The 144,179-nt window shown below is 40.9% G+C and overlaps 2 protein-coding genes across 5 annotated transcripts; one reads left to right on the plus strand and one right to left on the minus strand.

Moving 5' to 3' along the window:
* Window positions 1-24,542: 24,542 nt before the first annotated feature.
* Window positions 24,543-101,628, plus strand: zc3h12b.S (zinc finger CCCH-type containing 12B S homeolog). 2 transcript variants are annotated; one of them, XM_018232954.2, is made up of 6 exons: window positions 24,543-24,767; window positions 86,123-86,939; window positions 87,758-87,897; window positions 96,623-96,857; window positions 97,254-97,360; window positions 98,997-101,628. In XM_018232954.2, the coding sequence occupies exons 2-6, from the start codon at window positions 86,290-86,292 to the stop codon at window positions 100,427-100,429; spliced, it is 2,565 nt and encodes an 854-aa protein (XP_018088443.1). In that variant the 5' UTR covers window positions 24,543-24,767; window positions 86,123-86,289; the 3' UTR covers window positions 100,430-101,628. The 2 variants fall into 2 exon arrangements, with proteins under 2 accessions (XP_018088443.1, XP_041430707.1); XM_041574773.1 differs by lacking the exon at window positions 24,543-24,767 and adding an exon at window positions 66,322-66,490.
* A 13,148-nt stretch (window positions 101,629-114,776) lies between these two features.
* las1l.S (LAS1-like, ribosome biogenesis factor S homeolog) lies at window positions 114,777-143,919 on the minus strand. 3 transcript variants are annotated; one of them, XM_041574451.1, is made up of 13 exons: window positions 143,669-143,919; window positions 142,374-142,499; window positions 138,611-138,683; window positions 138,047-138,128; window positions 136,611-136,772; window positions 130,782-130,828; window positions 124,882-124,988; window positions 123,007-123,095; window positions 121,878-122,078; window positions 120,718-120,868; window positions 118,943-119,304; window positions 116,076-116,223; window positions 114,777-115,738 (listed from the first exon to the last, which is right to left on the minus strand). In XM_041574451.1, the coding sequence occupies exons 1-13, from the start codon at window positions 143,797-143,799 to the stop codon at window positions 115,648-115,650; spliced, it is 1,770 nt and encodes a 589-aa protein (XP_041430385.1). In that variant the 5' UTR covers window positions 143,800-143,919; the 3' UTR covers window positions 114,777-115,647. The 3 variants fall into 3 exon arrangements, with proteins under 3 accessions (XP_041430385.1, XP_018088444.1, XP_041430386.1); XM_018232955.2 differs by having other exon boundaries at window positions 138,614-138,683; window positions 143,669-143,914; XM_041574452.1 differs by having other exon boundaries at window positions 143,632-143,851.
* Window positions 143,920-144,179: the final 260 nt, after the last annotated feature.

The raw sequence follows: 144,179 nt of genomic DNA on the forward strand, positions 1-144,179 counted from the left end.
GCCTGCTGGAAGAATTCTCCCATTCATGTTTACTGTAAGACAAAATCTGAGCACTTTTCACTTTAGGAGCATTTTCTAAGGAGGCAAGGGGTGAATTTTAGTTTTTTACATAGAATATTTTGTATATTTTTCTTTTGCTAGGACAAACAAAGCTTTGAAAATCTGCTGGGATTTTTGTATAATTCTGTAACGACATATAGGCTTCTAAATGCCTATAAAACATTCTTTATAATATAGAGACGTAGCAGAAACAGGTTTTATTTTTACACATAGCACTCCAATACCAAGTGATTTCTAGAGTTTTTAGCCAAAACTTCCATTAACAGTAGGTTTACCCCCAGAACCCCAAACTACCAAGCTACAATCCTTGCTTGAAATTAGAGTTTTTCTTTTTAAAAATAATTCTGCAATTAAAAAAAAAACCTCAAAGCTTGCAATTTACAGGTTCTTATCTCCAACAGGTTTTTTTACCAAAATGGATAAATATCGGATTTCCTAAATGTAGCGTTTTTATGATATTTTTGAAAATTGCCCCAAAGTTTCTCATCATTAGATACCAAGATAAAACATCCTACATTTGAAAGCAGAACAGTTTGGTGCTCACTGTGCACAGGTTTACCAAAGTATGTGGCATGTAGAAGCCCCTCCATAGCCTGGAAAAGAACACCTCCTTTGCTCCAGGTGCTAATCAATGTGCCAAGGATATAATGATATTTGTGGCTGTCAAGAGAGGCCCTGCTGCACAATGTCTGCTGATTTATGGCAGGCAGAATATCATCATATATTGCTCATCCTAATGAGCGTGTGTGGAGCGCGGGGGGGGGATTCGCATGACTGGAAATGACATTAATTTTAGGCTATTAGCTGTGGGATGTCATTTATGAGCTTGGTTTACTAGGAAATGGATGTTATTGCTTAACAGAGACATTTGTAATTTAAAACCTACTTATAGAAATGGAGGTGGTGATACACGTTAAAAGGGGGAAAGACTGTCTGGTTGGCAGAAATGGTACCATAAAGAGCAAAGTGTAGCAGATGTTATAAACAGAAGGATTGTTCTATTGTTAATGTAGGATTCAGAATATCTGTACTAACATGCCGACCTGAACGTCATTTTCAAACCTGTCCAAAGAACAAACCAAACAATATCCATGACTGGACCAGCCACCCAACATACAAATACTGAAAATGATATGAAACTTGTTTTGGTAGAAATTCAATGTCTTGCAAATACTTGAAAAATGGAGAGTGGGTATATACATTTTGCTTACTGATACAGATATTATTGATAATTGTTTCCAGTAAAAAATATCCAATGTTTTCTCTAAAACCTTTTATCCATTTTCCATGTCAGTACATACATATTAAGACTTATCAGTGTAGTAACCCAGGGTGTCATTATACTTTGTGTCAATTACTTTAGAATGTGTATATTTTAGTCTCTAAATATGCACTGAAAGATAAGGAAGCTGGGATACTGTTTGCTCTAACATATTCTATTGTGGCGGAATTGTTTTATTATTAATGCAATAAAACAACATTTTATTGAAATAAGAACTGAATATGACAGCAGATAATAATTTTCTAAAATGGCACCTGTTGGCTAAAAATATTATAGTATGGCTATATTATATTATAGTATCTGGAACCAGGATTTCCCTACCAGTGAGTGAGACCTAGCTCTGGCAAGGGGCATTTAAAAAAAATCTACTGTTACCCAAACCAAGTGCGGACTCTATTATCCCACACCTTTGGTTGGGGATAATATATTTAGCCAACAGGTGTCATTTAAGGGTTTATTTTCTCTAAAATGGCAAACTGAAATGACAACTGTAATTCTGATTTATAAAACAAGCACTTTCTGGGCAAGAAGTGCTCTGTACCATCCCAGCATACATAAAAATGCCAGTTGCAAGCCAATTACAGCTGAAAATTGTGGCTAGCACAAGGGAGAGTTCACCTTTAACTTACATTATAGTATTTTGTAGAATGTTCTAGTTTCAGCAACTTTTGAATGAATAGTCTTGTTTTATTTGTTATAGTGTTAGAAATAGAATTACAGGTACATGCGTTCTTGCCCTTCTTTCCTGGTTTCAGATAAGGTTCACTGACACCAGCAACCAAAACACTATTGCTCTGTAAAGCTGGCCATAGATGTTGAGATTTTTAAAAGATCAGATTCTGATCGTGAGACCACGATCTTCTCGGAACGATCGTACGAATTTACCATCAACTAAAAAGACCAATTTGCCAGGAAAACAAAGGGGAGCTGCCTGCTTGGCCCTGCAAACATAGATAGATTGCACTGGAACCGACACTGCCCGATCAATTTCCTGACAGATGTCGGCCGAAAAATCGTAAGATGTACGATTGTTCGAATCCCACTAACCGCACGATAATTTCGAAGGATTGGTCGGGCATCCCTAAAATCGGTCGTTCGGCAAGAGAAATCTTTGCGTCTTTGGGACCTTTAGACTACAATGTTTGTGTTATTGTTACTTTTTATCACTTATCTTTTTAATCAAGCCTTCTCTTATTTATGTTCCAGTCTCTCTGGGGAGCCACTGAACAAAAAGCCTAATTGTTTAAAGACCATAAAAAATTAAGACCAATTGCAAATTGTACCAGAATATCACTGTCTACATCACACTAAAAAAAGATAAAATACCCCTTACAATTCAGTCCTTGTGTGTGTGTTTTTATTTTATTTTTTTCAGAAATCTTTTTTTAAATATGTAAGCCAATCAGAAAACCTTAATGGGATCCTCTTCATACATCAGGGGGTTGTTTGTAGCAGTAGAACAGCAGCACTTGACTGGATATCTGCTGTTTTTTTCTGAAACCAGCTGCCCTTTTAGGGCAGAGACACACACAAAGATTCAGGGAGATTAAGTCCTTGTGAGGCGACTTCGGAAAATGAAGAGCTCCGAGTGCCATCCTGCCAGCGATTTAGATTCTAGCCGGCGGGAAGGCAGTTGGGGGGAGATTAGTCGCCCGAAGAAGAGGCAATTTGTCGCAGGGGGACTAAATCTCCCTGAATCTTCGCATGTGTCTCTGTCCCTAAAGGCTTTTCTGTACTTGTGATGGAAACTGTTTTGGCACTGATGTGTCCCTGGCAGCTCCACAGCATAGACTATAAGGGCAGTGGCACACAGGAAGATTTGTCTCCTGTGATTTTTTAGACGCAACTGTGGGTGACAAATCTCCAAAAAATGCCTCTCCAATGTCATTAATTAAAATTGCTGGTGGTATGCTCAACTGATCACTAAATCGCCTGAAGATGCCTCCAGAGGGAACTTCTGGCGATTTAGCGATCAGTTGGACATACTGCTACCGATTCCTATTCCCGGCAATGGAGAGATATTTTCTGGAGATTGTGCCTCTGCCCTAATGGCTGGTGTGGGATAGCTTTCTCCTCTGATTGCTTTATTTAGAAAAAGGAACGCTACTTGACCAGCAACTGTGCACAGCAGGGGGGGGGTTTGTGATAATCAGCTCCACTTTCCCTTATAATTAGAAACACAATAGGAAGTGCGGAAGTCACTGATACATGAATAGGAAAATTCATGAAGGTAAAAAAAAAAGACAAATTGCAGGTAAAAAAAACCCCCAAAAGGCAAAGTCTTTTCGTTTCTATAGTTGCCCAGTTAACATTAGTGCCTGGTGCTCAGTGCAATGCATGGTACACATACAGTGGAGCTGACACTACATTCAGTTGCAGTTAGAGGCATTATCACTTAATGAATTAGGTACAAATGGTGTTGGGTGCATTTGTTTGCGGAGTCAATTACCTTCCTGTCATGGTGTGCTGCCTTTCAACTCCAGGAAACCAATTTCTCCTTCTCTTGATATCTCCATTACCACAGTGCTTTAAACAACTTCATTAAAAACTTTGTTACAGTATTCTTGTTTTATTCATTATTGCAGGCAGGCATTAGCAAACCCATTCTGCTGAAAAATATCCCGATGAGCTTAAATGGTCTTTTACAACAGTAAAGTGCAAAGACCTAATGTTATAGAATAAAAATAACACTTCTTAGTTTCCATGTGACTATTGGTACGAGTATTGCCAGCAGTATATTGAGGCTGGTCTATATAACACAGAAGTTTATTAGTCCATCCAACTACAAGAAATATATATTAGTGAACCTGATACCCGTGGGTCTGGTATCTCCTCTCCCCACTGCCCTGCGACTTTACTGTGTCGGCTTCTGCTTCTGGGAGCCACTATTATATATATAGGGTGCATCAGCCCATCACCTGATTTTAATTGAAAATTAATCAGTTGCAGATACTATTTTTTTTTCCTGCCATTTAGAAAACGAATAAAGGGGAACAAAACCAGTGGGGATATTACCCAAAGAAACCTTATATCTTATCATCCGTTTATCGTGGGTGGGTGCGTATTTGCTCTATGATGCGGTATGGTTGCTAAGCGACCAAACCAAGAGACTGGGAGATGTAGTAGAAGAGCTACGGGAAAATCAGATAGTCTCTAAAGGGAAAATATGTAAGCAATCAATTTGCTGGCTGTAATCGCCGTCTATGTACAACAGTAAAACACAGGTACTTGTATATATTTCCCTATTCCTGTGTTATTCATCCAGATTAGGCAGTCCTAGTGTACTTTGCTGTAAAACATTAAAAACTATTGTTCTTTCATCTTGTACAGAGGCAATGCCTTGCTGTCACGAATCGGCACCCAGAATCCAGAACCAATGCTAGGCTCCGTGGTCTCAGCTCTTGTTTCTGACTTCAACAGCCGCCTTTCACCTTGGGAGGAGCCCTCGGCTAATTGGATGCCGCCAGGTTTTTTATAAAGAAAGGAGCCAAGTGAGGGTTCTGGACGAGCAGAGGGGCATGATCGTTTAGCAAAGTCTTTGGGCAGAAGGTCACAGTTCAAGGGGTAGGCAAAAGCATGGTCAGACAGGCAGAGGTCGGTACAGGCTCAATCAATGTCGGACAGGTAAGGGTCAAAACCGGAGGATCAATCAGAATGGTCAGGCAGGCACGGGTCAGATCACGGAGTTTAGAATAGTCAGATAACAAGCCAAGGTCGGGATCACAGAAGTCAGGAAAGTCAGGCAGGCAGGGGTCAAAACAGGAATCAGAATACAGAATATACAGGAATCGCACCCAGGAACTCACTAAGTGGAACCAAACAATGGGCAATGATCTGTACACTGAATTCCCTTTAAATAAGGTTTGAATTTCGGTGTCCCCGCCGACCCCATAGACCACCAGGGTAAGTCCTCACACTTGCCTTCAGGATTTTGCACCTTTAAGGTGGCCATAGACGTGCAGATTTACCTTCACATCGGACGAACGATCATTTGGTGCATCTCCCGACCTGCCACTATCCATTCAGATCAAATAAAGTAGTAAAAGAACACATCAGACGATGTTCTGCTCCTGACAGCAGTCGTACAAAAGTTTATGTACGACAAAAGCTGGTGACAGTCTCCCACTGATAAATTGTAACTGTAACCTTATTGAAAATGAATTGAACAATGCATTTGTTTGTGGTCACATTTTTTCTTTCAGTAAACATTAATCCATTAGAGTTTATTCTTGGGTGGTAAACACATTGCTCATGTCAAACCCGGAAACACACCATTACAGATCAGCACGAGGGGAGAAGACGTGGTTGGGTGTCCCCGTCGTAAGTGCAATGGGTGTCCCCACCGCACTACCACTGGACCACCAGGTATTTTCACAAAAACAAGCTACACATTTATTGTTCTGGCTACTTTTTATTACTCATCTTCAATTCAGGTTGTCTCCTAATCATATTCCAGTCTCTCATTCAAATCAATGACGAGGAAACTTTGGGCGACTTCGGAATACAAAGCACCGCGTGTGCCATGCCGCAGGCGATTTTTCATTATAGCTGGCGGAAGACAGGGGGAAGCCGTTCAGGGAGATTAGTCGCCCCAAAGAAGAGGTGATTAGTTACCCTAAAGCCAAAGCTTGAACAGCATAATCATTGTGGCACAAGTGTTTTTAAATTTAATGTGCACTTGAATATAATTACTGCATCAAACCAGCATGAGCATGCAGGTGCAAGTCAGTTGGACATGTAGGTGCAATTTTTTATTGTACCTCTGGCCACCAATGCACAAATACAAAATTACCTATATATATTTAGAATACCTATATATGTTGGTGATATGGAGACATTATGAAAATGGAAATCTAACATGAAAAGGGAACTGAGATATTTTTATTGCACACAGCCTTCCAGCTTTAAAAAATTGCCACAGGTTTTTGTGCCCAATTTACAAGGACATAGAACAGCGGCCCCCTTGTTCAATTTAGCGCTGCCTGCATTCAGCAGTGCTATATTTATGAAAGGCAGGGGGAGGCAGAATGGCAGGTAGAAGTCCCATCCCCTAACTTGCACATAATTAAAGCACACAAGTTAGGGAGCAGCAGCCACTTCATAGTGAAACTAATAATTTTAAAATAATATTCTGTAGCCATCTATTGGTTTTCACATGGCTCATTTTCCTCCAATGAATGGAACTAGAATGCATGGAAATCACTGAAGTTCATCCATCTGACTGCAAAGGGATCACTGTTAGTAAGAAATAACAAAGCCATTTATAGAATAGTTGCCTTCCAGAGCTAATAGAAAGGCAGTGACATAACTAGGGGGGTACGAATCGACCAATGAAGATGAGCGGGGTGGCATTGCTGTGCTCTGGCCCCTCCAAAGATTTTTTTGGCCCATTAACTTGCCTTTCCTGCATCCCCTCTCCCCAGAGTAGGTGAGCGGCTGGGGAGGGAGGGATTGTTTAGAACTATTGAAAAAGCAGACCCTGTGGTCCAGGCTCTCCTATTCCTGGCTGCGGGGTCTACTCTACTTGTGTACTATTGCTACACCACTTTAGAGAGCATTACAAAAAAGGTTCGTTCCTTTGTAGTGGAAGTGCTATGAGAATTTCTACTACTAAGGTGCTACAACATAACATCATCATAGTGACAAGTAATTATTGGCACTTTGGATCTTATTTACTAATGAGGGATGATTTTCTTGAAATTGGACTTTAATACAAGTAATTTAAAAGGAGAAGAAATGTAACATCACTGTTGGAGGTGACAATTTGTTAGGCGCCATGCAGAGACACTAATTGCTAATTTCATTCTCTGGGACAGCACAGCTGGGTTAATTTTGGGGTAATTCTGAGCAATGCTGATATCTTGTTCCAGGGGTCTATGTGCAGTAAATGAATCACAGATAGGTTCTTTACTTCACATGTGCTCTGCTAGGACAATAGTCGAAGTCCAGGCAAAAGTTCAATCCAGGCAGCGAAGGGTCAATCCGAAATAACAGGCAAGGTTGGTACACAGGAATCAATCAATAATAAACACACCCAGGAATACACGAAGATAAACCTATACTTGGGCAATGTCTGTAGTGTCCAGAAGGCTTTATATAGGCCAGGTTTGGCGCCAAAGTTTGGGCGCAATGGCGTCATGACGCTGACGCTGGCATCCTGATGCTGGTGTTCTGACGCTGACGCACGTTCTGACGCCGGCGACCATTCCATCGCCGGCGACCAATCGGCAGGCGGGAAGACGCTGGCGTCATAGTGCTGCGACCAGCAGGATCCACATGGTGAGGCCAGGAGTCGCCATCTTGGACGCCGTCGCCATCTTGGACATGAGTAGAGACCTCCATTTCCATTACAGTACCCCCTTCCTAAGGGGGGGCCTCAGGACCGCCATGACTAGGACTGGATGGAAACTGTTTATGAAATTTTCGGATAAGAAGGGGAGCATGGACGTCAGAATCTCTCACCCAGGAGCACTCCTCGGGACCGAACCCCTACCTATCAGGTACTGCAACACACCCCTGGAAATCCAGGAATCCAGAATTCTCTTGACTTCAAACTCCGGGTGACCATCGACAAGAACAGGAGTGGGAGAGGATGAAGAGGAAGAAGAAGAAGGTATTGCAGGCTTGAGAAGAGACACATGGAAGACATTAGGAACCCGCATCTCTGGGGAAAACTGAAGACGAACCGCCACAGGATTAATAATCTCGACAATTGGAAAAGGACCGATGAACTTGGGACCGAGTTTGGGAGTAGGTACTTTGAGACGAATGTTTCGAGTAGATAACCAGACTTTGTCACCAAGATTGTATTGAGGGGAAGAAATTCTTCTCTTATCAGCAAATTTCTTTTGGGAAAGAGAACTCTTTTCCAGATTGGCTTTTGTGGCGAGCCAGATAGCAAGCATGTGAGCGGCTTGATCATTGGCAGCAGGAACGTTTGTGAGAAGGAGATCTTGAGGGAATGCTAAAGGATTCTGACCGTACACACAAAAGAATGGGGACCTCTCGGAGGAAGCATGCATAGCGTTGTTATGAGCAAATTCAGCCCAAGGGAGTAGATCTGCCCAGTCATCCTGACACAAAGACACATGGAAACGAAGAAATTGTTCTAATGCTTGGTTGACTCTCTCTGCAGCTCCATTGGATTGAGGGTGGTAGGCAGAGGAAAACTGGAGAGAAATGTGAAGTGCTTTACATAAGGATCTCCAAAATTTGGAAACGAATTGGGAACCTCTGTCAGATACAACTTCAGCCGGAAATCCATGAAGGTGAAAAATATGCTGAATAAACAATTTAGAAAGTTCTTGAGCAGTAGGCAACTTGCGCAGAGGAATGAAGTGGGCCATCTTACTGAACCTGTCGATCACGACCCAGATGACCGTATGCCCAAGGGAGACAGGTAAATCCACAATAAAATCCATCGCCAAATGAGTCCAAGGTCGGGAAGGAATGGGTAAAGGCAGAAGTAGTCCCTTAGGAGGGGAGTGACCAGACTTAGAGGCAGCACAAGTGGAGCAGGAAGAAGCAAAGTTCTTAACATCTTTCCGGAGCGAAGGCCACCACACCAGGCGAGACAGAAGTTCAGTAGTCTTCTTAATTCCAGGATGGCCGGCCTGTTTGGAGTTATGGGACTGAGACAGGATGGAGTGGCGAAGTTCTGGAGGGACGAATGCGACTCCCAACGGAGTATCGTCAGGAGCAGAGGATTGTGCAGATAACAACTGGGAAGCCATGGTGGGAAATAAAGGAGCAATGATTTTGGTAGGAGGCACAATGGGTTCAAGATCCTCAGAACAAGTGTCTTCAGGAATGAAGCTTCTAGAGAGAGCGTCAGCCTTCTTGTTTCTGGAACCAGGACGGAATGTGATAACAAAGTTGAACCTAGAGAAGAAGAGTGCCCACCTAGCTTGCCTGGGATTAAGGCGTTTGAGAGACTGGATGTATTCGAGGTTTTTGTGGTCAGTGAAGATAGACACAGGTACAGAGGAACCTTCCAACAGATGTCTCCACTCTTCAAGCGCTAATTTGACAGCCAACAGCTCACGGTTTCCCACGTCATAGTTCTGTTTAGGGGAAGAAAACTTTTTAGAAAAGAAAGCACAAGGATGCAATTTCCCATCATACGAGGACCTTTGGGATAATACAGCTCCAGCCCCGACATCGGAAGCATCAACTTCAATGAAGGATGGTAGAAGAGGGTCTGGATGTCTGAGGATAGGAGCGGAAGAAAGGGAATCTTTGAGGGTTTTGAATGCTTCTAAGGATTCAGAGGACCAACATTGAGGTTTCCCACCTTTCCGGATGAGGGACAGAATTGGAGAGATCTTGGATGAGAAGCCTTTGATGAATTGTCTGTAATAATTGGCGAAACCAATAAACCTCTGGATAGCTTTGGTGCTGGTGGGGAGGGGCCAATCCTGGATCGCCAAAACTTTTGCTGGGTCCATCTTGAAGCCTTGTTGGGAAATAATATACCCCAGAAAGGGGACAGAAGAAACTTCAAAGGAGCATTTTTCAAGTTTGGCGAAAAGATTATTCTTTCTCAGTCGAGATAAGACCTCCCGCACCTGGATCCGATGTTCAATGAGATTTGAGGAAAAAATTTGAATATCGTCCAAGTAAACGACTACACTTTGACCCAACAAGTCCCGAAAGATGTCATTAACTAGCTCTTGAAAAACCGCAGGGGCGTTACAGAGTCCAAAAGGCATCACGAGGTACTCATAGTGCCCATCACGAGTATTAAACGCGGTCTTCACCCTCTCTGATCTGGATGAGATTATAGGCCCCACGAAGATCTAGCTTAGTGAAAATGCTGGCACCCTTGAGCTGATCAAATAACTCGGATATTAGAGGAAGAGGGTAGCGGTTCTTTACAGTGATTTTGTTCAAGCCACGGTAGTCGATGCAAGGTCGTAGACTGCCGTCCTTCTTTTCAACAAAGAAGAACCCCGCACCAGCAGGAGAAGAAGATGGACGAATAAAGCCTCGTAGGAGATTTTCCTGGATGTACTCTTTCATCGCTGCAGTTTCAGATGGAGAGAGCGGATAAGTACGTCCTCGAGGAGGCATAGTACCAGGAAGAAGTTCGACAGGGCAGTCGTACGACCGATGAGGAGGAAGAGTTTCTGCAGATTTTTTGTTGAAGACATCAGAGAAGTCTTGGTAAGCAGGAGGGATGGAGGGATTAGGAACCACGGAAGAAATCTTGACAAGGGGCTGAGCCGGAAGACAGTTCTATTGACAAAAGAAGCTCCAGCGACAAATTTGAGTTGCGGATCAGTAAATGACAGGATTATGGGTGCGCAACCAGGGAAATCCTAGGACTACTGGAGTTGACGGGCAATCAATCAGCAGAAACGAAAGTCTTTCAGTATGCAAGGTGCCCACTTTGAAAGATAATTCTTGCGATATCTTGAAGATGAAGGCAGAAGAAAGTGGCCGATCATCAATGGCTAGGACTCGGAGTGGTACAGCCAAGGTTAGTAGAGGAATGGAATGACATTCCGCAAAAGCTTTGTCCAAGAAGTTTCCAGCTGCGCCGGAGTCAAGGAAGGAGTGAGTAGAAATGATCTTGGATGCAAGCTGGATCTGTACCGGAAGAAGAAAACGATGAGCAGAGGATTGAGGAAGATGATCAATTCCGCCCAGGTAAATTTCCCCAAATTTACCTAGGCGTTGGCGTTTCCCGACTTCACTGGGCACTCATGGGCAAAGTGGGATTTGCCCCCACAGTATAAGCAAAGTCCTGCCGCCCTTCTCCGCAACTTTTCCTGTTCAGAAAGTCGAGCACGTCCAATGTACATAGGCTCTTCAGTGGGAGCGGGAGAAGAAACAGGAGCAGAGGAAGAAGATGCAGCAGTGCTGGGGAGAAAAGGTCTCTGGAAGCGAGGAGCCAGGGGGGGGTTGAAACTTCCTTACTCGTTCTTTAACAGCTTGGTGCTCTCTTTGTCGAGTATCCACCTTGACTGCCAGGGCAATAAGATCCTCCCAGCGTGTAGGCAACTCACCGGAGACCAGATCATCCTTGAGGCGCATAGACAGCCCATTGTAGAAAGCGGCATGGTAGCTGTCATTGTTCCAGCCAGTCTCGGCAACCAATGTGCGGAATTCAATAGCATATTCAGGCACTGAACGTGTTCCCTGACGAATCTGGAACAGGCGTGAAGAGGCGGACGCTGCCCAGCCGGGAGCATCAAACACAGTGCGCAGATCACGGATAAAGGCCTTGGAGTCATCGATTAAGGGATCTTCTTTCTCCCACAGCGGTGATGCCCATTCCAAGGCTTTACCAGTCAGGCGAGTAATGATGTATCCCACCTTGGCACGTTCCGAGACATATTGATGGGGTAACAGTGTGAACTGGATCTCACATTGTTTAATGAACCCTCTACAAGCCACAGAATCACCACTGAAGAGTGGAGGTGCCGGAATACGAGGTTCGGAGACATGAACCGGCGCCACAGGAATAGTGGCCGAAGCAGAGGCAGGTACCTGGACCGTAGGCGTGAGGGCAGACAATTTCTCCAAAATAGCTTCAAGAGCTTGGCCCGAAGTGAGTCTGCCGGGCTTCATAGGCCTCCATGCCTGAGGCTATTCCACGGAAAGCCCTTCCGAAGTCAGGCTGGGCTGAGGCCTCCTCTGAAGGGTCCATGGCCCAAGTATAATGTAAGGGCCCGAAGGCGCAGTTGAAGTACGGACCAAGGAGGAGGCAGGTAGCAAACCAAAGTTCGTGGTAACAGAAGGATGAGGCAAGAGAATAGTCGAAGTCCAGGCAAAAGTTCAATCCAGGCAGCGAAGGGTCAATCCGAAATAACAGGCAAGGTTGGTACACAGGAATCAATCAATAATAAACACACCCAGGAATACACGAAGATAAACCTATACTTGGGCAATGTCTGTAGTGTCCAGAAGGCTTTAAATAGGCCAGGTTTTGCGCCAAAGTTTGGGCGCAATGGCGTCATGACGCTGACGCTGGCGTCCTGACGCTGGCGTTCTGACGCTGACGCACGTTCTGATGCCGGCGACCATTCCGTCGCCAGCGACCAATCGGCAGGTGGGAAGACGCTGGCGTCATAGTGCTGCGACCAGCAGGATCCACATGGTGAGGCCAGGAGTCGCCATCTTGGACGCCGTCGCCATCTTGGACGTGAGTAGAGACCTCCATTTCCATTACACATACTCAAACTTCTCCAGATTGGCCGACACCATCTCTGCGCTGCGCAACTTTTTTCCGGAAATGGTTGATTTCTTTATTCAGCTCAGTTATGCATGTAGAATTGCATCCATCTTTATGTTTATAAGCAACTTCATCTTTCTCTACTACAACAAATAAACATACTGATGTAAACCTAAATATCTAAATACAATAAGGCACGTAATGTAAAGGTGAATGCAGTAATATTGATTTAAATACTGTATTCTACAGCTGTTCATACTGAATTTCACTTTACATAGTAAAACAAAGTATTTGTATCTGGATAGAGAACTGACTGAAGGATAGATTACAGTGTTGGTATATGGAATGCCCTGTGTGCCAGGGCACATAGAATAGGCAATAAGCACAGGGCACCATGCACCCACTGGAAAGTAGGGTTGCCACCTCACCCCTTTAATACCAGACACATATTGAATAAGGCCGGATTGGCAATCTGTGGGTTCTGGCAAATGCCAGAGGGGCTGCTATAAGGTCCCATAGAAAGTCAGTATTTAGTGGGCTGGTGGGGGCTGTCTGGGCCTCTGTGTGGGCTGATTTGGGCCTCTGTATACCTGAAATGCCAGGGCCTATTTTAATTCTCAGTTCAGCCCTGTATTGAATCCACATCCTGCATGGATAATTAGCAATTCATTTATATGCATGCTGCAGACTGAACCGATTTATGTACAAGTAACCTGTTTGTACACTGCCCCATTCCCACTACTGTGGGGCCATGCTGAGCTACTCCAGGGTTACTAAGCCCTGTCATATTTGACATATTTATTACCTCAATGAATGTATGATGTAGAACAACTTTCTCATTCTCATTCTTGCTTGTTCACTACTGGGTTGCATACAATTTGAGCTCTAATTGTAATATAACAATCAAGTGTGTTGTCATTTCTGTTAAGAATGCATTTTGAAGAGAAAGGGAGGCAGCTCAATATATATATTGTGGCACAGTCACTGGGGAAGTGTTAGGTATGTTTCAACCAGAATGCCCTATGAGATGCACGGTAGTGTTTAATCAGACTGGGTGAGCCACTGCAGGTGCTGTAATTGATTGGTCTTCATCTGGGAAAAGGGGAGTGGTGGTTGAACTCTCTGCCTAGGAAGTGGGCTAGGTGTTAAGAATGTTTATGTTGTTCTGAACTAAATAGCATTTATTGTGCCACATTCCAAAGCAAATTCGAGGTATACAATCAACCTGGGACAATCTGTTCTTGCATAGGAAGAATGCACTTTATAATTTATTAGCTTGTGTTTTCTGAACTGAAAACTTGGGGAGGCCCATTTATCAAAGGTCAAATTTCAAATTTATGTGACATTTTTTTAATTCTAATAAATTTGAATATACTCGAAAATTCAATTGGGAGGTTAATTGAAAAAAAAAAATTGAATATCTAAAACTTGAACGAACATTACCGACCTAAACCCGAATCGAGTTTTTTCTCAGAAAAAAACTCAAATGTCACTAAATCTGCTCCTTATAGTTCTGTGAAGAAAACTTTTGGGAATAAAATGCAAGCGCCATATACAGTACAATGGGTATTGTGCTTTTGAAAAAAAGGTACAGGTATGGGATGCGTTATCCAGAAAGCCGTTATCTAGAAAGCTTTAAATTATGAAAAGGCTATCTCCCATAGACTCCATTATAATTAAAAAATCTAATTTTTCCTTTTTCTCTGTAATAATAAAACAGTACCTTGTACCTTGTATATCCAACCTAAGATATAATTATTGCTTATTGGAAGCAAAACCAGCCTATTGGGTTTATTTAATGTTCACATTATTTTCTAGTAAACTTAGGGGATGAAGATCCAAATTATGGAAAGATCAGTTATATGGAAAACCCCAGGTCCCGAGCATTCTGGATAACAGGTCCCATACCTGTATTGGCTACAGTATATTTATGATTACTTGGTTCATTGGTTAAATAAACTGTCATAATGTTTTGTAAGAGATGAAGTCAACACACTGTAAAGTTATGAAAATAAACATTATTCTGCAGTATAGTGTGGCAAGGAGATCACCAAACAATAAATGTAAAAAATTATAAAAATATCTACAAAAGCATAAATCATAAGGAAAATAAAATATTTCATACAAGAAAACTACAATTTTCACATAAACTTGTACAAAACAAATACACCAAAAAGATACTAAGAACACATTCTATCTAAATAGACACACTAAAATAACAACCACCAAAATATTACCTATCAACACACAGGCCCGGATTTGTGGAAAGGCCACCAAGGTCCGGGCCTAGGGTGGCAGGATTTTAGGGAGGAGGCATGCTGCCCAACCACATCCACATTGGTTTGTAAACTCTTGTGCAGCTCATGAGATACAATTGTTTTTTCAATTTCCTGTGCGCCAATCCCCAGTGCTCTTAACCTGATGATGAAAATGTGTGCATGTGCACAAATGAAGGGGAGGGGACCAGGATGACGAATGGCAGCAGGCCTAGGGGTGCCTGCTATGTAAATCCAGCCCTGTCAACACAACTACAGACACTCATTAAAATACCATATAAAATGCATATAAAAACCATATAATATCTATACAAACAAGTCTAAACAACAATCATTCAGCACAAGCAAATGTGCCAGACACAAGGATGAATTGCTTGAGCGTGCTCTTGCTTTCCTTGCACTTCTGCACTGGGATTTTGTAAAGGATCCCCAGTGTCTGCCTAGATGGAAAATAGAAAGTAGCAAATCAGTCTAAATGAATGTTTATTGAATTCAAAGGGGCGCTTGCATTGTTCCTTTGCCTGTGGCATGATTCATTCTTCCAGCAATAGATGGAAGTAATAGGCATGGATATTACTGATGTTTGTCTTAGGGTTAGTTCACACGAGGAGATTCAGGGAGATTTTGTCGCGAGGTGACTAAACACCTCTTCTTCTGGGCGACAATCTCCCCGAGAGTCGCCCGAAGTTTCCTCACGAGGAAACTTCGGCGACTTCGGAAAAGTTTTAGCACAGGCGACTTTTCATTTTAGCGGATGGGAAGACACTCTGATGCAGTTCGGGGAGATTGTCGCCCAGAAGAAGAGGCGATTAGTCGCCAGGCGACAAAATCTCCCTGAATCTCCTCGTGTGAACTAACCCTGTGTAAAAGAGGACTGTAAAAGGATCACTGTTAGCAAGATACAATAAAGCCAATATAAAACAAATATAAAAGAGGATTACAACATTTCGGTTGGGTGCATCCTTTGTAAATTCTGTCTCTTGTTTTTAGGACAAATTTACTAGTGAGGGCTGTTTTTTGTTGAAATAGGGGTTTAATTCAGCAAATCATTTTACCATTGTTTTAGAATGAAAGGGAATTATAAAAACAATGCAGGTTGACAATTTGTTAGGCACTTAAATCTACTACCTATCCTACAACCACAGGTCAGTGATTCAGCTTTGGGTACTTTTGGGATAATTTGGAGAGTGTGCCTAATTTGTGAGCATGAAACAGAATGGCAAAGATCCACAGGCTAGTGTGTTTTTATCAAAGAAGAAGATAAATTGGAAGGATCACTCTAGGTTAGAGCAATGGCATAGTAACATAAACATTTTTAGATGTTTTTGTAGATTTTTCAACATCCTTTTCAAGGTAGCTGTGACTAGGGTTGCCACCTTTTCTGGAAAAAAATACCGGCCTTCATATATTTTTATCTTTTTTCCCTGTTGGGATCAACCATCATTTTTATCAGCCAGGCCGGTAAAATACCGGGCAGGTGGCAATCCTAACTGTGACCTGTGCATGGGGAAGGTCAAATCAGCAGCAGGCTGTCCTAACGTCTTGTTTTTTGGCACTGATGTGACTTATTCATTTACTTAAAGCCACAAGTTATAAGAACAAACAAACTTCCACCTTAATGTTAATAGTGCTGAAACTATTTTTTTTTCCTTCAGTTACCTCGAGAAGGAAAAACAGCAGCCTGCCAGAAAGCATTTCTCTCCTAAAGTCCAGGCACAAGTCACATGACTTGGGGCATGGAGAAGGAAAAACAGCAGCCTGCCAGAAAGCATTTCTCTCCTAAAGTCCAGGCACAAGTCACATGACTTGGGGCAGCTGGGGAAATGACAAAATGTCTAGCCCCATGTCAGATTTCAAAATTGAATATAAAATCTGTTTGCTCTTTTGAGAAATGGATTTCAGTGCAGAATTCTGCTGGAGCAGCACTATTAACTGATTCATTTTGAAAAAATGTTTTTTCCCCATGGCAGTATCCCTTTAAGTAATTAATAAAGGCACCAGATACTTAAGAATTAATTTGTCTAGCAAACTGCACTAATTAATTCATTGAACAACTTCAAAGAAAACAATTTGTCAGCGCGACCAGGGGACGTAAGAGAGAGTGAGGGAGCGGGTCTGGGCCGGTGGCAGTGGCGTAACTACCAGGGAGCCGCAATAATGGTTATCGTGTGCAGCTGGGCAGGAGGAGAGTTTTCAGAGCGCACGGCAGCAGCACCCCAGTGCACAATTCATAGGGGGGAGGGCCCAACAGGGTGGCCCGGGTGCCAATTCTGTACCAGTGCCAAGGGGTGCTTCGCCAATGAGGCGAGTTGAGGCTGTCGTCTCAGGCAGCAGCGCCCCACTACTTACCAGGGGCATCAAAAATGCTGCTCCTGGTACTTTAAGACTGAATTTCTGGGGAAGGGGGGGCAGCAGCAACTGCTGCTGCCTCAGGTGGCGGAGGGGCCAGGATCTCCCCTGCCAGTGCCCACTTCACATTGGGGCAACATTATGGTAGAGATTAATTCTAAGAAGTGGGGGGTATCCCACAAATAATAAGGCAAAGCTTGCACTGAGTCCTGTAAAAGGAAATCAAGGTACCATCCAGAGGGATAAAATAAGCTGTTAGTAGAAGAAACAATGGGATGTCCAGGTGGATTAGTTGCATCCTTGTGTACCTTAAGGTCCCCATAGACGCAAAGATTTCTCTTGCCGAACGACCGATTTTAACCAAGTCTGACCAATCCTTCGAAATTATCGTGCGGTTAGTGGAATTTTAGCGATCGAACATCTTACGATTTTTCAGCCGACATCTGTCAGGAAATTGATCGGCCAGGTTAAAAAATCTTTGTCGGCCCCAGTGCAATCTATCTATGTTTGCCGGGCCAAGCAGGCAACTACCCTTTGTTTTCCTGGCAAATTGATCTTTTTAGTTTATGGACAATTCGTACGATCGTTCCGAGATAATCGTGGTCTCACGATGATGATTGGATCTTTTAAAAATCTCAACATCTATGGCCAGCTTTAGGTAAGCAATATAATACAGGGCAGATGGGGAATTCAGGCAACAAATATTTATATAAATCATTGTTTATCCACTTAGCTTCTAAAGCTTGCTGTAATACAGTTCTTAATTGCAGTTTAAAGTCATCGGTAGGATCCCCTTTCAATTTTAAATATGTTTTTTCATCCATTAATTGTCTCAAAATCTCAGATCTGTAGTCTGTATAGTTCATTATCACAATCCCCCTTTTTCAAGTTTCCTATGGCATGTCTTTACTCAACTGTTAGATCTAGGGATGCACTGAATCCACTATTTTGGTGAAAGATTTGGCCGAATACCGAACCGAATCAGAAACCTAATTTGCATATGCAAATTAGGGATGGGAAGGGGAAAAATGTTTTACTTCCTTGTTTTCTGACAAAAAGTCACTTGATTTCCCTCCACACCCCTAATTTGCATATGCAAATTAGGGCTCGGATTCGGTTCGGCCTGGCAGAAGGATTCGGCCGAATCCGAATTCTGCTGAAAAAGCCCGAATCCTGGCCAAATTCCGAACTGAATCCTGGATTCGGTGCATCCCTAGTTAGATCTAAATACAATTTTACATTATAATAATTTCACCCAGTAAGTTAAAAAAAAAGTACCATATTCACAGTTTTTATGCACTTTGCGTAATAACTCAGACATGAACGTGGGTACAAATATGGGTTATTAGATCAGGCCCTAATGCGCCCCGAAAATAATGTAAATAAACTTACAGAAAAGGATAAAAATATGGAAAGATTTGTAATTACATCTCAATATACAGCAGCATCAAAATCCATACGTGATATAGTGGATCATAATTGGCAAATCCTGGGCAGCTTTACCTAAAACACTTAGCCAAAAACCCCTGATGCCATCTGAGCCCCTACGATGTTATGAAAAGAAGCCCTCTCTGTTTGCCCCTCTAAAAAATGGTTGCTATAAATGTTCCGGTTGTACCACATGTCGAAATATGATAACCGGTCCGGTTTTCAAACATCCACATTCAGGCAAAACAATCTCTATTAAACATCGTATCACATGCACAAGTACCCATGTTGTCTATATGATTAAATCTCCATGTGGTCTTATGTATATGGGGAAAACACAGAATAGTCTAAGGGAACGGATGGGAACCCCCCGCTCATCATTATGAGACGCATTCGATACAGATAGAAGTGATATTGCCCTGTATATACATTATCTCGAAAAGGGACATGGTCCACCCACATTTCGCTTCATGGGTATTGATATGATAACTAAACCCAATAGAGGAGATTGGTCCAAATTTTTGCTACAGAGGGAAACTTTCTGGATTCAGACTTTGAATACTGTTTCCCCAAGGGGTCTTAAGGAATACTGTTCCATTGTATCATTCTTAAATAGCAGCTGATTGAGTATTTTTAATGTTTGATACATATTTATTGTTTTTATCTTGTTTGCCTCCATGTAACTCATGGCTTTTTATGTAAAAAAAAATGTGCTTCACTTTTAGATTTAGACTTGGGACAATGGAGCATCCTGGGAAGGCTATGCCTGATCTTTTGGACTTTTTTTTGCTAATCAGCAATTAGATTTTAATGGGCATGTACAAGTTAGAAAACAAAAGAAACATCTGATCATAGGTGATCTTTGTCTCCAATTAACCTATACTCACTCACTGCCATTCTGGGCTGTCAAAAGCTGTTGAGCTTAAAGGAGAAATCAACCTGTAGGGAAAAAACCCTGTACCCTCCACCCCAGGTAGACCTCCCTTCCTCCTTCCCCCAAGGCTAACTACCCCCTGGAGAAATGCCCCATACTTCATACTTACCGCTTGGTGGAGATTTTTCCAGCGATGTTCCACGCGTCCTTCTTCCGGCTCCTCTGTAAACTGACTGAGAGATCGATTTGCGCAATAGGCACGTGCCTACTCTGCCAACCCCTTGCCCGGCCCTGTTGGGCATCACTGCCCTAGTGTATAAAGTGCACCATTTGGAACAGATCTGGCCTCAGCTCCTGCATGTATCACAGCTGATAATTGTTTGCTATGGGTTACTAGACTAGGGGGGGGGGGAGTGTCCTTAATACCTAATAATCCCCCATGTTGTTTTTAAACTCTTTTATTGGTTTTATGTTGGTAAACAGCAAACACAATGTATTAATATTATGGCATCGGGCATAACCGAGGGAGTGAGAAACCCTGAGCAACATAGAAGAATAAAAGAAAAGTATTTTATTTATTATTTAATGATGAGACAAATTAAATAAGTAACTGTTGTAAACAGAGAGTTATTACACCCAGTTGTCATGTACTAGTTTTTACATCACTAATAATCAGCTCTTCCACTAGCTTCTACTTCCCTCAGTCTTAGGAGTCGGTTGCTTAGCAACCACCCTGTCTCATACAGCAGACCTCTACACCCACCCAATCAAACCATTTATTGAATTTAGGATATGTCTCTGCAGTACCCCTACAAACATACAATAAATTCTCCCAGCAAGAGTTTTATATGCGACTTAAAAAGAAAGTGTTTACTTTACAACAAATACTAGTACCTATAAATATTTTAGAAGGATCCTACCAATTGCTATCCTTTAGCCCAGACTATAATGTTAATAGGAACAGGAAAATAAAAGTACGGTACGGGATCTGTTATTCAGAATGTGTGGGACATACTAATTGTTTCTCAGACCTGGCATTACCTTAACACTTACTTATTTGTACAGGCATGCACTTTTGGCTAATTAGAGGTATACGACCTGTTATGTTTGAAACTCATTATTCAGAAGGCTCAGAATTATGGAAAGACCATCTTCCATAGACTGCATTTTATTCAAATAATTCAGAATGTTAAAATTTCCCTTTTCTCTGTAGTTATAAAACAGTACCTTATAAATTATTTTTTAGGAGACTCAAAGATCAAAATTACAGAAAGATCCCTTATCTGGAAATCCCCAGTTCTTGGCAAAACCAGCAAGCCATCAACAGTTTCCATAAATCTTAACAGGAAATGTTGATAATTTAAGGATAACTAAAACATTAAAAAAATATTTATGTATTATGAAAATAAAAGTTAACCCATGGCAAATATGCCTTTATAAACTTATTGAAGATGAATAGAAAATTAAGGTAAGTTGATCCAACTACAGAGAAAAAAAAACGAAGGTCCCAAACATTTCTCATAATAGATGCCATACCTTTATAATCTACAGTTTTCTAGATAATGGTTTTCCAGATAAGGGACCTGTGCATACAAAAATCACAGATCTACAGCCACTATTATATATGGTTGCCAACTTTTTGTTTGACCTTTTATTTCCCTACCCTCCCTGTATACTTTCCTAAAATCAATCCAGTAAATAAACTTTATGAATGTGTATTGATACCTTTGTGTATTTGCACCGAAATCTGCTCTGTATTTGTGGACAAAGGCCGGCGCAGTGCCTGTCAGTGCGGATCTGCTTCCACTGGCTGTTTCTAAGCAGGCAGAGAAACAGCCTAGTGTGACAGTAGCCTTAGTTTTCCTGAATTCAGTCAACATTCTACATAATGTGCTTGGGATACCCCCACAAATAAAATATCTTCGAAGAGGTCCAGAGCACACCTACTCAGAACTCCTTTCACTCCCTGCTCGCTCATGTTCCCACTTCCCCCCTGCTCGTTCATGGTAGGAATGATTGCAATTGGGAGGAGGGATTTCTTACAGCTATATAGGAAGAAGAGTTTGCCCTCTGTGCCCAATCTTTCTGGTAAAGTTTATTGTGTGCATCCTACCCTTGTTCAATTATTAGAGAATTTTGTTTTAGGGCAATAAAATCAGATCTAGCTGTGAAAGAACTCTCGGGCTGATCCTATAATTCATTGAGCCGAGTAATAATTTTTTTTTATTTATATTGACCTATGTCACAATATCTTGTAAAAAGTTGGTAGCTTATGCAGAGCAGTCCAAAGGGTCACAGCAACCAGTACAAAATCAGAACATTTGCACGAGTGACCTGAATGACACTAGTACTTTTTTTTCCAGGGGTCCATCATCCTTAGATTACTGCATTATAATAAATTATAAGATTACCAAATACTTTAACAATCGGGTAGTTGACAGACAGAGACCTGGAAAGTTTTAATGAACATTGTTATACCAAATATTTCCTATAATTACAGATTTAATAAATAAAGTATTGTGGATTATTTGGCAACTGTGAGGTTAATGGTTTTTCTTGTCATCTTCTGTTTGGTATGGTTAAGGGCTTTGATAAATAACTTAAAGCATTGAAGGGTCAATGATGGCCGATGTATTGCAGTGAATGTAAGACAAAGGTATTAGTACATTGTGAATTAAGATTCCTTTTTATCTCTTTAAAAAAGTTTACTATAGATTGCTGTTTGTGCCTTTGCAATTTTTCGTTTGATCCTAACTGCAACCCACAGCCATTGCCGTTTTAGAAGTGTAAGCTGTGTATAGAAGGGGGACAGGGAACATGTTAATGCCTCATTGGTAAGACATACTTCTTATCATGGCTGAGAAGGGACTACTTGTCTTGTCTTTTAATTGATCTTAACTTTATAATAATCAAAGTCTTTCCTCATTCACATCTAAGTACCACCATAAATATTTGGAAGTGTCTTTAAAGGGGAAGTAAAGTCTAAAATACAATAAGGCTAGAAATGCTGTATTTTGTATACTAAACATAAACATGAACTCACTGCACCACAAGCCTAATCAAACAAATGATTTGTGCTTTCAAAGTTGGCCAGAGGGAGTCACTATCTTGTAAAACACTGTCTTTGTTAAACAAAGACCAAGACTGTGCACATGCTCAGTGTGGTCTGGGCTGCTTAGGGATCGTCATAAATGATCAAAACAGCACAAGTCAAATAATATCTGCCAGAAGCCGATATAGCAAGACTGATTTATAATCAGAATAGGTAGACTGTACTGGGTACTGTGTTGTCATGTAATCTAATGTGGATTTTATAGTTTTTGTATTGTTTAATACAAACTTTCTCCAAATCTGCAGAACCAGTGGCTGCAGAAAAAATAATCCTCTAAATAGAAGTTTATCTGTTTAATTTGGCTCCATGATCTTTGTCCCTGCAGCTGGAGTTGGAAACAGTAAAGGGGATGCAAGGCAAAAATAAAATCCAATACAAATCTCTACACAGTCGCTGACTGCTCTACAGGGAAACAAAGCTGCTTGAGTTGGGAAGTAAGGTGGGAATTCCCCCTACAGTTCATAAGTATGATTGTTTCCATGCAGAGCAGTTAGGGATCGTCTGACAATTCCTATCCACAGCAGTAAATGAAGGGAGAATTTCACTGCATACAGTCAGGTTTCTTATAAAAACGGTACACATTTTTTAATTAAAGAATATTGGAGATAGGTTTCTTTTTCATTAAAGGAAGTAAAAATGGGATTTTATTTGTTGCCTTTACATGCCCTTTAATTAAATTAATGGAAGATGCACTATGTGCTATATGGTCATATACTGATGTATGCAAACTTACTGAAGCACTGTATGCAATTTATTGATTTAGGTGCCTAGACCTAACCCCCCAGTCCTATGCTACATTCTTGTGTCAATCCCTGAACTTTCAAGAACAGTGAAGTTGTAACTGCCCATGTTGTGGTTTGGGGACAGGTCAAAGTACCAATAGGCTGGAATACATGCAAACAGTGCTGGGCAGAATCATACATCCATATTAAAAACATGTCTCAAGGCAATGATAAAAGCATTGTTCATATCTGCCAGAAAACTCTATTAGGGGCAAGAGTTACGCTTGGTACCTATCAGACCTTAACACAAGTAAAGCAAGCATGCCCAGTGGCACTTATGGCAAAAAACAACATATCCTTCATTTCTGAAGTGTTGGTCAGAGTATAACGAGTACAAAGTTCAAGACTCAAAGGACTATGCTTTTTTACACTTTGTACCTTTCCCCACACTAGCTGCCATAGACCTGAGTCTCATCCATAAATGCAGTTTGTTCTTCAGTTCTGTATCATTGAGGGGCTTTAAGTTACTTACTTACATAAATTTGATATAACCTTTTATTTTTAAAGCCATCTGTGAAACTAAATATAAGAAATCATCTCTCTTTTAAACTCTTTAACTGCATAATCCAGATGATACTGAGCAAGGTGATGTATTTATTTAATAGGGTTACACTGTATTACCACAAATTTTTGCTAATTAATGCTAATAGGAAATGAAATGTTTAATTTTTTTCCCATTCCCACTGATTGCTTCTTCATCACATCTTCTAAATCAATAAATAGCAAAGGCCACACTTTATTCCTTTTTCTGCAAGGTGTGTCTCTCCGGCTGTGATTATTTTCCTTTCACCTTCAAAAATGAAAACATTATCATCTTATGTTTCACCTTACTACAGCATAAGGTCCCTGTGTCCCCTCCCAATGTTCCACTCTATCTGAGCTCTTTTGTACTGTCCTCTCCGCATCCTCCCCCCCAACCTACTTTGCTGTATTTGTTGGTTTGCTAAACAAAAGGCCCTTACGTGGCCTCTTCAACAATTGCTATTCGTCCTATTTTAACCCTTGCAAGGTCCCATGGGCTCAAAAAGGAAACCACTACAATTATTTAATTTGCCATCATTTATCACATAAAGAAGGGACGGAGGTCTCCAGCAGCAGGTTAACACACCACTATGCTAGGCATTCTCTAGGCTTGGCAGAAGCTATGGAGGGCACAGGAAGTGAAGATAAGGCTAGAATCTGATGCTTTCTGGGGATTGTAGTCTTATAATCATTACAGTGGAGGAGATGTGTTACAGAAGACTACACTTCCCAGAAGCCCTATGTGGTGCTGCTGCCCCCAGATCAGAGCAGTTGTAACACTGTGCCCGTTGCATTGTTTTGCTGGAATTTTATTTCATTCCCCAGGACGGATAATTGCTGGGTGAGGAGAATGGGAGATGAGCAGGAGATCATGTGCAAACTGGAGAGCATTAAAGAGAACAGGTATGGCCTCTCAACTTTACTGTAAGCCTCTGATTTTCTTACCAGGGATAATATATCTTTTTTTTTCTACTGCAAAAAATATAAATGTTTAGCCTTTTGTAGACATAATGACAGGAAGGCTTCAGCGTGATTGCTTTATCCTAATCATGAACATTGCTGGCTGTATTAAAGGCCAGGCAATATACCATTTAATAAAAGGCTGCAGGATTTTCCTAGAAACAAGTGTATGCACTGGCACATCTGCTGCCTTCAAAATGTACTGTATGCTACACACCCTCACTTACTGCCTGCCATCATCTGAAGTGCTATTTCACTTTATTCTCCTAGTTTCTCATAATGTAGATAATTATCTATACAGAGGTTTAGCTCATGAATATCCAGCCTGCTGTTCTCTAGATTGTCAAACTACAGCCGCCTACATTCACCAACAACTCAAGTTGGCCTAAGGGCTCTGTTGAGCTCTGTTGAAGTTTTAGTAAAAACTGGGGGTCTGCAGTTGGCGCTTAAAGTTTTATATATATATATACACATATATATATATATATATATATATATATATATATATATGTATCTGCAGGAATAGCGACACTCACGGGACTCTTCTGATGCTTAATAAATGTGATACTTTAGATCAGAATTTGTTCTGTAATCTCGTGACGAAGATCCATGTGGGGGATCGAAACATTGAGTAAAGTATCACATTTGTTAAGCTTCAGGAGAGTCCCGTGAGTCTCGCTATTCCTGCAGATATATCATTATACGTTTGCTGGCACCCGGGCATTTACACAGGAAACGGAGTGCACCTTTGGGACTTGTTTGTTTACATATATATATATATATATATATATATATAACGAAAAGGAACCGCACTCACAGGGCTTTATGAAGGTGCAAAATCAAAAATTGATGTTTATTTCGACGTTTCGGCTATTCACTTAAGCCGTCATCAGGAAGTCTTCCTTGACTTCCTGATGACGGCTTAAGTGAATAGCCGAAACGTCGAAATAAACATCAATTTTTGATTTTGCACCTTCATAAAGCCCTGTGAGTGCGGTTCCTTTTCGTTATACATGTTTTGCTATAACCAGCACCTAGGCATTAACGTTTGTTTTGAGTGCACCAGTATTTGGACTATATATATATATATATATATATATATGAAGCTCTTGATACTGAATTTATTAAAACATATATAGAAATCAGAAGCAGGTGATTAGCAGAGGTTTTCCTGATAATGAATCTTTCTGTAATTTGGATCTTCATACCCTAAGAAATCATATAATAATTAAGTAAACCCTATAAACTGGCTTTTGCACCTCAACAGTTTAATTCTTTTTGCACCAGCCTAAAAAGTGCAGTTTCATTATCTGCTATACCTCTGCACTATGTCCTATGTCCCAGTAGGGTTGCCACCTTTTCTATAAAAAAAATACCGGCCTTCCTATATATTATTTCTTTTCCCTATTAATATCATTCGGGGCAACCATAATTTTTACCAGCCAGGTCTGTAAAATACCGACCAGGTGGCAACCATATGTCCCAGTTCTGTATTACTTTTGCTTCTGATGGGTGGGGCAGAGAATTCCTAAACTGACATAACAGCATCTCTATGCATCATTAGGCACGCAAATGAGTGGGAAACAGGGTGAAAGAGGGCCTTGGGAAGCCGTTACACTCCAGTTGCCTGTCACTTTATTATCATAGCTCAAAAGCTGTAAAGGCTATGCAGACTTTCAAGGGTAATATAAAACCTTTGCTATATCTCTTTACAAACATATAAAACAGAGAATAGTCAAACATAATATTTTTTTCTGTGGATTACTGCACCTAGGCAAACTAAATGCATTTTATTAGATATTTGGGAGTTGTACTTTGTACTTTTCTGGGTGCTGGCTACGGAATAATGCTTAAAATAGTAATTTTAAGCATTATTTCGTAATAATGGCAGCCCAACCAAATAGATGTCAAGATAATAGATCTGTAGCTTGTTGGCCAACAACACTAGTCTCTTGGAACATTGCCAAACATCAGAGTCCCCCTATATTAAAAGATTAATCTGGTTTCCCCAGAACGACACAACCCATGTATTCTGGGTTGTTTATAGTCTGTTTCCTTATTTACCCTGTACCTTCCACAGATCTAATTTATTTTGACCTTCTTAAATCAGCTGTCAGGACAAAAGATGCTTATTAAACCTCAGCTTTCTCCATATTACCATTAACCAACTTACTAGCCCTTGTCATCAATGGACACACACTTAATGGCTTTACCATATTTTATAGCCCATGCTCCCCTATATTGTTCATATGCTACCTTTATTGTATATTGCGTTTAGTATAGTTAACAATTTTTTTTAAATTCTTGTTTATTATCGCTGGTTCTCAGATTTAGCTGGACCACTACTCTTAGACTCCAACATATGATAAAGTATATGGGAAGTAGCCCACCAACATTTTGGTACCCATGGTTGAAGGAACAGTAACGCCAAAAAATTAAAGTGTCCTAAATGAATGAAAATATAAGGTACTGTACTGATTGTGCTGCCCTGGTAAAACTGATGTGTTTGCCTCAGAAACACAACTATATTTAAATAAGCTGATGTGTAGCCATGGGGAAAGCTGAAAAATGAGAAAAGGCACAGGATGCCCAGCAGATAACAGATAAGCTCTGTAGCATACAATGAGATTCTTCAGTACTTATCTGCTATGTGTCCTGTGCTTGAATGGCTGCCCCCATGGCTACACAGCAACTTGTTTATATAAACTTTTGAAGCAAAAACACAAGTTTTACCAGTGCAGTATAACAGTACATTATATTTTCATTACTTTAGGACATTACATTTTTGTTGTTACTGTTCCTTTAAAGGAGAACTAAAGCTCAAAAATCAATATGGCTAGAAAACTGTATTTTATATACAGGTATAGGATCTATTATCCAGAATGTTTGGGTCATAGGGTGTTATGTTTTGGGTAACCAAGGATGAGTAGAGTATAACAGTGCTTTATTAGCAGAGACTCATGCAGCCATTATACTACAGTAACTTTCCCTTTTAAGCTGTCAGGAAGTATGCACAGTATAAGTCTGGGCACAGTGGCATCTACAGGCCATTGAACACCACATATTCCCCCTATAGTAGGAAAGCATTTGGGCAAATGTAATAAACAACAACAATAAAAGTAATGATATACATTATTCACATCACATAGTCGTGGGTCCATGCAGGTAGTTTTCTGATTCTCTCAGTACACCTTATATGTTCACTTTCTTCAGGCCTATTGCAGTTGACATCAGGAGTAGGAAAATGTCCTTCTTCAAATGGAGCTTCTCCAAAGTCATATCTAACAGGAGGAAGACGACTTGCATTCCATATGCGTCCATCAGACAGTTCATATGTGTATGTTCCTCGCTGGCATCTCACTTCAAGCGGTGTAGTAAATTTAGATTGTCCTTGTTTCAGTATTCCTGGTTTCTTAATTCTGACCAGGCTGAAAGTGCACTTCTCCTGCACCACGTTTGTGGATTCGCCATTACGTTGTCCATGTTGGTGGAATTTATATGCCATTTGTATAAACACCACATAGGGTTTTCTAGATAAGGGATCCTTCTATAATTTGGGTCACCATGCCATACATCTTCTAAAAAAAATACTTACACATTAAATAAATAATAGTTTTTTGCCACCAATATGCATTCAGTTACCATCAAGTACAAGCTAAGTACTTGTACATCATCAAGTACAAGTAATGTAAGCATTGCTTTATAATGGGCTCTATGAGAAATGCTCTTCCCATAATTCAAGGCATTTTGGATGACTGGTTTTCTGGATAAGGGATCCCATACTTATACTGAACTGTGCCAGTAAAGAGGTTTTGTAACATTATAACAGTAATGATACAGGCCATCAATTTTGTCCATAGGAGATTGCTGTCATAGATCTTGTCAGGCCATCTTTTGAGTGTCAGTGGCACTGCTCATGCTCAGTATGCTCTGGGCAGCAGTTGATAAGCTAAACTTAGGGGTTATTGGAAATCATCAAACAAAACATGACGTTCATCTGTCATAGAAGCTGGTGCTTCAGTTCTGATTGCATTGATGTACTGGTTACTAAACCATACCTCCCAACCGTCACGTTTTCTGCGGGACAGTGCCAATTTTGACAGCTCAACCCGCAGTCCCGGGTTTCTTACTGAAATGTCCCAAGTTTCTCTTTGATCTCCTGCACTGAAGCTTAATTAAAATAAGAGGCTTTTGGAAGAGAGCCCAGAACACTGAGCAGCAGCAATTTTAGATTCATTAGCAAAAGTGTTATGACACATAAAATATCGCCCCAAAACTCCCAGAAATTTGCTTAAACTTTCATAACCTGCCAAATTTTGTAAAACGGATATGGTAATTAGGGATTTTGACCATAAAATGGGTGTGGTCAAATACTATTTCTTCTTATGTTTTTGTTCCTCTTATCATTTTTCAAATGTTGGGAGCTATGCTAAACTGCCTTGTAATGTAAATCTAAATGAATTAATAATTAGCCTTGTATTGTGGCAATAATTGGAATTAAAATGATTTATATTATAAATCTGTGCCTTAGCCCAGGCTACTAACAGCATCCCAAAGCATGCGCTGTGAATCAGCATAAAATAAGAATGGTAGCCGATGGGAAATTTCAGAGGCACAGATCTTTACCACTAATGGTCATGATTGCCTTGGTCTAGAACAGTGATCTCCAACCAGTATCTCACGAGCAACATGTTGCTCTCCAACGCATTGCATGTTGCTCCCAGTGGCCTTAAAGCAGGTGCCTAGTTTGAAATTCCTGGCTTTGAGGCAAGTTTTGGTTGCATAAAAACCAGGTGTACTACTTTATACAGCCTCCTGTAGTCTGCCAATCCACGGAGGGGCCACCAAAATTCAATCACAGCCCTTATTTGGCACCCGAGGAACTTTTTGCATGCCTGTGTTGCTCTCCAACTCTTTTTATTTTTGAATATGGCTCAAAGGAAAAAAAGGTTTGGGACCCCTGGTTTAGGAAGTAGGTCCAAAACATAACGTAGCTTTTCTAGCCTACATATTTTTTTAAGCTTTAGTTTGCCATTAGGAAATCAGTGTCTATGGGTATATAATTTTTAAGGCATATATGATTTTTAATGCATCCCGATGATAAACTGTGTTTAGTCTAGATTTGTACCAAATACATATGATCTATTATGTAATTCCTTAGTAAACATGTTTCCAACTTTTCCCTTTTTGCTCTCGAGTGCTGTGTAAATACTTACATTAATTTTTCCCTCCTGTCAGGTGCATCTTAGCGAACTAGCGCATTCATATTCAAACAGGATTTAATTAGATCCCCTTTTAGGTTAACATGGGGCAATTTTCAGAATCCAAAGTTGTCCCATGTTATTACCTACAATTCTAATAAACAAGTGGTGTGTTCCTCTTCCAACTGTTGGAAACAATCTAAAACATAATTATCCCAATTAGGCTGACTCCTGATTAAATAATGTTTTGCACTGCCGTTTGCTGTCTGGGCCCAGAAGCAACTTGCAGTCCACAGTTTCTAATTGTTCCTATTGAGAACTGCAAATCTGTGGATTGCATCTTTAATCTGATTAGAGATGTTGTTATCGGTGACAGTACTGTAAGGTCACATAAGGCGGCTGGAGGCTTATGCTTTGTCTCTGTTCTATGCAGTTGTAATTAGGTTGTTATGACATGATCGTCGCTATTCTTCTTTATCACTAACCTTGTGCGCAGCTTAATGTACCATTTGGTAAATTTACTGTGCTGCATGCTCTCACTTTGCCTTATGACAGTACCTGAAAACATAACCATCACATTCTGTACTTGTGTGTATACATTTCTATATTTTTTTGGTTTGAAATAATATACCCCCCCTCTGCCCGAATGAGATAAATATAGGGAATAATCTAACCCTATATAAAATATAAGTGTTTTAGAATTCATTAACGAGTATATCAAGGTAACAGTTCACAGTGAGTTATATAATTAGTGCTCAATGATGTCACTTTTGTTATAAATGATGACATCACTAAACACCACTTATAAGCATATATTTTAAAGGTTATTTATATCTATTATTATTATTATAATAATAATAAAAAGTTGTAGATGTAATTTCAATGTTGCCATGTCTTACCCTCTCTTGATTTGTATCATTTACTATTGCTACAAGTGTCTCACAAATAGTGTGACTGTCAGGTATTCATACCTACCCAAACCAGACAAGCAGAAAAATTGCACTTCCCAGCATCCAAACTGGGCAAGTAATTGATCATCTGGTAATCTGGCTATTTGTGTGGCAGTAGCAGGGGCATGGGACTGATTCCATTCCACAGTTGTTGGGTCCAACGTGTAAACCCCCCTGCAAAGCAGCAAAAAATAGGACCCTCTATACTGGGCCTGGTTGATTATATTTGTTAATATCAATACTGGGTAGAGGCAAGGATCAGGTTCCCAATACAAGTGTCACACAAAGTTTTGGTGGGGGCACACATTTTGTAGTGACTCCCCTAGATAACTCCTAGTGGGCTTGAAGTCAGAATATTACAGATGTGGAGCACCATGCTTAAACAAATAACAATAGGATTCTTTTGCCACCATTCATACAGCTCTGTTACCATCAAGTGCAAGATGCTGTGTAATTATTACATAGAAAGTGCAAATCAGTCAAAATAAAGAAATGCTTGTTTAGATAGAACACTATGGAAGCTGGCACTGCTATTTGTTATCTTTCTGAATAAATGGGGGTTTTGAATAATAGATCCCATACCCCCTCCCCCCATCGCTCTGCTCTTAAAACTTTAGCTTTGGAGAGGGCAATGAAAGCTATAGCACTCAAGGTAGAAGCTGCCTTGCATGTAGCACTCTGGAAGGAGCTAAGAGATTGTATGTATATATATATATATATCATACCTCCCAACTGTCCCTTTTTCAGAGGGACAGTCCCTCTTTTGACAGCTCAACCCGCAGTCCCTCATTTGTACTGGAAAGTCCCTCTTTTCTCTGCACTGAACAGCCAGAAAAAGAAACAAAGTTTCTCATTTAATTGGCCCAGAACAGCTAACAGGTGCAAATAAGATACTTTGTAACAATTTTGAGACACAAAAACACAGTTTAGATAAGGAGAAATATTTTCAAACTTTCATAACCTGCCAAATTTTGTAAAACAAACATGGTAATTAGGGTGTGTGGCCACAGAAAGGGGTGTGGTCAACAAATTGCTGCGCTAGGTGTGAAAAGATTTTTTTGTCCCTCTTTTTACTTCCAAAATGTTGGGAGGTATGAATATATATATATTCATATATTGTACAGGACTCCAGGGGTGGGTCCTGGACAGCAGGTATATTTCCCCTTTATTCGGGTACCTGGAGGGTGCACAGCAGGGCTAATTACTGCAGCAGTGCATGAGTTAAGAGAGCCCTGAGAGTTCAGGAGGGGGGTTGGTAGACACACGTGAGGTCTGCAAGAGAAGTGTGTTTGAAAACTTCTCTCCTGACTGGGAAAAAAGCTTTGCAAGGCTAGGTGAGCCTGATCCCTGAATGGGAATATGAACTGTTTCTTTCAATTCTGCTGTGCATGAAAGTGATTGTTACTTTATGCTGAAGACTATGTTTAAGTTGACTTACTTTACCTGCTAAGGATACAGCTTGTTTAAGTTGCCTGCTGAAGATACAGCTTGTTTGTTTGCATATGGAATAAAAGGACATTTATTCTACTACTGAGTTGTGGCCGTAGTGCATGGGCGATCCCACTCCCCCTGAACTTTACAACTGGTGCTCGGATGCGGGCATTTGCACTACAGAAAAGGCCAAAAAGGAAAATTGCCGTTTAAAAACTGACATTTAGGGGGGCGTGACCGGATGCCGTGCTGAACAGTCGCACGAGTCAACAGCTCCGGTCTCCGTACAGCACATAATTAGCTTATTTGCAACAGATAGACCTGGATATCGTCTACTATGGGCAAGGATGGTAAGAAGAAAACCTACTTGACTCCTAAGGCGACCCCTGTTAAGGCAAGAACTCCGTCGGTCTCATCTTTTTTTGATAAAAACGAGGCGCCTGGGCCTGTTGTGCATCGATCCAAGATGGCGGACGCTCCATGCCGCAGCCCTAGTCCGACGGACTCGACGAGCAGTTCCACAGTACGCCCACATCGCAGAGATCTGCACGACTTGCTGGCTGCGCTCCCGACTAAGACAGACTTAGCGGATATGGCTAAAGCGATTAAAGCCTCACAAAGAGCCGAGCTGGCAGGGATTAAAGACGCACTAAAAGATCTTGGGGCCAAAATGGAGGAGGTCGATTTACAGATCCACGCCAATACTCAAGCGATTGTGAGTACTACTGATCGAGTAAACGCTCATCATAAAAGTATTTATTTCCTGAGACGCCATCTAGAAGATTTAGATAACAGGGGTCGCAGGAACAATTTACGCATCCGGGGTATTCCGGAGTCCACAAAACCGCCCGATCTAGAACGGGCCTTATGTGACATTTTTAACCCCATACTGGATAAGCCACCGGAGACGGTGATTGAGTTTGATCGCGCACACAGGGCACTTAACACTCTGCAGCGCGGGGAACAACCTAGAGATGTCATTTGTTGCCTGCACAGTCATAAACTTAAGGAAGAAATCCTGAAGAAGACCAGAGCCTCGGTCCAAATTTCCTTTGAAGGGCATAAAATTGACATATACCAAGACCTGGCGTGGCTCACTTTGCAACAAAGACGCACGCTACGCCCCCTGACGACGCTACTTACGGCGACTAACCTCAAATACAGATGGGGGTACCCGTTTGCACTCACGGTCAACTTCAACGGCAGATTCGTTAGCCTAAAGGAACCAGATGATCTTCCCCAGTTTTGCAACCACTTGGGGATCGCCTCGCCGGATTTGGCAGAATGGAGATCGTTGGTATACGGTGGAGACGATTTACCAGAACTGGATGCCAGAGAATGGTCTACACCTGCAAAGCGTCGGAGAGGCCCGAACAAACCATCCCCTGATTGACGGTGACCCAACTCCGATGACTGCATGGAATTGCGGCAATACCTCCATGAGGATAAGCTGGACATTATCTACCTAATGGACTGAGGCCTCTTTGGGTCTTTACACGGGACTTCTAGAGATCGCAGGGTATCGTATTTACAATATGTCCCCTTTAGTTTTGCCCCTATGAATATTAATAGGGTTAATATTCCCTTAGGAAACCATCCTCCCTATTTTCCTTTCTTTACTTTCTATTTTTCTTTCTTTCCTGCTCCTGCCTTACTTTAGACCTTTTCTTCCATGCTTCACCCTTTCCTTTCCCTTCCACTTGCCCGCCCTTCCCCCCCCCCTTTTTTTTTTTTCTTCCTCTCCTTCTTCTCCCCACTTTTTCCCTACTACTTCAGGTTTATCCAGGTCGTCCGTTGTAGTCTTGTCCCATACTACAGAACGGAGACTGGTAGCTGTGGATACAACAGCTCCTTGACACCTGTAGCTTTCTCCCCCCCCCAACTTATATCTCTGTAGTCATATAACTCCCACCTTTTTTTGGTCTAGGGAGTTCACAGAGTTTAGGTAATTTACTTCCCCTATTGTTGCTGATATCCAGCTTTGGACTTTTGAGTCTTCTATGGGGAGTGCCAATGTTTCTCGACAGTTATGTTTACCTTATTTGTGTGATTTTGTTTTTTCAAACTGGGCAGCTTATTTGCAGATACGACTGGTTTTCATGAGAAGTGAGGGTCTTTTTGGTAATTGTATTAGCTTAATTTGCATTGTTTTCAATAATGAATGATAAACTATGCCTTATGTCACTGAATGTCAGGGGTCTCAACACTATTCAAAAACGTAATAGTCTAAAGTTAGAGCTTAAAAGGAATAAGGTTCACATAGCACTATTGCAGGAAACGCATCTCAAACGTCTGGCGACATCTAAAATTTACATAAAGGGATATCGGAGTGTTTACATTAGCACACCTCAACAATCTAAGGCTAGAGGCACTGCCATCCTTTTGTCAGATCACGTCCAGTGGCTTCACCTAGACCAGATCACAGATAAATTGGGACACATGAATGCGATTAAAGGTCTCATGGGGAATACGATGTACACTTTCGCTTCAATATACCTCCCCAATACAGGACAGCAGCGATGCCTTAAATCCCTACTCCAACAATTAGATCACTTTGCAGAAGGCACCCTGATCATCGGCGGGGATCTTAATTTTGCAATTGAACCTTTATTGGACTGCTCTTCAAAACAATCTAGTGTGACTTCTCATGCTCTAGCTCGCCTGAGACAGCTCTTACACGGCTATAACTTGGTAGACACATGGAGATTACTTAATCCTGATATACGTGACTATTCATTTTTTTCCAACCCACACCAACAATATTCTCGCATTGATTACTTCCTTACACCGCATCATAATTTGCCTAAATGCTCCTCGGCTTTTCTTGACCACGCTCCAGTTTTTCTATATTTTTTCCACCATGGTTCATCTGGCCACGCATGGCAATGGAAGTTGAATGAATACCTACTTGAGGACGTATCCGTTACCCGACGCATTTCGGAGGTACTGGAACACTACTTTAAAGAGAATGCTATCCCAACCTCTAACCCCCAAATGGTATGGGAGGCGCACAAGTGTGTCATCAGGGGGGAGCTGATCAAGTTGGGCACATTTAAAAAACGTGAAAAACAACAGAAGTATAACCAGTTAATACAGACACTGATTACTATGGAAGGTCAGCACAAAAGTCAACCTTCAGAAGGTTTACTGGATCAAATTACGGGACTTCGGAAAGAGATCAAAACTTTATTAAGTAATTATACCAACAAAGCTATCTTTTACCAGAAGCAGCTCTATTTTGAACACGGTAATAAGTGCGGACGTCTACTAGCATCGGCCTTGAAAAGCAAACAAAGGCGGAACCACATTATGTCCATCAGGGACTCCTCTGGGAACACCATGCACGACACAAATAAGATTATGCGGGTCTTTCGTGAGTTCTATAACTCCCTTTATAATCTCGACCAAGGCACGGATCGTATCACGGACCCAAAGATCGCGAATGGACTGGATGCATATTTACGAGAGATCTCCAAGCCTCAACTCACCCCAGATGACTTTACAACATTAGATTCCCCAATTTCTTTAGAGGAATTACAATCTGCCCTCAAGCACACTCCGATTCATAAAGCACCGGGACCGGATGGTTTTACTAGCCTATACTATAAGCATTTTTCCAAGATTCTCTTGCCACATTTTCAAAAATTTGCTGCAGACACTGGCGAATTGCCTTTAGATGCTACACAAGCCAATATCACTTTGATACATAAATCTGGGAAAGATCCTCTAGATGTTAGAAGTTACAGACCAATATCTCTTCTCAATGTAGACACCAAACTGTATGCGAAAGTATTGGCAGAGAGGTTAAAAAAATTTCTACCACAACTTATCAACTCGGAACAAGTGGGTTTCGTTCCTCGGAGGGAGGCACGAGATAATACACTCAGGGTCTATAGTATTATGCATTTCTGTAAGAAGCACAACATCCCCCTGGCTTTACTGTCCACTGACGCGGAGAAAGCGTTTGATAGGGTGAAATGGGAAACCATCTTCAAATGCTTGCAATGGATGGGAATTGGCCCTACTTTTCTACGATCTGAACAGAGTCTATATACGCATCCTCAGGCACGTATCCGCGTCAATGGCTCACTGTCGGATTCTTTTGGGATTAACAATGGTACGCGACAGGGGTGTCCACTGTCCCCCTTGTTATTTGTCCTTACGTTGGAGCCATTCTTACAGCAGATTAGACAAAATCAAAGCATAATGGGAGTAGGAATCCACGGTCGTTTCCATAAAACGGCAGCATACGCCGATGACATGCTATTCTTTGTTACGAACCCAAGAACTACTCTTCCAGCAATAATACAGGAATTTGATAAATACGGGACTTTAAGCAATTTAAAAATCAACTATCAGAAATCTAGCTTCTTTAACGTATCGCTACCACAGTCGGAAGTGCAACATGTTCGACAATCGTGTACATTTGCAATTGAACCTAGCTCCTTTATCTATCTTGGACTTAAGATATCGGCGAATATGGCAGAGGGGGTATCCCTGAATATCCTTCCACTTCTTCAAAAAGTGAAATCCGATTTGCAAGACTGGGATAAACCGGGGTTTTCGTGGTTTGGACGTATTGGCATTGTAAAAATGAATGTTCTCCCCCGCTTCCTTTATTTATTTCAAACAATTCCGTTCCGGATTCCTAAATCGTTTTTTATCGAACTACACTCTATTATTTCTCAATATATCTGGAAACACCAAAGAGCTAGACAGAAATTTGCTTACATCACTCAGCCAAAAGAAACAGGAGGCCTAGGAGTACCTGATTTCTGGGCCTACCATAAGGCCACAGTCCTACAAAGAATGCTGGACTTACAGAAATCTCAGAATGTTAAATTGTGGACTGAAATTGTTCAAGATGGTTTTGTGATGCCGTTAGATACTTATATATGGTTGCCCAAACGCTGTCGTCCTTTGTCACGTGAGTCGGAACCGATTGTGCGTGAGATCATTACCACGTGGGATGCACTTAAATACAAAAAGCAACTCTTAAATGTTCACTCTAGACTCACCCCACTATTACATAATAAGGACTTCGCCCCAGGTTTGACACCCATCCACTTTAGGAACTGGACTCGCTCGAACACGCTTTGGTTAATGGAAGATCAATTAAACCTATGGCGGATATAGTATCACCTGACGTTATAACAGCGCTTGACAATTTGCGTTTCTGCCAAATACAACATTTTTTGCATGAAAAAAGAATCATTGACGACACCGGACCAGACGATACCTTATTTGAACAATTGTTCACTACCCCAGACCGTGCCCCTCACGAAATTGCCAAAATCTACAAAATATTATTAAGCAACGCTCCTTTGCCAATGCACAATTACAAACAGAAATGGGAGAAAGAATTACAGTGTACTTTTACTGATGAGGAACGGGAGCTGATAAAGTCGTCATAAAGTCGTACAAATCCTCTAGGTGTGCCAGAATGCTAGAAAATAATTTCAAAATACTATCTCATTGGTATAGGGTACCTAGTATGCTTTCCAAAATATTTCCAACTGTCCCGGACGTCTGCTGGCGATGTGGCCAGCCTTGTGGAACTCTTACACATATTTTATGGCGTTGCCCTAAAATACAACCGTTTTGGGGCCAGATTAAACGGATAATGCCTCGATTTACTGATTTGGATATACCGGATTCGGCGCAATTTTTCCTGCTACATCACAACGAGATGTCTGACAAACGATATAAAAATGCACTTCTCTCAACTCTAGTAACTGTGGCTAAAATGCTAATACCTTTCCATTGGAAGTCAACGTCAATTCCTACTCTCAAAGACTGGGCACTCAAGGTGAATGAGATTTACCAGTTTGAACGTCACAAGTCGGATAGCAGTCAACCGAAGCAGCGGCAGAATCTAACTCTTAAATGGTTTTATTGGGTGCAATATGTCGAATCTCCAGAATATGCTGCTCTAATATCCTGATTTGGCTATAGTTACCACGGATGTGGCAATGAGACCCCTGGCATTCACTCTGGCATTCACGCATTCATACATCTACTCATTTCTGCTCTCATTCATTCTCGTCTCTACTGCTGTTTATATCATTCAGCGGAACTCGCTCACTCCTCTCCTTCTCACAATATTGGTAAAATCAAGACTTGTCTGCCCTTCTTAGTTAATTAGCTAACTAATTTGCTTAATTGGTTTTTTTCTCTATTTTCTATTTTTTTTTGTATTTTCTATTTTTTTTGTTTTTGTTTTCATATTAATGCTGTCTACTTGCATTTGACACCAGCTGACAAGGCTCCAAGAATAATGTATTGGGCCTGTACATTGCTGTATGTGGATTGCCGATTTGTGACATCTGCTGTATTTCTTTGCCATGGTGATCTTTTTTTCATATATGTCTGGTGTTGCATATAAAACCAAAATAAAGAATTTATAAAAAAAAAACCTGACATTTAAAGGGCCAGGCTCCTGTTTATCATGGAGGAGTTGCTACGGCAAGTGGCCATGGCAACAGTGCAGTTGCAGCAAAGCATAGCAGCTCAGCAGAAAGCCACAGGAGTGCAACTGGCTGCACTCAGGGAAGCTACTACAGCTCAAGCCACTGCCCTGCGGGATTCTACAGAGGCACAGTCCAAAATACTGGCTGAGGCAGTACAACAGCTAGCTCATGGGCGAGAATCAGCAGTGGTTAACCCTAACAGCCAGACAATAATAAGGGCAAGCCATTTCATGCAAAAGATGATGCCTACAGATGATGTGGAAGCCTTTCTGATGACCTTTGAAAGGACTGCAGAGTGGGAAGGATGGCCCCGAGACAAATGGGCTGGTCTCCTTGCCCCATTCCTGACTGGGGATCCGCAGAAAGCTTACTATGACCTCACCCCTGCAGACACCCTCCACTATGACCGGCTCAAGGCAGAGATCCTTGCCCGTCTGGGAGTGACCACAGCAGTCAGGGCACAGAGGGTGTACAGCTGGAAGTATCGGAAAAATATTCCACCGAGGTCACAAATGTATGATTTAATACAGCTGGCAACAAAGTGGCTGCAGCCTGAGATACTCACCGGTCCACAGATGGTGGAACGCTTCGTGCTAGACCGGTTTCTGAGGTCGCTGGCAGTTGAACTACAGCGCTGGGTCAGTCATGGAGACCCTAAAACAGCGGACCGCTGGTGGAGATGGTGGAGAGATACACCACAGTGGAGGAGCTACTACCCCCGACAAGTCATCTAGACCCCGCTCCATCCCGGGCTGCAAAGTTCACCTCCGCGGGAAAGAGTTCTTCGCGGAACCCTGGAACCAGCATAAAGGACAGCGACAAGATATTATTCACTGTCCCTCCTGCAGTACAGCCAGCCCCCCCAACACCCCAGAAGTCTGGGGGTGTGCAGTGTTGGCGGTGCCAGGCATGGGGCCACATGCGGGCTCAGTGTCCCCTACAGGTGGAACCCATGCAGTGTGATGTCCTACGGAGAGTATCCTTTTATGCTCAGCCAGTTTGCATTGCAGGTCCTGATTTGCCAGAAGGATGTTTTGAATGTAAAGTGTATGTGAACGGTGTTTCTGGTAAAGCCCTGCTTGATTCAGGGAGTATGGTTACACTTGTACAAGGGAACGTGTCCAAGAAGATGCGTCAGGAAGCAAAAACTCTCAGTGTTGTTTGCATACAGGGGGACACTCAGACATATCCACTACTGCCAGTGACAATTGCCACTGCTTGTGGCACCATTACTCATGAGGTTGGTGTGGTAAAAAAATTGTTGCACCAGGTAATTCTTGGGCGAGACTTTCCATTGTTCTGGGAACTGTGGGGTAATGTACAAACTAAAGTATCTGAACCAATACAGGTTATGAGCGAAAACGACACTTCCACAGAACCCTTAAAAGAAGGGGATTGTGTGGAACTGCCAGAACAAAATGTTGTAAATCATGAAATTGAAAAAAGTGTTCCTGAGGGAAAGGTTGGGTCTGAGGACTCAAGTCTGGAGACTAAGGTAACCTCTGAGGGGGGGGGAATTTTTCCCATTACAGGTCATGCTTGGGGAGGACGATGAGGAAACATCCTCCCATCCTGTACTTCCAGACCTAGATGTTTCTAGGGGAGCATTTAGTACTGCCCAGATGCGAGATCCTACTTTGGTACATGCCAGAGAACAAGTAGTGGTGGTAAATGGGGTCCCGTGAGAGCCTGATCTTGATAAGCAATTTCCACATTTTGCAGTTAATGGTGACCTCCTGTACCGTGTCACTCAGTTACTAGTTCCCCAGCCATTCAGAAGGATGGTACTGGACTTAGCCCATAATGATGTACTAGGGGGGCATTTGGGGGCTGAGAAAACAATAGCTGATCGGTTCTTCTGGCCTGGGTTGAAGGCAGAGGTAAAAAGATATTGCGCCTCCTGCCCCACATGCCAGTTGACGAAGTCCTTTAGTACCACTCCCCATTATTGAAGTACCATTTGAGCGAATTGCTATGGACCTGGTAGGTCCTTTGGTGAAGTCCGCTCGAGGACACCAATACATTTTGGTTATACTTGATTATGCTACCCGGTACCCTGAGGCTATTCCTTTACGGAATTCCTCATCCAAAACCATTGCTCGCAAACTATTTCATATGTTTACAAGGACAGGTTTTCCCAAAGAGGTCCTTACTGACCAGGGCACACCCTTTATGTCGAAGGTCATGGCCGACTTATTTAAGCTATTTCAAATTAAACAGCTAAGGACCTCTGTCTATCACCCACAAACAGATGGCCTGGTTGAGAGGTTTAATAAAACCCTGAAAACAATGCTAAAGAGGGTAGTACATAGGATGGGAAGGACTGGGATTGCCTGCTTCCAGCTTTGCTTTTTGCCATTCGAGAAGTACCCCAGTCTTCTACGGGATTCTCGTCCTTTGAATTGGTGTATGGGCGTCGAACTCGGGGGTTACTTGATTTGGTAAAAGAAACATGGGAGAGTGAGACCACCCCATATAGAAGTGTTGTAGAGCACATTGCCCAAATGCGGGAGAGAATTGCTAATGTAATGCCAATGGTGAAAGAGCATCTCCAGAAGGCCCAAGAAACCCAAAGTAGGGTGTATAATCGGTCAGACAAAATAAGACATTTCCAGGTAGGGGTAGAGTGGCTGTACTCATCCCTACAGTAGAGAGTAAGTTCCTAGCTAAGTGGCAAGGACCTTTTGAAGTTGTTGCAAAGGTAGGGGAGGTAGATTACAGGGTGCACCAACCAGGGAAAAGAAAACCCTACTAGATCTACCATGTTAATTTGCTAAAGCCCTGGAGAGATAGGGAAGCAGTGTCTGCTGGGGCTACTGCGAGCTTTGAAAGACAAAATAAGGTAAATACTATAAAAGTAGCTTCTTCCCTGTCAAGGTTTCAGACTCAACAAGTTAAGGAGTTTTTGCAGAGGAACAAAGATGTTTTTTTCTGAGTTACCCGGGCTTACCAATTTCATAGAGCATGATATAATCACTGAACCCAATGTGAAGGTGTGTGTAAAACCTTATCGCATTCCTGAAGCTCGCAGACAGGCAGTTTCAGAGGAAGTAAAGAAAATGTTACAACTTGGTGTCATAGAGGAGTCACAGAGTGAGTGGTCAAGTCCAATTGTCCTAGTCCACAAGCCCAATGGGACTATACGGTTTTGTAATGATTACAGGAAGTTGAATGAGGTATCCAAATTCGATGCCTACCCTATGCCTCGGTTGACGAACTCATTGAGAGGTTAGGACCAGCCAGTTATATCACCACCCTTGATCTTACTAAAGGGTATACCTCTAACCCGAGAGGCAAGGGAGAAAACTGCCTTTTCTACCCCAGAGGGGCATTTTCAGTACAAGAGGATGCCATTTGGGCTACATCTGTGTTGTGGCCATAGTGCATGGGCAATCCCACTCCCCCTGAACTTTACAATATGTATATATGTATATATATATATATATATATATATATATATATATATATATATATATATATATATATATATATATATATATATATATACTGTTTACTGTAAGTGTACATGTGCACTGTGGGTAATTTAGAGGGATTTGAACTTGATAGACTTTGGTCTTTTTTCAACCCAACTTTACTGTATAACTATGCAAGATAAGCTTGTAGCTGGCCACAAACAGAAGTTGATCACATTTTGTAAATAAGTAAAGAGACACAATTGGATTCTTAATCATTTACTATTCTTCATGAGTGCAGCACCAAATTCAAAGGAACAGTAACACAAAAAAAAATCAAAGTGTCTTAAACTAATGAAAATATAATGTACTAATGTGCTGCACTAGTAAAACTGGTATGTTTGCTTCAGAAACACAAATATTGTTTAGATAAACAAGCTGCATTGTAGCCATGGGGGCAACCATTCAAAGCTGAAAAGGGAGAAAAGGCGCAGGATACACAGCAGATAATAGATAAGCTATGTAGAATGAAATGGGATTCTTCAGATCTTATCTGTTATCTACTGTATATCCTGTGCTTGAATGGCTGCCCCATGGCTACACAGCAGCTTGTTTATATAAACTATAGTTGTGTTTCTGAAGCAAACACTCCAATTTTACCAGTGCAGCACAACAATATATTATATTGGCATTCCTTTAAATTAGAAATATACCCCTTTCAAAAAAAAAAAACACCTCCCCCTACTGCCCTAGGTAGTCCCCCTCCTTGCTTTCCCCACACATAGTTCGTTACCCCTGAAAGTGCAGAGTAAGCGGAGCTCATGAGGCCATCATGGGCAGACAACCTAGGGATGTAGGTAGGTGCATTTCTTATTGGGGGGTTTATTTCTCCTTCAAAACACTTTCATTTTTTGGTGTTACTTATCCTTTAATGTACAGGAGAAAAAGAAAAAATTTAAGTCTCAAGTTTTTTTTAGCCTTGGTATTACATATTCGAATATATCACTTTGATTTTATTACTCATACAAAAGAATTTGGAGCTACAAATAGTTTTGTTTATCTCGTTATGAGTAATTCAGTAATCACCATGTGACAATGCAAAGATTCTAGTCCTTTCATATAAATGTGGCTGTTGTAAATCAAATGGGAAGAAGTTGTGCTGGCTTATACATTAGATGGATTCACTAAAGTGTGAATTTTACAGAACGTTACCTCTTTCGCCAGAGTTTCCTTCGACACCTTAGACCTGAAGTGATAAGATGAAGCTGCATCCTCCTCAAAAAACATTGATTACACTGTAATAAATGATTTAGCAAAATCTAATTACAGATATAGGATCCATTATCCGGAAACCTGTTATCCAGAAAGGTCCGAATTATGGAAAGACCGTCTCCATTATAATCAAATAATCCAACGATTTCCTTTTTCTCTGTAATAATAAAACAGCACCTTGTACTTATCCTAAGATATAATTAATCCTTATTGGAAGCAGAACCAGCCTATTAGGTTTATTTAATGTTTACATGATTTTCTATTAGACTTAAGGTATGAAGATCCAGTTTACAGAAAGATCAATTATCTGGAAAACCCCAACTCCCAAGAATTCTGGATAATAGGTCCCATACCTGTATATCACATCCATTGTCACTCCAGTGTCTGTCTAGGCTTCTGCTCACCACCTCATAGAAGGCTATTAAATTTATCTGACAAGATCTATTTGCGATTAAAACCACAAACTTATAGTATTGTGATGTAAAAATGTATTACCCCCTCCAAAATGTTTACTACCACTGACTAACAGGCCTATAGTTTTCAGGCTTAATTTTTTTTTTATAGAACAGGGTCCCTTTTTGAAAAAAGGCACCAAATAAGCAATTTGCCAACGTTCACTGTTTTTTTTTATTGGTGCACCTGCGGCAAAACAGCTGGTTTAATAAATGAATTGAATGTTTTTTAATCTTGCAAGGCCCCTCCTGCTTAATTCCTGAGATGATACTTATTCACAGTCACGCTCTGTCTGTATAAACCAGTTGTGCTAAGTCACAGATTCCGGTCCTTTTACAAGTTCCGTGGGCAGGAAAGAGGGGGAAGCAGGCACTGGCAGCACCAGGGTATTGTCATTCAGTGTCTGAGAACTCAACTGAACACAGTGAGCAGCTAAATAAGCAGTGAGGACACAATCCTCAAGCATCCTTACCTAATTAAATGGTATAAAGAAACGGGCTGCCATCAGAGATGTCTAAGATTTTTCTACTGAATCTTATATCTGTTGTTTAAAAGCCATGCTGCCAAATAGAAGAGGAACGTATCATGTGACTTTAAAGGGGACATAAAACTTTATAAATAAAACCGTTAAAATTTTGCTACACTACTACTCCTAGCTTACACTAGTATACTGTATTAGCTAGGGGTTAAACATGCTGGGAGCTGTAGCCTAGCAACATCAGTGCTGGATGCTTACAGCTAAGTAAGTTCTTCAAGGCCAGCAGCAGACTTAAAGGGATAATGCCACTTGCCAAGTTTTAAGTGTAACAGGTCACTATAAAAACCTGCCCTACCTCCCCTAGTCCCCAGTTACAGACCTGTGTAACTCGCTAGGTAAAGGGGGAGCATCAAATACGTATACCTATATAGTTACTATCTGCTAGAAACCAATAATAGGTATGGGATCAGGGGCGCGCCGCCAGTGAGGCGAGTTGAGAAACTCACCTCAGGCGGCAACGCCGGAGAGGTTTCCAGGGGTGGCAAAAAGTCGCTCCCAGTACCTTTAAGAGCCGAATTTCCATTTTTTAAACCGGAAATTCGGCTTTACAAATGCAAGAGATCGTAAATGCGCTCTCCGCAATAGTGTTCCAGCCTCCCCTCCCGACAGGTAAGCCGGCGAGGGGGTGGCATTGCAGCAGCCGCCTCAGGCGGCTATTAGCTTAGAATCGGCGATGTATGGGATCCATTATCCGGAAACCCATTATCTAGAAAGCTCAGAATTACAGAAATGCTGCCTCCCATCGAATCCATTATAATCAAAAAATCCAAATTTCTAAAAATGATTTCCTTTTTCTCTGTAATAATAAAAGTTTACCTTTTATTTGATCCAAACTAAGATATGATTAATCCTTATTGGAAGCAGAACCAGTTTATTGGGTTTATTTAATGTTTGCATGATTTTCTAGAAGACTAAAGGTATGAAGACCCAAATTACGGAAAGAATTGTTAAAAAAAAAAAACAGGTCTGGGAGCATTCTGGATAGCGGGTCCCATACCTGTACTATATATTTCCACTCAACTACAATGAGCTATGGTCTTACGGCACATGTAGCATTTTGAATGCTGCTACAAGTAGTGTAGCAAAGGCTGTTTGCTTTTGTTCTCTAACACATGTATAAGACAGAATGTAGGGCCATAGGGCCACTCATTATTTTCTCTGAGTGATTACTACAGTATATGTCACTATATGTTTGTATTGTTGCTGCCAAAAGTATGATTTCATCATACGGATGTGTTTGTAAGGCTTTTGTAATGGGTTCTAGCCCTGTCATGTATCATTTTATTATATTTGTCAGGAAGAATTTATACAGCATGCCACTCTTGTCCCATACTGCTTTACAACAATCAAAGAAGCAATAGTTCCAATAACAGCATCAATATTTATATTTGTGGGTCCTGCACCACTTATTAAGGATGAATCTGGCTTTGTCAGGGAGTGCTACATATAGGCATAATTCTATGAATATCAACAGCACAGCTGTCCAACTTCACCATTACTATTGTGGGGGATTAGAAGCAATAAATACCACTTGCTACATCTGAGATCACTAGACGCCACTATAGCAGAGGCGTTAGGACAAACTTAATTTTAATACCCTTGGCCTCAAAATTATATTTTGAACTCACAGGTGTACATCTTATATTTGGTTTATAAGGGATGTCCATCCAGTAGGCAGTCCTTCAGCTGCCATTGCCCTACAGCTCTCCGCACCAAAATAATCACAGCCGTGAAACACAGATATGTTGTCATGGGGTGATGGGGCTTGAGCATTCTTATCCTGTTCATCAAATGAATTACATCAGATATAAATGCATATGTAAATTAGGGACAGGGAGGGAAATCGCTTGAATTTTTCCCCTTCCCACCCTTAATTTGCATATGCAAATTAGGGGTTGGATTCGGTTCGTTATTCAGCCAAATCTTTTGCAGAGGATTTTGCAGAGGATTCGGGGGTTCGGCCGAATCCAAAATAGTGGATTCGGTGCATCCCTAATTTCAGTGTTTATAAAGTTATTTGTAAGCAGTATTTGTTTGCATGGGCGTTAGGGATGCCACCTGGCCGATATTTTACCGGCCTGGCCGGTAAAAATAATGGTTGATCCCAACCAAAGATAAATATATAGGAATTCCGGTATTTTTTTCCAGAAAAGGTGGCAACCCAAATGGGCTTCCACAGATAGGGGCAAGAGGGGGCACTTGCCCCCCCCCCTGGACTTGTACTTTATAATAAAGAATATTGCCATATGTATATATATTTTGTTTTTGTTCTTTTTTATATGAACACATTTCTTAAAATTACCATTAAGAACCTGCAATAAGCTTATAAAAGGCTTACATCTTGTGGTCAGCGCCCTTTTAAAATCAGCAGAGAATCTCCTCCTGATAAAAGAGCTTCTTTCCCAGGAACGATGAGTGTGAATCTGTTGTGTTGAGCTTAGAGTGTGAGTGCCAGTTTATATGTGTGTGTGTAAAATTACCTGTTTGTGTTAATTTGTGTAAGGGCAACTGTGTTTAAGAAGGTCTGACAAACTCTGTGTTTGAGTTATGGAGACTATAATGAGCCTGTGTATAGCTGTGTAACTACATTCATTATTGAATCTTATAGGCACAGGTTGGCTATGGGCTTTGCCTACAACCATTCTCCCAGTACATTTGCCACAAAACACAGTAACCCCTACAGTTCCTTGCCCTGCTGTTCCATTGAATTCCCCACCTATCCATGGCCTCACTCAATTCACTGTCCTCTTTTACCCTTTCCCTTCTCATTCTGCTGAGTTACCCCACACTCACCACTCCGTCTCTAGTAACACTCTGCCTCACTCTTTGGGGCAAATTCACTAAGCAGCGAAAATACGCTAGCGACGCCTTCGCCGCACTTCATCAGGCGAAGTTTCGCCAGGGCGCCGCTAATTCACTAAAATCCAAAGTTGCGCTCAGGGAGGCGAACGGTAGCGAATTTGCGCTAGCGTTATTTCGGCAAGCAAATCGAAGTTACGCTAGCGATGCCTAATTTGCATACGGCTCCAAGTTAAAGTTGAATGGACGTATATGTAGCAGCAAATACATTACACTACACAAGCCTGGGAAACCTTCATAAAATAAAATAGAGTTGTTATTTTGCCCTACACATGTGCCCATTTTAGGTGCAATATGTTAGGAAATGTAGGGGGGAAAGAGGGTACCGCCAAAAAAATTAACAATCTTTTTCAGCTTATCACCCTTATAAAAGGAAAAGACGCCAGCTTTTTTGGGACTTAGAAAAAATTTCAACTTTTTTTTGACGCAAGCCCAATCTACTCTATTGCACTTCGCCTGGTCTGAGGTGACGAAGGCATGTCTGGCGCAAAAGGTAACGTTCAGTTAGTGAATTAGCGTACTTACGTCCCATTCGCCATAGCGCATCTTCGCCTGGCGTAAGGGTGTGAAGTAGCGCTAGAGTAGGTCCACTTTACTAGCGAATTTACGCCAGCACCCGTTAGTGAATTCGCGAAGTTATGAAATGACGTCACGCTGGCGAATTTGCGCCAGCGTTAGTCACTTCGCCCTTAAGTGAATCTGCCCCTTTATATCTGTATAGATAGAAATATAATAACATTATAATATATATTTTTGCACATCACTCCCATCTCCTACCCTGTATCCCCCTCATTTGTTTTTGGGTGACTCTTATCTTTTAACCCTTCTACCACTCTGGGAACAAAGCAGCTTTCCCCTAGAATGAAATAGAATGTATAAACTAGTGATGTGCTGGACGGGTTTTACTCTGGTCTGGTGTGTATCGGGCCTGGCCTGCACATCACTAGTATATACATAGATTATATGCTAGTGACCCCCATTTTACATTTTTCAGGGGACCAGTAAAATGGTGTAAAGTCAGGGTAATGTATTATGCATTATATATTGGTGGGACCACAAAAAATGATATAACATATGGAAAAACTTAAAATTAGGGTATGTAAAATGGAGGCTTCGATGTCCCAGCGCCGGCTGGAAATGTGCATGCCTAAATTGCCGCTCGCGCAAATCGATATGCACAGAAGCACAAATAGACTGCTTATAAATACAACCACTACAAAGGCCCAAACGGTGCGTGCATGGGAACATGTGTATGTTGCATCAGAGTTGAAAGCTCATAGGCTTACAGTAATTTGGGAATGCTGTGGTCATGCTGGAAACCCCTGGTATTTATAAGATCTTTTCTACCTGCAGCTGTTAGGAAAATGAACTGTCTATAGCAGGTGGGTATCATGCAGAAACAGGGAAGACAATGTTCCTAAGCGATATTTGGTTCCTGACAGTAGTGAAATGGCACAAACAGCCACAACAGCATCATTTGCCTGAGGGCAATACAGCAAAGAAAGACTTTTGGGAATGATATATTGGTATTTATATTCCCTTGACTACTGTAGCCTGATATATACGTACGCAAGTACAACTTCCCCTAGCTCCTGTACCATAAACAGAATTCCCATTAAACATAAAGCTAGTCTTCAGCCTTAGCTGGCCACATCTCCTTTCTCCCTGTGCTAGAGAGACAGAGCTCACCTCATACAGACAAAGCAATGAGTCACAGCTTGCCTCTCGCTCACTCTGCAGCTTTCTAAACATTGCGCAGAGGGGTGAGTCACAGCTGTGCCCCTTTCCTTCTGGATCCTGCAACAGGACACTGGTGGCTGGATGCAACTGTCACGTGATCAAGGGCCGGCATTTGCTCAAAGCACTGTATTTAAAGCCCTACGGTATAAATAGGGCCTTTCTCATATATACAGTACATGGTTTACTGTGCTATATACAGTATGTGCTATACAACGATGCAGGAATTTTCTTATACCCTGTTATATTGCATGTACTAATCTCAGTTGCAGGGGTTTTAGGGTAGCAGATAAAACACTGTTCTGGAGCGTTCTCTGCATAAGTTGAGGGACTTCTCAGTGGTAAAGCATAGTTGCTGAGCTGCAGTTTTTGTAAGAAAACAGGTATTGGAGGGCCACGGACTTAATATGTCTGATTCACCTAGTTCCCAGTTGGGGTCCTGCCTAACTGCACTGCCTCTAAATCAAGCTATAGCCATAACTTGGCAAAAAAAAAAAGTGTGAGTTATTGATCCCTTCTGTTTAGTAAAAAAAGAAAGACATTAATCCACCCAATGTATGTATGTATATATGTATTTATATAGTGCTACTAAGTAACTGGAGCAGGAAAACTAGGCATGGTGCAAATAACTTGGGAATGGCAATAAATCATAGGTGTAGGCCATGCTAAACAAAATTCATACCTGCATAAATTTAATTTAATACTTTCAGACTTCCTTCTTCATTAAACAGATTATAAGATTAATTTATGTTATCAGCCTTAGGTTAATAGGGCCTGCACTCTAGTTAAGGGAAACAGCTATATTGAGCACATGGTTGCATAATGAATGAGTGGCCCAGTGTTACTTAGGTCTGATTAATTGGGTGGGGGGTATAAGTTATGCTGCAGCTCTGTAAATTTGGCCATTTGCTTGCCAATCATCACAGATCATCAGACAGGTCTGAAAGTTCATCTACCTATGCACCATGTTGGCAAATTCATGATGAAGAAGTGAAAAGGAGCTAGAGCACCACTTAATTTCCTGCAGTTCAGACTGTTTCAGCTGTCAGCCCAAATGTACAAAATAATATAAAGAGCCCAATTATGATGGCTAATGGGCCAATCAGTTGTATTGTATTAGGTACAGCAGGAGTGCCCATACTTTATAAATGCAAAGTCTACTTTGTCCCATTATGATCTTCATCCATAAAAGAATTGTTAGCATTCTGTTCCATAAAAAATATTACTTAAATACTGATTTATGAGAAAATTAATATTTAACAAACACCCATTTCTTATCTAACCTTATCTAATGAAATATCTGAATAAAAAGTATGAAACAGGAGGTTGATATAGACAAGCTGTTTATTGACAGTGTCTTGAAATATACTGATCACCAGCTAAATATCTACTGGTAGATTCTGATCTACCTTTTGGGCACCCCTGGGGTAGAGTATTCGTCACTGTATATCCACTTTTACTCTCGTTTTTTGCGGGTCAGTCCAGATTTTGACAAGTTAACCCACAGTCCTGGATTGTTACTGAAATGTCCCGACTTTCTCTTTGCTCTCCTGCACTAGCCAGAAAAAGATACAAAGTTTCTAAAACTTAATTGGCTTTTGACAGAGAGCACAGAATAGGTGGCATGTGCACTTCGATACTTTTGCAACAATTTAAGATAAGCAAAGAAGCAATTGTAACATTTTAAGATAAGCCGGTCTCTTGGGAAACTGCAGGAACTTGCAGCTTAAAGAGCAATTCACCTTCATTAGCAAAACTGTAATAACACAGAAATGTGTTGGAACTTTCATAACCTGCCAAATTTTGTAAAATGAACATGGCAATTAGGGGGTATGGCCACAAAAATTGGCGTGGTCAAACAAAATTGCCGCGCTATGCACAGCAAATCTTATTGTCCCTATTTCTATTTCCAACATGTTGGGAGATATGAATGCCCAGTGTGTTTGGAGGGGCTATAGATACGTGGATTTTCACCATAAGAGAGCTCCAGTATCTCTACTTGCTCTATGTACATTATCTTCTCCGATTTAATTACCCCTTGAGGCCTGCACATGAGCCATCTACTGTATCTGTTTTCAGTCATTCAGTATACCCTAGCTTTTTTTTTTTTTTTTGAAGAATGTTTATATTACTTGAAATCTGCACCAAGATTAACTAAATTTATGGTTAGAGATTGTGTGAAGTCGTGTGTGTGTGTGTGTGTGTGTATGCTATTTGCGTTATGACTCATTGGGTTCAAATAGCTGCATATCCCATATATCAGTGCACTCACAGAATTCACAGAAGGTACAAAGGGCTGCAAGGTACAAATCAAGTCATCATTAGGAACAAATTTAGAACACACAGACAAGGATTAAACTAGAGAATCATTTAACCTAGCTCTATGGGTTTAGTGGCATCTCACATTACTGCCAGGTAAATGACCAACATATGTATACTAGAACTAATATTATCTCCATTAAAGGGGTGGTTCACCTTTAAGTTAACTTTTAGTATGTTCTAGAATGGCCAATTATAAGCAACTTTTAAATTGGTCTTCATTATTTATTTGTGATTATTGTTGTTTTTTATTATTTGCCTTTTTTTTCTGACTGTTTTCATCTTTCAATGGAGGTCACTGACCCATCTAAAAGCAAATGCTCTGTAAAACTACAAATGTAATATTATTTCTACTTTTTATTACTTCTATTCAGGCCCTCTCCAATTTGCAATTACGCTAGCAACCATGCATTACCGTACAACATCTGGGGTATATAGTGTGGTAAAGTGCAAGCTTTGTGACAATTTTTATAAATTTCATATAAACCTCTACGTTTAGCATGGCCTTGCAGTGTGGTTGTTTGCCATAGAACCCAACTTGGATTCGTCACAATGTAACTTGTCACAGGACATTTGCAACTTCCGAATGGTATTGGGTTTTCAAGGAATTATTGCAATTGCCGGTGTATAATTGGATTTATTTGTTAAAACACCACATTTTGTTTCTGTGCCCTTTCTTGGTTGAAGATGGTCAGACCTCAATGGTCACATTGGTAGCAGTGGTGGGATATTTCTGAACAAACATCCCGAGGGCCGAGAGCAATTTGGACCCCTTGAACACAAATGGAAAAACAGCTACAGACCCTAGACTACCCTGAGACCCCACCTCATTCAGGGCCTCAGGGGATGAGTGGACCTGCCCGGAAAATGCAACACCCTAAAGAGTCACAGATCCTTTGATCAGTTGCTATAATCAGTGGATCACAGTGTTGTGCCTCGGCCTTTCTGTTGCAGATCACTTGCAGAAACTTGAATTGGTTTCTCAGGAGGTCTCAAGGACAAGGCTGCACCACCAATCGCCTGCAATGGATTCCCCTGAATCAGTACAGCAATCAGAGCTCTAAATTGATGCATGCTACCCTCCCCAAATATGATGACAGACAGGAGGGCATTGAATCCTACCTGAAAACTTTTGAAATCATTTGTGAGGATTACAATGTTCCACATGCAGAGTAGTCAAAAATACTGGCAGGCAAGTCAATACAGAGAATTGCCTTACCCTCAATGGACTGACTATGAGGAGGTTAAAAAAGTTCTGCTTGAGAATTATGTCATTTCGACAGAGACTTTTCACCAGACCTTTAGAGCCTTAACCAAGGAACCCAGAGATACCCAATGGGTCTTTGCCAGCTGGTTACATTTCACCTTTGACCAGTGGGTGAGAACTAGTGGGGTGCAAACTCTTGAGGGACTTTGTCAGCTTTGCTTAATGGAACACTTTCTAGAGCAACATGCCCATGAAGTGCGAGTGTGGGATCAATCACCACTCAACCTAGAGGAAGCTGTCACGTCACTCTCTGTGCATCTGTGCCGCATTGGAGTACAAGTTTAACTGTATAAAAATTGGATGCATCAATTGCAATGGTTTCAGATGCAGCTTCCTTCATGCCCACAATGATGCTGAAATCATCTGCATTGTAGGTAAATATTTTTGTGTTTGGGGAGGCTACTTAACCCCTTTTTTTTTTACAAGGGCACTTTGGTCATACCAATCTTCTTATGTCCCATATACACAGAGCGTGTCAAAGAAATAAGAGAAATGACTGTGCTGTCAGTTAGATCCGTGAAAGCTAACACTCTAGAATTTGTATCTGTGGCATGTAGGTGAGAATAGGAAGCTGTTCTAGTTCTTAAGATGAGCCAGTAATAAGCCTTGCGACTCAGTAGTTTGGAGCAGAAAGGCATGGGTACCCATTTTAGATTCGGTAGAATGTGTACTTTCCAAAAATATATGGTTTTGGGGGGTAAACATAAATTTCTGAGTATTTACCCCACAAAAAAATGCAATCAGTGTGTTGATTTTTCATTAGCTGAAGTTACCCACAGGACTATTTGTATGTGCTAACTTAATTTTGGGGCCTCTAAATGCCAGATACTTTGGTAAACCTATGCACAATGGGCATCAAACTGTTTAGAGGACCACTGGCAATCATATAAAGGGTGCTTTTTCTTGGTATGTAATGCGATATGATGCTGGAAAGTTGAAGCTTTGAGACAATTTTCAGGTGTTTCACCAAAACTGACAAATTTGGGTAAGGCTTGTGACTTAGTAGTTTGGAGCAGAAAGGCATTGGTACCCATTTTAGATTGGGTCGAATGTGTACTTTACAAAAATATATGATTTTTGGGGGGTAAACCTACTGTTTCAGGATTTTTTGGCCTTGGAATCTAAAGTATGTTGTTTTCTGCCTTAGTGCTTTCAAAATTCAGTCATATACTGCCGGGAGTATTTTGCTGTACAAAGTCCTAAAAACTATACATATCTAGTATTGGTTCGAGAGACATGAGGCTTTCCAAATCAGTTGGATTTTCATGTGTAAAATGAAATATTTTTCTGGTATAAATTCATATATTGTGAAAAATAGGAATTTTCTTTGATATTTAGCGCTATGAATCTTTTTGCAGAGGAGGAAATACATGAAAACTCAGATTTAGAAAGCTCAGTTTCTCCCAAAAAAAACAATGTATAGTTTTCCTAGGTAAACTTTAGGTTTCGCCTCAGAAAATGCCCCTAAAGTCAGAGAGCACAAATGTTTGAAAAACGGCTGGCATTTCGCATAACTAAAATGTGAAAATCTGCTGGCACTTAAAGAGTTAACTGTCCAAGTACATCATATAGTGAGAGACCTTGTGTGAGGCACCACAGGTGCAAAATAAGCAGTGAAAGGCCATGGCTACTGACACTCCAGGGACATTATACACAATAAGAGACATGAGAAAAACCAGAATCGCTAGTTAAGAAAGTAATAAAGGGGAGAATGCTGCTGACAGTGCTACCTGTAATGCATTTGTTGCATTTTTTTTTCAGGATGGGTCCCCTATTCTACTCTCCCATGTTACTCTCCTGTTTGTTTGTTTGTTTGTTTTTTTTCTTTATCTTTCTTTTGGTGCCCCTTCATATTTCTGTGATCATATGGGGAAAGAGGCAGAGGAAATTCAAAATATACCTTGGAACTGGCCGCAAACTCTGCTTGCCCTATGCTCCCTGATTGTGCCATACTCTGCCTGCCCTATGCTCTCTGTGTGTGCCATACTCTGCCTTCCCTATGCTCTCTGTGTGTGCCATACTCTACCTGCACTAAGCTCTCTGTGTGTGATAAACTCTGCCTGCCTTATGCTCCCTGTGTGTGCCATACTCTACCTGTCCTATGCTCCTTTTGTGTGCCATACTCTGCTTGCCCTATGCTCCTTGTGTGGGTCACGCTCTGCTTGCCCTATGCTCCCTGGGTGTGCCATACTATGTCTGTGTGTGTGTGCCATACTGTGCTTGCCCTATGCTCCCTGTGTGTACCATACTCTGACTGCCCTATGCTCCCTGTGTGTGCCATACTCTGCCTGCCCTATGCTCCCTTTGTGTGCCATACTCTGCTTGCCCTACTCTGTACCCTGTGGGACATGAGCCTCGTGGGTTTGTTCTGGGGTTTTGTTAGTATTTGGAAATTGTTGTTAGAGGAGCCTTAAGGTGTTTAATCATGTGCTGGGTGGGGGGGGGGCTGTGTTAGCCACAGGGAAGGAGGCAGCATATGAATTTAAGTGAATGTTTATGGTATATTTAAGGGTATGACTTAAATTTTTCACATATGAGTGATGAGTGATATCCCTGCAGTGAACACCAACCATTTGGTTTGGTGTGTTACCCCCATAATGTGGACATAGAACTTAAAAGTTATTGTGATAACATGGGGGTGGTTTAAATGGGTGTAGTTTAAAAGAATAATTCTGGCCCTTGGTACCAGGGAAGTTGGACAGCACTGATCAAGAATATCACTGTTATTTGTATGAAGTTTGTCCTGGTGTTTAGAGTATCAGAGTAACAGAAAAGTCGTCTTTCCTCTTTGGATATTAATTGGATGAGGCTTCACTGCCCATTGGTAAAGTAGAGTAAATCTGATATCAGTACTTTGTGCTATCTGTCCTAGCAATCAGTCGTGACTTCCATGAAAAGTCCTATTTAGGTAGGGAGTTGTGGTTGCAAAGCACTGCCCATTTGTACCTTCACATCCATGCAGATCCCCCCTCCTGGGCTCCCAGCCAGTAGTATCTATTTTTGTCATAAAGCCACATTCACAAAGCTTGTTTAGCAGACTACCTCTGCCTGGGCCATTCATGAATTCTGCAGAACAAAATATATATTTTTTCCTAATATTTTCCTCTGGCATGATTGCAGTAGCTGTGGAGACAGGGTTTCTATTGGAGAAGAGAATTCAATAGAATATTAACTTGGAGATCCAAAAGGTGCTTTAGGACTAGGGGTATGATCAGAAAACACAATCTTATATATTAAAAGAATATAAAATGTTGTTGTTTTTTTCCAAAATCCCATCTATAAATTTTACGCAGGATATGCAATGCTATAGAAACATTTTATCAATTGCCTTATTTTACTTTCTGAAATATATATATATATATATATATATATATATATATATATATATAATTTTTTTTTTTTTTTTAATTTATATTTTTGTATAAAATTTTTGAAAATATGTTGCTGTAGTTAATTCTGCAGTTAAGAAATCATTCAGGATAACACACCCCAATTTTTAAAGTATTGCCTTTAGCCACAGCACATACTGTATACTGCTTTCAATGTCAACGATAATTGCAAGTAGCTTTAAAACCAGTTAATATTGGAAAGTTGGTTAGCAGTAATAATTCCACACTTTACATATACTGGATGAGGAGTTGATGAAAACTATCCTGTAACAATGTACAGGACTTATTTCTAGAGAAAAGCTGGGAGGAATGTGTTGTATAGACGAACAGTACATTATTGTGCCACTGACTACACTTTGATGATTATAATTCCAGTGTTGCAGCAAAAAGTAGTCAGGGCCAAAAGCAATGTGACCTTCTCAATTTGCTGTTTGCGTGTATAAAGTCACCTTTATACAGGTGTGGGATCCCTTGTCCGAAAATCTTTTATCCAGAAAGCTTCAAATTTGGGAAATTCATGATAAGCAATAATTCTCCTAATAAAAATAAATAAAATAATTATTTTTCTTTGTAATAATTAACAGTATCTTGTGCTTAATCCTAACTAAGCTTGCTGAATCCATATTGGTGGCAAAAACAATCCTATTTACCGGTAACGTTTCAATATTTTTATGCAGACATAAGGTATATTGATTATGGAAAAGCCATTATTCAGGAAAACCCAGATCCTGAGCATTCTGGATAATATATTGAATACCAATACCATTTATTTTCAAGGTTTTTTTTAGCTTTATATTCAGCAGCTTTCCAGTTTGCAATTTCAGTTATCTGGTTGCTAGGGTCCAAATTACCCTAGCAACCATGCACTGATTTGTATAAGAGACAGGAATGTGCCTGGATAGAAAGATGAGTAATGAAATATAGCATTAACAATAAGTTTGTAGCCTTACATAGCATTTGGTTTTTAGATGGAGCCAGCTAGGTCCGGACTGGGATTGTCAATAGGCCCTGGTGTTCTAAGTACACAGAGGCCCAAGCAGCCACCCACCAGCCCAATAAGTAGTGACTGTCTATGGAAACTTACAGCAGCTCATCTTGCATTTTCCATAACCCACAGATAGCTAACCTGGGCCTGAGGTCAGCAGCCCCCATTTGAAAGATGGAAGGAGTCAGAAGAAAAAGGCAAATAATTCAAAAACTATAAAAAATGAAGGTCAATAAAAATGTTGACTCAGCCATTCCGTAGCATACTAAAAAGTTAACTACAAATCATCCTCCTGCCTGACTGTAATGCTAGTATATATTACTATACTTTTTATGTATTTGTGCTTGTGCCTGGGAACTGTGGCATCTGTCTGCCCGGGTAGCCAAAGGGGGGCACATTCACCATTATTAGCCGCATCTTTGCTTCATTGCCTTGTATCCCTGTTTCTTAACCTTGGGTCCCCAAATGTTAATACCAGTGGCGTAACTAGAGTGTGCCAGCCCCCCCTGCAAAAAATCTTCAGAGGGGCCCAGCACACTCCTATCCCCATCTTCCGCCCGCTTCTCACCTCCGCTTACTTCCTGCCCAGACTCCGCCCACCCACACTCTGCCCACTAACCGCCCCATGCCGGCGCAATCTGCTTCCCCACCACAGGTAAGAGAGCGCCTGATGAAGGGGGGTTCTTTTTGGCTATAGAGGAAGCAAACCCCACAGTCCAGGTCCCCATTTCCCCGTGGGTCCCCCTGCAACTGCTGGGTCTGCTTCCTCTATAGTTACACCACTGGTTAATCCAACTCCCAGCATACATCAATATAAGTTGAAGCAACATCTAAAGAAGGAAAGTTAGGAAACAGGGCCTCAATTCAACCAGGGCACTAAAGCAAATATGTTATCAACAGGCAATAGAAACAAGGTAAACATCAGCATAGGAAAGAACACAAAAGTGTGTTTTCCAGCCGTTTCATTTCATCTATTCCTTGAGAAAACATTGTTAAATATACCTCCTGCTTCTCAAACACACAGAACTGACAAGGAACCATTCAAGTAACAGTTAGAGAAAGGCCTGTTTACCAAGAGTCTGAACCTGTGTTGTTCCTAGGACGAAAATTCTTTTGAGCAAAATTTACTATTATTTGTGATACAGTGTGAAAATATATTCTGACTTTTCCCATGAACAGCCAATTTGAAGAGAATTTCATCTGGAGCAAAAAAAACAAAAACATTTCCTGCAGAAAGATTTTTTTTGCCTACAGCGGCAAATTCCCTGAATAAGTAAATGTATTTAATAACTTTTTTTCATTGTTATTTTGATAAAAATTACAAATTTGCTAACTCAAAGCTGCCAAGAATTGTGAAAACTTGCTGCAGAGATTCTTACAATGAAATTTACAAGTGGAAAAAATGCTAGCAAGTATCTCACTTTTCAATTATTCTGTCCATAAAGGAGAAGTAACCTTTTACAGTAACGTAGGAGAAGGAAAGGTAAATTTACTGTTGGTTACCAAGTTAAAAGGTACACCCAGGTAATTTCGTCTCCTACCTCTTACACTGGGCTTGCGCTGCTCTTCTTCTGAAAAATGTTTCAGCCTGGGGTACCATTTGGTGTGTGACCTGCTGCCACCATTTACGTTTGTGCTACTAGATGTCCCCTGTGCCAGTTCTATAAATGTGCATGGGCAGCATAGAAAGTTCAGTGGTGTACATGTTCAAGCCTGAAGGGGGCCCCTGGAAGACTGGAAAAAAGAAGTGGCGCAGTACTCTGCAAGCAGTCTTCCTGGCTTGAGTTAAATAGAGGCTAAATAGTTGGAAAAATAGAGTATAGTATATAAACAAAAGAGACTAGGAGAATAGAAGTTGAGTGAGAGGAATAAAAATAGTAAATAGGGATTTTCCTGAATTGAGCTGCCAAATTGAAATAGCAACATTTTGCACCCCCTTTTGTAGTACAGACATTAAAATACAGCAGTGTAAAAATTCTACACCACATCTCACATCTCAATTACTTCCAACCATCAGTTCACATCTACTTTCCAGTAATCACTCCCTCTTCAGATCCACAAATCAGGACTGTTTCACCTGACTAGAACAATAAGAACAGGTCCAGGATGAGACAAAAAGTAGGCTCTGGCATTTCAAGTACACAACCCAAGACCCAAGAAGCCTCCCACAGGCCCAATACCTATTTACTAGTGATGTGTGAGCCGCAGGTGGTTTCAGGCTGAGTTCTTCCTTCCACTCTCCCTTACTTCTGCCTCCATTAGCCTCTGTTTTTAGGCTTGCATCTGCCCCGCCCGTTTCATGAGGTCAGACAGGGGCAGACCACGTGTTGGTCTAGAAATAGAGGTCACTTTCTGGGTTAGGTATGTTAGGGTTGGGTGCGGGTCGACTTTTTGTCGACCCACACCCAATAGTGACTGTCCATGGCATCTTGCAGCAACCTCTCTGGTATTTGCTAAAATCTAAGAATTAAAGTTAAAGATAATAGTATAATCTATTTCTTCTGACAAAACAGAAACAACACCAACAGTTGGTTGAGTTGCTAAGTGCCCTGACACCCAGAATTAAACCACATAAATTTGTTCATCAACCACTTTACATTAATGGTTTCACACTTTCATTGTGCAGTGTATATTTCTGCTGCGGCTAAAAGCTTTTCAGTCACAGAGGCATTTTTCCCAAAACTACATGACAACCCTGATTTGTGCAATTACTTTATGGGTTAAATTGTTAAGCAAGCAATTATTAGTAATGGTGGCACTGTATGAGTTAAGGAGGAAAGGCTCAGGAGTCCGTTTGTGACTCAAGGTTTCCTTTTTGTCTGTCTGTGTTATTGAGATGTGTGGTTTCAAGGAGAAGAGAGTTGCATCATATTTTGTTCTCTTTGTCTGTTTTGTTTGCATTAATCTACTCTTGGGGGCCCATTTACGAAGGGTCGAAGTGAATTTTCGAATTTAAAAACTTTGAATTTCGAAGTAATTTTTGGATACTTCGACCATCGAATAGGCCAAAATTAATTTTGTATTGAAAAAACTTCACAAATTCGACCATTCGAAAATCGAAGTACTGTCCCTTTAAAAAACTTCGACTTCGACACTTTGCCACCTTAAACCTGCCGAATTGTTGTTTAGCCTATGGGGGACCTCCTAGAACCTCTCTGAGTCTTTTGCTAAGTTTTTAGAAGTCAAAAGTTTTTTTGTACGAACCTTCGAATCGTTCGATTCGAAGGATTAAATCATTCGATCAAACGATTTTTACTTCGCATGAAAACGGCCATTTTCAATCTAAAAAATACTTGACTATCGAAGTATCAAATTCGATGGTCGAATTTCGAAGTTTTTTTTCTTCGAAATTCGACCCTTAGTAAATGTGTCCCTAAATGCTTAGGTCACATAAAGTGGTATTTTGCTGACCTGTGCAGTATTGCTAAATGGAAAGTAACTATCTATATAGCCGACATTATTTGAAAGGAACCTTCTGTAACATCTGCTAGTGGGCTGTTGTGTCATTTAAAGGGGTCGTTCACCTTTGAGTTCATTTTTAATACAATGTAGAGACTGATATTTTAAGACAATTTGCAGTTGGTTTTCATTTTATTATTTGTGGTTTTTTAGTTATTTAACTTTTTATTCAGCAGCTCTCCAGTTTGCAAAGTCGGCAATCTGGTTGCTAGAGTCCAAATTTCCCCAGCAACCATGCATTGATTTTAATAAAAGACTGGAATGTGAATAGGAGAGGGCCAGAAAAGAACGAAAATTAATAATAAAAAGTAGCAATAATAATGCATTTGTAGTTTTACAGAGCATTTGGTTTTTAGATGGGATCAGTGACCCCATTTAAAATCTGAAAAGAATCAGAAGGCAAATAATTAAAAAAAACTATGATAAAATAAATCATGAAGAGCAATTGAGAAGTTGCTTAGAATTGGTCATTCTATAACATACTAAAAGTTCACTTTAAGGTGAACCCCCTTTTAGAGTCTTGCTATAAAATTGGGTACAGAGGATACAGGGGAAGGGTCACTCTGTGCCCTCTTGATGCCTCTGATATATACACTATCCAAAACCAGCTTGATTATTCCCAGACTAACGATATTCAAAGAGCCTACTGACACTGAACACTTCTTTCTAGTGATAACACTGAAATACTATGGCAGCAGGTATGGAATCTGGAATGCTTGGTAAGTGCATAGCAAAATACAGATGCATCATAGCAAATTACATAGGACTGCATTTAGTACTGTATTTGACCTTTGCTGAACAACTTATCAAAACACAAGTTAAAATTCCTGAGAAATAAGAGTATAAATGTCTACGCTAATGTACAAGAATGCATTACAGTGATTTCTAAAACGATGACACAGTGCTGTGTAATATAGGGAGAGTCTTTCAAAACTTAGCAGAGTTCAGTTTTCTTTCTTAAATTCAGTTTCCTTTCTCTGAGTCATTGCCAGGGCTGTAACAATAAAGGAAGCAGGCCCTGCCATTGCTGGGGTGCGGGACAGGAGATATTCACAGTCATGTGCTTTCTAAACTGAAATAATGTACCCCATAATTTACAGGACAAGGGACCCCACATTTATTGGAGTAGGCAATATGTTAGTTACCCCCCAGTGAATTAAACTATGATTTTTAACTATACTGTATATAAGCAATTCCAATTCTACACTGGGGATGGCTGGGAAAACAGGTTAAGATGGGGGTGCAGCTCACACACTGCCTAAATTTCACCAGATCCTCTCTCTGCCTGACCTGTCCGAATTCCGATACAACCAGATCAGCCATCTTTGCTCAGAGCAATTCCCAACCCTTCCTCTGCACCTACAATACACAGGGATAGAAAAATTGATATCTCAACCCGCCAAGGTCAAGCTCCTATCCAATGCATATAAGCACTTAATTTCCAATAGATATGATCCCCGGCCCAGGGTGAAGTATAAGTGAGAGAGTAGTGGGGTTCATAAAGACCCAGATGATTGGGAAGAAATCATAGACAACCTATATATCCCATTAGTGAGTGTAAGAGACAGGCTCATACAGTTTAAGATCATACATCAAACATACCTCACCCCTCAGAAACTATTTACAATGGGAAAAGTAGCTTCACCCAGCTGTCCAAGATGTGGTGCTCCTGTGATACTCAGATGTTGGAGGGCAATTGTGAACTTCATGGCTACCGAACTGGAACTTCCCCAGATACTTAACCCTGCTACTTGTCTTCTGGGTCTCCTTGACTCCGTGATACCTAGAGTAAACACTAGATGCCTGATGAAGTTGCTTTGCTTTTACGCAAAAAAAGTCGTTGCCCTGCACTGGATGGGCCCATCGCCACCGGCTCTGAATAGGGATGGACTAATTAATTCGCAATTGGAACTGTACAAGCTCACGTACTTAGCACAAGGATGCCCAACGAAATTTGAGAATATTTGGAACCCTTGGCTCGAGTCGCCAGCCACCTCGACCAACCAATGATTCAAGTCACTTTTTTGCCTCACTGAGGCAATTTTGGGCGACTATTGAAAACGCATCGCCGCATGTGTATTAGCGCAGGCGGTTTTGCGCTGTAGCCTATGGGGAAAAGATGCTGAAGCAGTTCAGGGAGATAGTTGCGCAAAAGACGTGGCGATAAGTCGCCAGGCGACAAAATCTCCCCGAATCTCCTCGCTGGCCTTACCCTAATTCTATCACTTATTACTAAATAACGAAAATTCTCCCACCCGCCATAAATATTGACAGGAAAATAGTTAAAATGGCTTAGGAAATAGTGATGTGCTGATCAGAAAAAAAAACTCTTCCCAAAAACCTAACTCTAACCCGCAAAACCACAACCCCCACTAGAAACTAAACCTTAAAACATTTCCATTATAGGAGCAGCACCCATATCTCAGAAAACACAGCCACTAGATTATTGTAGTACCCCAGTGTTACTCGCACATGACCTACACCCTCCATGGATGTTCAAAATTTAACCTGAACCCGTGCATTTTCATCACTTGACAGCAGGTTATTTGTTAACCCACTTGATACCAATAGGGGCATTTTGATGCCAGATTAACAAAAGAGAATGGCACGAAAAAGACTTAAAGTTGTAAGATAAAGGGGTAGTGTACTTTTAAATGAACCCTTAGTATTAGTAGACAGTGATATTGAGATGCAAGTCTCCATTTTTCATGGTTTTGGAATTGGGCATTTTGTTCTCCAGCTTCTGGGCAAGTTAGAAAATTCTATTGAGCAAGGACTGCATCAAAAACCACACGCTTTCACTGAAACAGGGGCACGTACTCGGAAAATGTAAAGGAGCAGTTTTGTGAACTAAAAGGGCAAGCCAAATCACAATTTAGACAGTAGAGTAGTGAAAGTGCTGGTGAGGTGCTATAAAGAGGAAGAGGCTGGCTTCATATGTAATAAAAGATTTTTATAGCAAGCAGAAATACAATATTTGGACTATATGTGGGCTCAAAATAATCATCCTGACAATTTTCTTGCCACAGTGATTGGTTGTTTCGTCAATTGGACAGGTTAGAAAATGACTGTCGGAAAACAATATCTTTGCATGTACCTGTATTGCCTCATCTGATATCCATGGGTACCTGTATTACCTCATGATATCCATGGGTGATTGTCACCACTATTTCTGGGACATAACTTTCCTAGGATTGCTGTCTATCAAATAATTACCAGAACATTGTCGGTTTTGTTATTTTCCCTACTTAATTATTAATAATAATAGTTAATTCTACAATTTAAATATTCGTTGAAATGAATGATCGATGCCTGAACGTTCGTTGTACAGGTATGGGAACTGTTATCCAGAATGCTCGGGACCTTTGGTTTTCCAGGAAATGGTTCTTTCTGTAATTTGGAAAATATTGTCTCTTTTTTTAGCCTTGCTTTAAGTATTGTGTACCCATGCACTGTTTTAAATCATTTTATATTTCTGTTCATGTGGGTGATGCCATACTATTTCTCTAGCTTATGTCAGTATTAGTTGGGCAACCAAATTGAAATCTACACAGTATGACATAACTGAAGCAATCTCCTTTTTGCATTTAAATATTCAGAAAATATGCCCTTTCTTTAACGTGGGTGTCATATTTTTATAAATATATTGAGACTAAATATTACACAGTGCCCAATTGGCTCCCTATAAATCCTCTAGAGTTATGACCCTGCCCATCATTGAGATTACCTTTTGCAACTTTAAGTGGGTAACATTTATTTAAACCAGGGGTGTCCAAAAGGTAGATTGGGATCTACCAGTAGACCTGTAGCTGGTGATCAGTAGATCTCAAGACAGTGTCAACAAACAGCTTGTCTGAATCACCCTCCTGTTTCATGTTTTTCATTTAGATATTTATGTTAAAGTTATATAAGAAATAGTTGTTGTTTTCTCATAAATGGAAATTTAAATAATATTATTTTCTCATGAATCAATATTTAAATAATATTTTCCATGAAACAGAATACTAGTAATGCTTTTATGGATGTACTGTAGATCTTAATGGGAAAACATCATTAAAAGTAGACCTTGCATTAGCAAAGGATTGGCATTCCCGATTTACCTATCTGGCCAACTTACCATGAGCTGTGTCCTGCATTTAAACACAAACCGGATGTCCTTCAGATGTTTTTGAGCTACAAGTGCCAGCACTGATGTGTCCTGTGGTTCTACTCAGTTACGTGTCATTCTCAGTGGAATGATTATCGTCCCCTGTTACATTCTGTTGGGTTAATAAAGTATTCCTCAAATGTCACCTACTTGCACTCTCAATCTGTACAAGCCTTGAGTACAGTATTACCAGTCGCACCTGTATTGTGCAAATCTCAAGACCAGGCCTGCATCTGAGGGGCTGTTGTAAGATGCCAAAGCATGTTACAATATAGTGGACCACATCAGGATCACATTTAAAAACTGTGCACCCTAGGCGACTCAGCTCGCCTCCGACCTGCTCCCCTCCTCACACCCGACCCACTCTGCTCACACCGGGCCCCCCCGCACCTCTCCAAATCTGTTCCCCCACTCCCAACCTGCTCTGCTTGCACAGCCCCTCTGCTCACCTTTGCAGCTCAGTGTTTGTCAGAATCTCCCAGCCCCCAGTTTAGATGCAGCCAGCTGGTGGCATGCCGCCCCCAGGTCTCTGCCATCCTAGGCCCAGGCCATTGTGGCCTGCCCACAAATTCCAGGCCTGAATGGACTAGTAGGGGCTGTTTGGGTCTCTGTGTACTTGAAATGCCAGGCCTACACAAGAGACCTACACAAGAGACAGTTTGCAACAGTCTTGGGGAGTATCATACCAAACACTTTGGCCAAGCTGTAACCAGGTCGCTTTGCATGTTTTATAAGAGCAATGATGGAATTGTAAGTGAATAGCCATGCGCTACAAACCGACACAAATCTTTGCACATCTTCTCTATCAATATGTTGTTCAACCTCCATTTTGCCCCTTTTATGCGTTTTATTAGTCATATTTATTGCTCTAGCTCTGCCAAACACTTAATGATAAACTGCTGAATACTTTATACAATATGGAAGGATTTTACAACGATGGGGGGGACATTTATTTTGGGGGGATATAGGAAGTGACTAAGCTATTGCTATGGGAGACTTGGAGACTAGAAGGGGGGTAAAAAAGGAGCACTCAAAATATCCAAAATAATTGACTGTTCTCCTGATAGCAGCTGTGCAATTAAACTGGAATTCTGGGAAAGGACGCTCCATTATGACAGGATCAAGGCAAACCTTGTATTACTCTACACTACTTTACTAAATGATATTTTCCTGTTTTAACCTGGGAGTGGGGTTTCCAACTTTTCTGGAAAAAAATACCGGCCTTCCTATATTCTTGCCGTTTTTTCCTATTAATAACATTGGCTTCAAGCATCATTTTTACCGGCCAGGTGGCAACCCTAACTGGGAGAGCAGTTAGGTTGGTGAGACACCAGTTTTAGGGAGATTTACCACATTACCTCATTGTGTTGCTTTACTGTATTACACTAAGTGATGAATTCAGGAATCCCCTGCGGGTAGCAGGCTAATAAAGTGCGGACTTTCCACCTGGACAAGTCATGATGTGGGCCATTGTTTCCCTCAGACAGCGACAGGTCACGAGTCGCTCACAGTGTGTGCCTGGAGGTTTCCCTCTCAGTCAGGTTGCCTTCACACTTCCCAAGAGTCAGTCCTTAGCAGGCAGTGTCATGAAAGGGGCGGCCCTGGGAGAGGGAAGGGACAGAGTGGTGAGATGTAAGCACGGACTCTTGCACAGACTGTGGCAGCAGCAGCCAGCTAATCTATACAGCATCAGCAGTGAGTGCAGCAGCAGAACAGACATCCCATCTCTCACCCTGTCCCCTCAGCCACACCACCCTCCCCTGTGACTCCCACAAGGTAAGACTACAGCAGGCAAGAGCCTTGTGCCAGCTAATTTAGCTTTGCTTGTAACTCTGGGCTTCTAAAGTGGGCCCCAGCCTCAGGGGGCTGCTTCTGGTAAGGAAATATTATGACAAGACCATTCAACTTGGCACATTTTAATGTGTAAGATACTTTTTAAATTATTTACTGAATAAAATACCACCCTGGTATGATCTGATCCATGCTGGGAGTCCCTAGGCCAGTTTGTATTACCTTGGGGCCATTACCCAGCATACCTAGAATAGGTAGACATTGGCTATTGAAGTGTTAAATGCTGTTGTTTTAACATGAAACCAGGGCAGATATTTGTGTTGTGAGACCACTGAGGTCCCAGTGATGACATTTTCAAGATGGTCTGTAGACTGACCATCACAGTGACCATGTGAAGGGCCACAGGAAAACCATCCCAATGTTTTTTTGGATTACAACATACTGAATATATAAACTTATAACTAAGGAGCCCAAAAATGTTGAGTTTGACCATAAAACAAAACCACCACTTGTGTCATTATCATGTTAAGGGAAATGGTTTGGTCTGTGGAACCAGGAAAAAGTTTCTATTATTTGTGTTTATGGCTGAATAATATTGACTCTACACTGTACGCCAATGAGATAAGTTATATATGGGAAAGATAAGCATTTGCACATGAATGTTTGCAGATTTGTTCATGGATGTGAAGTTTTGAAAAACTGCTTTATTTAAACAGATCGATAGAAACAAAGATAGTAATGTCCTTATATATTCCAAATGATGTTTAATAACCCTGGTTAATTTCCCATCATTTATCCCTTAAAGGGTCTGATAAAATAGGAGTGAACTAAGTAGCTTACATCATGCTACTAAAACCGTATGAGCATGTTCCATTGTGTTGCAATGCAGATGCTTGCATCTCCACTTGCCCTTTCATTAGCAAGCACCCTCATAGAAGAAGTAGAATTTTAGATCTGGGCAAAAATGTTAATGTAATAAAAGTGAAATGTTTGTGCCAGGTCTTGTAACCCTTAGCAATCAAGTGGCAATATTTATGCAATTTTATGTTAGTGACTAATGGAAATCCGTATCAATGGATTCTTGCATTTGCACCACTCTGCCAGTTACATAGGCACAGGGCATCAGTGGTTCGGCCATTAATTTAAGGTTTTTTTCCTCCCCACACATTTGGTTCTCCTTTACAATTCAAAAGAGAAATAAAAATTAAGAGGTGTTTACATTCCATTAGAAAAGTCAATGTAAATTCTAAAAATAAAAGTAGTCGGCATTTGCTGCTTAAAAACAACCAGACTCCCTGATCCCAAGGGCCCCCAATTATGATTGTGTGGAATGAGGAACTTCTGCATGATTTTGTAATACTTTGCTTGTGTTATCCTTGTTACACATTCGCTACTGGAATAGTTTTCTGTATTATCTTTACAACTGCTATTAACTAGTTGACTTTTCATTAGCTTGTGAAGCTTCATTTTATCTTTTGTATAGCTTTTGAATGAGATGTGCTTTCTTCTTCTGACTCTGATGAGGGTCACTGAACCCATCTATAAAACAAATGCTCTTTAATGCTACACCTTTAGAGACCCATTTATCAATGTTCGAATTTCGAATTCATGTGAATTTTTTTAACTCAATTGGGAGGTTTATTATGGACTAAATCGAATATCTAAAACTGGAACGAATTTTACTGACTTGAAAACTCAAATCGAATTCGACTAAACTCCGTTCGAGTTTTTTCTCCTAAAAAAACTTGAATGTCAGGAAGGCCAGTAACATCTTCAAATTGGTCACTGGACCTCTCCCATTGACTTATACATGAAGTCATCAGCAGGTGGAGGGCTGCAGACTGAAAAATCAAAAGGTAAGCAGGGACATATCAGCATTAACTTGTTAATTAACTTGTTCATTTGTTAATTGTTTGTTTACCTTTCTTGAGCTGAGTTGTTGTCAGTATCTGCCAATCAGATTGATGCTGAGGCTCCATATTGTATTTTTTTTTTTACTCTGCCATTAAACCACAAGCTGGGCATTGTAAACAGATGTAGAATATCATTGTCTAGATCATACTAAAAGTAAATCTGAAGGTGAAACCACACTTGTAAACTCTGTGTGGACACATTTCCTGATAGGACTTAAGCTGGCCATAGATGTTGAGATTTTTAAAAGATCAGATCCTGATCGTGAGACCACGATCTTCTCAGAACAATCGTACGATCATACGAATTTACCATCAACTAAAAAGACCAATTTACCAGGAAAACAAAGGGGAGCTGCCTGCTTGGCCCTGCAAACATAGATAGATTGCACTGGGGCCGACAAAGATTTTTTGACCTGGCCGATCAATTTCCCGACAGATGTCAGCCGAAAAATCGTAAGATGTACGATCGTTCGAATACCACTAACCGCACGATAATTTCGAAGGATTGGTCGGGCTTCCCTAAAATCGGTCGTTCGGCAAGAAGAATCGTCGTGTCTATGGGGACCTTTACACATCACCCATTTGTTTCACTGGTAAAGCATGACTGACAACACACTGTTTCAGCACTCCTAAATTACTGAAGAAGATTTTACATTTTCCCCATAGGCCACCATACTACATTAAGTAGGTTAATTTGGCAGCATGATAAATACCTTGCCGCTTATGTCAACATTACATCTTTAGCAATCCATTACACACAATACATACTGGTCTCGATAGTGAAATGTATTGATTGTGAGATTGCCGGTTGGTATCTGTTACCTTGGAAAGAAACTATTCCAAATATCATTGTTCCTCCCTTTATCTGTCAGTTGCCAACAGTGATGCATATGCATGTCTGTACAGTCTTAGAAGTTTTACACTATGATTTGGATTTAAAAATTGCATAATGAAGGAAAAAGTAATTCTAAGCAACTTAAAAGTTATTTGTAACTGTAATTGCTATTGAAAGCAGTATCTTATTTTAGGCTACATGGCACATAGTCATTTATTTATTTAAAGTTTTGGAACTCTTTACATTAAATGCTGTCTCTCCAACCTGATGTTTTTCATTGTTGTCTGGTTGCTAGGGTCACTGTCACATCTTTGCAGCAGGAGCCCTGGGGACTGCTTAAAAGATCGCACCCTTTAGTCAGCAAGAGAGCCCTGTCAAGATGGGTTATCACTGATGCCCTTTTGGGGCCTCAGAAATGTCAGCTACAGACTGACAGGGAGAACCTGAACATGGTTGCGTTTGATCCAAAAGTGCAAGACAGACAAGGGTTACCCAGAATCATAGTCAGGCCATGCAATACATCAACTTAAGCAGTGTACATTCAGAATTTGGGGGAACAAGCGGGCAGGAACTGTAACAAATAGAGCCAGCTTGGGCGCAGAATACAGAAAGGAATAGCCTTTTAAATTAAAAGTGACCGCACAACATAGTGCTTTGCATCAGAACCCAAACAGTCATGGTGATGGGTGTTTACAAGATTTTCCCTTGCCAGTTTCTTATGTATTAGGGACCATAAGTGTGAAATCTAATTTTAGTTGAATCCCCTTCTGTCACTGAATATTGTGTGAAAAGTCTCTTTTTATTACCCAACCATTATACTGGAATCAATTGTATTTTTCTAGCATGTGCAGTTGTTGCTGTATGGGTGAGGAGAAATCTCAAGTGAGTTGTAAATCAGACATTCTCATATAATTGCTTCCGAGTGTTCTGTAAATAAGCGCATTGTTTGCCTACCGGCCCTACCTGTCTATAAAGTGTTTGCCCAATAGCAACAGCCCAATCTTATGAAATGAAACTGGTTTCATTTCATAAGATAAGGTAGCAATTTTTTTTGTAGTCGACACAGTTTTAACTAGTTTTAGAAAGGAAAAGAAAATCACTGTTGCGCAAACAGACAGCTGGCGGTCATCCAGACTTCATTACAACTGTACTGCTGCTAAGAGGAGAATGACGATGTTACAGTAATAAGTAAGGAATAATCAGGATTTTTGCAGCAGGAGCAACAGTAAACATGTATTCTGTTTTAACAGAATGGACATCCCCTCATGCTCTTAAAGGGGTTGTTTGCCTTTGAGTTAACGTTTAGTATGATGAAGAGAGTGATATTTTGAGACAATTTGCAACTGTTTTTAAGTTTTTTATCATTGTGGTTTTTGAGTTATTTAGCCTTTTATTCAGCAGTTTTCCTGTTTGCAATTTCAGTAATCTGGTTCAGGGGCGATCCTGGTCCCTCCGCCGCCTGAGTCAGCTTGCTGCTGCCACCCCCCTCCCCCACGCAATCCCCTTTATGCGCTGGAGGGGGTCGAGGAGTGCTGAGCCAATGAGGCGAGTTTTTTTAAATTTCCGGTTTAGAAAAAACTGAAATTTTGTTCTCAAAATTACAGGTGCTGCATTTTGCCACCCTGGGTAACTAGTGGGCGTTGGCGCCTGAGGCAAGGTTCTCAACTCACCTCATTGGCTCAGCACTCCTGATCTGGTTGCTAGGGTCCAAATTAACCTTGCAACCATGTATTGATTTGAATAAGAGACTAGAATATGAATAGGAGAGGACCTAAATAGAAAGAGGAGTAATAAAAAGTAGCTATAACTATAAATTTGCAGCTTTACAGAGCTGTCTGGGATTTTGTTTTAGATGGGATAAGTGACTTCCATTTGAAAGCTGGAAGGAGTCATTATAAAAAGGCAAATAATTAAAAAAAAAAACATAAATAAATAGTGATGGCCAATTGAACAGTTGCTTAGAACTGGCCGTTCTAAAACATACTAGAAGTTAATGTAAAAGTGCAAAACACTGTGAATTTAAGAGTGCAAAACATTGTGAATTCTGATTCATTTTTAAAACAAATAAAATATTTTTTTAACCCCAAGCCGAAATAGACCAAATAAAATGCATGTATTTAGGCTTTAAATGTTTAGCTGCTGTCACTTTAATCATTTATGATGAGGAAATTGCGGCTACGATCCCGCCTCTATTCTCTCACTGCATTTGCATAACAGTGACTCAATAGTTCCAGTTTAATCAGTACAACACTTTGTAGAGGCTTTAGTGTAACTCACATGTACATTTGCAGTATGGCGGTCATAGTTCTACCCGAAAAGGCCAAATGTCCAAATAGTCTATTCTGCACGGAACATATCTGGAAGTTATTGTGTATTGGGATTTGGCAGCTGTGCTCAGTGATTCATTTCCTGATTTTACATACTTGTGTTGTAAATCAACTTGTGTTGTAAAACAACTTTTAGGGCTTTGTGTAATATTTGACTAAAATCTTTACTGAAGCTGTTAAGACATAAACATACCTCCCAACTGTCCCTTTTTCGGAGGGACAGTCCCTCTTTTGACAGCTCAACCCACAGTCCCTCATTTGTACTGGAAAGTCCCTCTTTTCTCTGCACTGAACAGCCAGAAAAAGAAACAAAGTTTCTCACTTAATTGGCTTTTAGCAGAGAGCCCAGAACAGCTAACAGGTGCAAATAAGATACTTTGTAACAATTTTGAGACACAAAAACACAGTTTAGATAAGGAGAAATATTTTCAAACTTTCATAACCTGCCAAATTTTGTAAAACAAACATGGTAATTAGGGGGTGTGGCCACAGATAGGGGTGTTGCCAAAAAATTTGCTCGCTACGTGCGGGAAAAAAAATTTTGTCCCTCTTTTTACTTCCAAAATGTTGGGAGGTATGCATATATATTATCAGTTGCACTGTCAGTTCTGTCGGTAGTCTAGAATGGAAACAGAAACAGATGCTAATAATGAATGTTCTAATATAAAAAAACATATATACAGTATTTAGCGTTCTACACCTTGGCAGGTAGCCAAGAATGAATTTGCTCCCTTTTGAGTAGTTGGAAAGCAGCATTTGAAATTGCACTTGTCACAGTATAAATATATTGTAATACTCTTTGCTTAGAAGCATTTTTCCATCTCATAGATGGGTGGGCATCTGCAGCAAAAGTTTCATTTGTGTGGGTTTTTAAAATATTATCTAAATCATTGGTTGGTGAATTAGAGGCAGTTCTGAATTTTTATCCTTTATATAGCATTAACATGTTTTGCAGATATTTACAGAGATTATACATTATTCACATTTGTCCCTGTTCAAGTGGAGTTTACATTCTATTAAATTCACACACATATATACTGTATATATGGTCATTGCTTTGCAGGAGCCAATAGGTTGATAACCAAATGGCAATTTTGAACAACTTGCTTTTGCTCTGGATAACACAATGGTTTAAAAAGCCGCAGCTTTATTAACCATATCAATATAAACAACATGTAACTGTAAAATAACATCAACCCCATGTGAATGCTTGCCTAACCAATTACTTCCCCAAGTGACAGCTAACCCTGTCAAAACTTTCCTCCCTCCACTTGCGCTTGTTGGGAAGCCCAATTATAAATGGTTAGAATAGGTAAAAGTTAAGTAAACCTTATTTTTTACAAAAACGTGTTACGTACCAATAGCATTACGCATTGTCTGATGTCGAGCGATAGCACAAAATGCGTAAGGCTATTAGTAAGTGGCTACTGATATACTTTATTAGGCAAATAACAGGTATGGGACCCCATCACACTGGTGAGCAGTGACCTTTCTGACTGCAATGTTCTAGTATGCTCCGTGGCTAGGCCCTGTTTGTGTATAAGATTGTATCTGTACGTATTGGGCCTAGGGCCCGCCTAGCTCTAGGGGCCCGCCCCTAACGTTGCGGTGATGTTGCGGCCCGGTGACACACGCTGGCGTTGCGGTGCGCGCAGCGCCATTACATTACAGGGGGAGAATCGACAAAGGCAATAAAAGTCTGGGTGTGCGCAGGAAGAGCTGAAGTTGGCGCCCAAACTTCATTTTGTTAGGAGCTCCTCTCTAAACCTGTATTTTGCCTTGCGGCCTGTGCCTGGTCGGTCTGTGCAGCAAGTGTGTTGCAGTGCCTCTGTGCCTGCTGCAGGCAGAAAAAGAGTGGGACTGTGATTGGATTTGAGGCTGGAGGAGGGGGCAGTCATGCCAGGCTGGCAGGCTGTGCTTTAGCCATTTTAAAGTGATCTGGGGGTACAGTTGAAAAGGGTCTATGTGGGGCAGTGGGTGTGGGACTGTTGAACTGTTACAAGGAGTGAGGGAGGAGGCAGACAGAACTGAGAAAAAAAAAACTACAAAAAACCCAAAAAAACTACCAAAAAAAACCAAAAAAATTATTTGGGGGCAAAGTAATTTGTAAAGGGTCTCTGGGAGTGGGACTGTGCAAAACTGTAATAACTGGAAAAAAAACACAGAAATATGTTCAAACTTTCATAACCTGCCAAATTTTGTAAAATGAACATGGTAATTAGGGGGTGTGGGCACAAAAATGGGCGTGGGTAAAAAAAAATTTTGGGAGGTATGCGCAAGCATAGCAGTGCTTCTTTTACAACTGTAACTTTAGGTGGTTAAAGGGGTGGGGCCAGGAGCACTACCTTGCCTAGGTCCCTGTTTAGTCTTAATCTGGCTCTGTTGTTAAGTCACACAGGCAAATCCCTCTTCTGGGAATTTTCGTTTCACGTGTTTTTGTTTTAACAAAGAGAGAAGCAGAAATAGGAGAGATACTGGCTTCTCTTGGAAAGTTATCTTCTTGCATGCTCACTGCGGTTAATCTGTTGGAAACCATTTCCTCATTGTTTATTTTCTTCCTCTTGCTTCGATGGGGTTTTTGCAACCCGTCAGCCCTCTCAGGAGAAAGTGTAAATTAAGACCTTACAGATTCAGTCTCATGATAGTGACATAGAGGGAGTGAAAGAAATAAGGTAACCATACACGGGCTTGCCTGATCGATATCTGGCCTAGAGTCGTGCAGATGTCGATTGGGCAGGGGCAAAAAAAAACAAAAAAACAATTCTTTGTTTCCTTATAAGTATCTAACTTTCTAGAAAAAAAGATAAAAAAAAACTAGCTCAGTTAGATATTTTATGGATGAATGTATATAGACCATATCATTTTTGCTATCCACTAGGCTAGGACATAGTACTTGCCAGGTGTCTTGATAACCAAATGTCACACCATCCAGGAACAGATGGGGAAATGGTGATGGAGAAGCCAAGGTGATACAGCAGTAGCAAACATTTTTCTGATGCTGCTAAAACATGTATTGTATCAACAGTACATTTTTTTAAACTACAAAGCAAGAAATATTATTTGTAGCATAATAGTTAAACATGTTTTTGAACGGTAACTGTCCTTTTAAAAGAAAAGAAAATAGAGGTGCACTTTGTTTCACTGAACCTTTACTGCGTACAAGTTAATGTCTGAATAATTCAGACTCCCCAAACAGGGAAGTGACAAAGGAAAAATATTGAATTTCCTCTTGGGGGACTTCCTCAAAAACCACAAGGCATGGGTTTCACTTTGTGAAATTATAGATTAACAAAATGCTTGTACCTAATAGTGTGACCTTAACTCGATTGCATGGCCCGTTTTGTATCTTAAACTATAACAAAGGATAAATCAGCACTTTTACGTGGTGATATGAGTGCTTTAAAGTGAAACGGTGTTTGCAGCTTCCTTGTAAGACTCCCCTCTGGATGGCCTATGAAATTTAAATTGAAGACAACTAGAAAGGAAGCACACAGAAATAAAATCCTTATAGTGCAGTATGTTGAGTCAAAGCACAAAAAAAGGGAAAGTGATAATATCCCAAGAAAGTGCTTCAATAACTGTCACAAGTATGACAAACTTGAATGTGTCCCAACATGTCACTCAATGACGGGGGGGGCAAGCCAACCGGGCGCACCCTAGGCAACCAGGTTGGCTAACCCCGCCCCCGTGTGTGCCCGCGAATGTGCTTGTGCTCCATAATAGAGGGGATGGAAGGAGGGGAGGGCAATGAATGTAAAGAGGAAGGGGAAGAGGGAGGGAGGTAGGGGCGAGTGACAGAGGGGGAGGGGAGAGTGTCAGAAGAGGGAGGCGAAAGCTGCAGAGGGTAGCGAGTCCAGACTAGGGGTAGGCAGAAGAATCTTGAACAGGTACCTGCCTAGCTCCCCCACATCATTGCACCCTATACAGGTGCCTCTTCTGTCCACCCCTAGTTCTGGCCCTGCTCAGTGAGTCAGCCTATTCACCAGTCACTCCAGCCTTTATACATTATATTTTTGCTTAACTAACTGTATTAGAAACATTTTTTATTTTGCACCGCCTATCTATTTACCCAGTTTTTATTTTTACACTGAACAATGCCTTTAATGCTTTTACTATGGAACTGCAGAGCCAGTAAATAGATACTTTAGGATAGATAAAGTTAGTGAGAGAAGCAGAGAAAATAGCAGTTTCAGATACAATGGGACAGAATCATGCTTAAGATCTATAACATGCTCCAATGTAAAGTTTCAGCTTCTCAATAGCAGCAATGATCTAGAACTTCAAACTTGTCACAGGGGTCAACATCTTTGAAAGTGTCTGCGACACTAACATGCTCAGTGGGCTGTAGGGTTGCCATCTTTTAAAAAAGAAATTACCGGCCATGGTGGGGGGCGGAAAAGAAAGGGGCGGGACGTGATGCCGATGAGGGGTGCCGCAAAAGGGGTGGAGCCATTGGGGAGTAGCGCCATAAAGGGGGCGGAGCCACGGGGAGTAGCGCCACAAAAGGGGCGGGGCCACCGCCTGACGTCGACGGAAATGTAAGTTTTCATCGGCGGGCAGGGGATTTTGTAAATGGTATTACAAATTACCGGCAGCTACATTGCCGGTTAATTTGTAATACCGGCCCCAGCCCTGGCAGGTGTTTTACCGGCTAGGCCAGTAAAATACCGGCCGGGTGGCAACAAGAAGCAAGCTTATGTCGTTGCAAATTAACAAGCAGAAAATGAGCTGATAATACAGGGCTGATTATTAAATTATGTTGCACTGGTACAGAAGCCCAAAACATAATGTACACCATTTCTAGCCTTTAGTTAAGCTTTAGTTCTCCTTTAAGGACTCACTATAACCAAATGTTTTTGCAAATATTCTGTATTTACTATCCTGGTTAAGTGGTCATGCCCCAGTGATATCCTATAATGCAGAGCTGTCAACCTCCCCCTATTTTTCCATGAGTTACCAGATTTTGTGCACTGTCTCCCATTACTCTTCAGCATTCCCACAATTCGCTGCAGATCCCCCCTGAAATGCTGATTGTGAAAGTTGACAGCTCTAATAATGCCCTGCAAAGGGGTTTAAACAACAGGAGAGCCAGTGGGTGTCATAAAGAGGTTTCTTGTTGGCAGCCTGTGAGACAAAGGATGGCTATATGATGGCTATACTGAGCCAATAATATGTTCATAGAAGCTGAAATAAAATACATTTAATTTGTAATATCTACAAAGGAAAAATGTTACATATTAACATATAAAAAGTAAAAAGGAACCAGCAGCACACTGTATTTTTAACATAGTAAGGGCCAGATTTTGGGAGGCAGCGCCCCAAAGCCACAGTGCTGGCCTCTTCTTGTGCCCCCGCCCATGCATGGTCCTAGCGCTGGCACCGCTCGGACCCTCCCCGCGCAAAGCATCCAAGCAATGGGGAGCTTTGAGTCCCCAGTGCCCCTTAGGGAAGCAGTTGGGCGCCATGCCGCCCCTAAAGTTTTGCCGCCCTAGGCCCGGGCCTTTGTGGCTTTGCCACATATCCGGGACTGAGTATAGTGGCCATTTAAGGAAGTCATTAAAGGATTTTATATGAGACATCTCCTTAACGAATAATGGATTTTGCTAGTGTATAATGATGCACGGATGGCACCATAGTCTTCCTCCCATAACATCAGCTAATGTCAGAAAATGTCAAGAACTCTAATAAGAGAAGCCATTTTTCAGTGCCTTCCATCTATGTTATTGTTGCTAATTAAAGAAGAGCATGCAAAAAAAAACAGAAACTATGACGCTCGTTTTCCCGAATAACTCTTTCTATGGAATGAAAAAAAGTTAAATGATCATAGAAGGAAATTAGTTTCCAAGCTTTATAGGGAATAAAAAAATGTTTGCATAATGAAAGAAAATAAAATTATAATCAGCTTTCCAGTCTGCAAAATTTCAGTGGCTTTGGTTATTTGTAGAGGTGATTCCATTAAACAAACAGTTTGTCCTTTCTCTGGTTTTGCCTATTAAACAGGAAAATATAGAGTTTAACCTTTTATTGGGTGACATTTGCCTGAGGGTAACAGTTGTTTGGCAGTATGCTTAAAGGGGAACTCCAAGCACAAAGAGGTTTGTTTTTTTTTTTGTTTTTGTTTTTTTTTTTGCATAATGGAAGAAAATATAATTGAAAGTAACTTTCCAATATACAATTCTGATACATTTGCAATGGTTTTATAATATGAATCAATGTTGTTGCTTTTGAAAGCAGTTTGTTTCCATTCTCTTGAATCTATGTTGCAAGACCTACAGAAGATACACATTGTGTGAAAGGGACAGTATACCCCTTTATTCAACTTGAGTGCAATGAATACAGCTTGTGCTGAATTTTGTTATTTATTGAGCATGACAAACTCAGCCCTGACTCCTACACATAGAATGGAGTGCAACCGAGTGGTCTGTGCACTCTTAGACATCTTCACTCTCTATCAAAAGGAGTATAACTGGAAGCTACATAATTATAGTTCACTGTATAATACACACCCTATTTCTTGATTGCTCTGTGTTGCCAGTTTATGGATAGAATTTTGCAGATCAGCAAGCATTATTACAGTTCCTATCCATTTAAATGACTTAGTGGGAATTTCTATTGTTTTGTATTTGTTGTTGCCACTTGTGTTGCTTGCACTGCCTGCCTAGTAGTTATGTGTGACTTACTACAGGGATTCACACAGGGCTGGACTGGGAGGAAAAATCAGCCCCGGCTAAAGTATCAAAGCAGCCCATGTAATCACGACCATGTATTCATGATATACAGTATATTTCCAATCCCAGGGTTAACTAGAACTAGTGTTTATTAATAGATATTTTAAGAGTCCATTACCATATAATCCCCGGCAATATTATACACCCTATGTGCTGGAACTGGCACTTGCAACAAATATCTCACCCTAGTTTCTATCACAACTTTTCTATCAGATACATACAGTATATTCTAAATTTTCCTTTGTGTGCCCCCAGCTAGACCATGCACCCTGGCAGATAAGAGGACCTTAATTACCATGTGCGTCACAGGGCAAAGCGGCCAATCTGGCATTTGCCCGAAACCACAGATTGCCAGTCCGGGCCTGGATTCACACCTAGTATAACTCGCGCTAAAGTTGACGCACGGCGTCCTGACGCTGCGTCCTTACGTTTGGCGCCAATCTGCCCCTATTTATCCTTGTCGGAAAAAGCAAACAGTGCTTGGTGATTATTTTCCTTGCTCCTGAACTTTTGCTGTTGTACCTATCTTTGAACTTGATTCCTGGATTTTGACCTCGGCCCATTTCTGACCACCGCTTGACTTCTGCCTGCCCATCGACCCTGCTTGTTTTGACTACCGCTTGTACTCCGCCTGCCTTCTGACCTCGGCCTGTTTCTGGTTTGCTTGAACTCCGCCTGCCCTTCGATCTCTGCCTGCCTACGGATTCTTCTTTACTCTGACACGGCCTGCTACCACCACCTGTGAGCTCCTGCTGTACACTAAAGCAGTTTTAACTGCTAAGCTCTTCTCCAGTGGCTCCTACCCTCCTGACAGTCCTGACAGAATCACCAAGCCAGAATGGAGCCGTCAGAAGAGTTGCCAACTCTAGTCGATCTGTCTCAACAGATTGCTGCTCTGACCCACGTTGTGAGGGATCTTCGAGGAGACTATCAGAATGTCCAAGAACAACTTCAAGACATTCGGATGTCCACTGCTGCCTCGCCTCCTTCCTCTTCGGGACAGTCGGATTCGGGAACTGCAGCTGCTAGTGCATCACATGGGGAACCCAATGTAGCGATGCCCGACAAATTTTCTGGCGATCCTAAGACTTTTAGAACTTTTATTAATGGTTGTCGCCTCCTCTTTACCCTCAAGCCCCACTCTCATGCCACAGATCAGATCCGAGTGGGGGTTATGATTTCCCTTTTGCAAGGACAACCACAAGCCTGGGCCCATCGTTTGTTGGAACAGAATAGCCCTCTTCTTGCCTCCACTGATTCCTTTATCCAGGCGTTATCCAAGATCTATGAGGATCCTCATAAAGTAGAGACTGCTGAAGCGGCTATCAGTAATTTACGTCAACTCCGTAGACCTGTGGAAGAATACGTGACGGACTTTCGTTGTTGGGCACCAGACACCTTGTGGAATGACAGGGCCCTCCGGCATCAGTTTCGCAAGGGTTTGTCCGATCAACTCAGGGATGAGTTGGCTAGAGTGGGTCTTCCTGGTTCTTTGGAAGAGTTGATTCTTCTTGCCATCCAGATTGACAGAAGATTAAGGGAGAGACGTCAGGAAAGAGGATCCAGTATGCCAAGTCAGGCATGGGGCCATGAATGGGTGCTTCCTACAGCTCCTCCTCCAGTCCTTGTTTCTCCTTCTTCTGATGGCGAGCCCATGCAAATCGGGGTGGTACGCTAGACCCTGTCCACGGAGGAAAGACTGCGACGAAGACGGCTGAATTTATGTCTATACTGCGGTCTTTCTGGACATTTGTTAAGGAATTGCCCCACTCGACCCAATGGTAATTTCCTCTCACAGCAATCTTCTAATACTCCCTTGGTTCCCTCTCTCCAGTCTTATGTTCTTCTACATCTCTCTTTGCAGTGGAACCAAAGAAAGATTGAGGTTGATGCCGTAATCGACTCCGGAGCTTGTGGGTGCTTCATAAACCAAGACTTCGCGAGTCAATACAAGATTCCTTTTATTTCCAAGGCCCAGCCAATACCTGTTAAAATGGCTGATGGTAATTTTGTTTCTTCTGGTTCTGTTTCTCAAGAAACCCCATATATTTTGGCTTCTTCATTAAGAGGTCACTCTGAGTTAATAAAGTTTGATGTGATGGAAAACCTTCTTTTTCCCGTAATTCTTGGCATTCCCTGGTTGAGGGGTCATAATCCAACTATTGACTGGCAGGCTGGAACAGTTTTCTTCAACTCGGATTACTGTCGTTTGAATTGTTTTCCTCCAAAGATGCTGGGTGCAACCATTTCCGATGATGAACTTCTCCAATTTGTCCCAAAAGTCTACCATGAATTCGCTGATGTCTTTAACAAGAAAGCGGCTGACTCACTTCCTCCCCATAGGAGTTATGATTGCCCGATCGATCTTCTCCCTGGCGCATCCATCCCTTTTGGAAGAATATATCCTTTATCTGAGCCTGAGTTAGCTACTTTAAAGGACTATATTGATGAGAATCTGGCTAAAGGCTTTATACGTCATTCTTCCTCTCCTGCCGGTGCAGGTATTTTTTTTGTCGAGAAAAAAGACCACTCCCTAAGACCCTGCATTGACTTTCGTGAACTCAACAAGGTGACAATTAAGAATCGTTACCCGTTGCCGCTCATTTCTGATCTTTTTCAAAGACTTGGTCGTGCTACAGTTTTTTCTAAGTTAGACTTGAGGGGTGCTTACAATCTGATTCGAATACGTGAAGGGGACGAATGGAAGACTGCCTTTCGTTCCCGATATGGACATTTCGAATACACCGTCATGCCCTTTGGCCTTTGTAACGCTCCTGCCACGTTTCAATATTTTATCAACGATATTTTTCATGACTTACTGGATCAATTTGTCATCGTATACCTGGATGATATTCTTGTTTTCTCCAATTCTTTAGAAGATCATCGTTCTCATGTGAGGGAGGTTCTGCTTCGTCTTAGGAAACATCTTCTCTACGCCAAAGCTTCAAAGTGTGAGTTTAAGAGATCTCACATTGAATTTCTAGGATTCCGAGTTTCTAGTCAAGGTTTCAAGATGGACACTAAGAAAGTTGAGGCGATTATTAACTGGCCACCCCCGAATGACCGAAAAGGGGTTCAACGTTTTGTGGGATTCGCAAATTTTTATAGAAGGTTTATCAATAAATTCTCTTCCATCATCAAACCTCTCACAGATCTTACAAGTTGTAAAATTAAATTTTCCTGGTCCCCAATTGCTCAACAAGCCTTTGAACTTCTTAAAAGACTTTTTATTTCTGCTCCCATTTTAGTCCATTCCGATGTTTCCAAACCTTTCGTTCTTGAAGTGGACGCCTCTGAGGTAGCTATTGGAGCAATTCTTTCACAGCGAGCTGACCCCAAAGACAACTTACATCCAGTAGCGTTCTTCTCTAAGAAGTTAACTCCTACTGAAAGGAACTATGATGTTGGAGATCGTGAGTTGTTGGCGATTAAAGGTGCTTTGGTAGAGTGGCGTCATTTATTGGAAGGAGCTGTCCATCCTTTTATCATTTTCACTGACCATAAGAATCTGGAATACTTAAGATCTGCAAAGCGTTTAAATCCTCGTCAAGCTAGATGGGCACTCTTTTTCTCTCGTTTCCAATTTCATATTACTTACAAACCTGGGGCCAAAAATGCAAAGGCTGATGCCCTGTCCAGAGTTTTTCCGGTGGAGAAGGTGTCCATGGTTCCTGATACAATTCTTCAGTCTGGACATTTTTTACTTCTGCAGTCTTCTTTTATTGATCGTCTAAAGAAGGTTCCTCAAGCTCCAACAGATTATCCTGGTGTTGAAGATATTTTTGCTCAAGATGATTTACTTTTGAGGAACAATAAGTTGGTGGTTCCACCAAATCTTCGGGTGGAGGCCTTGAGAATAGTTCACGATCATCCTTTAGCTGGGCACACTGGTATTCGAAAGACCTTAGAATTGGCCAGACGTCTCTTTTGGTGGCCCTCGTTAATAAAAGAATGCACTGCTTATGTGCGATCGTGTGAGTCCTGTGCTAGATCCAAGTCTTCTTGCAACAAACCTGTGGGTCTTCTCCGTCCCTTGCCCCTTCCTGAGAGACCTTGGAGTTCTATTTCCATGGATTTTATCATTGAACTGCCTCCATCTAATGGGTGTAATACTATTTTTGTGGTTGTCGATCGCCTTACCAAGATGGCACATTTTATCCCTCTTCCCCGGCTCCCCTCTGCTGCCATGACTGCGGATGTGTTCATTAAAGAAATAGTTAAATTACATGGTCTTCCTAAAGAAATTATTTCTGATCGCGGTACCCAATTCACATCAAGGTTTTGGACTGTGTTGTGTAAATCCCTTGGTATCTCTTTGTCTCGTTCTTCAGCCTATCACCCACAGACCAATGGGCAGACCGAGAGGACTAATCAGACGCTGGAGCAATACATTCGTACTTTTTCTTCCTATTTGCAGGACAATTGGGTGTCACTTCTTCCATGTGCTGAGTTCTGTTATAATAATTCTATGCACTCTTCTACTGGCCAGACTCATTTCTTTTCTAATCTGGGTTTTCATCCTATCATGTTTCCAGATGTCCTTTCTGAGGTGACCCTTCCTGCATTACAAGATCGTTTGGAGTTTCTTAAACAAAATACGTCTTTTTTGAAGGAACAGATAAGTAAGGCTCAACAAAATTTCAAAACTTTCGCAGACAGAAAACGGGGGAAGGATCCTGAATTCAAGAGTGGTGACAAGGTTTGGCTCTCTTCTTTGAATCTTCGGCTCGCCACTCCTTCCAAGAAGTTGGCTCCAAAGTTTCTGGGTCCATTCGTTATCAAGAGGGTCATTAATCCTGTGTCCTTTGAATTAGAACTTCCTGACTCTCTTAAAGTATATCCTGTGTTTCATGCTGCTCTGCTTAAAAAATTTGTGCCTAACATCTTTCCAGGTCGTGTGTCTCCACCTCCTCCAGTTATCAATTGTCAAGGCGAGGCTGAGTTTGAAGTGGAAAAGATCTTGGACTCCAGAGTTCGTGGCAGAAGGTTGCAGTACCTCGTCAAATGGAAAGGTTTTCCAAATGAAGAGAATTCCTGGGAACCAAAGAACAATGTTCATGCTCCGAGGTTAACCACAGCCTTTCATAGGAAATATCCTGACAAGCCTGCTTTTGACGTCCTGAGGCCGCCCCTCAGGGGGGGGCAATGTAAGGTACCTTTGGTCGCAGCTCAGTCTTCTCTTGGGCGCAGGCGCAGGGGTGTGCAGGGTTCTGCGCATCCTTGGCATCTGTTTCCGGTCGCGGGCGCGCTAAAGTTGACGCACGGCGTCCTGACGCTGCGTCCTTACGTTTGGCGCCAATCTGCCCCTATTTATCCTTGTCGGAAAAAGCAAACAGCGCTTGGTGATTATTTTCCTTGCTCCTGAACTTTTGCTGTTGTACCTCTCTTTGAACTTGATTCCTGGATTTTGACCTCGGCCCGTTTCTGACCACCGCTTGACTTCTGCCTGCCCATCGACCCTGCTTGTTTTGACTACCGCTTGTACTCCGCCTGCCTTCTGACCTCGGCCTGTTTCTGGTTTGCTTGAACTCCGCCTGCCCTTCGATCTCTGCCTGCCTACGGATTCTTCTTTACTCTGACACGGCCTGCTACCACCACCTGTGAGCTCCTGCTGTACACTAAAGCAGTTTTAACTGCTAAGCTCTTCTCCAGTGGCTCCTACCCTCCTGACAGTCCTGACACATTAGTGGGCTGTTTTCATCCATTGACTTGGAGTGTATGATTCAGATCTTTCTGCTTGCGTTCAATCAATATGTACATTATGAATGAGAGCTAAAAATGTGTACAGGCTCAACATCGATGCTGTAGCACTTACATAGTAACATAGTAAATTAGGTTGAAAAAAGACAAACACAAAAGTTCAACTTTTTAGGTCTATATACAGTATAACCTTCCTAACTGCTATTTGGTCCAGAGGAAGGCAAAAAAAAAACATTTGAAGCCTGTTCAATTTGCCTCAGAGAGGGAAAATATTCCTTCCTGACTCCAAGATGGCAATCGGACCAGTCCCTGGTTCATCTTGTACTATCTTCCATAACCCTGTGTTCCATCACTTACTTATTTTTAGAGAGCTGCAACTTGATGATTTTCACAGCCAAGCATAAACCTTTTGCATGGAGCCTGATGGCTGTCCCTGAAGAGTGGGCACAACACGTGCTTGATAAATAGAGCTACATATGCTAGAGCTACATATTGTTTCAAACTACACAATTCTGTGATCAATGTTCTTTTCTTCTTCTTATCCTAAAAGGGGTTTCTTGCCTTAAAATTACATTTTAGTATGATGTAGAGCAGTGCTGTCCAACTTCTGTGGTACAAAGGGACAGAATGTTTCAGGTGGAGGGCCTATAATGGAAGCCAGTGTTAACCACTCCCTCTTTTAAACCACACACTCTTTTAAACCACACTCATGTTATCACAAGAACTTTTGAGACCATGTCCACATTAACTGTGATAACACATCACAAGAACAAAATGGTTGGTGCTTACTGCAGGGATATTATTCATATGTGAAAAATGTAAGTCATCCCCTTAAATATATCATAAACATACCGTTTAATATATATGCTGCCTTCTCCCCTGTGGATAACACAGCAACCCCCAGCACATTATTAAACACCTTAGGGGCCCCTAACAACAATTTCCAAACACTAACAAACCCCCTGAACAAATCCTATCGGGCTCACGTCCTACAGGGTACAGAGTAGGGCAGGCAGAGTATGGCACATACAGGGAACATAGGACAGGCAGAGTATGGCACACACAGGGAGCATAGGGCAAGAAGAGTATGGCACACACAGGTAGCATAGAGCAGGCAGAGTATGACACATACACAAGGAGCATAGGGTAGACAGAGTATGGGACACACAGAGCATAGGGAAGGCAGAGTATGGCACACACACATGGCATTGGAAATGCAGAGTACAGCAGGAGACAGGGAAACTTATCCTATGGACAGTTCATACTGTGCTACATATAGAGACATAATACTGGTGCCCCCCAGCAGTTTGGCTGAGATTTGAACAGGTAAACAATGTGGGCACTTTCACTCTGGGTCTGAGGTGTGAACAGTACAGTGTTTTAATAGTGTACTGATACCTTTTAAAGCTTACACAAGGTAAGGAATCACAACAGGCAGACTTTTATGTGCGGGCCACACAAGGGAGGGTTGCAGGCCACCAGTTGGATGGCACTGATTTAGAGAATGATATTCTGAGACAATTTGCATTTGTTTTTCATTTTATATAACGTTACACTTAAGTTATTTCGCTTCTGGTCTGGTCGCTAGGGTCCAACCTAAAGTTGAACCACCCCTTTGAACAAATAATGTATAGGGAGTTCAAGTGGCCCAGACTAGCTTCCTTCAGCAGAAATTTTTCACTTTGGTCATCATTATCAACTATTTATATATTGGCAAATTATGCACAGATTTACTTTGAACAAACAGGGGTCACTAATTTAACATAAAATAGGATCAGAGGGCACTACTCACTAGCTTACAGTCTAAAGGATTTTAGTAGGAGACAGGGATATAGTCCGAATCCCTCCCTCAATTCTTAGTTATAGCCCCTAACATTGATTTTGCATGGAGAATTGTGGGGATAGGCAGTTGTTGAAAAAATAATTCATTGTATCCTTTTAATTAATGCTAAATTATTTATACAGTGCTTGTGTGTCAGTCCCTGCCTCACTCTAAGGTCCCTATCACATTCACACACTTGCATCAATCTTATAAGGAACCTATTAACCTGGCTGTTTGTTTTTGGAGTGTGGGATATTCCTCTACATTGAAAATGTTTTATCCTCTGTTGCAGGTATCTGTTACCTCTCTGGGCACATCCGAATGCTCAAAGCAAGAAACACTAACATTGGATCTCAGGACGGTCTCGTACAGTCTTCATGATGCTACTGAATATCCATCTTTGCCAGTACTGAAAGTGAAAGAGAAGAGCTTGGGGTTTTTGGCTGCCAGCTCAACGTGATGACGGCTTGGTCCATGGTCAAGAAATTGGAAATGCAAAAGAGGCCCTCCAAAGAGAGGGTAGCTGAAAAAGAGATGGAGTACTCACAGGACCTGGGGGACTGCAGTGGGGAATCTGATGAATGGACCAGCTCAGAAAGTGAAGCAGAGCAGCAAATAGGGAGGAGTGGACTGGGGGGATATGGTAACACCTTATTTAAGGAATTGGATATTTCCAGCAAACCCCATCGTCAGCTGTGCAGGTCTCCTTGTTTGGACCATCCTAGTTTCTCTCAGAGCAGCATTCAGGCCCTCACGGACAACCAAATAAAACTTGAGGACGCAAAGAGCAATCTCAACAGGGAATACCAAGCAAAGATGGACTTTGCCTTAAAGTTGGGCTATACTGGGGAACAGATACAAGCTGTCCTTAACAAGCTGGGTGCAGAAGCACTTATTAATGACATCCTGGCTGAGCTGGTGAGGCTGGGCAACAAGGGAGAGTCAGAGACGCAAAGCAGTGGAGGAAGTGGGAGCAGTGGAATCCTGGTACCCAGGGGACCCTGTACCAAAGAGATTGCTAGTCCAGAACTGTCTTTAGAAGATGAAATCGTAGACAACAATGAAAATCTAAGACCTATTGTTATTGATGGAAGCAATGTTGCTATGAGGTATGAGTATGGTTGTAACACTTTTACATTATATAAAGATTGCAATTATCATTCTTACTTTATATGATTGGTAGCATTATCAGATTACCCAGTTTTACTTAATGTTGCTCATTGATGATATACTGAAGTGGCGCAATGTCTCTCCTGGTTAAAAAAAAAACAAAGCAATCAATTGATCACTAAATGCTACCTGCTTAATTGGTTGCTATGGGGTTCTAGGTCAGTAGCAATGTTTAAACTTTATATAACATTACATTCCAAATCCCTATTTTCATCTAGGTCTTGAGTCAGAGCCATTATATTGTATACTTAAAACATTACTATTCATGTACCTGGATTGTATTACATTTGGTATAAATTTCATCCCCTTAAAGTGTTCAAACTCTTGGTGAGAGTATATATTTATACATACACTGAAGTGCAGTAGAAACCCCAATATCTATGGCTACCAATACCACCCAACTGTGCGGTTGGCCTACACACCCTAGCACTCCTGGCACAACATATCTGTGACTCCCATATGTGGATGTTGCTGCAGGCTTGTAATCTATGATTGTTGCTGTGCATATTTTGGTGTCTGTATTGCCCTGTATCCACTTACCCATGTCCATTCCCTCATCCCTGCTAGACTCCCAAATCTGACAAAAATGCTTGATTACCAGTAAGGTGGTTCCACTGACTGTGTGTAACAAACTGTACTAAGTTCGGGACTAATAAGGTAATGTAATTAAAGACACAAGGATTTTTTGTCTAGTAACCCATAGCAAGCAGTAAGATGGTTGCTTCAAAACTAAGTTGCTTATGCTTCCATTTTGCAGCCATGGGAATAAAGAGGTCTTCTCCTGCCGAGGGATACAGCTGGCTGTGGAGTGGTTCTTGGAGAAAGGCCATAAGGACATTACTGTGTTTGTGCCAGCATGGAGGAAAGAGCAATCCCGCCCTGACGCACCAATCTCAGGTAAGAAAGATTATCTGCCATAACATATGGCACTAACAAATAATGCATTTTAAATACAAGGAATTATGGGCGTCCACATACACCCCCCCCCCGGACTTGTACTTTATAATAAAGGATATTCACTTTCCATATGTATACATAGATTGTTTTGTTCTTTTTTTTTATAGGAACACATTTACTAAAATTACCATTAAAGGGGTTGTTCACCTTCCAAACACTTTTTTCAATTCAGTTGTTTTTAGATTGTTCCCCAGAAATAAAGACTTTTTTCAATTACTTTCTATTATTTATTTTTTACGTTTTTTCCAAAATCTAAGTTTAAAGTTGAATGTTTGTGTCTCTGGTGTTTCAGTCTGGCAGCTCAGTAATTCAGGTGCAGACTCTGAACTGTTACAATTTTGCAACATTGAGTTGATACATTTCTCAGCAGCATCTCTGGAATATTAGCAACAATTGTATCAATTCTAACAGCTGCCTGTAATGAAACCCAGAGATTCTGCTCAGCAGGAACAAACAAAGATAAGAAATGTATCAACTAAATGCCCTCCCAGAGCTGCTTCAGAAAGAGAGAAATTACACTTTACACTTCAATATTAGAAAAACTGTCACACGTAGAAAATAGAAAGTCATTGAAAAAAGTTGTTATTTCTGGTGATCTATCTGAAACCAACTAGTTGTTTGAAGGTGAACAACCCCTTTAATAACCAGCAATAAGCTTATGAAAGGCTTACATTTTATGGTCAGCACCCCTTCAAATAATCGACCATCCCAATGCCTATTCTACTGCTCACAGCAGCAGTCCGGATTTAGCTCTGCCCCTTCCCTCTGTGAGACGCTTCCTGCTCTTCAACTGTGTGTGAAAAAGAGAATCAGAGTCGAGAATCTTCGGATGAAGCAGCTTCTTTCCCAGGGCAGATGAGTGTGAATCTGTTGTGTTTAGCTTACAGTGTGAATGCCAGCAGGGTCAGACTGGGGGGTCTGGGGACCACCGGGACTAATGTCCAGGGCCCCCTCCGCCCCCTACTATGACTCGACGAAACGAGCGCGTGCTCTGCGCGCCTGTGTGAAGGCGTTCCTGAATGAATAGGTGCCTGCGCAGATGGCTCCGTGTGGCGCTTTTAAAAAACTATTCTTTTGGCGATCGGGAGAGGGGACTGGTGTCGGGAGAGGGGACTGGCCCAGCGGGGGCCCATTAAGGGTTGGGGCCCACCGGGTTTTTTCACGGTGTCCCACTGGGCCAGTCCGACACTGAATGCCAGTGTATACAGTATGTGTGTATCTATGTGTAAAATTACTTGTTAGTGTTAATGTGTGTAAGGGCAACTATGTGTGTGAGTTATAGACTATAATGAGCCGGTATATAGCTGTGTTACTACATTCATTATTGGATCTTATTGGTACAGGTTGGCTGTGAGTTTTGCCTACAAACATTTTCCCAGTGCATTTGCCACAAAGCACATTAACCCCTACAGTTCCTTGTCCTGCTGCTCCATTGTATCCACCACCTGTCCATGTCCTCACTCTCCTTTTTTAACCTTTCCCTTCTCATTCTGCTGAGTTACCCACCCACACTCACCTGTCTGTCTCTAATAACTCTATATATATATATATATATATATATATATATATATATATTGTGGTGAGGTCACTACTAGGATACCTGGGAAAGTCCAGGACGGAGCTTATTTATGCCCCAGGTTCCTAACAGAGTGGTTCCGGGACTGCTAGTCCAGCCCGGGTGTTTTGAGTTGTCCTGAGGTAACTCAGGTGGTTAATTAAACAGGCAGCTCAAGCCAGAGTGGAGAGTTCCTGGCTGGGGAAAAGACACAGGAAAGCTGCCTGTGTGAGAGGGACTGAAATCGCCAAAAGGTTTGGGATTGTATATCTTCCTGTATGTTCTTTGTTTTGGGGAGACAGGCGGTAGGCCTTCTCCTGGTTAGTTAGGAAAACTGACCTGTATTAGTTAGAAGCCCATTAAGTGGCAAGGATTTTATTTTGAATTGTTTGTTTTGTTTATTATTTTTCTGCAAGAGACAATAAACTGCCAGCAAGAGACTATACTCTCATGAGTTGTGCTTGTGCCGTGGGCTGTGTTACCCCAGGAAAACTGATCCCAGCTACCCAAACTCTTACATTTGGTGGAGGGTGCTCTGGCACAAAATAAAGCAACAAAAGGCAGTATAATATTGCAGAGACTGTGAATTAAAGGGGTAGTTATCCCATAAGAACTGTGCAGCATGGAGGAGATTGTGAAACAGTTAATGCTGTCTAATGCCACCCAGCAACAGGCACAGCAGCAAGCGGAAGCCCGCCATAAGGAGCTGGTCCTACAGTTGCAGCAACAGACAATGGTTCAACAACAGGCACAGCAACAGCAGATGATGGCCATGTTTAAAAAGCTGGCAGAAGATGCAGAGGAAGACCGGCAGGTACTGACAGGATTGATCCAACAGTTGGCACAGAGACCCCAGGAGCCACCTGCAGTAGTACATAGCAGTGTACCCAAAATCAATGTAAGCCGCTTCCTCCAAAAGATGACATCAGAGGATGATCCGGAGGCATATCTCACTACATTTGAGCGGACCGCCGAAAGAGAGGGTTGGTTTAAAGAGCAGTGGGCAGGTCTTTTGGCACCCCTGCTAACCGGTGAATTGCAAAAAGCATATTTTGATCTTGACTCTGTTACTGCCAAGGATTATGAGAAACTGAAAAAAGAGATTCTGGCCCGCCTTGGCGTTACCCTGGCGCTTCGTGCCCAACGTGTATACAGCTGGGCTTATCACCCGGAGAAGCCTCCATGCTCCCAGATGTTTGACCTGATCCACCTGGTGAAAAAATGGTTGCAGCCAGAATCCTTGACTGGACCTGAGATTATTGAGAGGGTGGTACTGGATCGCTACCTGAGGTCCCTTCCTGTTGCCCTGCGCAAATGGGTGACCCATGGAGACCCTAAAACTGCAGATGACCTTGTGGAGTTAGTGGAAAGGTACTTTGCCGCTGAGAACTTTGGCACCCCTCCCGCATCGTTCCGGGCTCCACACCTGAAAGGGAGGTACACCCTGGCAACGGGTAAGACTGTTCATGGGGACACGGGTGGTGGTAAAAGTAAATCACCCTTAAAGGGAGAGAATTTTGGCAAAAACCCGGGAGGCTGGCAATCTAAAACTGGAAAGTCTGAGACTCTTAGGTTTAATTCCGAGACTGTTAAATGTTTCCGTTGCCATGATTTTGGTCATATTGCAGCAAATTGCCCTTTGCTTGATGATCCCATGCAATGTGATTTTTCTTCCAGGAATAGACGCCAGTCCCTGTTTGCTACTGTTGCCTGCACTGCGGTGCCGGTTCAGGAAAAGCAAATGTGTAAAGTGAGTGTGAATGGGAAACAATTGCTTGTATTGCTAGACTCCGGTAGTCTAGTCACTTTGGTAAAGTTAGACTCCGTAGGCCCTGTTAAGTTCCAGTCAAAAAGGGTTGGTGTGGTTTGTATTCATGGTGACACACGGGAGTATCCTGTGGCAACCCTAAAGTTTAAAACGGGCCTTGGTACAGTGACTTACTCTGCAGGGGTAGTACCACACCTTCTGCATGATGCAATAATTGGGAGGGATTTTCCCCAGTTTTGGGATCTCTGGAATCAATCAGTTTCTCCCTGCTCTGATGCAGTGGTTGAAGGACCTGTGCCAATAGAAAATTCAGAACTAACAGGTTCAGAGGATTCTCCTCAGGAAACCCCAGCTTTCCCTTTCTCTGTATTAGCAGGAGACTTGGAGGACCCTGAAGATGGTCAAAACCCTAGTGGGGAAACCAGTGAGTCGGGTATTATTGACAGTGTTGTGGATTTCTCTGATTTGAATGTACACAAAGAGAATTTCGGTACAGAACAGTTAAAAGACCCTGACCTTATAAAAGCTAGAGAAAATGTGAAAATAATTGACGGGGAACCTATTGAGCCAGGGCTCAGGTTATCCTATCCTCACATGGCTTTAAAAGGGGATCTACTGTACCAAGTATCAAAAAAATCAAATGAGGTGATTGAACAATTAGTGGTACCCAAACCATACAGAAAAATGGTGTTGGATCTTGCCCATGGTCATGTAATGGGGGGACATTTGGGTGTGAAAAAAACTACCGAAAGAGTTTTGCAGAGATTCTTTTGGCCTGGTGTATATCAGCAGGTAAAGGATTACTGTGAGTCCTGTCCTGTTTGCCAAATTTCCACTCCAAGGCCACATTTTCGTAGTCCCTTAATCCCATTACCAATTATTGAAATACCCTTTGAGCGAATAGCCATGGATCTGGTGGGCCCTTTGTTAAAATCTGCCCGGGGTCACCAATATATCTTAGTGATCATGGACTATGCCACTCGCTATCCGGAAGCTATTCCTTTGCGCAACACTTCTGCTAAAACCATTTCCAAAGAATTGCTTCATGTGTTCAGTAGGGTTGGGATCCCTAAAGAAATCCTCACCGATCAGGGTACCCCTTTCATGTCCAGAGTAACTAAGGAACTCTGTAAATTGTGTAAAATTTCACAATTGCGAACCTCTGTCTACCACCCTCAGACAGATGGTCTTGTGGAACGTTTTAACAAGACCCTAAAAAGTATGTTGAAAAAGGTAGTGGACAAAGATGGGAAAGATTGGGATTGCCTTTTACCCTATCTTATGTTTGCTATTAGGGAAGTTCCCCAATCCTCTACAGGTTATTCTCCATTTGAGTTACTCTATGGGAGACATCCTAGGGGGCTCTTAGACATAGCTAAGGAAACCTGGGAAGGGGAAGTGACACCCCACAGGAGTGTAATTGAACACATATCACAAATGCAAGACAGAATTGCTTCAATTATGCCCATTGTAAGAGAAAACTTGGCCCAAGCCCAGGCTGCCCAACAAAGGATATACAACCGTAATGCTAAAATACGTGTCTTTTCACCTGGAGACAGAGTACTAGTTTTGGTCCCCACGGTGGAGAGTAAGTTCCTTGCAAAATGGCAGGGACCCTTTGAAATAATTGAGAGAGTTGGGGAGGTAAATTACAAGGTACACCAACCTGGCAAGAGGAAGCCAGAACAAATTTATCATGTTAATTTACTTAAACCCTGGAAAGACAGGGCATCATTAATTGCAGTACCAGCCTATGCTGTTTCTAAGGACACTCACGAGACCCATCTGGTCCCTGAGGTTACCATTGCAGAAACTTTGTCCACCTCCCAAAGACAGGAGGTAAAAGAATTCTTAATGAGGAATAGGGATACTTTCTCTGACCTCCCAGGAAAGACTCCCGTTGTTGAGCATGAGATTGTAACCGAGCCAGGAGTGCGTGTTAAACTCAAACCCTATAGGATTCCCGAAGCTAGACGAAAAGCTGTGGCTGATGAAGTGGCAAAAATGCTTGACTTAGGGGTAATTGAAGAGTCCAATAGTGACTGGTCTAGCCCGATTGCTCTTGTTCCTAAGCCAGATGGTAGCTGGCGGTTCTGTAATGATTTTCGCAAGCTTAATTCAGTATCCAAGTTTGACACTTACCCAATGCCTAGGGTAGACGAGCTCATAGACAGGCTGGGTACTGCTCGTTATCTGACAACATTAGATTTAACAAAAGGGTATTGGCAGATACCATTATCGGAACAGGCCAAGGAAAAAACTGCTTTTGTCACTCCAGGCGGTTCTTTCCAGTACAGAGTAATGCCCTTTGGCCTACAAAATGCCCCTGCCACGTTTCAAAGAGCCATGGATAGAATATTAAGACCTCACCAACAGTATGCAGCTGCATATTTAGATGATGTGGTGATACACAGTACAGATTGGGAGTCTCACCTGCACAGAGTTCAGGCTGTGTTGGATTCCCTCCGTAAAGCAGGCCTTACTGCCAACCCCAAGAAATGTGCCATTGGTTTGGAGGAGGCCAAGTATTTAGGTTACACCATTGGCAGAGGTGTGGTAAAACCCCAGGTAAATAAAACAGCAGCCATTCAACAGTGGCCACGCCCTCTTAATAAGAAGCAGGTTCGAGCTTTTCTGGGTATCACTGGCTACTACAGGAGGTTTATTCCTCATTTTGCCACCTTGGCTGCTCCCTTAACAGACTTAACAAAGGGAAAAAACTCTGTCATGGTCAAGTGGTTCCCTGAGGCAGAAAAATCTTTTCAGGCCCTCAAAGATGCATTATGTGCACAACCAGTCTTGTATTCCCCAGATTTTTCAAATGACTTTGTGGTCCAGACAGATGCATCAGATGTGGGATTAGGGGCAGTATTATCCCAGCTTTATAACGGGGAAGAGCATCCAGTGGTGTACTTAAGCAGGAAGATCAATGACTGTGAGAGGAAGTATGCCACAATTGAAAAGGAGTGTTTGGCCATAAAATGGGCCCTAGATGCCTTAAGGTATTACCTCTTAGGCAGAAAATTTGACCTTATTACTGACCATGCACCTCTAAAATGGATGGCCCAAAAGAAGGAGACCAATAGACGAGTGAATCATTGGTTCCTCACGCTGCAGGACTACTGTTTCACAGTGAAACATAGGCCCGGGTCAGAAATGGGCAATGTTGATGCCCTGTCCCGGGTTCATTCCTGTTGGGCCTCAGTTGTTCCAACCATTGGGTTGAAACAAGGAGGGGGGGTATGTGGTGAGGTCACTACTAGGATACCTGGGAAAGTCCAGGACGGAGCTTATTTATGCCCCAGGTTCCTAACAGAGTGGTTCCGGGACTGCTAGTCCAGCCCGGGTGTTTTGAGTTGTCCTGAGGTAACTCAGGTGGTTAATTAAACAGGCAGCTCAAGCCAGAGTGGAGAGTTCCTGGCTAGGGAAAAGACACAGGAAAGCTGCCTGTGTGAGAGGGACTGAAATCGCCAAAAAGGTTTGGGATTGTATATCTTCCTGTATGTTCTTTGTTTTGGGGAGACAGGCGGTAGGCCTTCTCCTGGTTAGTTAGGAAAACTGACCTGTATTAGTTAGAAGCCCATTAAGTGGCAAGGATTTTATTTTGAATTGTTTGTTTTGTTTATTATTTTTCTGCAAGAGACAATAAACTGCCAGCAAGAGACTATACTCTCATGAGTTGTGCTTGTGCCGTGGGCTGTGTTACCCCAGGAAAACTGATCCCAGCTACCCAAACTCTTACAATATGTATATATATATGTGTATATATATATATATATATATATATATATATATATATATATATATATATATATGCCTCGCTATATATATATCTGAATAGATAGAAATATCTATAATATTATAATATATATTTTTGCACCTCACCCCCTCTCCTGCTCCTGTCCTGTGTCCACCTCATTTCTTCATCCAAGTTTCTTTTTGAATGACTCTTATCTTTTAACCATTCTGCCACTCTGGAAACAAAGCAGATTTCCCCTAGATTGAAATAGAATGTATAAACAGATTCTATATTAGTGACATTTTGTTGTGCACAAACTCTTCCTGCTGTTCAATAAAATCCCCATTTTACATTTTTCAGGGGACCAGAAAAAATGGGATAAAGTCAGGGAAAAGTAATATGCATTATATATTGGTGGGACCACAAAAATGGTATAAAATATGGAAAAACTTAAAATTAGGTTATGTAAAATGGAGGCTTCACTGTATGTATCCAGATGTAACTAGGACTCTAGAGGGAATAACATTCTGCAACTGCTGGCTAGTAATTGTGCTAAGAAGCAGAAAAGAGATAACATTCTGCAACTGCTGGCTAGTAATTGTGCTAAGAAGCAGAAAAGAGCAAGTGATGTCCTGGTAAACAATGAGTTTGTATTATTAACAGAATGCTAATGCTATTTATGTGCTGCAGTAACTACTTTATACATTAATAGAAAACCTGTTGTTAGGTTTGAGTGGAAACCAAAATATGGGTACAAGTCATTTGTGTAATATGTTTTCTTCCTTGCCCCCCCCCTGTAAAAATTTCTGCGGACGCCCCTGCAAGGAATACCTTTTATGCATGCAGTACATGATATATTGTAACATATGTCAGAATCAGGAAATGTTTTTCTTTATAAAATGCACCAGCCCGAGGTACTTTCTTGCCTTTTCCCAGACAGCCCTGAGCCTCCCTGGGTGGGTGCATGTGCAGTACAATTCTGTTTTTGTGAGGTCTGTACTTCGCATGCACCAATCTTCTGTCAGCACAAGGAATGTCTGGGAACAGGAAAAAAGATGGCAGTTGAAATTATGGCTTGATAAGCACATATAACAATATGGGTTTATATTAAGGGTTTACTTTGCAGCAGTAACTACAGCTTGGTAAAACATTACCAAGGGTTTTTAACAATGCTCTCTCTGAACCTCTTTTTCCATTTTGTCTCCTTTATAAGTGACTATGCAATTGCATTTCCCAGTGCCAATTCCACTGAAACGCCTCTTATTGCTTTACTAGCCCACCCTTCCAGTGTCTGCATCAAGTGTAAGAGCTTTATATCTAAGGACATGGGAATTTGTTGTTGCTTCTGTGGGGATGGCAGTTGACTTTCACTGCAAAGTTCTTTTGTGAAATGGGACATATAGGCAAAAATATTATAGACTTTTCATTGAAATTTGGTTATTATAGCCATAAAATGTGTTACAGGTCTTTCATCCCTTGGTAGCCATTGAGAAAGTCCACATGCACACTATGGGAAAGAACACAAATGCAATAAATATATTTGAACATAGAAATTTGAACATAGATCTTAATGTAAATGTTTCCCTCCTCTTATTTTCCACAGAGCAGGAAATTTTACGGAAACTGGAGAAGGAAAAGGTTTTGGTATTTACACCTTCCCGCAGGGTGCAGGGCAGAAGAGTGGTGTGTTATGATGATCGATTCATAGTTAAGCTTGCCTTTGATTCTGATGGAATCATCGTGTCCAACGACAACTATCGTGACCTCCAGAATGAGAAACCGGAGTGGAAGAAATTTATAGAAGAGCGCCTCCTTATGTACTCATTTGTGAATGACAAGTATGTATGAATTGCTTTTTATGCATTTTAAAAAAAGTTTTAAAAGGAGAAATTAAGTGTTAGGGCAGATGCTTAAAGTAATACAAATAAATTCATATTTAAAAACAGGAAATGGGGTTTCCTTAAATATGAGGCCAGACATCCCGAAACCTTTTCTTTGCAGTATTATGTCAGTGAGTCATGCTAGACTTAAGGGTCCTCCAATAGGTTGGGGGGTACAAATTTAAAGTGCTACAGTTTAACGCTCCAAGCAAAACTGATGGAATACCCATCAGTTGACTCAACCTCTTAGTTGTGCACAAAAAAGGCCGGTGTCAAAACTCCTAGGTACTGGTGGCCTGAGGGTTTTGAAGAACAAAAATACAAAAGTCACTATAACCACTAATGTATCTACAGGTTTATGCCTCCAGATGATCCTTTGGGAAGGCATGGTCCCTCTCTGGAAAACTTCCTGAGAAAAAAGCCTGTTATCCCTGAGCACAAGAAGCAACCCTGTCCTTATGGTATGTTAAACATGTGAATAAGTAGATCCATGAGACTAAATTTGTCTTTAAACCTTCAAGGTAAACAGCATATTTCTTTGTACCATTAATTTTTTGTTTCAGCGTGGTCACTAAGATATGTGCAGAATTGGACTCAACCTCTTAGGGCTCACCACAGAATCTGACATAGATAAGCCACCCAAAAATTAAATTTGGACGTTTTTTCAATATAATGTCATATAGACCTGTGGTGAATATAAGAAAGGGCTGATGGGAATTGTCTTTGGCTGGAGTCCACTGGGAGATCCGCAGGTTCAGGCCAGACAATTCTGACCTTGAGTAAGTAGGGATCATAAGGGAGATTCCTATTTTTATCTCTTTACGTTTATGTACGTTATCCAGAAAGCCCTAAATGATGTTTCTTTTACACAAATAAATATTTATTGTGTCACCTAAAACTCAATGTTAATTAAAGGGGTTTTTGTTCACCAGAAATTTTCAGGACTTTTTCCAATTACTTTCTATTTATATATGTGGGACCATTTTTTTTCTTATATTGAAGTGTAAAGTGTAATTTTTCACCTTCTAAAGCAGCTCTGGTAGGGGGGGGGGATCGCAGACTAAAAATTGTTCTAAATTGATACATTTAGTGGATACATTTCTTATCTTTGTCCTGCTGAGCAGATATCCTGAATGTATTAACTAATAGTTGCAAATTTTAACAGTTTAGAGTTTGCACCTGAATTACTGAGCTGCCAGATTGAAACACCAGAGACAGGGACATTAAACTGTAAAAACTGTAAAAATTCAAGATGGAAAGCAACTGAAAAAAGTATTTCTGATGAACAATCAGAAAACAATTGAACTGAAAAAAGTGTCTGGAAGATGAACAACACTTTTAATGCCATAAAAATCTATGTTTACTGTGTTTATTAATGTTTACATGTTTTAGTAACCTAAAAGCACATTGCTTCATATTATGAAAGCACAGCTGCTATACATTCTATGTGCAGCTCTCTTTGCATTTTCTAGATTGTTTTAGGAAAGCAATTAGCCTAAATGACATTATCAGTGAAGCTACTGTTTAAAGTTATACCGAAACAGAGCTTCACACAGAATATTTTCAACTAAAAGCCCCCCCAAATCCGCCCCAGCCACGTTAACCGACCCTCCGACACTACTTATGGATCTTCTGTGTTGTTTCAGTGACGCTGGACTGGAGGCAGTGAGATCCTTTCATAGGCTGATTACAAATGAAAACAGGACTGCAGCCTATGGAAGGATTGTGCCGCCCCCAGCCCAGCATCACTGAAGCAATGCTGAGTCAGAGGGTCGGGTTAATGAAGGTTCGTGGGGAGGCATTTAGTTGAAACTATTCAGCGTGCAGCGCTCCGAGGTATGGACACGGGATGGGTGAATTTTTTTTCCTTGTTTCACTGCGGAAATGACACCCATACACTTTTTTTGACAGCCAAATTTGGGCGTCGTCAACATTCTGCCGGGGCGAATTTTAGGTGAAACAAAACGGTTCTAATTCGCCCAAGCCTAGTTCATAAGATTTTTAGGAACATGTCGGTATCGCTTTAAGCATTTAAGGAAGTTCCAGGGAAACATTAATCAGCATGTAAGTTATTCATTTCCTCAATTTGTCTTTTAGGTAAAAAATGCACATATGGGCACAAGTGTAAATATTACCATCCTGAACGTGTGAACCAGCCTCTGCGCTCAGTGGCGGATGAGCTAAGGATAAGTGCAAAGCTGTCAGCAGTGAAGACTATGAGTGAAGGTGCTTTAATGAAATATGGAACAGTGCCATCCTGCATAAAGGGAGATGGGATCATTGAAACAAAGCGTATTGCCCCCAAGAGACAGTCAGACCCCAGCATTCGTTCTGCAGGCGTGGAACCAGAGCAGACACTCTCAGCAGCTCGCAAATCCGAAGCCAATTCTGTACCATCCCTGGTGTCTGCTCTGAGTGTCCCAATCCTTCCCCCTACAAAGAGCCATGCTGTTAGTGCTTTGAATACCCGATCTGCAAGCAGTCCTGTTCCAGGATCATCCCAGTTCTCCCACCAGAAGTCATCTCTGGAGCACATGGGGAGTGTTCATTATCCTCCTATCCTGGTGACCAACAGTCATGGCAACTCAGTGAGTTATACGGAAGAGTACCCAAAATATGAGTCTCTAGGAGACCATGGATATTACTCTATGCTCAGTGATTTTTCCAACCTGAGTATTAGTAGCATGCATAGCTCAGAATATTACCTGCCAGAACAGAAACAAGCAGGTTTTTCCAGGAACTCTAGCCCTTGCCCAGAAAGCTGCATGAGTCACAATAGCAGTGGCTCCTACTCCTCTTACAGTGACCTATATCTAGGTATATCTGACCCTGGCCTTGAAGATAACATGAAGCCTGCAAGGCAACTACCACAAAGCCGCCTGCAGCCATTTGCTCATGGTTATCATGAAGCCTTAACCAGAGTTCAGAGTTATGGGCAAGAGGAGCCAATGCAAGCATCACGGAAACAATCCTCTTCCCATTCAGCCCTTCATATTCAACATCCACTCGTTGGAGCACGATCCAGCTGCCCAGGAGATTACCCAGGGCAGGAGAACATGCATACTGGAGCCAATGCCCAGCCAGGTAGGGCACTGGTTATGACACGAATGGATAGCATATCTGATTCTCGGCTCTATGAGAGCAACCCCATGAGGCAAAGGAGGCCCCCATTGTGTCGGGAGCAGCATGCTAGCTGGGACCCCTTACCATGTCCCACAAATTCATACAGCTACCATTCATACCCACTGAACAACTTGATGCAGCCTTGCTATGAGCCAGTCATGGTAAGAAGCATGCCTGAGAAGATGGAGCAGCTCTGGCAATCTCCCCACTGGCAACCAATGTCAGGGGAACCTAGAGATCAACATGTCATTCCAGAACATCAGTACCAGACCTACAAGAACCTTTGCAACATCTTTCCACCAGGCATTGTCCTCTCTGTGATGGAGAAGAACCCACATATGACAGATGCCCAACAACTAGCAGCCGTCATTGTTTTACGGTTAAGATCGGGTCGTCACCATTGCTAGTCAGCAGTGGACAACAGTATTCAAACCTGAATTAATTTTACTACATATGTAGAAGTCATGTTGCGCAGTTCTGTGCCATTGATTTTGGACTTAACGAACACACAAAACCTTTATTTATTCTTTTTAAAGCTGAGATTAGGGGGTTGTATGGCATTCCTGGTAGAGTGCTTACCTAGTTATTTTTTCCATGCTTAGCCTGCATGACAGGTTGAGTCACTGGAGGGAAGTACAGCTACTTTTGATTCTTAATACAGAAGATGGAAGGGGTGTTTTAATCCCTCACATGCTGGAGGTAACAGCAACTTATTATTTGCATTCTGTTGTGTTAAGGTATAAGGTTCAAGCTGTGCAGAAAACAAACTGTTCATATTGATAGCAATTTGAATGCATGCATTTGTATGTATTTTCAGTGTGGGATCAGTATAAATGTATGTGTGCATACATAAATATGTGTGTATATATACATATATAGAATATTTACTTATCTTTAGTGTACATGAGGTCCTCTTTGTCGCTGAAGGTCATTTAATTGATGTACATTCCCAGACATTTCCAGATCTTTCTGTATACTTTTTAACATCCCCCCCCCATTTCTCAGTTTCCACTCCTTTTTGATGTTGTAATTAGAGAATATTATTTTATAAACTTCACACTTTGACAGGACAGTTAATAGCACCTTTACTAATAAGCTGTATTTACAATCTTACTCTAGAGTTCTGACACAGAAAATAGTCCTGTTGCTTTGGAGGGCTGCAGATTTGTGGCAACTTAGGGTCCTCTCTGTCCTACCTTAACAACAAACCTGCTTATTGAATTCCAACACCCAGTGTCCACCAACAGCTAAACGTTGTCCAGAAGAATTCTGGGTTTTGTAATTCACCAACAGGTGGTTGGCCTTGGATTGGACACCTCTAGCTTTTATGTTGTGAAAATGTTGCCAAACCCTCTCACCAGTAGTTTAGCCCCTTAGCATTTTTCAAGCACAGTGGTTCATATATCTTGAGTTCAATTCAAACACAATTTTTATTGTGGGACTCTAGCAAAGCATTGCAAAATAGCTGAACACTAAAGAGGAATATGCTCTTCTTAGCATGGTATTACCTATAAGCCATTTGGTTTGGTAGTGTTTAATTTAGGGATGCACCAAATCCACTATTTTGAATTCTTCGTGAAAGATTCGACTAAACACTGACCTGAATCCGAATCCTAATTTGCATATGCAAATTAGGGATGCTAAAGGAAAACATTGTTACTTTCTTGTTTTGTGACGAAAAGTCACGTGATTTCCCTTCCTGCCCCTAATTTGCACATGCAAATTCGGTTTGGCCAGGCACAAGGTTTCATCCGAATCCTGCTGAAAAAGAATCCTGGTCAAATCCCAAACCAAATCCTGGATTTGGTGCATCCCTAGTATAATTTAAGTAGGGGTTGTAAGCTGGAACCATTTCATGAAAAAATCATTCAGGTCAAGCAGACAAAACACTTGTTGCTCTTTGCACAGAACACAAATGGGTTACATCTACCGTTCCCAATGTAAGAAAGTTCCTTAGCACAACCAACCTTGCCTATAAGCTCTGAATTATTTGCCACAGGCTTCATCTCTCCCCAAAGCAAAGGTTTGCTTACTAACTGCACTTTTCTGTCCCTCTGTGATGGATCATTCTATGTATATACCTGTATATGATGCACAAGTACTAAAGCAGACAACTCTGCCTTTCTAGGCATTTTCTTGCTTGTTTTCTGCTAATCTTATTTTATTTTATAAGAAATCTTCTGTATAATACTATGAAATTTTGAAGCCGCACCCAAGCTGGTCTAACCAAGCCTTGGCTTTTCATGGCTTCAGGTCTGTGGGAGTTTTTTTCATGAAAGTGTAGAAGGGCCACACTGAGAGCCCTTTTTCTTTCTTCATGAGAAGGTTATAAACTGCCTAAATGTTTCTTAATCTGAAACACACGGAACGTCTGGCTGCCGTCAGGGTTTTTTCTGGCCTTCTGGGGATGGGTACTCGGCTGCCCTTGTACAAGGAAGCGTCTAAAGGGGAAGAGCAAAGGCCTCCATCATATTTGTTTACCCTTTGTAATACAAGATACAACAATTCAAATAAAGCCCCCCAGCCCATAGCTATACTTTTCCTTTATTTTATTTATTGGGCTATGTGATTTTTCATTCTGTCCCAGGTCATTATTACATTGACAGTGGAATAAAACTGACCCTTTATGGGGTATGCTTTCCTACAATTCAGTGTAAATTCTCAGTGATACCCAATAAATGTATATGATGATATTATTATAATAATAATATATTAAATAACTGGATTTATTATGGTATCCCCCAGTGAGTGTGATACCCCCATACCTTTTTCCTCCCCCCGATGATGAGGGCAGCCGAGCTATCCACCTCATATAACCCGAAATGACCTTTGTTTGTTGATACAAATTGTATCTTTTTTTCTTGATTGTATTTAAAGCAAAAAACTGAGGGAAAATATGTGTAAATATATATATTTAAGGGAAAAAATACTTATACAAAGGGAAAAAAAAAAGTATGGTGTAGAAGAGTTGCAGCAACGCATTTTCACTGCTATGTCTGTGACACTGTGTGTCACATTGTTTTAGCCCATGGTGTGTAACTTCTGCACTGCTGCGGGATCCTGCAACTTATTGCTATGCATGCCTCCCACAGATACGATGAGTTTCAGGTCCAGTCAGCAGCAACAGGGTTAAATCAAACTCCTTTATGACTGGGCAATATAGTTTATAATGAAAAGCGACCTTTTCAAATCCACTTTATGAAGTATATATATATATATTATTATTCGTAGGCCTATATAGCTTACGTGCGGGTACCGGCACTCCCTGCAAGTGCAAAGCATTGTATGAACTGTCTCTCTTATTTATTGAATGGACTTTTATGTTTCTCTATAGGAATTATTGACACAACTGCCTTGCAATTCTGTAGTGTTGTAAGGTGTGCACTGCAAAGGGACTCTTCCCCCATGAATTCCCACTAGAAATGCTTCTGTGACTGTACTGTCGCTATGGTGAAACCTTTTTAGCTTTTCAAGTTGATATATTTTTTATTTTTTTTTATTTTGGTTGTTTATTGATGCATGGGATGAGTTGCCCTTGCCAAGCTACCGGATCTTCCTTTCCTGTATGGGGCCCTTACAGAAAGTTCATAATCCTGCTACTACTAGAGGAGAAAGGGGAGTGTGTTGCTATTGGCAGTGGGGCTCTCGAAATCCATTGCCCTTCTGTTAGGCACTTGGGGAGCCAGTCATTTCCTTATCAAAGATTAACCTTTCCATAGATTTATAGCAAAAAACATGGGCCCTGGCACTGGGCATGCTATGCATATACCACAGGGTGCAGACAGGCTTAGCTTTAACCCCCTTGCTCCAAGCCCATTGGGGTACATCCTGGCCAAGATGTAATAAAAGGCCCTGAAGCAGTATACCATAGCAACCAATAAGATGTATGCTTTCAAACAGGTGACCTATCATTGCATCCTTCCTATGGGTTACTGCTCATAGGAAAACTCAGTAGGGGTTATTTGTAAGCACTGAGCAAATTTGTACCTGGGTAGTAACTCATGGCAGCCAATCAGATGATTGCTTTCAACCTGCAGCTGGCTGAAAAAAGGCTAATCGCTGATTGTTGCTATGGGTTACTGCCCAGGGTCAAATTTGTCCAGTGGTTATGAATGAGCCCCATTGTCTTTCATTACATAACCCCCATAGTCTCTCCAGATTTTAGAACTAACAAGAACAAAGTAGTCAGTTCTTGAGTTTTTATTTACAAAGCACCAACGTGTTCTGCAACACATTACAGAAATTAGACATCATTCAGATCAGTCCCTACCACATTGGAGCTGAGGTCCACATCATGATGAGATCATAGTAGACTGACAAGGAAATATTTATGCTGGCAATTACCCATATAGTAAACAGGAATGCACTCTTAATATAAAGCTTATAGCCAAAGAGTACCAATCTCACTCAGTTCATTAAGGTGAGCTTTTCTGTATATTTGTAATATCAGCAAGATCCGTTTCCCAAGAACTTGTCCACCTCTAATACTGTAATTATATTTTCCATGAAGAAAGCTGTTATTAGTATTGGCATTTTTTAGGGAAATACTATCTTCACTATTTATTCTATTTCAAACCTCAGTGCAGCCCACTTACTAGTAAGTGGTACTAGTGGTAGTGGTGCCTTTTGGAAGGACTCGCTAGTGATAAAATGTTTTTTTTTTGTGGAAATGTGAATAGACCATCTCCTGAAAAAGGACTTTGATTGGCTGAAGGAGCTGGAAAAGCATATTTTGAAAGAAGCCATGAATTCCTTTGTGTGTTTGTTAGAATAGGTGAGCCGTGCCAGTAAAAGCATTATAAGGGGAGGAATATGGGTTTATGATGATAATCAGAGTTGTAGAAAGATGGGTGCAGCGCGTGATTGCTTAGGGGTGTACCACCACCCAGAAAGATGGTCGCAGCACGTGATTGGTTAGGGGTATGCCACCACCCCAGGGATATCCCAATCAAGCCTCTGGTTTCTGGTTATTAAATCTCCAAGCTTCAAGATTATGTAAGGTTACTTTCACCTCATGGTAGATGTTGCTATAAAGCATCTGTGACTGGGTTCCTGTATGGGACCAGAGTATCAATAAGAATCATATTTTCTTACCCTGTTACCTGAGTATCTGCCATCTGTACTTTTAACTTTTTGCTGCCTTCATGTTTCAGTCTGCCTCATAAGCCCTCCTCTGCCACTGTGATCCTGTATTTGTGACTCTCAGTAAGTGCATGTAACCTATAAAAACAAGGCCACTACTAAAGTGAGTACAGAGATCTATACCACTACTGGTGCCTGAGGCCCATCACAAACCCTAAAAATGTATTTTAGCTTAGACATCCCTACTTGCAGCAGAAGGGACAAATACGGGGAATTCACAAAAGTGATGATATTAAGATAAAATAAGATAAAAATGTTGTATTTCCCACCAAATTCACAAACCTCTATCTCCACTTCTACTTCTGTAACAAGATACAAGGGTCTAATTACAAGAACAAAACGCCCCCTTCCTAGTTCCTAGAACACTCTGTACCATGCTGCTTTCAACTGTGTGAACTTGCATTGTTATGGCCTTCCTGTTCAGGAGTGTGTTATTAATTTTATTAGAATGAAAGTTACTACGTAATTGTATGTTTATATTTTATACAACCTCTTTGGGTTTATTTTTGTGAACCCAAATATAATGTAAGTCGTAATGACAAAACATGAACGTTAAATAAAAACCAATATGTGGTGTGTTAGTAAATCAGTCCAGCCTACTGTCATTTGTTCCTTTCATAGGAAAGTTGCTCATGGGTGTATGCTTATATTTGGCTACTGAAATACTTCTACCTACTTTGCGTTCAAACCCCCATTTTTGCCACCACACTCTCTACCCCAAAAGTATCGAGTACAACTTTCATCCAAATCTCATGCTAACTTGCCAAATGTGGGAATAAACGGGCAACATCCTCTAATAAGTAGATTTCTTCCAAATGTGGTGGAACAATAGTATCTGTGGAAGGAAATCTACAGTTTGACGTGTTCCTTAATTGATGAGATTTTCCATCTTGTCAATCAGTATCTGATAGGGATGCACCGAACCCACTATTTTGAATTCGGCCGAACCCCCGAATCCTTTGGGAAAGATTTGGCTGAATACCGAACCAAATCCTAATTTGCATATGCAAATTAGGGGTAGGAAGGGGAAAACATTTTTTACTTCTTTTTTGTTAGTCACGTGATTTCCCTCCCTGCCCCTAATTTGCATATGCAAATTAGGATTCGGCTGTGCAGAAGGATTCGGCCGAATCCTGCTGAAAAAGGCCGAATCCCGAACCGAATCCTGGATTCAGTGCATCCCTAGTATCTGAATAAAGGTGGTCATACACTGGCCGAGAAAAGCTGGAGATAAAGTCGGCAGCTTATTGGCCAGTGTATGGGGCCCGCTGATGGGCTTCCGCTATTGATATCTGGTCAGCTGTTGGACAGAGGACCATATTGGTTTGTTGATGCGGGCCTCAATCCCACAACCTGCATTCCTGACCTTGTGATCTGATCGTTGGGCTCTAAGGACCATGATTGGACCAGCCCGATATCTCCCACTGAAGGTGGGCATATCAGTGCAATATTTGGCAACCTTTGCCAACAAGTGGATCTGCCCATGTATGGCCACCGTAACACCCCAATGAGCAGGACGTCTAAAATTGCAGCCAAGGTCTAGTTGTGTCTGGCCTGCTTTAGACTGTAAAATAAAAATAGCAGGCCACCCAAAATCCTAATGTGTACTCCCTATATGCTGAAATACTCTTCACCCAAATTAACCCAAATGTTTGGACGCTTCCTAGGGGCAAAAAGCTATAATTGAACAAACAAAATAGGAGAAAGAAAGACCTGTATAAGGAGATACACCTTAACATACCCCATGTCAAAGTGTAGCTCATTTCTTTATCCTTTTTTGTTTGTCCTGCTTTAGACTGTCCCATTTCTGTTCCATGCTTTGGGGCCTTCAGGAAGGCCAGTCAGCTGTTTGGGAGCCTCTGGTTAAATGAAATGGGTATTCACCACCTTAAAAAGTAGACATGTTTTTCTTCAGGTACTGTTTTTTTCTATGAGGCATCTAAAATGCTATAAGAGATACAAAGTAGTGACACTTGGAAATATGCAAAAATTGCATGATCCCATGTATCTGCCTATGAAGCTAAAAACTGGAATCTACAGGAAGCACAAATGAGGTGCTTGCAAGAACTATAAAGTAAATGAACGCACACAACCGAATTGCCATAACCAATTGCTTGTAATTCAGTCAAATAAGACGCTTGATTACCCTAGCAGCCATGCATTGATATAAATGAGAGACTGGAATATGAATAGGGGAGGCCTGAATAGAGAGATGAATAATAACAAGTAGCAATAACAATACATTTGTAGCCTTACAAAGCATCTGCTTTTAGATGGGGACAGCTGGAAAGAGTCAGAAGAAAAAGGCAAATAATTAAAAAAAAAAAATAATGAAGACCAATTGAAAGGTTGCTTAGAATTGGCCTATAACATATGAAAGTTACCTTACAGGTGAACCACAGTAATAACATATCTATTATCGTACAAAATAAAGGCAGCTGGATATTGGCTTCTTGAAATCTTAAATGAGTAGAACGATCTCTCTGTTCAGACTGTTGTGAGTCCCACATCTATTCACACTGACCTGACTCGCTGGATTAGCCATAACTCCTGCACCTGGAGTTCACTTGCTGATTACAGGGGACTGGGGAAGTCAGGCACCTATCACAAAATTGGAAAATAAGCAATGTAGTAAAGCAAAAGACAAGATTGTAGAGGAAGGGACGTTATTGGGTTTATACTACTCAGAGGAGAGTATAATTATAGGTATGATCCAAATTACAAAGTATATCAGAAGAAAGTACAAAACGTTCTCACAACATGTATCATTTGGCTGGAGAATAGAAAGGCACAATAGGACATACAAATACAGTGGAACCTCAATTTTACATCCCCTGATTTTAAGTTTCCCCTCATTTTACACTGTTGCTTATCTATATATTATACCTGATTTTACATATTCCTGGATTTTACACCATTTTTTTCTGGTCCCCTGAAAAACTTAAAATGGGGGTTCTACTGTATACTAAAGGAATTAAAATGCATCTGCAAGATTAGTACTTAAAAAAAACAGGTATGGGATATTTTATCCAGAATTTAAAGCTGGGGGTCTCTATACCTGAAGTCTGCTAAAACATTTAACCTTTTAAGTGCCAGCAGAATTTGACATTTTCAGTTAAACATTTTGTGCTCTCTCTTTTTAGGGGCATTTTCTGAGGGGAAACCTTTAGTTTACCAAGGAAACTATACATTGTTTTTTTTGGGAGAACCTGAGCTTTCTAGATCTGCCTGAGTTTTCATGTATTTCCACCTCTGCAAAAATATTTATAGCGCTAAATACCAAAAAATATACGAATTTCATAATTCATAATAAATGAATTTATACCAGAAAAATATTTCATTTTACTTACGCATGAAAATCCAACTAATTTGGAAAGCATAATTTCTCTCGAACGTGCCAATACCAGATACAGGTATGTATAGTTTTAGGGAGATTTAGGACTTCTGTCCAGCAAAGATTCCCGGCAGTATATTACCCAAATTTGAAAGCACTAAGGCAGAAAACTGCATACTTTAGATTGCAAGGCCAAATAAACCTGAAATAGTAGGTTTATATCAAACTTCAAACATCAAAGCTTGTCTGAACGATGAGGTTTTTATAAAAACTTGGCAAAATTCTGAAAAATCACTTCAAGGTTTTATTTTGCTGCTCTGCATATCCCACACTGTATTAGGTACCAAGAAAAAGCACCCTGAATATAATTGCCAGGGGTCCTCCAAACAGTTTGATGCCCATTGTGCATACGTTTACCAAAGTATCTGGCATTTAGAGACACTAATATGAAGTTAGCGTATACAAATAGTCCTGTTTTCACATATGACACTCTGGCTACTGCAATATAAGCACCCGGTATGAGTATTATGTGAAAATGAGACCCCCTTACAGTATGGAGACCCTAGAAAATTATATTTTTCGAAAGTACACATTCTGACAAATCTAAAACAGGTAAATATGTCTTTCTACTGCGAAATGATATAAAAATCCAACAAAACCACAAAAATAAATGCTTTTTTTTTTTTCGCCTGGTGTAATCAGCAGTCAGAATCAAAGTTTGAATATTTTAGCATGGCCAAATAGGATTTACAGACAGAAATAAGCGAACACCTCCTACGCAAAGGTGAAAATGTGATAAAATGGCTCAACATGCAATAAAATGGCTAAAAATGCACCAAAATCACTGAAATTGCAATATAATCACTGAAATAACGTACACTGAAAAGGTACTGCACAGTGCGATTAGCAAATATACTACCGTATATACTCGAGTATAAGCCGACCCGAGTATAAGCAGTGGTACCTAATTTTACCTACGAAAACTTGGAAAACTTATTGACTTGAGTATAAGCCTAGACACAACTGCATTGCACATTACACCAAAGCGACCCCCCAGTGATCAACCGGACTTCTTTGCAAAGTTGATGGTGACAGAGAATTGCCAAACGGATTACTGTGTGCATTGTCCCACTACCATGTGCAGAGGGTGCTGTGTGATATTGCCATCACTGTTAATCTTTCGTATAACCAACAGAGGGCGCTGTGTGATATTGTCATCACAGTTAATCCTTCATATAACCAACAGAGGGCGCTGTGTGATATTGCAGTCACTGTTATTCTTTCATATAACCAACAGAGGGTGCTGTGTGATATTGCAGTCACTGTTAATCTTTCATATAACCAACAGATGGCGCTGTGTGATATTGCAGTCAGTTATTCTTTCATATAACCAACAGAGGGCGCACTGTTATTCTTTCATATAACAGAGGGCACTGTGTGACATTGCACTCTCTCCCCAAGCGAACTGTTGGTATAGGAATGATTAAAAGTGACTGCAATCTCAGCTACTGCCCACTGACTCGAGTATAAGCCGAGGTAGACTTTTTAAGCACATTTTGGATGCTGAAAAACTCGGCTTTTACTCGAGTATATACGGAATGTGCAATAAAACATTTTTTTCAGGCAAAACAACACATGATGCAGTAAGAAAAATAAAAAAAGCTTTAAAATTGTATAAGTGTGTATATGTGTGTGTACACCATCATCATCATTTATTTATATAGCGCTGTCAAGGTACGCAGTGCTTTACTGCAGTTATAGCAAACAGGGAATAAATGGTGGATAACAAACAAGAGTACAATAGGGTTAGAAGGACCTAGAGATTAGAGTTTACAAACTAAAAGATTAGGGTACAATTGAGACATTAGGATTATATAAACACTTTGTCATTTTTGATACAGCAATGATTAATTAAGGTACATCGAATAAGACTCTTTAAACAGATGGGTCTTTAAGGAGCGCTTGAAAGTTTGGAAAGAAGGAGAAATTCTGACAGCTTGTGGCAGAGAGTTCCAGAGAAAAGCAGAAGCCCGAGAGAAGTCTTGTAGACGAGAATGGGCAGAAGTGATCAGAGGAGAAGTGAGGCGAAGATCAGAAGCAGAGCATAGGTTTCGTGAAGGAGTGTATTTGGAGATTAGAGATGAAATATAGGGAGGGGTTTCATTATTAAGGGCCTTGAATGTGAGTAAGTAATTTGAATTTGATTCTAGAAGAGATTGGGAGCCAGTGAAGGGACATGCATATGGGAGCAGCTGATGTTGAGCGGCGAGCTAGATTAATGAGTCTAGCGGCCGCATTTAGAACAGATTGGAGTTGTGAAAGGTGACTTGTTGCAATACCTGTGAGGAGTAAGTTGCAGTAATCAAGGCGGGAGATAATGAGAGACTGAATCAGTGTTTAAGTTGATTCTGAACTGAGATAGGGTCGTATTCGAGCAATGTTGCGCAGTTGAATACGGCAAAATTTTGCAAGTGTTTGAGTGTGTGGTGAAAAAGACAGATGAGAGTCTAAGATAACTCCTAGGCAGCATGCCTGTGTGGTGGAATGAAAGGTGGTGTTGTTTATGGTGAGTGATATCTGAGGGACAGGGGAAGATCTTGGAGGAAATATGAGTTCTGTTTTAGAAAGGTTCTGTTTTAGAAAGGTTCAGTTTCAGGTGGCGCTGTGGCATCCAGGAGGAGACAGCAGAGAGACAGTCTGTGACTTGGGAAAGGACAGAATTAGAAAGATCAGGAGTAGACAAGTAGAGTTGGGTGCCATCAGCATAAAGGGGATACTGAAGTCCAAATGACTGAATAAGTTTTCCTAGTGAAGTTGTATAGAGCGAGAACAGCAGGGGGCCAAGAACAGAGCCTTGAGGAACTACAACAGAGAGTGGGAAAGTAGTAGAAGTAGAGTTAGAGAAGGAAACTTTAAAGGAACGGTCAGACAGATAAGATGTAAACCATGAAAGAGTACTAGGCAAATTGTGTGTTGTATGCCTGTGTGTGTGCAAGTATGTGTGTGCTGTGAATGTGTGAAACCCACCTGATCTCCCCAAAATGTATGCGAGTGTGTGCAAGTCTAAATGTAAGTGTGTAATAGTATAAAATGTGTTTGTGTATTTGTGTGTGTGTGTTACACTAACCTGGATGAAGGCTGGCAGAAGTTGCGCGCAGAAGAGGTAGGAGGGTCCCACGATCTTGAAGGCATCTGTCTTCTGCAGGATCCGGTGAATAGTGAGTCTGGGGGGTCCCGGAAAACGCAGCAGCAGCATGCACGTGCCTGCTGCTGCATATGGGGCTCATGGGCGATCGCGCCCAAGCCGCTCCTTCGCTTCACTGGATTGAAATGCTGCAGAACGTAGGATCTACGTTTTACAGCAATTTTCATTCTAGCCGGCGGGAAGACAGTTCAGGGAGATGATTCACCCTGAAGAAGCGATTTGTAGCAGGCGAATAATCTCACCGAATCTGACCGTATGTCTCTACACTTAGGGGGCCACATGGGACATAACTGTTCAGTGAGTTTGCAATTGATCCTCAGCATTCAGCTCAGATTCAAAAGCAAACAGTTTGACCCATGTGGACCTCCCTCAAGTCACTGATTGGTTACTGCCTGATAACACAATCAGTGAAAACCAAGAAAGCTGCAAAGCAGGAAGTAGCGTTCTAAACTAAACTATATTAGAAACATTTTTTATGTTGCATAGCCTATTTACCCAGTTTTTAATTTTTATACTGAACAATCCCTTTAAGGATTATGTATATCTTAGTAAGGATCAAGTACAAGTTACTGTTTTGCTATTATAGAGAAAAGAAACATTTAAAAGTGTGACTGATTAAAATGGAGTCTATAGGAAATGGACTTTCCCATAATTTGGAGTTTTGTGGATAATGGGTTTCCAGATAACATATCCAGTTCCTGGATCACATATGTTTATTTTTGAAGAGAATTCAGTGGTGGGTACTAAATTGCCAGAGGCAGAAGGTAATAGGAAATGTTATTCTATAAATATGTGCAGTCATGCTTTAATTTTTCTGCTGAGTATTCACCGTCTCTGTGTTCTGTCACATCCTTTATTGAAGGTTTGAGCCATAGATTACTCAACCTTACTTGGACATGATTTTGAAAATGTAACATCTGTGGGCACCGGATTGTGGTCTGGCCCAAATGAGCGTTAAATGACTTCTGCTGATGCTAAATTCTCCAATATCTACAATATGTACAATGTTTAGAATAATAGCAGTCCAACATCACTATCCTGATCAATCACTGTTTTTGGTAGAAATTACATTTCTACATGGCAAATAATTTACTAGTAGGTGAAGTAGAGTAATAAAAAAACCAACAAACTCAACAGTCATGACATACATGTGCCGATTCTGTGTCTTTGCATCATTAATTGAGGCTTGTTCCAAATAATAGCAGTGTTCAAAATAATAATAGCTTATTCCAAATAATAGCAGTGTGGAGTTCAATTAGTGAGGTCATTCAGGTGTTAATTCCGGCCCTTATTTAGGGAGGAAGGAAGGCAGCAAATGTTGTGCATGTTGGTTATAGTGCATTTCTCTCTGAATCATGTTTGTTCCAGACATTGCTCAGAACAGCGTACTTTGATTAAAACATTGATTGGACAATAGAAAACATATAAAGAATTGCTGCTCAGCTAAAATGTTCTCAAATGCTTTTTTTTTGCCCCTGAGTGCCTGCTTCCATTCGAGATTCCGCTTTAAAATGACAACCAAAACCTAAAAGACATGAAAGAAAACAGAAAACTAGCACTTGAATGGATAGAAAAATAGCCAAAATGGCAAAGACTCAGCCAATGAACAGCTCCAGGAAGATCAAAGAAGATCTAAAGTTACCTTAAAGGATTAGGAGCAGGAAAAGAGGGGGTTTCTTGTCTTAGCATAAACCCAAACAAAAATTATTGGGATAAACACAAATTCAGCACTAAACAAATCCCCATATGTTCTGCAGCAAAATTAATTTAAAGAACTAAATTAAACAAAGTTAGCATCTGGAGGTTATGTCAAATAGGGTCTCCTCCATAGTTTAAAGACCATAAAACCACCAATTATAAAACCGTGACAATTAATAGTACACTTTGGTGCCCAGTCAAATGCTAGATTTATTTATTTTGCTGCAAACTTCCTGATTTTTTTTATATGCCTATATAAATTCTCTTTCTTTGAAGATTGCACCTGCCATATTGGATCCACTGACTACATCAATCAACCTAATATCTGTGTCTAAAGTTGGCCATAGATGTTGAGATTTTTAAAAGATCAGATCCTGATCGTGAGACCACGATCTTCTCAGAACGATTGTACGATCATACGAATTTACCATCAACTAAAAAGACCAATTTGGCAGAAAACAAAGGGGAGATGCCTGCTTGGCCCTGCAAACACAGATAGATTGCACTGGGACCGACAAAGATTTTTCAACCTGGCCGATCAATTTCCTGACAGATGTCAGCCGTAAAAATTGTAAGATGTACGATTGTTCGAATCCCACTAACCGCACGATAATTTCGAAGGATTGGTCGGGCTTCCCTAAAATCGTTCGGCAAGAAGAATCGTCGCGTCTATAGGGAGCTTAACTCTGGACAGTGCAAGATCATTAATGATGATGGCATCATCCACATGCACTATTTCTAATATGCCCTAACTGCACATCTTGGATAGGGGTTGCTTGCTCTTTAAAGCAACTTTTTTAAATTGGTCTTCGGTATTTATTTTTTTATATATTTTTTTTTTTTAATTATTTGCCTTCTTTCAACTCTTCAGTAATTCAAATCTATTGTTATCTGTACATTTTATTACTTATCTTTCTATACAGGTCTCCTATTAATATTCAAGTCTCTTATTCAAATCAATGTATGGTTGCTAGGCTAATTTGGACCCTAGCAACCAGATTGCTGAAATTGCAAAATGGAATGGCTGAATGACTGAAAAAAACAGAAATAATAAAAAAATTATTAAAGTTAACAACCCCTTTAAATGGGTAGTTCACAGTAATTTTTAGTATTATTATTTAGCTTTTTGTATATTTGAGTGAGAGACTTGACAATAAATATGAGAGAGCCTTTTGGGTTAAGTGTCCCCATCTAAAAGTAAGATAGAGGCAAAAGAAGGCGGGAAATCATTCAAAAACTGTAAAATACAAAAAATGACAACCAACACTGCTAAGAAAAAAAAACATTGAATTAACACACTGCATGCAAACTTAAAGGTGAACTAACTCTTGTATGTATCAGAATACAAATAGTACTTCATCAGAAAACACAAATGTGCCTTTTATTAACCTTTTAATGGTTTCTTTAAAAAAAAATACAAATTAAAAAAAACATGGATGGTCCTTCCTTTAAACAAGGCACGTCCAAAGTCAGACCCAAGGGCCAAATGCAGCCTGCTTTCACATTTACACTGGCCCCTAGCTTCCATCATGAAATTAATAATAATGCGGCCCGGCAGCACAGCACAGGAATCGCCTAGCCATAGCAGTAATATTTGGGCACATTAGTGAAATGATCTGCTACTTGGTCTATACTGCTGCCTGTTCGATGAAGGTGTTAGCAATAGACACATACTGGCCCAGTGACGCGCCGCTTCACATACTTTTTTAGGGCTGAAGGTGTCAATACTGACGTGCCTGTACAGTAAACTACATGCCAGTACGTGTCTATTGCTAACACCTTCAGCAAACAAACAGCAGTATAGACCAAGTGGCCGATCATTTCACTAATGTGCCCAAATAATACTGCTATGACTATGTGATTCCATGTTTAAATGAGTTAAATGATGTTAATGGTTCAAAGAATGTCGGGCTGAATGATCGGCCCCCACACATTTTCACCTCACCAGATCTGGCCCTCGTTGCAAAAAGTTTGGACACCCCTGCTTTAAACAAAATGTGGGTGTAAATTCTATTGATTTGTACATGTTGAAAATAAATCCTTCTCCTTGGCAGAGGTATGTAGGTGTGGCTTTCAGGCAGGGACACTACATGGGAAGAAAGAAACATCTGCTTATAACACACTTTGTATTTTTAGAGCACATTGATCCCGCAGTATTACAGGGTCAGTGGAAGCTTGCAGTCTCTCCAGCACATCCTCGTGCATGAACCAATCTGGCCGGGGCATCTAGGGAAATAAAAGAGACTTCAGAAGAGCCGCAGGCCAGCTTTGATTTCATCAAGTTCACTCTGACTCCACAGAAGATTTTCAGACGGGGTGGGAGCAATAGCAGGGGAGCTGGAAATAAAAATACAGTAGTCTTAGGTCAGAGAGAGGCACTGCTGGGAAATAGAAAGGGAACATTAACCACACAATTGACTTGCCTAATTAAAGCTCATCACTCTAGGTTACAAGATAGCACTTACAGAGAAACAAGCCCTATTTTTATCTTCATTACACTAAAGGGTCAATACTAAAATGCTTACAATGGCAGGTCCTGAAGTTTTCTACTGAGAGTTTCTACATACGAGTTTATACATACCACCCCATGGAAATATCACTGCAGTGCTGCTGAATAACTACTCAAGCTACATGAGAATTGCTTCCCCTAACAGCACAATGCCCTCCTCCTTACCTTAAAAAACTATGCCCGTTCATCTGGGTCTCTGTGCCCTGCTGCTCCAACACAGACATCTCTGAATAATTATCTAGCAGGAGGCAGCCTGGATCCTCTGTTTGCCCTGGGACAATCCCAAGAGGATACTCACCCCATTTCACAAGCTCTGCAAGCAAATAGAAACTGTTAATAGAACACTGTATATAAATGCATAGCCCAAGAATTATCATGCGTAGCATCTATAGATCAGCCAGTGAAATGCTATATTGAGGATGATGGTTGCTCTCGCATACTAAGCCACCGTTACCTTGTCAAGACCATCTGCATGGGGACAGGTTCTTAGAACTGATACTTAATGTCCATGGAGTCAAAAGCCACTGAGAAGCTCCTAGCATAATAGTGTGGCATATACATTTGTAAGAGGGTTTAAATGTTGAAAACAGAACACATTGCTTTGAAGGTATAGTCCTACAGTACAGTTCTACTACTTCTACTGGGAGGAGCTCCCTCATGTTTATTCATCCATCACTGAATTGCCTTGGGTCACTGGTCACTATCATGAATTGCCACCAAATCTATAACTACTGTATGTGAATTTGGACTATACATCTCATGGGGAATTTGTAGCCCTCATACACCAAAAGTACTTCTATCCCTACAGAAAATGGAGCTGAATTGTAAAACAGCCAAGTGCCCCATACCTTTATAAGGCAAATAGCACTGCGTAACTTGTTGGCGCACTATAAATAAATGATGATGATGATGTGATAGAGAGTTAATCCTGTAATATAGTTTTATTATGGGCCAAGCCAAAAGAATTGTCATATGGGAACCCACAGATCTTCCCCCAGTTGCAACAGTACCTCATGCACTTCAGAGGCCCAGAGCAGAACATGTGAATTCCGAAGCATGCAACGAAGATGTGCAGATATGAATATGAAGTACACTGTCCCCCTCATGTGCAGAGGAATTGCAGAACATGCACAAGGGGAAATCTGGGGGCTAGGTCCTATATAAAATGAGACTGCTGGCTGAGAGAAGTGGCACACCTATACCTACCCTAGTCATGGCCTTTCATTGCTCTTTAAGACAGAAAATCCAATAAAAGATAATGTGCCCTGTGCAGAAATAACCTAATCTTTGGGAAACAGCCAGTTACCATTCTGCAAACATGAGCTGGAACAGCTGAACACTCCTGTCTGCCCATATTGGAAATGACCTTTAATCCCTGATATAATAAGAAAGCCCGGTCCAGTTGTGCCTTTCATACTGGGCAAACTCAAATCCAGCCTATGGATAAGAAAATAAGGGCTGAATAAGATAAATAGCTTGCTCTGGCGCCAGAGAGGGTTGATCTTTGGTTCTACAGTGATAATAAAATAATGAAAATACTGACATTGAGGAATTATCTTTTTATGTAAATTTATAAAGTTATACTTTAAACAGGAAATAGGCCATCATTATTAGCCTTGTGTGTGGTTGCCAAAAGGAAGTAATAGTTAAATGTACAGATACAGTAGCCTATTTAAAGGTAAAGTAACATCAAAAAATTAAAGTGTTTTAAAGTAATTCAAATATAATGCAGTGTTGCCCTGCACTGGTAAAACTGCTGTGTTTGCTTCAGAAACACTACTATTGTTTATATAAATACGCTGCTGTGTAGCAATGGGTGCAGCCATTCAAAGGAGAAAGGGCTCAGGTTACACAGCAGATAGCAGATAAGCTCTGTAGAACATAATGGTGTTATCCACTATTAAACTTGTGCCATAACGCCTTTTTTCAATTTCCGCCATTGCTACACAGCAGCTTGTTTATATAAACTACAGTAGTGTTTCTGAGGCAAACAGACCAGTTTTACCAGTGCAGGGCAACACTACATGACATTTTCATTTTTTTCGGTGTTACTGTTACTTAAATGATAGTGTCTTAGTATTCTCAATACTTCTACATGACTCATTATACGAATAGAACTTCTTTATATATCATGTATTTGTTCTTTGTTTTTTTAAAGTAGAAAGAAACCCTAAAAATGAATAGGACTAAAAATGCCATGTTTTATATACTGAACTTATTGCACCAGTCTAAAGTTTCAGCTTCCTTTCCTTTTATTGACTTTTTATTTTCTTAACAACTACTGCACAGAGTGTTTGTGGACGGAACAGCAATTGCGCATTTTGTCATGGCCTAACTTGGAATGGATCTCCGAGGGGAATTACTTTTTGAAAGCATTTTACTGCCCCAGTATGACGACATTTCTTACACATAATGTTAAGGGACTTAACAGCCCCCAAAATGTTCTATGGCCTTCAGTTATTATACATCTATGGGTTCTCTTTTTGCAGGAAACACATTTTTCCAGAACATTTATACCAAACGATTTTCACAGTTTATTCCCACATGTCTATTTGGCTACAGCTGAGAAATGAAATGGGTTGCAATTTTTATTAACAAAAATCTATCTAGTTTGCAATTTCAGCAATCTGGTTGCTAAGGTCCATATTACCCTAGCAACCATGCATTGATTTGCATAAGAGACTGGAATATGAATATGAGAAATAAAAAGTAGCAATAACAATAAATTTGTAGCCTTACAGAGCAACTTTTTTAGATCGGGTCAGTGACCCCAATTTGAAAACTGGAAAGAGTCACAAAACTAAGGCAAATACTTTAAAAACTATAAAAAGTAAATAATGAAGACAAAGCGAAAAGTTTCTTAGAATTAACCATTCAATAAAATACTAAAAGTAAACCACCCCTTTAACACAGTGGATATTGGTAACACTAAGAAAAAAAATGAAAATACCTTCAATAAAAAATATTGAAAGAAAAAAAAAAACATCAGTTTCCATCACATTATTTTAGGGACAACTATAACTTTATAATACCTTCACTGAATTCCCATGCAGATCCATGCAATGCAGCTCTGCTCTCTGTAGAGATCTTTGCATTTTTCATCTCAAAGTATTCCTCATCATACGACTCCTCTGTGGCCATCTCTTCATCCTCCGTTTGCTCGCTCATTTCCTGATCACCGTTCTCCTGCATTGTTGGTCTATCCCAAGGATTATACGATCTGCTCTTGGAATTCTGTTTGATTTTCCACTCCAGACTTTCCACAGTGTAGATTGGCTGATCCCGGTAATCAACAGACAGATCGTATTTGCCTTTCTGAACATACAGGGAGCAGAGTGAAAGGAGCTGCTCCTGTGTATCAGCAGGAATACTAGACTTCATGTACTCAAAGATTCTGGTGCAAGAAAATATGTCAGAATTAATACAATTTTCCATCTTGATAGATTTGAAGCCTGTTTAATAAGATTACACAGGACAATAAAATCTTGTACTTTGAGGTAAAAACAACTTTAATAATATGCATTTTATTAAACAGTGTTGCCTTGCCCCTCGTTTTAATCAAAGAATCACCCCCCTACTCTCTTGATTTAGGGGTCCTGTGAAAGGCAGTGCAGGTAATAAAACTTAAAGGGATACTGTCATGGGAAAACATATTTTTTTCAAAACGCATGAGTTAATAGTGCTGCTCCAGCAGAAATCCCTTTAACTTTCTCCTATAAATGAACTGAAATGGAGAAAGGGTGTTGAAATCCGGGGCATTGCTCAAACTAAAGAGTTTTGCAGGCCTGTCTCTCCAATGATGCAAATATAACTTAAAGGATCAGTAACAACAAAAAAAAGAAAGTGTTTTAAAGCAATGAGAATATAATGTCCTGTTGCTCTGTGCTGGTAAAGCTGGTGCGTTTGCTTCAACATCACTACTAGTTTATATAAACAAGCTGTTGTATAGCCATGGGAGCAGCCATTCCAAGCTGAAAAAGGAGAAAAGGCACATGATACACAGCAGATAAGGGATAAGCTCTGTAGTATACAATGGGAGTCTTTAGAACGTATCCGTTATCTACTGTGTATCCTGTACTTGAATGGCTGCCCCCATGGCTACACAGCAGTTTGTTTATTTAAACTATAAAAAAATATATATAAAAATATATATCATATAAAAAAAGTTTGGGAAACCCTCTTAATTCTTTGGAATTTTGTTTATCATTGGCTGAGCTTTCAAAGTAGCAACTTCCTTTTAATATATAACATGCCTTAGGGCTTTAGCACACAGGCAGATTCGTTGAGATTTAGTCGCCTGTCGACTAATCGCCTCTTCTTCGGGGCGACAATCTCCCTGAACTGCCTTCTCCCTGCCTTCCGCCTGCTAAAATGAAAGATTGCCTGCGGCAATGCACTCACAGCGCTTCGATTTCCGAAGTCGCCCGAAGTTTCCTTGTGAGGCAACGTCGGACGACTTCAGAAATTGAAGGGCTCATGGCAGTTCGTAGAGCACAGAAATTCTCCTAGGAAGAACTGTATTCATCAAAATACCCACAGACCTAACTGTAAGACTGCCCAAGGATCTGATGTATTGCTATACCAATGAACACTATCTTTTCACTGATACCTGGGCATAAGGATAACTGGTGCCTTTAAAAAGTAACATAAATCACATCAATGGCAGCTGCCTTTGCCAAGGGTGCTGGAAGGCATAGTTAAAAATGGATTAGAACTCCATTTAGTATAGTGTCAGTGAATGAGGGGACGAGACAGGCCATGCATGTATGTAAGCTATGCTACAGAAAGACAGACAGGTCATACTCACAGCTTTAGGAGTTTAGGGGTTGCCCGGCATGGAGATTCCAAGCATTTTTGCATTAGCCTTTTCCACTGGAGAAAAACTTTGTGTGTAAACAATGTCAACTTCTTTTTAGCTGTGGTCTGATTGCGGGAGTTGTGCAGGTTCTTTTTATCACCTGCAGGGAATTAAAACAATAATTTCACATTGTTCTATCAAAGATAGTACTGATTGAAACTCGTCTTTTTGCCTCCGGGTAGAAAAGCCATGTCTTAAGGTTACCAAGTGAGCAAATCTATACTCTATATGGCCACCTTTTGGGGGGACAATAGCACGTCGATTCTAATAGCCACCCGTGCAGACAGTTGGGAGAGGACCTCATAAAGTAGCTGATGCAGTTCTTGCCCCCAAGGGATTTATAAACCTGTCCAATAGATATCTGGATGATATTTGGATCAGATAGGCTGTCCGAAAGGGCCCATGGAAGGACAGATAAGATGCAGAGTCAAAATCTGCCCATGTATTTCCAGCTTAAGTCTTTTGACTGTAATGTTGCTTAGAAGAGAGCATTAGATATAGACTCTTCACAAAAAAACTTGCACCTTCTGTTGTGTACACCACTGAGACAGTGACTAGCTTTAATACACATGCATGCAACTAAATGTCCTAATAAACAACTGCTTCCATCTGCCTAAAGCTGGCCGTAGATCCACATTGGGTGTGGAGTGTCTCGACATTTTTTGTACCATGGCGATCGATCGATTGGACAGGTTAACAGATTTAGGTCTGCTACCTATAAGATCTCTGCATGTATTGTTTATCTGATGATATCAATGGGCGATTGTCACTATTTGTCTGACATAACTTTTGCACAATTGTAGTCAATTAATGGCTAGAACATAGTCTAATGTTGTTTTTGCTTACTTATTTAATCTGAATGGTTAGTTGTAGATCGGCAGGCTGACATCGCTCAAATAATAAAATCTACACGTCCATGGCCATCTTAAATGAAGACTTCACAAGAACAAAGAGAAGTGCCATTTAAGAGGGATACAGGTTGGCTAAACTGGATTAAACTCTATAGCAAAGAGCCACTAATAGCATCAAGAACATAAGGCAGCCATATTAAGGCAGTAGTTTCACAGGTGCTCCAATCACAATTATTAGCTCTACATCAATCAACTTACCAGCACGCTGATTGGCTAGCAACACATCATAGATCCAGCAACTCAGATAGTGGGCCCTGAGGCTTTGGTCTGTGCACTGCCCCAGGCTGACAAACATAGTCTCCAATAGCTCCTGGGTAAACACTTGCGAATGCAAGACCTTCAACAACGGAAGCCACATTCGGTAAAATGGGCGAGGAACGTGCACATTTTCAGTGTTTGCTGCATTAAAATAAAGAAAGTAGAAAAAATTATCTGCTAATTATAAGAACAATGTGTTTAGTTTTACACAACATTATTTTGTGCTCAAGACAGGTCTGCACGTAACAGGTTTTCCTGACTAGCAAGTCCAGTCGCAGAATATGAAAACTCTCAATGCATCTGCACCCTAATGACTGCTTTTGCATATAAAACTCATAATAGCAGGTGGACATATTTGAAACAAGGAGATCCAGCAGGCAGCTGATCATAGTGAGGTCAGGGGAGTGGAGTTGTAAATTATGTGAGATCAATATAGACTAATGCACAATTCTGAAAAACTGTAGAACTTCTCCACCAATTATTATGATGAGAGAGTGCATTAACAACTTTGGGACAGTTGGGCACCATTTAAAGGGGACCTGTCAACCTAGGAAATAATTCCAAATTCCTATTTTATGATGATGGTCAAGCAAAATAAACGCCACTTACGCTATATAAATGATTTCAATCTTGTTGCTTTTAGTCTTGGAATTCACAATCACATCAACCAGACAGGTGCCATTTTGTGGACACTTATTAAGGCAAGCTTTGCATCATGCCAAAATCTCATTTATGCCCCAGAATGGGGCACCTGTTGCCCATGCACTGGCTACAAAATTAGACAGTGGCAAGAAAGAGACCCAACTTCATTGCCCAAGATTGACTGTATAATTAAATATGAGTAACCATTATTTATAAGGAAAATGTACTTTATTGAATTGTAAAAACACGTTTCTTTGGGGCCCTATATAAATTATAATGATGACGTTTAAAGGGCTTTCGGCCCAATTCTAGACTCCCAAGTCTTTGCACCTATGCCAGATTCACAACTCCTCCTCTGGCTGGCAGGTTTATAAACTGACACATGAAGAAGAATACACTCTCTAATCCATAAAAAGTTATACTTTACCTTCCTGATCGATTTTGAGCGTTAAAAGCTGTTTTGTAGTGGGTATAAGAAAGCCTTCCTCTAATAGAGTCTCAACAGATGTGTCTGGCCTGTAGAAAATAAACAATAGACCACTTGTTATACAACTACATACAGGAACACTGATTTTATTGCAAATGGTGGGTATTGATAAGTTGTCGCCAGGTGCCCTAAAGACCAGTAAGAAACATTCCCTGGCAATGACAATCTCTGGCTTTTGCAATTACAATTGTATTTAGCATAGTGCCTGCTAGCTATTCTGTCCTTCATTATAACAACATACACCACCACAAAACATGCATTAGCTCAAACCAAGTGTCAGGTTTCAATAGCTACAGACATGCCTGTTTTATCTATCTCTGTGATGGGTGTTTGAAAAGGAGCAGGCAACTACCAATCATTTGTTTTGGAATCCCCCTATTGCAACATCTGGATGGCCAAAGGGTCTGCTTTGAGGAAAAAACTTGAAATTATGTGGATGAAGATGATGCCAGATTTCCTCTATTTGGACAGTTCACATGTTACAATGGCTCCAGTAAGAGTGTGACCCCCAAAGAGGGCCTTCTTCTATTGCAAAGACCTTTTTAATTGATATAGGTATGGGACCTGTTATAAAGACCTCGGGTTTTCTAGATCTATCCATAATTTGTTTCTCTATACATTCATACAAGGCTGCTAAAAATTATTTAAACATTTAATAAACCTAAAAGGATTGTTTTGCCTTCAATAAATAGCTGGAATCAAGTGCAAGGTACTGTTTTGTTATTACAGAAAGTAGGGAAATATTTTTAAAATATTAAATTCTTTGATGTGCAGAAATTGAATCTATGAATAAATGAAATAAAGTAGCCTTCCCATAATGATTTTACATTCATTAGCTGTGAATAAATAAGACTAATAAAATGTGTACAACAAAGATCATGCAGGCTCTGGCAGAGAAAGGCTGTTTCAGAGCCAAAATCTGCAAACATGAGATGTAAACAAAGTGGCAATGTCTTAATACTTCTGCTTACAGAAGAAACGGCAATGTGTTTCATGCACAGGGTTTTCCCGATGGGTGGTGAAGCATATCAGCACCATACTGATGCATGGACACTTCTGACCACCCATTTTCAGGTCTGTCAATTGAAACTGCCCCTATAAAAGGAACAAAATGTGACATGCTGGTTACCGACGTCCCTGACCCTGGCAACCGGAAAGTCAATGAGCTATTTTGCATGCTGTAGCTATTCCAGGACTATCCTAATGATCTTTCAGTCTGAAATTCAAAATGCCTGCCCCTGGTGATATTCTTACGTGCCCAAAATGCCAACTACAAGCTCTAAAAGCCACAAGGATGGTTAACTACAGATTTTTATCATGACTTGTTCCCTTTTGAACAAGGAAGTATTGTTGCTTTTGTGATTTTGCCTTTATCTTTAGTCTCTCTCTCTAACCTGCCTCTAAGGGTAAGGGCACACCTGGAGATTCGGGGAGATTTAGTCACCTGGCGACTAATCGCCTCTTCTTTGGGGCGACTAATCTCCCCGAACGGCTTCCCGCTGTCTTGCGCCGGCTATAATTAAAAATCGCCTGCGGCATGGCACACGCAGCGCTTTCCGAAGTCGCCTCACGAGGAAATTTTGGGGGACTTTGGAATACGAAGCGCCGCGTGTACCATGCCGCAGGCGATTTTTCATTATAGCTGGTCGAAGACAAGGGGAAGCCGTTCGGGGAGATAAGTCGCCCCAAAAGAAGAGGCGATTAGTCGTCAGGCGACTAAATCTCCCCGAATCGCCAGGTGTGCCCTTACCCTAACAGGCAAAGTGCCTTGGATTTTGCATTACTAACTGAAGGTATCTTCAGATTTTCTCTTACCTATTTTGGCGTGACAGATCTTTGACCTGAGCAATAAGCCATTCAAGTTCTGCAGTAGAACTCCACTGTTTCATTGATTTCTCCTCCTGTTGAAGTTCTTGAAAAATCTGAAAGGAGAAAAGTAGAACATAAAATCATTAGATGGGATATGTAACAGCACACATACTTCATCTATTCACTAGACAACGAATTAACATTTTAAAGCACCGAAAAGAACTAAAACATATTGCAAAGCTTTACAAATCGGCAATGTTACTTAGTTGAAATGGCATGCTCTGTTGCTTTAAGATAGATTAAAACTGTGTGAGATCTAAATCAAACTACATTTGAGATAAACAGAGTAAGGCAATGGGTCCGGTTTTGTTGGATTTTGAATGAGTGAGACAAAGCAAATGGAGAAAAGAAAGAAAGAAAGAAAGAAAGAAAGAAAGAAAGAAAGAAAGAAAGAAAGAAAGAAAGAAAGAAAGAAAGAAAGAAAGAAAGAAAGAAAGAAAGAAAGAAAGAAAGAAAGAAAGAAAGATATCCAGAATTTTCTACTAGAAAAATTATTAAATAAACCAAATAGGCTGGTTTTGCTTCCAGTTGCTGTTTGTTTGTGGGCCTTTCTGTTCGAAGTTTAGTCTTCAACAAGTGAAATGCATGCTCAATTGGGTTCAGATCAGGTAACTGACTTGGCCATTCAAGAATATTCCACTTCTTTCCTTTAATAAACTCCTGGGCTGCTTTGGCTGTATGTTTTGGGTCATTATGAAACCGCCTCCCAATCAATTTGACTGCATTTAGCTGTATTTGAGCAGACAGTATGCCTCTGAACACTTCTTCTGTCCTGTGTCACATCATGGATAAACACTAGTGTCCCAGTGCCACTGGCAGCCATGCATGCCCAAGCCATCACACTGCCTCTGCAGTTTTACAGATGATGTGGTATGCTTTGGATCCTAAGCTGTTCCACGACTTTTTTCTTGCCATCATTCTGGAAGAGGTTGATCTTGGTTTCATCTGTCCAAAGAATGTTTTTCCAGAACTGTGCTGGCTTTTTTAGATGTTTTTAATGCAAAGTCTTAAAATCTAGCCTTTCTATTATTGATGCTTAGGAGTTGCTTGCACCTTGCAGTGCACCCTCTGTATTTGCCTACCTGCTGGAGAGTGTTGTTCACATGTTTGGCTGTTGTGAAATAATTCTCCGATCATCCACCACTGTTGTCTTCCCTTGGACGTCCAGGTCTTTTTGTGTTGCTGAGTTCGCCAGTGCTTTCTTTCTTTCTCAGGATGTACCAAACTATAGATTTTGCCACTAACAATATTGTAGCAATTTTCTCGGATAGGGTTTTTCTGTTTTTGCAGCTTAAGGATGTTTCACCTGCATGGAGAGCTCCTTTGACTGCATGTTGTCTGTCAAAATCTTCCACATACAAGCACCCCCCCCCCGGCCTCAAATGAACTCCAGGGCTTTGATCTGCTTCATTGATAATGAAATAATGAAGAAGTTGCACACTGCACACACCTGTCCATGAATTAGCCTTTGAGTCAATTGTCCAATTGCTTTTGAGCCCTTGAAATTAAGTGATTGTGTTAAAAAAAGGCTTTAGTTCCTCACATTTTTATGCAATCTTTTTGTTCAACCCACTGAATTAAAGCTGAAAGTCTGCAGTTCAACTGCATCTGAGTTGTTTAATTTAAAATTCATTGTGGTAATGTACAGAACCAAAATTAGAAAAAAAGCAGTCTATGTCCAAAGATTTATGGACCTATCTGTATGGCTCTTTTCCAGATTACTCTAAAATCTTTAGTAAGGTATTGGCCAATAGATTAGCTCCTCTCATGCCCCGACTTATAGATGGGGACCAAGTGGGCTTCATATCAACACGTCAGGCAGGTGATAATACTAGACGGACCATCAAGCTAGTTGACATAATCAACAGCAATCCCCAACCAGCCATATTTGATGCCAAGAAGGCCTTCGATCGCCTTGAATAGAACTACATGGTCTCCCTATTGGAACTTATGAGATTCCTCAGGGCTGTCGGGGACTTATATAATGTCCCCACGACAGCAGTAAAAGTAAATGGCAATTTCTCTAACAAATTCCAGATTTTGCCCCTCCTCTATACCATAGGCATATAACCCCTGGCAATAGCCATAAGGTATAACCCCAACATAAAGGGAATTAAATATCAACATAAAGTTTATAAGCCATCCCTTTTTGCAGATGACGTGCTTCTGACGCTCACATAGCCATACACTTCAGGAATATGGCACTTTATCAGGTTACCAGATCAATGCACATAAAATGGAAACACTCCCTTTACATTTTCCTCACCACATGTAAAAAAAAAAAAAAAAAAAACTCTTAAATTAAATTTTAACTATGCCTGGAAACTAGATTCAATTAATATGACTATGAAGATTTTCATTCATCCAGGTCATGGTATATCTAATATAAGTAATTCAAAAAACAAAGCATAGATAGATTCAATCAAGTATCTGAGTCAGGGCCGCCATCAGAAATCGCAGGGCCCCATACGAAAAAAATTCCTGGGCCCCCTGGGCTACACCCACCACAAGCCCCACCTACAGGTCCGCCCTCCCCACCCCACAGGTCCAACCCCACCACACACTAAAAAAAAATTTGTGGTCAGGGCCACCCATTAAAAAATATTGGTGGCTAGGACACCACATGGGGATAAGAAAATTGGTGGCCAGGGCCCCCCTTAAACATCCATGTAAAAAAACTCCCCCCCCCCCCAGAAGTTTAAAAACAAATTGGTGCCCAGGGCTCCACCACACAACAGGGACCACAAAGGGTTACCTTTAGGGGGGCCCTGCCATGTTACACTTACTTCATTAGTGTGGCCCACCTGCTGTCAGTGAGTTGCCAACTACAGTAGGGAGGAGGGGAGCACAGGTGGCTGCATCTTCTTCCAGTGACAGCATTTTCTTCAGTTATTGGCCACAGAATTTCAAGTCCTGGTAAAGCTGCATGGTGATTGAATGAGCTGGAGAAGTTTAAATCTCAGCTATCCAATCCCTGAGTAGCTCAACCGGGACTTAAACTCTGTGATCAATAAGGGAAAGGAATGGACAGAAGATACCTCCCCTTGGTCTCCCGCCCTGCCTTCCCGAAGTCAGCAGCTCTCAGAAAGCAGGGGGGCCCGGCTAGTCAAGAAAGTGCGGCGTGGCCGGGCCCCCTTCAACTGTCCCCCCTGTTTCCCCCTGATGGCTGCCATGATCTGAGTATTAATATAACCAAAACTTATGAAGGTTTATATGCTATTTCCCCCCTTTGATACAGCAAATTAGAAGGCACCTAGATAAATGGAATCAGGGAACATTGTCCTGGTTTGAGAGACTGACTTCGATATAGATGAATGTGCTGGCAACATTTATTATATATTTTTTGAAACACTCCCCATTACAATATCCAATGCAGTACTGAACCGTATCCAAGCCATGTTTACCAAATTTATATGGGCCAATAATTGCTAAAAGGATACTATTAAGGAAGGCATCACAAAGGGCCATTCAGTACCAGATATCAAAAAATATTACTAAGCATGCCATGTCAGACAGATAATCCATTGGACAGCATTACATCCGTCCAATGGACGTAATTAGAAGGGATGGCAGTATATCCGATCCACCTGACTCATGATATGGGGACCTTACCAGAAAATAAATAGAGAAACATGCCCATTATATACAATAGACTTTACAAGAAAAATATGGAAAGTAGCCCAATAAAACCATATGTTGCAATCTAAGACCTACCCTTTACGAGGTATACTTGGAAATCCAGTATTGAAGAGGTACTTGGGGACAGCCAAAAATATTTATATTTATAAATATTTATGCAACATATGGGATAACTCCAAGCAAAAACCCATAGATTGGGTAAATTTACAAACAATCAGATAATACCAATTTTCCATTTCTTCATTATTTACAAGTCTCCCATTACCTTAGGACCCAAATGAAGTGAATCAGGTCTAACCCCATTTGAACAGATATGTTATTCCAGTATACTGTATATGATATGTTGATAAGGCTACCTATAAATGACTTTTTGCTTTTGAATCTGAGCTGAATGCTGAGGATCAATTGCAAACTCACTGAAGATATGTCCCATGTGGCCCCCCTTCAAGTCGCTGACTGACAGAGTTATAGAGCTGAAAAGTAGGAAGTAGTTTTCTGGCTACTATGTTACACATCCAGTCACTCCAGCCTTTATACATTACAACTAACTAACTATATTAGAAACATTTTTTATTTAGCACAACCTATTTACACAGTACAACTAACTAACTATATTAGAAACATTTTTTATTTAGCACAACCTATTTACAGTTTTTATTTTCACACTGAACTGTTCCTTTAATGTTATTGCTACCTTTTATTATTCAACTGTATATTTAGACCCAGTCATATTCATATTCCAGTCTCTTATTCAAATCTGTGCATGGTTGCTAGGGTAATTTGAACCTTAGCAACCAGATTGCTGAAATTGAAAACTGGAGAACTGCCAATTTAAATGCTAAAAGAAAAAACGTATAAACCACAAATAAAAAAAGAATAAAAACCAACTGCAAATTGTCTCAGAATATCACTCTCTACATCATACTACGGGGCCGATTCACTAAAGGTCGTTATTCCTTAACGTACTGTTTTGTGCGATATTTAAGATGCGTTATTTAAGGAACGATTCATCAAGTGAAGTATTTTCGCAAGCGCTAATTGTCATATCACAAGTATTAATTCTACATTTCTGCTAGGTATGCACCGAATCCACGATTTTCAATTCGGCAGACCAAATCCTAATTTGCATGTGACTTGATTTGACTAAACTGTAAAATTAATCCAGGAGGAGTGCAGTCAGAGTTGTGCCAGCATATATCCGATACTGTAGGGTACATTTTGTGAAATTTCTCTGGGGTATAATACAATTTGCATATGCAAATTAGGGGTGGGAAGGGGAAACCGTTTTTAACTTCCTTACGTCCCTCCCCAATCCTGGCCGAATCCCGAACCGAAATTTCTGCAGAGCGGTATTCTAATCGCATTGCAATACTTATAGAATTAATCCTAACGCATTATTCACTAACATCTTTTAAACGATAAAAGCATAAAAAAGTGTGAAAATAGTACTCACAGGAGTAGGTGTTACTAAACAACATCGGATGGATTAATAGAGGAAGATGTAGTGAGGAGCTGTAGGGCAGCAATTATAGACCTTTATGAGGAACTGGAGCCTTACCTACCACCACAAACACATTTTCATGATACCTTGGGCAGGTCCAGAATGCGTTCTGTGTCATGGAATTATATTAAGTTTCCCAGGGAAAGGAATGACTAGAATACTATAAAAAGAGACTTCTACTCTGCCAGTGGCATCCCGAAAGTCTTAGCTGCTATAGATCGCACTAATAACGTGTGACAATATCAAATGCCATAAAATATCACACAAAATAACGTACAAAATAACGCATGTTATAAAATACTGCACACAATTCAGCTAAAATGAACGTAAAAATATCACTTCTTAAGTTAGACAAGTAAACTTTTAGTGAATCGATCTTTAATTCTAAAAATATAAGAAATGATAAAATGTTACACCATGCTATAAATAACACTTTATCGACCTTTAGTGAATCAGCCCCTAAAAGTTAACTCAAAAGTGAACAACCCCTTCAAGTTAACTTTTAAGATGTTATGGAATGTGCCATTATTTGTAACTTGTGAATTATTGACATTTTTTTCTGCTTCTTTTTTAGACGCAATCTGGTTGCTTGAAGTCTCTGACCTTTTCATCAATTATCCTTCTACTCAGATCCTCTCATATTCAACTTAAGAGTGTAAAAACCACAGGTATCACTACAAAGCAAATACTTTGGGGAGAAATTTACCTTGAACTGCTCAGCAATATAGGTTCGTAGAGCATCTCTGAGTTTACCTACACAAATGGAAAAAAGATAACAGTTAATGTCCTCTTTTGAGTTTTACTGTTGAAAAAGGTCATCCTACTGACAATTTCACTTCAGTAAATTTAACAATCTCAAAGCCTCCTGTTATAAAAGAACAGTCATTGGATGTTGCCATAGAACAGTAGTCCCCAACCAGTGGCTCACGAACAACATACTCTTGTTGTGGTCTTGGAGTTCTTGCCATGATACAAGTTCTTGGGGAGGACTAAATAAAATTACCACAGTAGTGCACTCTGTATTTCATGTATGGAAACAAAAAACGCTTCCAACGCAGGGGTCCCCAACTCTTTTTACCTGTGAGCCACATTCAATTGTAAAAAGAGTTGGGGGTGCAACACAAGCTTTGGGGTGCAAAATAAGGGCTGTGATTAGGGTTGCCATCTGGCCTGTATTTTGCTGGCCTGGCAAAAAAAATAATAATGGTAAAAATGATAGTTGATCCCAATGTTATTCATAGGGAAAAAGATAAATATATAGGAAGGCTGGTATTTTTTTCTGGAAAAGGTGGCAACAATAGCTGTAATTGGCGATTTAGTAGCCTCTATGTGGACAGGCAGTCTAAAGGAGACTCTTTAGTAATGCATCTGGTTTTATACAACCAAGATTTGCCTCCAAGCAAGGAAAAATAAGCACCTGCTTTGAGGCCACTGGGAGCAACATCCAAGGGGTTGGTGAGCAACATGTTACACATGAGCCACTGGTTGGGGATCACTGCACTAGAGTATCTCATCCAGGTTTGTTTAGGTAATACTTGGCACAGGCTGGAACTTGGGCTGTGGATACAGAGAGCCGTCATCAAAGCTCTTTTCAAAGGTACTGAATATGGATCATTAAGGGAATTACTAATATTCATTCACAATCAAGACATCCCATGATTTACAGTTTTCCTTCTATAGTTATTGATCAACATAGAGAAAACAAGTAACTTCAACAAATTTTTGTTACCCAGGGTGAAAAGGTTATCAAAAGGTAAATTGTTATTGTGAGAAGGGGAATGCACAGAGTTCCAGTACGCTATATTCATAAAAATCTAAAATATTCATCCTCATGGCGGCTAGGAAGAGGTTAAAAATTAAACAGAGTGCAGCAAGAGGAAATAAGCATTTAATTTATCTTTAGCACTGGCAATTTCCTGATAATCTCATATAACCTGTTGCAGTGTAAACAGTATTTGGCACTGACCACAAAAGCTGCTCTAAAGGGAAAGCCCCTTGGAAAGTCAACATCCTGCTTTGATAAACAGAGACATCGATAAGCCTAGCGAGACACTTATCCCAGAACAATTAAAAACCTTACAATAGTTTCAATATACTGAGATGATATATCATAGCCAGAGTTTACAGAGAGGAATTACAGTGGCCAGTTGTGGAGTTTCAGACATAAATTTATGATGGCCTTTTTTTTGCCGAAAGTATGAAAAACATATGTAAGCCATAACTTGCTCTATATCAGGGGTAGGCAACCCGCGGCTCCTGAGCCTCATGCGGCTCTTCATTCTATTTGCTGCGGCTCGGTCTTGCGGCTTTGCCTGTCACATCGTCTATACAGCCCTCACACCTACTGGCGGCTTCTTGAGTGTGCGACCGCGGTACACCAACGGTCAGATTACCGCGGTAGCACACTCAGGAAGCCACCAACAGGTGTGAGGGCTGTTTAGACGTCCCAGGAGTGACAGGCAAGACCAAGCCGCAGCAATATGATTCATCATGGTTCTTACCGCGGTCACACACTCAAGACAATAGAGGGAAGACCAGCATGGAGCTTCAGAAACAGAAGTCACATTAAAGGAGAAGGAAACCCCCAGGGCGCTAAACCCCTCCCCCCCTCCCCTGTGCTGCCCCCCCTCCCTCCTCCCCCCTGGCCTACCTGTCCCCCTGGGCAAATGCCCCTAACTTTTTACTCACCCCTCTGCGCAGGTCCTGTCCACGGAGTACGCAGTCGCCATCTTCTCCCACGCGCGTCTTCTTCCTGCTCTGATCGGCGTTTTCTGGCGCATGCGCAGTAGGAACAGGTACCGGTACGGCTCTACTGCGCATGCGCCGAATGTCACGAAGTGAAATCGGAAAACTTCGTGACATTCGGCGCATGCGCAGTAGAGCCGTACCGGTACCTGTTCCTACTGCGCATGCGCCAGAAAACGCCGATCAGAGCAGGAAGAAGACGCGCGTGGGAGAAGATGGCGACTGCGTACTCCGTGGACAGGACCTGCGCAGAGGGGTGAGTAAAAAGTTAGGGGCATTTGCCCAGGGGGACAGGTAGGCCAGGGGGGAGGAGGGAGGGGGGCAGCACAGGGGAGGGGGGGAGGGGTTTAGCGCCCTGGGGGTTTCCTTCTCCTTTAAACAGATGAGACCACTAACATTTAGTAGGGCTATTTAGTGTTTAACTTATTTCAAAGTAGGCCTACACATACACACTGCATTTCTGTTTGTTGTATTCTGTTGTTGTAACAGTTAAAATTAAAAAAAAGGTTAAAACTTTTAAAAGTTTAAAAGCTGTGTTATGTTTTGCGGCTCCAGACTATTTTTCTTTAGTGCAAGAGGGGGCAAAATGGCTCTTTTGATAGTAAAGGTTGCTGACCCCTGCTCTATATGTTCCTCAGTGGTATCATCTGCCCCTAACATGAAGTCATGACACACCTACTGGCCTAACCTCAACTCTGGTTTGTTTTGGAATTATAAACACATTAGGAGGTCCATGAAAAAACCATATTCAGCTCCTATAGGCCACCATTAGCCAAACTCATAGGAAATGTTTTGTAAAAAGTAGGAATAGTTGCTGCTTAAGTATTGTTTGCGGAGGAGGGTAAATATTCAATATTATTACATCAAGTATGACACAAGCAAACTGTACTGTAGAACACCCCATTTAACAGTTTTCAGGGGGAAAAAATCAATAAAAATCAAGGAAAATTTAAAATGAGGGAAATGTATTATGCCTAATACATAGGTGGGACCACAAAACAAAGTAAAATGGGACGAAAAACTTAAATTAGGAGATGGAAAATTGAGGTTCTACTGTATATGAATTTTATAGAGGTAGAACTGTAATGTCTGGCAAGGATTGGATACAGTTAACAATATACTGCATGCTTCTCACTAGTGGTTAAACAGCTACAAATCTAGCAGCAATAAACATTTAAACAAATACAAATTTCCTTGTTTTTTTTTTTCTTATAGATTTTACGGTCATACCCTGCCACCTTCTGGGCATATACGGAATTTACATTTAATGCTATGTTCAGTGCCTCCTTAATGTTTGGGACAAGCCCCCTCATTTCAGGGCACCATGATGTCTGTGACAAAGAAATGGTAGGTATATTAAAGCACTCATGTTTAATACTTTGTTTCATATCCCTTGTATGCAATGACTGCTTGAAGTCTGCGATTCTTAGACATCACCAGGTGCTAAGTATCTTCTCTGGTGATGCTTTGCCAAGCCTCTACTGCAGACCAGCTTCAACTATTGCTTGTTCCAGTGGCTTGTCACTTTAAGTTTCCTCTTCAGCATATGGAAGGCATGCTCAATTGGATTTAATTCAGGTGACTGGCGTGGTCATTCAAGAATTTTCCATTTTTAGCAGTATGTTTGAGATCATTATCTTGTTCCAGGATGAAGCACCATCCAGTGAGTTTGGAGGCATTTAATGGGACTTGAACAGATAGGATGTTTATATACACCTCAGAATTCATTGTGCAACTGCAATTATCTTCATTATCTAATGAAGATAAGTGTGCCAGTACTTGTGGCAGCCATACATGCTCAAGCCATAACACCAGCCACCGCCATGTTTAACAAATAGTTACACAGTTTAATCGGGTTGAAAAAAGACAAAGTCCATCAAGTTCAGCCCCTCCAAATGAAAAGCCAGCATCCATACACACACCCTTCCCTACTTTCACATAAATTATATAAACCCATATCTATACTAACTATAGAATTTAGTAGCACAATAGCCTTTGATATTATGTCTATCCAAGAAATCATCCAAGCCACTCCAAAGGCATTAATAGAATCAGCCATCACAACATCACCAGGTAGTGCATTCCACAACCTCACTGACCTCTCTGTGAAGAACCACCTACGCTGCTTCGAATGAAAGTTCTTTTGTTCTAGTCTGAAGGGGTGGCCTCTGGTACGGTGATACTCTTTATGGGTAAAAAGGTCCCCTGACAAAAAACCCCAACCCTTGTAATTTAAGTCTTCCATCCCTCTAACCAGTTTAGTTTCACGTCTCTGCACTTTCTCCAGCTCATTTATATTCCTCTTAAGGACTGGAGTCCAAAACTGCATTGCATACTCCAGATGAGGCCTTGCCAGGGACCTATAAAGAGGCATAATTAGGTTTTCATCCATTGAGTTAATGCCCTTTTTTATGCAAGACAGAACATTATTTGCTTTAGTCAGTGTCGGACTGGTCCGGCGGGAAACCGGGAAAAAACCCGGTGGGCCCCGACCCTCGTGGGCCCCCGCCGGGCCAGAACCCGTCTCTAAATATTTGCAATCACGGGAAAAAAAATTTTTTCCGGCGACGCTGTTGCGCATGCGCGCCAAACGGCGCTGTTGCGCATGCGCCGAGCGGCGGTGTTGCTGGGCAGACGCATTTTTGTAGGGCTGCGGGGGCCGGAGGGGGGCCCCTGGACAGCAGTCCCGGTGGGCCCCGGGCCCCCCAGTCCGACCCTGGCTTTAGTAACCACAGAATGACACTGCCCATAATTAGACAACTTGTTATCTACAAAAACCCTAAGATCCTTCTCATTTAAGGAAACTCCCAAACACACTGGCATTTAGTGTACAACTTGCATTTATATTATTTTTGCCAAAGTGCATAACCTTGCATTTATCAACATTGAACCTCATTTTCCAGTTTGCTGCCCAGTTTCCCGACTTAGACAAATCACTCTGCAAAGTGGCAGCATCCTGCATGGAACCTATAGTTGATATGCTTTGGATCTTAGCCAGTTCCTTTTCGTCTCCATACTTTCCTCTTGTCATCACTCTGATACTAGTTAATCTTGGTTTTGTCTGTCCACAACATCTTTTTAAAGGATTCTGCAGGCTCTTTTAAGTACTTTTTCGCAACTGTAATCTGGTTATCCTGTTTTTGTGGCGAACTAGTGGTTTACATCATTCAGTATAGCCTCTGTATATCTGTTCATGAAGTCTTCTGCAGATAATAGTCTGTGATAAAGACAAACCTGCCTCTTGAAGAGTGTTTCTGACTGTTGGACAGACCTTTGGGAATTTTTCTTTACCAAAGTGGGTAAGAGGATTCTTTTGTCATCCGCAGTGGAGGTCTTCTTTGGCCTACCAGTCCCTTTGGGATTACAAAGTTCACTAGTGCATTCTTAATGATAATGATGGTGCACTAAAATGAGGGGGACTATGTATAAAAAGTGTAGTAATTTCTACATGGTGAAACTGAAATGTATGCAAATAACTTTAAATGAAAGTCTGGAATGTGCACTTTAATCATATCTGAATTGTTTGATTTAACATTTTACACTGAAGGAGCAGAGGGGTAAAATCAAATAAAATGTGTTTGTCGCTAACATTATGCAGGACACTGTATAGTTACCTAATTTGCTATTGTGTTCTTTTCACCAGCTGTAACTGGTTTCCATATACGTTCTAAACCTATACAATTTACTGAACGGCTGAATGATAACTCACTCAGACAGTGAGTAATTAATAAGCATTTTACACTGTAGAATTGCCAAATAACATGACGACAAGGATACTAGAAACACCAACCAGTAAGTGTCAGCTTTTTCTGTTCCTTTACTGAGAGAGAAGGAAGAACTTCATCTATATCTTCTGAGTCCTCTCCATCTGACCCCCAGTGTGAGGATGGTGTGTTTCCCAACTGACGGGACCAGTACTCACGCCTCAGCCACTCCATCACACAGTCCCACCCTAGGTTGGTAGCAAGGCAAGAGAAGAATTATGTTAGACATGATTAGGGCACTGTATATTATTATTAAGGACACTGTATTATTATTATTATTATTATTATTAGGTAAGAAAAAGTAAGATAAATATTTATAAAAACTTCAACTTCTGAATGATAGAATAAAAGAGACAAATATTAAAGGAGAACTTAAACTTAACATGTAGGCTAGAAACACTGAATGTCAACCACTGTGACTTGTATCTCCACCAACCCTCTTTTTCTTTTGTATTTTGTTTTGAAAAAGCATTAAAAAAGATTATAAAAATAAAAAAATAAAAACATGTAGGCTAGAAATGTTGTATATTATGTTTTAGGCTTCTGTACCAGCCCAAGGCAACAACAGCCCTTTAGTAGTGAAGATCTGCGCCTCCAAAGATGCCCCAGTAGCTCCCCATCTTCTTTTCTACGGATTCACTGCACATGCTCTGTGCTGCTTCAGTTACTGGGCTTAAGGACAGACTCACAATATACAGTACTTATAGAATATAAATGTTACAATATAAGGCTGATTAGTAATTAATACAGATAACTACATGGCAGCACAGAAACCAGTGAAACAAGCATCAGAATTTAATAATCAGCTCTGTAGCATCATCTTACATTACAGGCAAACCTAATTTTGTGCTTGATAATTTGAGACGAACCCTAAGCTTAGCTTCTTAACAGCTGCTCAGAGCCCGCTGAGCATGTGAATGTCGCAGATGGTGACCCCCAGTGACAAGTTTGAAGTCCTGAATCATTGGACACTGACAAATTAAACCTGTGCTAACCTATGAATCAGAAATACCTGTAGATTATTATTCTTTATTTCTAAAGCTGGCCATAGACACAAAGATACCATCGTACAAAATGAAGGTTCGTAAGATTTTCAGACCGTGTGTGGAGTGTCCCAACATTTTTCGTACCGTGGCAATTGGTCATTCGGACAGGTTAAAAGATTTGTATTGACTACCAATAATATATCTGCATGCATTGCCCAACTGACAATATCAATGGGAGATTGTCACAAATATTTGTCGGACATAAATGTCGTATGATTGATGTCTACCAATTTGTTCTCTTTACAACTTTATATTAATATGAATGTTTGCAGGTTGGAAGATTGCCACGGACGATCATTCGTCTGACATAGACGCTATAATCTGCAATCTATGGCCAGCTTCAGTTACAGAAATCCTGATTTACATAAGTCCCTTCCCCACGGAAGGCCTATAGCCCCAAAATAATTGATCATTACCTTTCCTGCACATGCCAAGTTTGGGTAACTTTCCGTGGGTTAAGTCATGTCGCAGGTTCACCACCCACTCTGGGATCTTTAACTGAAAAAGGGGAGGGAAAGATTAGAGGTCACAAAGTAACTGTGAGATCTGATCAAACCAATACTGTATGCAACACCTAACAAATTAAGAAAATACAAAGAGACAGTTAACTGATACATCAGATCACTGCTATATAAGCAGCTCCAATGCAGAATGATAATTAAACATTATCGTGCCACAAAATGTGGCAACTAAAACACCAGCACTGCAGAATTAAGGTCTCTGGTGGCGCTTTGTTCCATGCCACGCTTATTACAACACACAATATAGATCAAAGAGCTGGCCATTGTTACAGAAAGGGCTACTTCATCCCCTTTTATAAAGTAACATTGATAGACAAAAATAGATCATTGTAACCCAAATGTTGGATTGCAATACAGACATCAAGAATAAACCCGATTACAATAATGGTCAAAGCAAATTCTAAGCTTCATCAGACAATGTACGCTATGAAAAAGCTGTATAATTAAATAAAATGCAACCACCTCATTAGCCAATCTCCTCAAAGGAATAGCGAACGTTTTCTGTTTGCGCTCAGTTATTAAATTTACAAACCTGTTAAAAAAAACAAGGGAAAAGTCAGTGCAAACAAACCACATTTTAGGCCAAAGGATAGTTAAAGGACAAAGAAAGGTCATATTTACTGGTTGGCTACCGATATATTAGGAATCCCCCTATCTTTGAGAAAGAAATGCAGTAGCACTGGGCCCTTACCATATCATCAAATTAATATTTAATTTACTTCTTTCGATAGCAGTGCCAAGCTGACATCTTACTTGTATTTCCTATGGATACCTTGTGCAGACTTAATACTTGCACTAACGTTTTAACTCTAAGCTGGTTCACTTTTTTTTTTTTTTTTTTTTTTTTTTTTAATTGAATTTTCAAATAGGGGAGGGGGATACAGAAAAGAAGGGAAAGGGGAGCAGACAAGGAAAAACAAAGTCACGGCAGCAATTATGACATCACATTCTGTACACATTCAATGACCATCAATGTTTGTATCACACATTTATGGCAAGGTTAACATATTTGTCTCCATTCAAACACCCCATATCTTTTCAAATTTTTCAGGTTGTCCTCTGGCCTCATATGTCAACTTTATTAGCAGCAGCATCTTATTAACATAGGCAAACCAGATTCCTTTCTTGGGGGGGGGAGTAGGAGCCATCCATTGCATTATCAGTATCTTTTTGGCATAGAATAACAGTGTCCTCACTAGAACCCTGGTGTTATAGTCCGGTATAACATCATCTATCAGACCCAGGAGGCAAATTTCTGTTTTTTCCAGAGGGGGTAAGATCAGTGTATCAACCATATAGCCTACCACCCTACCCCAGTATCTAGAAATTATAGGGCACAACCATATCATATGCCAGAGTGAGCTATCATTATCTCCACATCTCTTGCACACTGGAAGAGGTATTTTCCCCATTTTATGGAGTCTATTAGGGGTCAGATTTATCCTCATTAAAAATTTGTACTGAATAAGTCTATCTCTCGTACTTATGTGAAACTGGTAAAAGCCTGTCTGTTCCTTCCTCCCATTGATCCTCGATATCCACCTGCCATTGTCTATAAAGTGAGTGGAACAGGGGGATTTGGTGGATTGTAGGCATGCATAAAGCAGGGAGACCATTTTAATAGGGTCCTCGTTCCTCAGTTGGACCAGAAGGGTTGGTTCCCCCATCTTCAACTCCCCATACCCAAATTGTGCCATAAACATGTGCCTCAGCTGTAAATAGCGGTACATAGGAAGGTCTGGAATTCCCATCTTGTCTCTTAGTGTGATCATATCTATGAACCTTTATGTCCCCTAGGTATTTGGAAAAAAGTGTTGGAGGTGTGAGTTCCTCCAGAGAGGTAATTGTGGGGAAATAATAAGGGTTGGTTTTTTGGATGCTCTCAGAGCAACTATCCAAGCCGCATGAGGGGCTATCATGCAAGGGGGTAGTGAGGATGAGTCCCTTGGTTTCCTGAGGGCTTGCAGAGGTATATTAGAGGTACATACTAGTCGGGCTTGCAGAGGTACATTAGGATTACTCAAATCCTGTGTTAACCACCAGTTGATGTAGCTAATTTGGCCAGCTATATAGTAATCGTAAAAGTTAGGTAGACTCAAACCTCCATTAGTATATGTAGCCATTAACTTGACTGACGAAATTCTTGGAGCTTTACTATGCCATAGAAAGAGAGTAATCAGAGCCTGTATGACTTTACAGGTTTGTTTGGATATTACTGTCGGGGAGTTATGAAATAGGTACAAATAATTGGGTAAATAGACCATCTTTACAATGTTTATTCTGCCCCAGAGTGTTAAAGGAAGATTGCCCCAAGCCTGCAGCACAGTGGTTAGTTGTTGGTTAATGGGAGCTATATTCAAGGGTACAAACGGATTGGGATCTAGATGGATAGTGATTCCCAAATATTTACAGGTAGTAACCCACTTGAGGCGTGGGTCAGCTGCAAGCTGGGGGTCTAAGTCTGGGTCCAGAGGGAATATCACAGATTTAGTGCAGTTGATGCGGACACCAGCGTATATTGTAAATTGGGCAAAAACACTTCTGTCAGAGATGGGCCGGGATCCGCCAGGTAAATTAGGACATCTCCTGCATAAAGTGAGATCCTTTCCTCTATCCGGCCATATTTCAAACCAGTCAGGTTAGGTGATATACGAAATTGAGTAGTCAATGGCTCCATCGCTAGGGCAAACAGGAGAGGTGATAGCCCTGGTGCATCCCCCTGCCAAGAGGAAAGGTTGTGGTAATGAAGTCATTCACTAATAGCTTTGGGATTTCTATATAGCAGCCTAATCCACTTAATAAATTGCTTACCAAAACCAAAGGATTCCATTACCACCCATAAGTATGGCCATTCAATTGTATCGAATGCTTTTTCGGAATCCAAGGAGACCACCACCCTGGATACCAAATTGTCATGACCTTTTGGGCATAAAACCTGTTTGGTCAGGCTGGATTCGCTGTGTAATAACCTGTTGCAACCTGACCGCTAGTACCTTTGCCAAAATTTTGGCGTCTACATTTATCAGGGAAATGGGACGATATGAACCACAGTGTGCTGGATCTTTTCCCTCTTTATGGATCAGAACAATGAGTGCATTAGCGAAGGAGGGTGGGAGTCTAGTTTCTTGATTGGCCTGATTTAGGATTTCGCAAATTGTGCCCGGTGTTTTTCCCTCCACGGTTCAGTACCACTCAATGGGTAGCCCATCCGGTCCAGGGGCCATGGCATAGAAGCAATCGCTTCACGATTTTCACCTGTTGTAATGGGACTGTCAAGCATCGCTTCATGTGATGGGTACAATTTAGGCAGAGGAATATCTAGTAAAAATTCTGTTAGCTGGGCATCAGCGTATGTCACCTGTGAACGATAGAGATTGGCATAGTAGTCAGCGAACACATCCGCTATTTCACGCGGATCTGTAACCAGATTCCCTGTAGCAGATATCACCCTGTGTATGATCGTCTGTGGAGTAGTAACTCTGGATAGATAGGCTAACATTTTAAGCTGGTTCATTTTTAAGTTAACTTTCAATATGTCATAGAATTTCCAATTTCTAAAAACTTTTCAATTGGTCTTAATTATCTATTTTTTTTTTAAATAGTTTTTTAATTATTTGTCTTCCTTCTATATCGTTCCAGTTTTCTAATGGAAGGCACTGACCCCAGCAGCCAAAATACGATTGCTCTGTGAACTTAAAGTTTTATTATTGTTACTCTTTATTCCCTACCTTTCTATCCAGTTTCCTCTCCTATTCAAGTCTCACATTCAAACAACCACCTGGTTGCCTGGTTGCAAAGGTAAACAAGACCCTAGGAACCAAATAGTTGCAGATTCAAAACTGGAGAGCTGATGAACAAAATCTAAATAACTAAAAAAAAAATTTAAAAAAATCTGGTATATTCTATTAGCAGAACTGAAAAACCAATACAAAAATAAGTATCTTAAATAATTCAGGAAAAAACAAAATAAAATAGCATAAAAGGGGGCAGATATTTAAAAATTCTTAAAGTAGTCGAATATTGGTGGGTGAAAATTAGAGTTGGTTCATCATTGAATCATTCAAATTTTCAGGTAAATAAGCCAAGGGTTCCATGTTTTGTAGGAGTCTGTCTGAAATCTCACCACAACAAAACAATATGTGAATTATATTCACAATATTCTGTAAGGAGCAAAAAAACATAAACTGCAACACTTGTTACCCTCTGATCATTTCACCCTTACCTTACAAGGGCAAGTCCATAGAGCAGCACAAGTTCCTCCGCCCCCATTCCTCCACTCATGTCCAGGATTTTGCAGCGCACAAGGTCGGCAGTGCACTCCACCGCAAGAGGCATGCTGTTGCCATACCTTAGGAGAGAAACAGACAACTAATAAAATAATCCACTGGTTCTTTGTCTATACCTGCAAAACAGTAGCTATAAGTAAAGTTTTACTCACTGCATAATATCTGCTACTAACATTGATCTAAATGGAGGATTTCTCTTCCTTATGTTGCAGCAAAACGTCATTCAAATGTAACGGATTGTAGAAGAAGAGGCATGCCTGTGACACTGAATTCCATAAAGGTCTTTATTCAGGAGGTGAATGTTAGATATTTATTGACAGTTCGATCCAATATATCTTATGGGGGGATCATTTTGCCTAGACGATGTATTAAAGCTCAGACATCATGTCTCTCGACATGCAGGATTTGTGCAAAAGGCAGTTATTTTGTTAGATTTCATTTGTACTGGAATCAGTTATTTGAGATATATTCCATCTGTCAATGAATATCTGACACCCAACTGCTGCATGAAGACAGAATGAAGAGAAACAGATGAGAGAGAAATAGTAAAGATAAACTTGATTATTTCAGAAATGAGGCAAAATTTGTAATTGTATTTAGAAAATTTCAGTATGATGAAGCTTATATTAAATTTTCCTTTTTGCAATAGTTCCACTAGTTCCCAGCATTCGGGAAGGGGTTAGGAAGGAAGGACGACGACAAATAAGGGGCACAATTTGATAGTTAATAGAGAAAAAAAAATTAGCAAATGGAAATATTATAAGAAAGATTAAGACTAAAAAGGCAAAACATCAAAAGCCTGTTAACTACTTATGCTCTATACATTTGCCATGCTATAGCTATAAACTATAGAATTCAGCTGGGTGAGAAAGCAATCGTGTTTAAAATATCTGTAAACGCAGTGTGCAAATTTAAACTTGTTGTGGAGTCTTCAAGTGATAAGTGACCTGAGCCAAAAACATATCCATTGACCATCTACGATTGTGAATATGAGCAAAGACTATGAATGAAGACTGCAATTGGAACGGTATTGGTGCGGCTGCACCCCTATCCTTCTCACTTCAATCGCACTGCTCTCGAGCTGTTGCTGAACTACTATGCCCTAACAGAAGATATTCGTCACGCATTAGTTACCTCCCTTGAAGTTGGCCATCCCTAACAAGCACAGTCTCGTTCCTTCAATCTGTCACTCACCCATAGGAGGAACCATAGCCCCATGCCAGCCTCTCACCTGCTCTTCCAGGCAGATATCCTGTGTAGCGCATCCCGCTGCAGTTTGCAGTCCCTACTGTACAGATATTCCAAAACCTGCTCCCACTCCGCTTTACTGAGCCAAGCTACCACTTGCGTCGGGCCCGCCATCTCCCAGTAAGCGTGTTCAGGGATCCTTCCCCTTCAGCCAATCACAGAGCGGCCATTGGGCATTATTGCCATTCTATTGGTGGATTACGGAGCAGCGAGAATGACTGTCCGTGTGAGAACACTGTATCACAAATTTAGGTACCGGCATGATTGTTTTCTATTTAGAGAGTACAAAACAAACCAGCAGGGCTCCCCTTTTTTACCTAAAAAAAAACGTTCCCATAAAACGCTAATAAAAAACAAAAAACAAACAGAGATAATTCGTTTAGGGAAAAGAGAAGGTCATGCTTATCATCTCTATAAAATCGGTAGCGGCTAGTTCCTATCCTAGGAAAGGACCTAAAGTCACGGTCATGTGATCCTACCATGTGACCGCTCCA

This window comes from Xenopus laevis, chromosome 8S (assembly GCF_017654675.1).
Source record: "Xenopus laevis strain J_2021 chromosome 8S, Xenopus_laevis_v10.1, whole genome shotgun sequence".
NCBI classification, from domain to species: domain Eukaryota; kingdom Metazoa; phylum Chordata; class Amphibia; order Anura; family Pipidae; genus Xenopus; species Xenopus laevis.

Excerpts from the sequence above, each read along its gene's own strand:
- zc3h12b.S (XM_018232954.2), top strand. The coding sequence starts at position 86,290 with ATGACGGCTTGGTCCATGGTCAAGAAATTGGAAATGCAAAAGAGGCCC. Across the intron at positions 86,940-87,757 it reads GGAAGCAATGTTGCTATGAG|CCATGGGAATAAAGAGGTCT; the intron begins GTATGAGTATGG and ends TCCATTTTGCAG. Across the intron at positions 97,361-98,996 it reads GAAGCAACCCTGTCCTTATG|GTAAAAAATGCACATATGGG; the intron begins GTATGTTAAACA and ends TTTGTCTTTTAG.
- las1l.S (XM_041574451.1), bottom strand. The coding sequence starts at position 143,799 with ATGGCGGGCCCGACGCAAGTGGTAGCTTGGCTCAGTAAAGCGGAGTGG. Across the intron at positions 136,773-138,046 it reads ACTTGGCATGTGCAGGAAAG|GGTGGGACTGTGTGATGGAG; the intron begins GTAATGATCAAT and ends CTACCAACCTAG. Across the intron at positions 122,079-123,006 it reads GCTCAAAATCGATCAGGAAG|CAAACACTGAAAATGTGCAC; the intron begins GTAAAGTATAAC and ends ATTTTAATGCAG.